Below are 133,610 nucleotides of genomic sequence, written 5' to 3'. Positions count from 1 at the left end.
AATGAAGTGACATGGTTAGAATTGTGCCCTGAATGTGTGTGTGTGTGTGTGTGTGTGTGTGTGTGTGTGTGTGTGTGAGAGAGAGAGAGAGAGAGAGAGAGAGAGAGAGAGAGAGAGAGAGAGAGAATGACTGTGGGGATGCTGCCTTCATAGCATTGGTATGGTTCAAAGTGGCAGTTTCCGATCACTCCTCTATGCTGCAGATCCCACCCGATAGAACTCCTAAAGGGAGAAACTGCTCCTTAGCCAAGAATGCCAGTGTAGTGGGACCTTCCTTGGGGACACATGAAAGAGCTCTGCTAGTGTGTGCGATGAAGTTGCATTTCCTCGCCTGCAACACAAGTGATCAGATGGGATGCAGGGGTGGGTCTGGAAGCTTCCCAGGCTGTGAATCTGCCTTTGCCTAATCTCTTGACTGTGTTTTTCTGGAAAGCAAACCAAGCGCTGCTCCCTGAGAGCTCAGCCATGCCGCCCAAGGGCTGGTTGTGGTGACACTGGTGATGAAAACTAGCATGTTAGCGCTTTGGCTGAGTCAAGCACTGCTCTCAACACTTCATGCATCTTTACTCATTAGCCCTCACAGCCACCCTCCGAGGTAAATGTTATCACGTCTGTTCCACAGAGGGGGAAACGGCGACCCAGAGATTAGGCATGGCGTGGAGTCTGCTGCTAGGTGCCAGGGGCTGTGTGTGGTCACGAGTCTGTGCCATCTGCTACCTGTCCTGGGAGCTGAATTAACTCAAAAGCTGCATATGGGTCATGAGACTTCGTTCTAACTCAGAATTTGAACCTCCTCCCCTTCACCAAATTTTATTTAAATTTTTTCCCACATACTAGCAATACTCAAAATGGCCAGATTTCACTCCACCTTTATTTTCTTTGCCCCCTGGCAGCAGGAAAGGCATCAACACATGAAAAGGAGCCCTCAGTACTGACCAACCCCCCCCATTCCTATTCTTTTCCTGCCTAGCTGCCAAGTCAGACCCTTAGCTATCACCAGTCTTGTGGATTTGTCCCCAAGAGGGAGAACTGGGGAGGGAGCAGAAATCCTGAGCTGAAGTCTAAAGGCCTCAAATATAGCAAATAAAAATGGAAACTGAGCTGTGTGATTCACTTCACCAACATGACTCATGTTCTCCTAAGGTTTCCGTGAACAATATGTTCACAGTCTGGTTTAATTATAGCCTAGATCCGCTGCTGCCTCGGTGAGCCTCCACAGTGCAACCCAGCCTGCACCCCCGAGGACGGCGCCGCCAGGGAAGAGGGCACTGGCAATGGTTTTCTGCAGGGACCAACAGTCACCTCCCATATAGGACCATCCTGGAGGAGCCTGGGCTGGAGGTCACCTCCTCAGGAGGAAGAGGGGTTCTGTTCCCCACGCTTTGTGGGCTTTTAGGGCTTCCCCTTCATGCAGAAGCCTGAGATTCACAAGCACCCAGTGTGGGTGGGTGGAGTGATCGATTGAGAGAAAGGAATAGGATTTAGTCAAAGCTCCCTCAAGCGAGGGTGGAGGGAACCCCAAGGCTGCCTAGGGAGCTTGGGGGTGGTTCACACATGAGCCTGATGGCACTGGCCAGAAAACATGCCACTTCCCATCTGCCTTGCAGTTGCAGCAGGAGCACCCTGGGTCACTGCACCAGAGGGGGGGTCATTTTACAAATGCGGAGATGTGGCCACAGTTATAGCCTTGTGATGGGACAGAAGCAATAGTTCCCCTCCCTCTGCAAAGCTTGAAAGCACCAGTGTGTATTTCAGTTTAAAAAGCCAATGCCTTTCCCCCCAGAATCAGTATTACATGTGATTCCCACCTCCGCAATCTGTGCTTGAGTAACAGAGTGGTGGGAGAGGGCAGCCTGACCCCTTGGGTTTCAGGATTTTGAGATAAAAATCCAGGATTCCCAATTAATTTTTTTTTTTGTCTGTTTTAGACAGGGTCTCGCTATGCAGTTCAGGCTGGCCTTGAGCTCGGTTTGTAGCCCAGGGTGGTGTCAAACTCGCAATGATCCTCCTGCCTCAGCCTCCCAAGTGCTGGGATTACAGGCGTGTGTCTGGCCTCCCAATTAAATTTACATTGCACACAAATCATGCATGAGTTTTTGGTGCCAAATATTGTGCAGGACAGGCTCATACTAAAAATGCATTCATTGTTTCCCTGAAGACCAATTTTAATTGGTCATCATGTATTTTTGTATAACTTTGGCAACCTATCTGGACTTCAAAGTCACACAACCTGACCCCCCCCCCCATGAAGATGATGTTTGTTTGTTTGTTTCACTTCAGATGCTACCTCTGCCACCAGGGAGCTTTGAAACTCTGTAGAAATGACTTGAGTATTTGAAGCTTCCATTTCTCATGCTGCACAATGAGTGAGACTGTAATTATGTCCCAGAACCGTAGAACATGTAAAAAAAAAAAATGTGGTCTCTGTTGATGGCCTGATGCACCCCATCCCTTGGCTTTTGGGGATGTTGAATGCCAGTACATAGGGCTATCTTCTTCTGTTTGTATTAGTGTGTTTTCCAGTGCTATTATGAACTACTTGAAACTGGGTACTTCTAAAGACAAGAAGTTTATTTACGTCATAGTTTTAGAGGCTCAAAATCCAAAATCAGGTAGCTCCGTCTGCTCAGCCTCTAACACTACAGTGTGACAATTATTTCCATAATGTTTGCATTGTATAAGGTACTCTGCCATCTACAGATTAAAGTACGCAGGAGGATGTGGGTAAGTTATATGCAATGTCATTTTATAGAATACACTTGAGCAGCTGCAGATTTAGGTATCCACTGGATCCTGAAGCCACCCCTCTCCACACCCTTACCTCCCTAAATGCTTCAATTCCTCTGTGTGCATCATCTGGCTTCAGCATTGGGGTGTTTTTGTTGGACCTTAGACTGCCAGGGCTCCCAATAGTGCTGGTGCAAAGGGGCCAAGATAAGAAATGAGGAACTTCGGGAAGTTTAAAAGAGGCCAAGCCAATGATGTAGAAGGCCAAGTGGTCTTGACAGATTAGCTCACCCAGCCAGCGTCCCTTCTTCCTCACTAGAGCAGGACTCCAATTTTGTTCTGGGCATTTGATAGGTGATGTCTCAGAAGGTGACTCCTCCCCACCAGGCACAAAATAAAAGGATCTGGCAAGGGTCTTTTGGGAAAGATTTCCTACCTGGAATCCTGGAATGGGTTAGCAGGAGAGATGAGAGGTGGGAGTGAGAAGAAAATAGAATCAAAAAGAAAGCCCTGCCTCCCCTCCCCCTTTAAGATTTTGTTTGTTTGCTTTGTGACACTGGGGATAGAACCCAGGCCCTCATGCATGCTAGGCAAGCGCTCTACCACTGAGCTAATTCCCAGCCCACAGTATTGCCTTTTAAAGATGTGATGCTTGGTACTGTGACAGCCATCTAGCAACCATGAAAGGAGGAAAGACCACTCTCTAAAGGTGATTGAGAAGGAAAATGGGAAGGACATAGGTCCTTCATGGCCTTGTTGAGCCCCTAAGCCAACCTCACAACCTTCTAGCGCTAGACTTCTTACGCGAGATGATGTCTTTTTTGTTTGAGCTGCTAGTAGCTGGGAAGTCTTAAATGACCAGCTGAAAGTATCTCAGGAGATCACTGATTAATCTGTTTCCTTGTACGATCCTGCCTTCTAGAGTTCTGTGAAAGGCAGGTCTTCGGAATGTACTCTCCAGGCAGTGCAACCTACTCTTAGAAAAGATAAGGATGGGGCCTCTCTCTTGTGGTCATCCCATCCCACTGTCTCACTCAGAGGCAAAGAATTCTACAAATTCGAGCTTTCATTAGGGCTAACACACGACTTGTGAAGTGCAACACTCCCCGGAGGCCTCGGAGCGCCAGGTGGCCCCTTGGCTCCTTCACATTCCAGCAACACAAGTGTCTCAGAGGCAGCAGGAGTCTGGCCAGCCTGAGTGTGAGGAGAAGCTATTCAGGGACTATTTCTAAGAAAAATGCATTGAATGTTTGGTAGGTTCCAGGAGCTTCACTCATATTATCTATTTTTTAATTAAGCATTTATTTAGTCCTATATGCCAAGGGGCATCCAAGCACTCTAAAAGTAGTAATACACCGGATCCTTATAAAAGCTCTACAAGGCCCTGTCACAGTGGAATCGGAGGCAGCAGCATTGGGGATCTGGTCTGGAGCTGGTGCTTTGAACCATGACAGTGCAGTTGGCTCTCCCAGCCTCAGGCTGTGGTGCAGGAAAGAAGGTTTGAGCAAAGCAGCTTGTTTACTGCCTGCCCCCTGGCCCAATGCCCTCCGGGGCTGGAAGGTGTGGTCTGCTTCCTTAGAAGCACTCTCCCTTCTAAGGGCAGCCATACTTCTCCCAAGGGCCTGCAACTCAGGTTCTTGGGTGACAAGCGCCTAGAGCAGTGGTGGTGAACCTATGGCGTCCATGCTGCGGTGGTGGGTTGTTTGTTATCATTGAACCTCTAAAGGTTCGACATCACTGCCCTAGAGGAAGAAGGAATGCAGCAGTTAAACAGGAAGATGGGGCTTATAAGCTGTTTGTTTCTCTTCCCCGAAGTGCCACCTCTGTGCCTCTCTGCATCAGAGAGGCCTGCCTGGGGTGGAACAGAGGGGGACCCTGACCTTTCTGGGTGTGATCAGCACATACTTGCATTGGCCTCACCCAAGTGTGCCAACTTGGGGCCCTCAAAGGCTGACTCCCCACCCCCTTTCCCTTTTTATTTACTCCCATTAGCTAATATGCTATGGGCCTCCGAAAGCTTCTGTGATGAGTCCTGCTACTCTATCGAGACAATGAGGAAACAAGACTTAGAGAGTGACTTGCCATCACTGGCCACATAGCTCAGAGTCACCCATCTGAATTGAAATCCCACTTTCAGAAGTACCCCAGGCTGCATCTCATGGGTGTGCAGGTGCCTGCAGATCCAGATGGATGCCCCCATGGGGTGGGGAGGGGGTGACAGAAGCCACTGACTACTGAGCCTCTGGCATGGGCTGGCAGCTCCCATACATTATTGCAGCACTGTGATACACATACACATCACTGTTATTACATGCATAATAAAGCCAGTTTGTATAACCCTTATCCCATTTCACAGAGGAGGAAACTGAGGCACCAAGAAACTACATCTAATCAGAGAGTTCCTAGCTCTAAGCAACAGTATGGGGACCAGAATTCAGGCTTGTCTGACCTGAGTACGTAGTGAAGACAGGGCCGGAGGCCAGACGTTAAGCTAAATGCTGGGCTGGGGATGTAGCTCAGTGGCATAGTGCCTGCCTGGCAAGCACGAGGCCCTGAGTTTAATTTCTGGTACCAAAAAAGAAAAACATCTTAAGCTAAATGCTGCCTGGGTTATAGTTATACTGAAGCTCACTGAGCATCTCTGGTTAAAGTTTCTAGGACATCATGTCCACATAAAACAGAGACCCTAGTGAAGAGCTTTGCAGTCAGGCAAGGTGGGAGACATCTGTAATCCTAGCTCTTCAGGAGATTGAGGCAGGAAGATCCCAAGTTCCAGCTCAGCCTGGACAGTTTAGTAAGAACTTGTCTCAAAGGGTTTGTGGTATAGCTTAGTGGTAAAGCATTTGCCTTGCATGGGTGAGCACTCGGGGTCTATCCCCCAGTACTGGAGGAGAAAAACCTTTGCAGTTTCTAAAGCACTAACATATTTCCTCTGACCTTAAAGCAGACCCTTTGAGAAAAGCTGGTAGGCACTGATCCTCTACCACTTGACAGCTACAGAAATGGATTCAAAGGAGCAGGTGCATCTTAGGAATGAAGCTAGGCCTCGGCCTCACCCTCCCTGGGTGCACGGGAGCCTGGGAGACGCCTCCTTCCTGGGCATGGTGGGTCTTGATGTGCAGCTCGAGATGACCTATTTTCAAACACAATTTGCATCATCCTAGACTGAATTTAGCTTTTTAATACTGTGCAACACGCTGAGAATCCCTCCCCTTCGCTGTTGCCCTCCATATTAGTCACCCAATCTTTGTGTAAACCAAGAAAACGAGTCTCTCTCCTGAGGGGACTTTGTAAGGGAGATGCCATGTTCTTTGCCCACGTGGGTAAGCATGGAGTTGGGAAGCAGACTTTAGGACTTGCATCCTGGTCTTCCACTAACAAGTACTAGTGTGTGATACTGACAACCCTTCTGGAGCCTTGGTTGTGGTCTTCTAATGAAGCAGATCTATAGAAATGATAACATGCCCCTCTCAGCACCTGAGCCAGGTGGGCGACTGGCAGGAGGCGCAGTCTAGTCTGCTTTCCTCTCTCACAGGCCGAGTGTTGCCCAGTGAAGACCCCATGGGACCGGGTCACTTACTCCAGGCCCTCCTCACCGCCATCCTTTGTTACCACTCCTGCTTGCACTCTCTGCACTCCTGGCAGTGCACATCCTGGCCAGCCTCCTGGAATGTTCCCACATGACCCCTCCTGCCTTCTGTGGATGACTCACTGCATTTCTTTCTTTTTTGTAATCATGCTTTTTTTCAGCTGAAGGAAATGTGTCAATTTTAAAACTCAGCCCAGCATATCTATTTAAAGTGTACAGGAAGCAGCCTTTGAGCAACTTGCAGTATGCGAAGCCTTTAGAACCTTTGAAGGCCTCACTGCAAAGCGTGTAATTCACGCTTTCTAAGTCCCCACATGAAGGACAGGTGGACACTTGGGAATGTCACAGAGGAGGTCTGATGGCCATCGGGTTAGTGATGGGGAGACATCTGAAAGGACAGGTGAGGACAGGAACAGCCAAAGGGTTTCTCTTTTGGACAAATTCCCTGCCACTGACTGCTTTGCTGCCTTACTACACCACAACTGCAGTCGCCTCCACTGAGGGACACGTGGGCGTAGAGACGTGGCTGCGAATCTGCTCATGTGTGTACGTGTGCACGTGTGTACACATAGGGGTGCATTTGCTTGAAACATTTCTAAGGAGTCCAGGGGTTTTTAGGCTTGCGATGGGGAGGAGGCTGAAGAAAGCTGAAGAATTGCTCCTCTCCTGCTCTCCTGTTAATCTGCCAGTGGTATTTTTTAGCTACCGGATTTTTCCCCTACATAGCAAAGCAGGGGCTGCTCTAGGAGGGCGTGTGGGCTTCTCAGATGGGGTGGAAGGAAGTTAAGTCACCATGGGCACCTGTTCCCTTCCTTACTCATCCTCTCATAGACAGTCCCTCCAAACATGCTAGGTACCACCCTGTGCCTGCTGCCCTGTAGCATGTTCACAATGGGGCCATAATTCATATGTCATGCGGTGGGTGGCTTGAACCACCAGTGCTACATGCATGACTATCTGAAAAAAAAAAAAAAAAAAAACACAAACCAAAGAATGAGTGCTGTTGTGGGTGCAAAACAAGCCAAGCACTTTATGGCATTTTTCACACTCATTTTTCACACCAATCAGCTGCATTTATGTATTCAATTTTTTAAAGGAATTCACAAACATAAATTTTTGTCTCAGTGAAATAAATTTGATTATTATAATAATTTTTTACATTGGTATGAGTAGTACTAATATTTGGGCAGTAATTATTCAAGTTCAAGCAACTAACTAGAGTCAGTCCATTTATAGACTATTAATTTTATTAGTAAAAAGACTGATAAAAGTGATCCATTTGTACCACCAGTGGGACAGGCTGCCCGATAGGACAGTCATGTATGGACCACCAGCAGTTCAAGCCAGCAGAGGCAAGTTAAAGTAAATCTCTCTGGCAATAATCATGTCATTCTTCTGCTGAAAAATCTCCCAGAAATTTGGGACAAAAGCCACGGTCTACACTCCTCCCCTTGATGGCTTCCAGTTTTACCCAGGCCTAACACAAACATGTTCGATGCACTCCTGCCTTAGGCCTTCTGCACCTACTACTCCTGCTGCCTAGATGGTCTTCCCCCGGTGTTGCATGGTCAGTCCTCAGCTCCTTCAAGTCTTTGATCAAATCCTGCATCAAGAGATCCTTTCCAGTCCTCTTATCCAATAGTTGCTGCCCCTGACCCCAGGCATCCTTGTCTTTTTCCGGGCCATGTTCCTGTCCACTGCTCTTGTCATTCTCTGACATGTTATGTTCATTCCTTCCTTGTGTGCAGCAGGGAGGTTTAGGAAGAGTCTGGTGGTTTTCTCAGTCCCCTTGACTGACCTAGAGGGAGACACTGAGATGGCCTTGGCACAGCACAGGCTTTGATGGGCTTTGATAGTCGGATTACATTCTTGAGAAGCTCCTGCCCAGTGGCCCCAGACATTCTGCACATGAGGTTTTACTAATCTTTGACGTGCAAGGGGGCAGTCCATCACATGGGGAGAGTTTGGTGGTCGCCATGCTCCCCTGCACAGGGACATGCCACATGGTCCCTTTTTCCCCAACATCCCTGAGCAAACAGGGCTACTCCTGGTAGGGGGTGGTGAGTGGCAGAGGACGAGCCCTGCTTCAGCCTCTGCATGCCAAGCCTGACCCCAGGAACCTCCGCATCTACTGGGCCAGGAGCTGGCAGTTCCCAGGCTGGCTTGCAGCCTCTGTTCCTGCTCTTCTTGCGGCTCAGAGCCCCATATCACCCATCCAGCAGCATGTAGCCGCCAACCCTATGCTTACTCAGGGCCTGAGTGAACTCTCTCTGGGCTGGAATTTGACCCCTCACAATGGTGACTGGCTTATTTACATCCCTTTCTCCTACTAGGCGTGGAAACTCAGTATCCCAGCCACACAGCCCTGTGCCAGCCACACACACATACGTATGCTGACAGCACCAAGCTGGCGGGGACAAAGCACACATCCTGCAGGGCCGGGCATCAGTCATCAGCCCAGCACCAGGGAGCCCTGCTTTAACGGATAGAACAGTGGGGCCTTGCAGGTGAGTTTCAGGTCACAAGGCCGCTGAGCCCAATCCTGCTGCGTCACAGTGGTCCACTTAGCCCGGCCACTTCATCTCCCTGCACCCCGGGCTGCCTCACCCTGTGTGGGTGCAGCGCCCTCTCCGGGCCTCCCCAGCCAGCTGGGTGCTGGCGCTACCTCCTAAGCTCTTGTGGTTAATGAGGGAAAAAGAAGTGTGTGGGATTGCTGGCCTGCTCTCCAGAACAAAGATAGAGCCCGGGGACAGGCAGCAGAGAGGGCACCTTGTCCTAGAGGGCTGTGCCTCCCCAGAGCTGAGGCAAGTGCTCGGATGCTTATGAGAATGCAGGGAGTGAGCCCTGGTGACAGCTGGGGAAAGTTATTCTCACTGTCAGGAGAGAGGCTTTAAACCACGAATTGGTTCCAGTTCTTTATTTTTAAATCCCCCAGCTGGCTAAAGGCTTAGAAGGAAAGATGTGACAATCATTTGCAATGTGCCCCAGATGGGCTGTCACTCAGGGTCCAGGGAAGTCTAATGGGGCTGGGCTGGTGGTCACAAAAAATCTGAGGCCCCTTAGCAATTCCCCTGGGCTTCGCTGGGCTGCCTCGTGACAGTTCTTTGGGAGCCAAGGGCTGGCAGGTGGTGAGGTTGGCCGTCCCCGCACAGCAGTGTGTTCCAGCCACCATGGCTCAGTGGTTGTTTCCACCCAGAGAGAGAGAGAGAGAGCACGTAACTGCCTTCCCTTGAGCTGGGTGGCACCAGGACAACTTCCTCGTGCCTGGGAGGGGCTTGCTGTGTGTCTCTCTTCACTCCTGCTGCAGAGGCCCCCCCTGCCCTGGTGTACTTCAGGGCACACACTTGGGGGCAGTAGGTGTGTTTTGCTGTACAAAGGAATAAAAACCAACACTCCTGGCTGGGGTGGACACTTAGGTCTGCATGCTCCGCCTCTGAGTCCTTCTGTGTCTGGGGATCTCCATGTTGGTAAAGCTGACTGCTCTGCTATAGCGTAGGACTGAGGCCGGCTTTTCTAATATCTTCTGCTAAAGGTTTCCTGCCCAGCTGATGCAGCACATCTTCCCAAGACCTGGGATTGGCAGTTAGTGGCTGTCTGCAATCTGTTCTAATGACAGGTGGCAGCCGCTATCTCCAATTTCCAGAAAAGCAAAGGTGAAAGCCCTGGTGGCAGCGTGCATTATTGGGGCTATCTGTGCTATGAGCCTCAGCATGTGAGCCTGGCCTGGGCACCCTGGGGAGTGATGGGCTGGGAGGAGGAGTGGTCAGGATCTTGGCTGGGGAGCTCTAAACTTGGTGACATTTGACTTACCTAATCTTACAAAATGTGTTTCCTACTTAACCCAGCCAGAGTTGGTTTCTGTTATTTGCAAATAAGAACTTGAACACAATGACAAAAGGTGACGCTAAGACCATCAAAGAGTATAGCCAGTTACTGGGATTTCTCCTTGGCAAGTCTATTCTAGGTTTAAATATGGAAAGGTCTTTCAAAAAAGATGTGCAAGCTTTGTGCCCAATGCAGATGTAGCTTGCCCCATGAAGACAACCTGAAGCCACAGCTTTTGCAAAGCGTGGCACCTCAGCTGCACCAGCTGGATGTGGGAGGCTCTGGCAGCCACCTGCCGAGCGGCCAAAGTGGCTCAGGGATTATAGGATTGTGATTAGAATGTCTCATAAGCCATTGTGAGGCATGGTTCCTTCAGCAGTGTGGTGAGTGTCTTTCCTCAGAGGTCTTTGTAAATGAGCAGAGTTTGCTTTCATCTGCCAGCATGCCAGCCCGCATTTTTGTGTGCCTAGCAATGCCTTAGGCCCCCAGTAATGCTTTCAGATCCATTCTTCTTTTTTCAGAATAGTTTACATATTGCAGTAAGGCAAGGGGACAAGTCACATGACTTTAGAGTTCACTGGTTCCAATTATTCTGGTCCCTAGAAGGCATTTTTGCCAAAATTGCACATATGTTCCTTTACAAAAACACTTGGTAGTTTTCTGATGGAAAATTTCCATCTCCCAAACCATCAGACATATATTATAGTACATTACTTGCAGTTTCTGCCCTTCTCATTCCTCAAAGGGCTCTCTCAGGATCTCAAGGCCATGGCTTTTCCTCTGTGGCTCTCTGAGGAGACAAGGGCACTGGGCTCTAAGCGGTAACAGTGTTGCTGCCTCTTCCTCTTAGAAAAAGAACTGTCAGTGGCCGTGTCTGGGAGAACAGAAGGCATTCTGGGAACATGATGCTCTCCCATCCTACAAAGTGCAGAGCTGCACAGAGCAGATGGCAGGGACTTCAAAAGTGTAAGAGTCACCTTGAAAGATAATGGTGCAAAGGGAGGGATGGGAGGCTTTTGTACCCTTTGACAACAAAGAAGCAGAAAAGACAAAAGCTATTTGCCAGACTCTTGTGCAAGTCAATAGGACTGAGAGATGATTCCGCTATAATTGACATCAAGGCAGGCCAAGCCTCCTGTCATCTTGTCCAGAAGTAAATGGCATCAATCAGTTGACAAGCTGTTTCTCTTGCCTCCTGATCTTTTGGCACTGTTTTCCTTTAATGCAGGGGGCATCTACCCCCAACTTCCTTCCTGTCACTGTGCCTCAGAAGAGTGGCAGACCCTGTGACGGGCCTCCTGGAAGATTTCCATCCTGTAAGACACTGCCTCCATCCACAACTGGCCAGCCTGGGGTTGCCATGGGCAAATCTGGTCACCCGAAGGGGCAGAGACAGGTGAGTTTGTGCCTGTTTAGTCCCGCGCTAGTGTGTAGGCCCCTTGCCTTTTGCAGAGGGGCAAAATGAGGCACACAGAGGTGGATGCATTGCTTTAGATCATGGCGGTGACAGTGTGGATGGTGGAATGATGAACTCATCTTGGGTGGCAGCCGTGGGGAGCTTTTCAGCTGAAGATGTTGAGAGGCATGCTAGTTCTGGGCTACATAGGGTTGTCCTTGGAAACAAAACACTCTGAACCCCAGCCCAAGCAAGGGCCAGGTTGGCTTTTTGGATCTGTGGGGGAGATAGGAAAAAGGTACCCTCCTAATGCCCCCAGGGGTGTGGAGGAAGCAGCCCAGACCAGAGGGGCCACTGGCATCTATTGTGGAAACCGAGTCCCCCAGGCAGGGCTGGTGTTGGGACAGAACGCCCCCCCACCCTCCTCCAACATCTGCTCCTCTCCTCGGCACGGCCTGGGCTGCTCGCTGAAGGGATCCAGCCTCACAAGCTTGTTCTCCTTTGAAGCGGACAGCTTGATGCCTGTGCAAATGCAGTCCTATTTCAGGACTTCATTTTAAAGCGGTTTCAAAGAGTGACTCGAAGGCTCATTGAACCGCTTGTTATTACGGCCCCTCCCCTCTACATCTCACTGAGTGAGCCCACACCCAGCAGCTCTGCTGGTCACCAGCAGGCAGCTGACTGCTCCCAGTGAGCACCCGGCTCAGTTTAGAGGGCTCTAACTCTTCTGGAGCTGAACAGAACAGGCACCTTCACACCTTGTACCATTTCTACCCTATCCGCGTTGGAAATGCTCCACCTGGGAGTCCACTGGGTGAATTACACGACTCTCATTGATGCCTGGCGTGTCTTAAAGACATCAACGAAACAAAATAAAACAAATCTATGAAAAATACAAGAAACCTGGGAGACTGTGACCCATGGAGCCTCAGACAAATGGCAGCACACAGGCTGTTACGTGGCTCCTGCCCTCTGTGTCCCTCCAGCGCCCGTGCCACCGCGGCTCCGAGCGGTAACCTCATCCTGTTCAGGGCAGGGAGTGAAGAGGAAGGTGAGGGGCACTGCCGGAGCCCAGGGGAGGGGTGCTGCAGGAGGCAGGCTGGTGCCCACCTGGCCTCTGGGATCCGCACCTTCCCCCAGGGAGGGGACAGGAATGCGTAAGTCCACTGTGGCAAGGAGAGAGACTCCAGGGGGTTTTACGGGACTGCTCTGTACCTCAGGAAGGACAGTAGTGTGGTTTAGAAGACATGGAAAGTAACTGTCAAGGTCCACAGGAGCGGTGCCCGCACACCATACTGCTGTTGTCTCAATGGCCTCTTCCAGGAGCAAGCACCAAGTATCTGGCTTGGACTGGAGAGAGACTCTGGACCAGGAGGCAGTCAGGAGCGCGAGGCTGCCCTCTTTCCTCCGCTTTGAGAATGACAGCCGAAGTACACCTGGACTCTGAGGGGCACTGGGCTCTGCCGTGTCCTCTCAAGAGCAACTACAGCCTTGTCCTCTCTTCTTCTCCTTCAGAAGAATTTCAGGGAATGGATCGGTAGGCTCGTTTCCACTTCAGAGGCAGAATCACTGTGAATCTAACCCATCATTTTCCACCCCATTGTCCACCAGGTGACTCTGTCAAGGTTTGTTATTTGCAGAAACTGTTCTCTCTGTTGTTTATCCACCTCGACGCCTCCCCATAGGAAGACCCCACCTGGAGAGAAATTCTGCTCACTAGGACACTGGCAAAAGATCTGCCAGACCCTGTCACACCTCATCTTCTCTGCAGTCAGTGCCTGAAACCACAATGACCCAACAGCATGAGGACGCAGCATTTCTGTGAAAAAGGTTCAGGCTCCCAGCCTGGCTCCGATTTAAAGAGGGAGGCGTTGTTTCTGCGGGAACACATCCCTCATTTCCATGGCATCTACTGACTCATACTGATCATGTGACAGTTCCCCCAGAGCCAGGGCAGAGAGACCCAGGCCTTTCCAGGGCACTCTTACCTGTTCCAGCCCTAAAACAAGCTTGCTTGGCTATCAGAAAAGTCACCTTTTTTTTAAGATTCTGGAAGATGTGGGATTTTTCCATAAGACAGGACAAGCCCCTAATTCATGGACAGCCAGGATACAATCCTTGAAGACCATGAGTCAACATTAACTGGCTTTGTATATCTTGGCAACAGAAACGTATGTTACATGAAAGCAACCATGGCAATAGAACAAGAGGCTAAAAAAGTAAGCAAGGCACAAGATAACCAACACAGATAGCTAGGATTGTTCTATTTGGTAAACAATATGGTCCCCAGGCAGGCTGCATCCGGTTAAGATGGTCCCTTGTCAAGGTTTGTTTGTTTAGTCGTTACTGCTGGAAGGATCTTTCCATCTTTAAAATGTGTCACTAGCTCATGGAATCTATTTCTGTAACTGTGAGAGCCAATTTAAGCTGGAGTCTCAGTTCACTCTATGCTGAAAAGAGACCAGTTTCTAATTCCTTTGAGGAGCCTATGAGACCATATGCTGTGATGACGTGGTCCAGCGAAGTGCACCTAGGAAGTGATCCTAGGGCCTTGGGGGGCGAGGGGGATGAGCGTTATCAGCTCTGTTGGTGGTTTAAACATACATTGGTTGCAGGTCGAGTGCTGCCATGTCCCTGTGAATGTTTCTGAAGGGACGTGATTTTATGACAGCACAGGGGATCTTGGAAGATGGAAGAAAGTTCCCAGTGAAGCTGGGAGCACAGAAAGAGATTTAGGGGTGGTCACGGTCATGGTTACTGGCGAGGTCCTATTGGGTCTGGCAGCCTGAACTAGGCAGCAGTTCTTGCAAATGAGAAGCCACTGCTTTTGTTAGATAGGTCATTGTCCCATAAGCCCCACTTGGGGCACTATCGTAAAAGAAGTGGCAAATTCCAGTGGCTTGGTCATGCTCCAGGATATCTGTGGCTCCAGTTGACATCTGCAACAAGAGAAGGCAGACAGAAAGAATGAGCAGAGTCCATCTCCTTTCCTGCCCCTCATGATTCTGGATGTTGGAGGTGGTCAGTGTGGGTGAGGAGAGGCTGCCAGAGGCCTGAGGCTAGGCCCCACGGTAGGAATCCAGTGCTACCCGGGGGAACATTTTGCCCCTGCTCTGGGTACTCTGTTCTCAGACCCTACTTTGCAGCTCAGTACTGACTCTACAGAGGACAGCTTATTTGCCTGACTTGATTTTGTGTACAAGGTACATGGTTCACCAGGGCCATCCATGCAGCAAGGGGTGTAAAGGTTGTGGAGTAAAGGTTCCACTGACCCAGACCTGTCCATATCCAAAGCTCTCTAGATTTCTCAAGTGGCCACTGTGCCATGTCCTAACCAAATGGTTGACATTTTTTCACCATCTGCGATGACATTTTCTTTGTTTGAGTATATATCTTCCTATTGGACACAGAATTTCCAGCCTCAACAGAGATAAATGCCAGCCGGCTTCCCTGCCTCAGCTGTGGGGGGAGTAGGCGGCCTGGACACCCCCACCTGGTCCTGCAGGAACAGCTGATTGGCCATCTGCACAATCTGGTCCACGTGGATGATGCCCCCAATGCTGTCCATCTCCGTGTCTGAGAGCAGCGTCAGCACCATGATGGCTTCCACCAGCAGCTGCCGATACTCAGGCTGCGGCACACGGTTCAGCACCGACTCCACGTGGACAGCAAACTTGATCTCGTGTGGGGTCATCTGTCAAAGGGTGCAGCAGGCACCAGCAGTGAGAGAGCAGACAGACACAGCCTTGCAGTCAGTGCTCCCCAACACCATTGGGGTTCAACTCAGATGTTGCCTTCCTTCGGGCCACTGGTCTGATTCCGCAAGGGAACCCTCTGGGACAGGAAGCCAAGTGCTCTGCCCTGCGAGCCACTCAGCCTCGTGCTGGGCCTTTTTTGTGTACACACTGGAATGTAACTTCCAGGAAGGGGAAATCATTTATTTCTCTTCTCATTACTCCCAGTGGCATACAGCACGGTGCCTCCGGCAAACTAAAACAACTACAAGCCAGTTTTAAATGTGCATGGGCTGGGGCAGGGAGGGATAAGCCAGGAAAGGTCATTGCTTGCAGCTGGAGAAGAGAAGCCCGAGGAAGCTGCATGTGGGTCTGACGAGTGTGGGAGGGAGCTTGGCAGGGGTTTCAAGGGGTCTCGGGCTGATCTGAACAGTTGCTAGTCCAGAAATGACGTTTCTGAGGGGAAGGAGAGAGAGAAGGTGACAAACTGCATAATCTGGGGTTGAAGGGGCTGAAACAGAACTACGGCTGCTCTGTGTGTATACAGCACAGGCTTGCGAGGTGCATGAGTGGTCAGGGTCTGTGAGACAAATCCACAGAGGGGTTGGCAGTGGGGTTTTCCCATCCTACCTCTCGGGTTGTTGAGGATGGGAGGACGAAACCATCGATAGAGAGGCCGTGGCACTGGAGGAAGAATACAGACATTTCAGATTCTGGAACATGCCAACAAGGGCATGTGTGCTCACACATACACACACACTTGTGCACACACAGTTCTCCTTGCCCTGGACATCTGCACACGGGCTGGAACACACCAGACTGTCGGTTATTTTTAGAGCGCTGTTCTCACTGCCCACAGGCTGTGTTTTCGATGGAACAATTCTAGGGAAACCAGTAGGCATCCTTCAGATCGAGCACGAACAATGCCCTTGGGAGCTGCTGCGTCCTCCTCCCCGGAGGCTCCATGTTTCACTTGGCAACCAGGCCTCGGCGCCTGCCAGGCCCCCTTTGGTGCTATAATGAAGGGAGATTTTCATGGCTCCTGCTGGCGAAGTGATGCTTCTGTGCCTTTGCAGGCGTCTATTTTCGAGATTTCTATAATAAGCACCAATCACAAAAGATTCGAGCACATGCACAGACACGCACACGCATACCCATGTATATAAATATCAAGAAGGCTCAATACAAAATGCTGCTTTTTCATAATAAAAGTGTTTGGTATTGCGCCAATGGAAGCCTGGGTGGAAGCGTGTGATGCCCCAGGAAGAGCGGGAGATTTTCTAGGAACAGTTGGTCCTGGTCTAACTGGCCACCTTCAGAGTCTCAGCCCTGGCCTGAAGTAGCTGCCTGCCTTTACCCCACCCTCAAAGCTTCTGAAAAGAGGTAAGGAGTGGTGGATCAGCAACTGCTGCGGGATCTGCTCTGAAGGGTAGTGGAGTCCAGGTGTGGACAAGCAGGGACCACTCTGACCCCCTCCTACCCTGTTTTGCAGCTGAACACAAAGCCCAGAGGCCGGCGCCCCGTGACTGGCCAGGGGTGCCTGCTGCAAAGAGCAGGCCAAACTGCCTTGCAGAGCAGGCTGGGGAGTGTTCTCATTTGGGATTACGGCATTTTTCTCTCCTCTCCTACTGTGAAATGAGCTAAAAAGAAATCATTTGGGAAAACAATCTGTTTTGGTTTGCATAGAAGCATTTTGCTGGGGCACACTGTCCCTCTGTGGGAGAGGCAGGACAAGCCCTGGCGGGACCTAAGAAGCCTTGCAAATGGCCTGAGTTGGTGTGGGAGGCTGTAGATGGTGGGTTGCAGAGAACAAAGGGCCCATCTTCTGGCTTCCCACGCTGCCCCTTCCTTCCCTGCAAGCTCTCCTGCCTTCAGGTACAGGGTCTAGATGTTTCCAGAGCAGATATCTGGTGAGATTTTAGCCCCCAGGCAGATGGCCACAGGAGCACTGGGCAGCTGGCTAAGGGCAGGGGGCTGTAGGGTCCTGCTCCTGGCAAGGATGCACAGGCAGCTCGGGAAGGAAGGTTCGGTCCACCTTCAGGGCACATGGGACCCGGGGCCAGAGCGGAAGCTCTTCTTTCTGTGTGCTCTCAGGACCTCAGTCAGTGCTCAGCAGACAGCAGGGCCTCTATTCTGTTGTGAACTATGGGGATATCATGCCTGACTAGACATGTAGCATTGGAGTGCTAGCCCCATCCAGACCCCTCCCAAACCATCATTCCAGAGCGAGGGCTGCTCTGGGTTGACTAAGGTAAAGCATTTTCTCAAAAGTCTTTCCAGCTTCCTCCAGTTCTTGTCTATCTTCCGACTTTTGCATGTTCTTAAAATGTCAAAGCTGGTCCCACACAACATGGGCAGCCATTTTTGTCTTTCTTGCTGTAACTCCAGCCAGTGGCTCTCAACCAAAGTCTATTTGCCTGGCAGGCAACATTTGGCAATGTCTGGAGCCACTCTTGGTATTGTGCCTGGGGGAGGAGGTGCTATTGACAACTAGAAGAGGCCGGGGACACTGCTAACCATCCCACAGTACGTGGGACAGCTGCCACAGCAGAGAAGGCTTGGCCCAGCTGGCAGTAGTGCGGAGGTGGAGAAGCCCCATGCTCGGCTGTGAGCTGCTGAGGGTCAGGGTATGTGTGTGCTTATTCCCTAGCCATCGGCTACTTGATACCTGGTGGTGCCACTGCACCGCACAAAGGCAACAGTGGCTGGATCATTTCCCTGGGAGTGTGTATGGAGTGCAGCCCAGGGCTGGCTTACCTTCTGGAGAATCTTCCACACTTTCTGATAGAAGCCCACGGGGACCCGGTTGATGGCTCCATCCAGCCTTCTCCTGCGCAGCCACTGGCCCTGCCGCTCCCCCCAGCTCATGTGGTAGCCTCCTGAGTCTGATGAGGACGTGCCTGTGGGTGACGATGGGGTGCTGGACCTCTGCAAGACAGCACACGGCCTTTAGCATGCGGTCCTCAGAAGGCCTGAGACCCACCCAGTGGGCATCTGAGGGGAAAGCTCACCGGCATGAAGGCCGGCTGAGGGAATCTGTCAGAATCACTGGATGCCACTCACCTGAGGAGGAATATGGTTCCTTGATTCCACCTTGTCCCCTGCTTAATGATGCTCTCTGGTTTGGTTACTTAGCCCCTCCCAGCCCCCAAGAGGCAGTACAGCACCCAGAGGACCCCATATTCCTGGGGTGGAGGCCAGCAGGGACAAGTATGGACTTTCGGGTCAGGCCACTGTGAGGCCAACCCCACATGTACACCAACTGCAGCAGCCACCCGGCCAAGGCTGCCCAGGCCCTACGCTAGCATCAACTGCCACCCCATCCCAGTTGCATGAAGGAGGCACAGCGGTCTCCTTCAGGGCATGCACAGAGTGAAGATGCAGGAGTGCCTGAGAGCAAGCCTGGTCCGTGCTGAGCGCTCACAAGGAGCAGCTATCTCTGTGAGGGTGGCTCCCTCAGAGGATGCTGGCCTGGCATATGAAACCTGCTCTCATCGAGAGAAGCAGGACCTCAGGAGAGCTGGTCCTCGGGGCAGGTGCTCCTCTCAGTCCCACAACCCATTTGGGACAGATGCCAAAGTGCCCACTTCACCAGTGCCATTGAAAGGGATACAGACCTCCCCATAGGGTGAATGCCACAGAGAATGCCACACTTAAAACAGGGAGGAAGGACCCAAGGCAAAGAAATAAAGTCAAGGCTTGGAATTCTCATTCAGTGGTGGGGACCTTGGACATTTTGGTACTTCCACCCATGTTTATCAGTCCTGCTTTGTGTGTTCCTGCTCTTGCCCTGGGCCTCATCATAAGGTAGGGCCACGTACGCTCTGAGCAGGCACAGGCTCTGCCGACTTGGGAGGAAGGTGTCATTTCCTGCCTTCTCTCCTGAGGCTGGCCTCCTGACCTCCTGAGGGTGACCTAGAGACAGCTTGGCATGGCTCCCAGAGGGGCCTAGGATCAGAACTGAAAATGGGGCTCCCCTGGTATGTACCCCACATCCTTTCATAGAGCAAAGCTCACAGCCTGCTGTCTTCCCCGATGGATTCTAGGCCCTTGACCTGCAGTCTGGGGCAGGGATAACCTGCATCCTTCCACATGCCTCTGATTCTGGACCATTTGGCACTTTTGTTTCTCAGTGTGTAACATCAAATTTGAAGGTTTAGAAATGAAGTTCAGATAGTAAGTATCCTGGCAGTTCAAGAGGTGAGATTCTTCTCTGTGCACTCATTTTGATTTTAACAGATCTTATTTTGCAAAGGCACTCAGGCTGGGTTATTCTGATGGGCTCAATACTGCCATTTAAATAAGGCGACAATTAACTACAAATAAAAGTAATTACAGCCAGCACTCATCAATGACTCAGCTGATTTTTTCCTTCTAGCTTTCGGAGGCAGACTCAGACTTGCCTCAGTGATCAGAACATTTCCTAGGCCTTTACTTGAGTTGGGGCCTCACGCCAAGCTGGGCCATGGTGCATGTGAAATGCTGGTCAAAGTGCCCTGAAACTTCTGGGAATTGGTGAAGAGAACACTCCTCATCTACTGCACCAAGGAGAATAAGCAGAGATCTGAGAGCTCCAGACCGAAAAGAAAGCCTTCGCAGAATCTCAGCATTACAGTTGGAGGAGACTGTCCGCATCACCTGCAAACCCTTAAGCCGCACTCCAATCTTAGAAGTCAGAGATAAGGGCTGGGGGAGTAGTTCAGTGCTGCAGTGCTCGCCTAGCATAAGCAAGGCTCTGGGTTCCATTCCCAGCACCATACACACAAAACCCAAACCAGAAGTCAGTGATGGGGTGGGAGGATGAGCCAGGCCACAAGAGGATTCAGACAGTACAAACATGGAGGGGGAGGCAGGGTGGGACGTGACGCCGACGCAGGTTTACCGCAGACTTGGAAGAATGCACACTGCTGGACACGGCCTGGCCGACAGAAAAGAACTACAAAACAAAAAGAATCGACTCAGTCATGTGTAGTGACACCAGTGACATCCCTCCATGCAAGAGATGCCAGCAGCGAGCAGGTACAGACAGCGTGACATGCCTCAGAAGGAGAGTGTGGAGAGGTGAGCCAGAGTCTCACTCGGCAGCATGGCCAGGTCAAGGGGCAGCACTACAGCATCTTTTGAAAATAGTAAATGTCACCAGGTTCTCTTTGCATGTGCAGGGTCCTAATCAAGCTAAGACACATTTTCCAACCTTGGCCGTGACACGCCAATGTATTCTGTGAGTTGTGAAAATCTGAGATCAACAAAATACCCATAACTGTCACTAACCTCTGGTACCTAGTAGGCGTCCCAGCCCATAGATATTTGTTAAATGTATGAATGTGATCCGGCTGCTGACCTCTGGCCACACAAGTATTTTCTTGTCTACAAATCCAGACTGTACCCTTAACTTGCATGGGTATATCTGTACACGTGGGTTTCTTGCAAAAGTGAACAGAAATGTAAAATGTCATGGCACCTATTGCATTTTGAACAGAGGATACTATATTTCCACACAGGTGCCCAAATACACAACTTAAATTAGCTAGTTGAATCCAAACCCATTAAAGAAGAAAGGTGATCATTTCGTCTTTAACATGCAAGGGCAGCATTAAATGGAGGCGGAAGAAACCATCCATATTCCCCCACACTCAGACAGCTGGGATGTGGGTAACCAGAGGGACGGTGCCACCGAGTGGCTGGTAAAGGAAGATGTCTGGAAACTCGATTCTTTACTTGGAAGAAGTAAATAAATTAGAATGAAAGATTATGTATGTTTTGCCCTTGGACAGCACGTGCAAACTACATTTACATGTCATACATTTCTTTTATTCTTTTCTGGTCGTAGAGACATCGGGTCATTAGAAATGTGACGCCAAAGCCAGGCACAGTGGCACACGCCTATAGTTGCAGCTACTCAAAAGGCTGAAGCAGAAGCTTGAGCCAGACGTCTGGGGCCAGCCTGGGCAAGAGAGACCCTGTCTCTTAAAAATAAGTAAATCTGATTTTCCAGAGGAAGGAGGAGGAAGCAAGCTCCTCCTTGTGGCTTCAATGGGAAGAGTAAAGCTGTAAATCCAGAGTGTGAGTGTGAGTGTGTGGCAGAGCACACTCCAGGGTGGTATAAAAGAATAGTATCTTCAGTTTCTTCCTTCCAGGGTTAAATCTCTCCGGGCCAAGAACAGCACTATTCCTCCTTACTGATCTAATCATTGCCCACATTTCCCCCTATTTAGTTCTCTCTTTCTGAACAGAAACTCTGAGGCACAGCCCAGATCATCTCCTTTACCAAATACCGTAACAAAGCCCAAGAATGTGGTCAATGATTTTTGGAAATAAAAGGCACGGGGCAAGGTCATTTCTCCTGCTGTAGCCCCCTCCACAGAGCTTTCTTTCTGTCCCTAGGATTGCCTGCTCGAGCTATTGTGACGGACAGAACTGCTCTGCCACACACTCACACTCACACTCTGGATTTACAGCTTTACTCTTCCCATTGAAGCCACAAAGAACACGAAGCACACACAGTAAAGGACGAAATAAGGCAAAGACGTTTCACCTGTTCATCAGCACTGAATCGCCTCGTCATCTGAAAGTAAAAACATCAGGAAATAAGTAAAACCCAGCTTTAGGTCAAGAACACCCTGCTACTTCTATTATCCTCTGATACTCCAGAGCCGTGCTGGCTATACCTCAGGCGGTGACTATTGGTGCCTCACAGACACAGACTCAGCTAGTGACTCATGACCGGCATCTGAAATAGAGTGGAGCACATTTCTTATTGCAGGTCATGGTCAGAAGGAAACTTGTTGCCTCCCACGGATCACAGTCAAGTCCTAGCATAGTGCCTGGTACGTCAAGACTGAAAAGACAAGCTGTAGTCCTGTGGGACCAGTTCAAAAGGATTTTATTGTGAATTCAGAGGAAAGCGATACCTGTAGAAGGTAGCGAATACAGGTATCATGATCATTTCAGTCTATTTCCAGATATTTTTCACTATTTCATTTGAAGAACACATTTGATGGAGAAACATGTGTTTCTTTATGTATAGTTCAACTTTTTAAATGGCACAGAAGCAAACATGGACAAGGACAATGTATTACAGAATGCACAAACATGGACAATGTATTATAGAATGCACATGTAACATTATGTTGACTTTCAGGACGGGGGGGGTGTGGGTCATGTGACTGGCTCTGGGGTACCTATCTGGGCATAGTGTTGGACTTAGACCCCAGCACAGAAGGGACCTCATATCAACAAAGAACAGGCCAAAGCCTCCTGTACTGAGTTTTGATGGCACTGTCAAAGTATTCTTACCTGTTTCATCTCACTCCTCAGTCTAGTGATGCCACTCCTGTCAGTTTTGGTGACTCCGGTGTGTCCCACTTCGTGGATGGAGATGGCAGGGCTGGATGTGGAGGAGTGGATAGGGCGCACTGTAGAGGAGACACACAGTTTTTAGGGGCTATACAGCACCCACCTGAGGTAGGAAATGTGGCGACGTGTTCTTTTTGGGTCTGTGCCTGGCTACCAAACTTGATCAGAAACTGCACCAGAAGAGGCCCTGCTGAGCCCAGCCAGTGCCGGCTTTCCTGGCCATGGGCAGCAACAAGCTCATCACACACGTCTCAAAGGGCCATGTGAAAGGTGAATACTGCTTAAGCAGCACGCGCAAGAGTGATGGAAAACCCTCTACTGATTGAATGTTTTTAAAAATAATTTCTTTTCCAAAAGCATGCCTTCCTTGTTGAAAACTGAGACTACCTAAGGAAGCCAGAACTAACATCTGTCAACATTGTAGTCATTAGTCTGCCAGATTTTTTGCTCTGTATGCGGTTTTACCTTATAAAACAATCATCACATATATATTTTTATATAAACATATTGATATAGATTGTACATATATATATGTACATACATATAGCTATGTGACCAGTCTTTTTGCACTTAATATATTGTGCATGTCTTTCCATGGTGTTAAATACTCTATCAGATCACGTTCAACGATTGCATGACATTTTATTTGATGAGTGGACGAGTGCCCAGTCACATACTCAGTCCTATCTGCATTCTAGAGGGTTCACCCTAACCAATGTGTAGGACCCATATTGATCTTGCCAGGCTTTGTCCCCAGCATGCCAATCCTCTAAATGCCAACTACCCCTGGAGAAATGACAAAAGTGCTGGACGCTCACTGAGGAGCTTGCACCTTGGGCACCTGAGGCTGTGGGCCAGGTGATGAAGGAGATCCCATGTCAAGGGCATTAGGTGAGGTATGAATGTGTGGCACCCAGAGATGACAGAGCTCAGGAGCAGAATTCATGGCTGCATGGGTACAGGGAGGCGAGCCCAGCCCAGGCCTTCTGGGTAAAGCAGGTGGCAGAGGGGGACGGAATCCGCTGCTAGGGGTGTTGAGAGAGCTGGGCACATGGGGGTGCTGAGGCCTCAGGGGCAACAAGGCTTTCCCCACTGCACCAGGCCACCACTCATTTGTTTCCAGTCTGTTATGTCAGCTTCAGGACCCGACACCTGTACCATGTCCACGCCCTACGAGCCCAGCCTCTAGTCTATGGTCACAAGGGATGATTCTAAAAAGGTATGTGTGACAGTGTGACTGCCCACTTGGTATCCTCCCAGGCCTGGATCTGTCTTCAGGATAAAGCCCAAACAATGCTGATATGACCCAAAGCCCTACTGACTGGGGCCTGACCACTCCTTTTCACCTCCCACTCCTGGGCCAGCAAGCACACTGCTCCCTTCTGCTTGCCTAGCTCAGTGGTTACTCCCTGCCCAACCCCACAGATGCCAGGGGAGTAGAAGGAGGTGGAGAGGGAGGGACCCACCAAGGAGGCACAGCAATCTGCCCCAGAGGGAGGGAGGGCACCAGGGAAGTAGAAAATGAAAGCCAACAGGGGTCTTGGAAGTTCCAGGAGGGCCTGTTTGGAGGTGTTTGCTAGAAATAGTTATCTCAGACACCTCAGGATTTAGTCAGAATTCTATTTGAGCCCCCTAATTTATAAAAAGTGCACAATTGCAAGGGACAGTAAAGAAATGATATTGCATGTTTTTAAAAGACAGCATGTCTTTGGTCCTTACTTGCAATTAGACATATGTATGGCTTTCAGATGACATTATTTGGTTCCTAGCTTGGTATTCACAGCTTTACAGGACAATTATCTGTCAGACCATGAACACTATTATGATGAGCAGAACACATTAAATGTTTATCTTGTACATTTACATTTCAAGGCCTGTGCCTGAGAAAGAATTGGAAATTACCTTTGGACAAGAGTCTTGAGCACCCTTCCCTCAGGAAAGGAGAAAAGCCACCAATATGCCTCTGATTGCCTGATTCAGTCTTTGTTTGTAGCTGGCAGAGACTCAGGAAAAATACAAAGTACCCAATGTCCTTCTTATTAAATAAAAGGAATGACAGCCCACAGTGCATTTCTTTGGCTCGATGAAATAAATTCACCAATGTATCTGCAAATCACTTGGCTTTCTTATGAGAAGAAATGATAATTGCTTCAATTATAATTAGGGTGCATTTGAGAATAAGAATCATGCTAGGACTTGGGTGATTATATTCTCAGCACTTCAAGCAGGATTCTAGGACAGATAAAAACTGATTATTACAGGGAAAAAGCAAACAAACTAGCCTTGTAAGGTCATAGAGGGGTCTTATCCCTTCCTATAGAGGATGACATGGGCCTGGCTAAGACCTCTTTTATCCAAACCAAAGGCCGGACCACTCGGATGATTTGAAAAGGCAGCCTTTTTGTCATGACACTCAGGGTCACCTCTCCAACATTTGTACGTAAGGGAGAGTACCTTGTAGTGCTCTTGCTCATGTGAGACACAGGGCACAGAGGCAGGATGACATGCCCATATGCTACTGTAACCCGTCGAGGAATGTTCTCCCAGCAAACTCGCAAAGGTGTCCCAAAGCCCTAAAAGCAGGAACCTCGAGCCTCGGCCTCTGTCCGTCCTGTTAAAACTGGAACCGTACAATCACACATTCCTGGTGTCCCAAGTCACCGGTACTGATACTGATCTGCATGGCAGGGGGGCTGTTCCCTGTGGGACTGACTGGAGCACTGACTTACCACTTCTTTCCACGCCAAACTCTTTTCCGCTCAGAATATGGTGCAGGAGATTCTTCATATCAAAAGGGCTGAGGTTCATCAGACTCTCAGAAGCTTCTTCTCCTACAAACAAACATCTTTTAAGTATCCCAGACACAGGACTGGTGGTGGGTGAAGGCAGAGTCCAGTGGACCCGGGTGGGAGGGGGGTGACGGAGGATGTATAGCATGTCACCTCACTCAGGATTACCTCAAAGTTGCTTCAGGGCAAAAAGGCGGTAGTCCTTGGGGGACTCTAAATGCTGTTGTTTAAATTGGTACGGTATTTGCTTAATTCCTAGGCATATAATGTTTTGCACAGTACTGATCCCTGATGGTGGGCTGTACCCTGCAATTGATGTTTATATTTTAATTGGTGGGACTTCTTCCTGTGAAGGTGTTATGAAATGGGGGATGACATCTCACAGCAAGGATATGAGTAGGGAGCTCAGTTGTCACATGCAGAAAAGACTCATATTAGTGTCCTGCCCTGACTTAGGAGCCTCGTGACTGTGCTGCTTGGCCTGATGGAAGCCACCTCTGAGGGAAATTGATGTGGCCTGAGCTGGCCCAAGGAATTGGAAGCTGGGTCAGGAATACACAGCTGGGTTTCCCTTTGGAGTGAGGCTTTGAGGCCAGGGGCATAACTGGGCAGTGGGAGCTGCCAGAATCCTTGCTTCTCACCTGAGCAGTTCAGGCTCCGTGCCAGCTCTGTGGCCATCACCTGAATGATCAGTCCAATCCGGAGCCTGAGCATCTCCACAAAGAGGCTGGGCTGGGCCCTGACGTACATGGCCAGGTAAACCACAATCTCCTGATATAGATACACACAGGGACAGTGTTTCAGATACCTGCTGGGTGGGTAAGAGGCCCTGTGCCCCTCTGAGGAAGGTGGTGGCTGGCCCCTTCCATGCCAGGCCCTGACCTGTGTGAGAACAGCGATGCTGATGTCCTGCCCGCTGGCCTCATAGATGAGTTTGGTGAGCTCCTCCGGAGGAAGAGGCCTAGGAAGGACGAGGTCACAAACATGAGCAAACCTCCTCACTGCCTATAGAAGATCCCTAATTTTCTGTGCTCCAAGTGCCCATATGACATTGTCTTTAAATAGCCCCTCCCCCTGAACAGTGCAGAACACTGATGTTTTCCTGTCACTCCCACACAATCGTAAGGTCCTGGGGCAAAGACTTACGCAGAGATGGTCTTCTCTCGGGGCTCAGGTGGCAGGCCCACTGTGAGCTGCTTTTGGTGGGACAACAGGTCTGTACAGGCCTATGTGTTGCGGAGGAAGATTGGTGAGAGAAGGGAGCACGGGGAGGAGGAGGAGGAGGGTATCAGGGAAAGCCAACTGGAAGTGGCAGTAGCCAATAAAATCATAAATTTACCTTCACAGTTTATGATCCTCATTTTCCTTCGAAAAATTCATACTTGGGTCCCGGGAAACCCAGGCAAGGGTAGGTCCCCTGATCTTTGTGTCTCTCAAGCACAGCCCCAGGCCTGGTTCTGCAGTACCCACTAGAAGGCACTCAACGTCTACCCACTGTAGCAAACCCCTGATATTCAACAAGCAGGGATGAGTCCTCATAGTGACGGTAATGACCAACCGCCTCATATTCCCCATTTACCAGTCTTCTCATTGTTCATATATAATACATATCACCTTACCAGAACACTGAACTTTGTCATAAAAAGTCGGTCTGGATTTTGCAAGGCCTAGGGGTTATAAATATTAATGATCATTGTACTGTGGATGTGCAGAAATAAGCAAGCTCAGTTTCAGAGGGTGGCAGGCTACAGAGCATTTTCATTTGCTATCTTGGTTGGCCTTTTTCTGTAGCTAAGAAAAACCACACTAATCAACTTGAATTGCCATCCTTGTTTGCCTTCCCACAGTAGCAGGAGGTCAGGAGAGGAGGGCCAGTCCTCATGCTGGATTAAGCTTTCATTTTCTCCTACAGGTAAGAGACACTTGCCTCTAGCTTCTTCTATAACTGAAGAGGAAGAGGGCATCGGGCTAGGGAGGACAAACAGACAGCCCAAAAGCACAGTTGCTCTGACCTCGGCTAGGACCTCCACCTTCTTCCTGAGCAGGCCTGAAATGTAGCGAATCAGACCCCACTCCTGATTCAGGCCAGCTTTCCCATAGAGCTCGCTGAGAAGGTTGTGAACGGTGACACCATGTTGTCCAGAGAGATTAGTGTCCCAGTTGGGACCCCTGTAAAAAGGTAGAAAAATGCAGAGGTATAGCCCAGAATGTTAAGACACTTGGGTACTCCCAATGCCTTCACTGAGAGGGTTCCATCCTACCGAAGTATCCTGATGTCCTCTGAAACAGAAGACTAACATCAGGAAACTGAGATCCTGAAACTGAGTCTCCTTCACCCAGGCTTTTCATCCTGGGAGGCCAGCATCAGTAGGCAGAGTAGCCTGATTCATGGCTCTTCTGGGTAATTTGGGTGAATATAATCATGACCCGGGGCTGCTAAAGGGCCAAGAGACTTAGAAGAATGGATTAAGGAGAACCAAGAAAGCTCAGCCTAGTAAAGACTGTAAACTTCCTGAATGGCTGTTCCCTTGTATATTGCTCTTAGAATTATAACCTTCAGGGTGATATTAGGAGGTGGGGCCTCTGGGAGGTGATTAGATCATGGGGGCAGGGCCTTCATGATTTAGATTAATATCCTTAGGCTGGGGATTTAGCTCAGCAGCACAGTGCCTGCCTGGCAAGCGCAAGGTCGTGAGTTCGATTCCCGGTACCGGGAAAAAAAAAACAAAAAAAAATCTGTAGATTAATATCCGTATAAAGAGACCCTAGGAAGCTAGCACGTCCCTTTCACCATGTGGGGACATAGTGAGAAGGTCTCATCCATGCAAAAGCTGGCCTTCACTAGACAGAGGAGCTGCTGTCAACTTGATCGTGGACTTCCACTCCCAGATCTGTGAGAAATGCATTTCTGTTGTTCATAATACTGGTTTATGGTATGTTATTACTGCAGCGCAAACACAGATACTTACTTTATTACATAAAGAATGTAGAGAATGTCTGCTTGGTCTTGTAGGTTTGAACAATCTTTCAGCTGCTCAACCAGCTTCTCACAGTCTACATCACCATGGTCATCTCTGGGCCACTGGAAGTCACCTTCAGGAGCCTGGTCACATAAAAGCCAAACAAACAGGGAGAGGGGCTGAGCATGGAAACTTTCAGATAATCAAGAACAGAAACACCAGTCTATTGTTTGAACTCTGGCACTGTACTGGACTCTAGTTTTTAAACCAGTAATTTGTACCTTTTTATTTATAGGCTTTTACTAGTTTTAATTAATGAGTGACTGTCTTGGTCATCATTTGCAAGAGACTGAACTGAACAGGTTAAAATCTGGGTAAGTTTTATTTATGCAAGTTCAAAAGCAGGCAAAAGTAGCCTTTGCTGTTAGAAAACATGACGGCGATTACCTCTGCACTACTGGGGAGGGACGTGACTGGGAGGGAGCATACAGGTGGCCACTTCCACATGCATATTGGCTTAGTGACAATTCATCATAGTCTGTATTTGATTTGTTTGTTTGTTTTTTTTTGGGTTTTTCTCCGGTACCAGGAACCGAACTCACGACCTTGCGCCATAGTCTGTATTTGAGCTTTCGTACCTTTCTGCCTATGCCATATACACTTTGATAAAAATATTTCTAAGAGCAAAATAAACACAAAATATATGTTTTAGACAAGTTAAAATTGAAGTTATCTTAAAATATTCTTCACTGGCACTGGATATTTTCATTCAGTTGGGATAAAATCAGGGGAGACTTCAGAATAAAATAACAAATTATGGGAACCAATAGGGAACACTCTGAGATTTTATGTTCCTGAGGAATCTATTGCCAGTCTGAGGAACAGGCTTTTATTCTGTTCTCCAAGTCGTCGTCTTGGTTGACTGACTCAGATAGGACAGGACGGCGAGAGCAGCTAGTTTATGTCCTCCAATGCCACCTGGGATGCGCAGGCAGAAAGACAGGAGCTTTCTCCTACAGGTACAATATAAAGGTTTGCACCAAACTCGACACACATAATGATACAAATCAGGTTCCAGACAACTGACTGGATTTGCATCAAACTCAGAGCTTCTAAACTGAGTTTTACCATTTAAGCAAGTTTCTGGGACTAATCCAGCAGTATAAAGCATTATACTTTTTTAAAGCTATTCCAAATACTTTACCTTTTTTAGGAGTGGCTGAGGAGAATCAACAAGGTTCAGTGATTTACGGTGGACACTTAGAACTTTAGTTGGCAAAGTCATAGGAACAACTGGAAAACAAGATAAAGAGGAAGAACAAAAGACAGCACTCCTTTTGAGAGAACTGGTAGCTATTATTTAACACAAACCAACTGAAGGAATGATTACTTATTTAGTTTAATTAATTTCAATCAGACTTTCTTATGTAGCTACATCAGATGCTAAATCTGAGAGTGAGAAACAGGGAGGATGTGGATTTTGATTTGAGAGTGCAATTTCAATTTTCTCTCCTAGAATTAATTCAGGGGAAATCCTGCAGCAGGTTAAAGATTTAATGAGACCTAGAAGGGACTGAGCACTTCAGCATTGCAATTAAGAAACAGAGACCTTAAGAGAGTAGCCTAAGCAATTTATCCAAAGTTGCAAAGATTCAAGGTATCTGGGCTTCCTGTCCATTGTGTGTTTCACTCTTCTACTGCCAGGTATTACAGCTTATTTTTACACAACCTTTGGATATTATCATATATATTCATTCATTAAGGCATTTCTGTCTTCTAGGTTATATCACATTATCTTGGGTGATGAGAGAGCTTTGAAGGTAAAGCTAATATATATTAAAAGCTTTAACCTCTGGGTTAAATTACTGAATTGAACACACATTGTAATTTTACTTCATCCTAAATCTCCACTAACAACACATGAAATAACTTCTTTTAACAAAAGACAAATCCTCAAGAATAGGGAAAAAAGAAAAGAGTATAGTAACAAGATTGCAAAAGTAAACAAGTCAATGGATGAAAGATAAATGATTTAGCAGACACAGAACAATGGAATCCCAAGTCTATAGTGGAAAAATCCAAGAACCAATCATATTTACACCAGAGAATCCTTACAAGTCCAGGAACTTTCTGCATTGTGTATCCCGGGTACTGGGGGTCCAGAAGGGGTAACCAAAATAAGGAAGAATGGGGAGAAGCTGTGAGCTCCCTAGATGCTCCAATGCACACAGCATGGTGACCACCTTGCTCACACTGACAGACTAGAGGGTCTCTCTAAAAACGGTAGAAGAGGCAGGGTGTCTGGGCAAGGGTTGAGCAGCACACCTTAAGGCCTAAGTGCATTCCTTAGGAAGACCAAGTAACTAGAGATCCAGGCAACCAGACTTTTTTTTTTTTGTCTTTTTGAGACAGGGTCTCGCTATGCAGTTCAGGCTGGCCTTGAGCTCACTTTGTAGCCCAGGCTGGTCTCGAACTTGCAACAATCCTCCTGTCTCACGGAGTGCTGGGATTACAGGTGTGCCCCACCAAACCCAGCCCCTAGGCAACCAGACTCTTGCCCCTCAAATAGGAAACTGAATAGGAAACTATAGAGTATCTCTGGGAAATCTGATCAGCCACTCACAGAAACCTAGAGACCTACCCATATGCTTCCAAATTCTCCTGCAGGAGCACTGGAGGAAGCACTCTGAGGTGGAAGACAGAAACCTAAACAAAGGAAAAGTGACTTAGGTTCCCCCAAATGGAGAAACCATGCAAGGAGAAGTAAATGTAAACCAAACCAAACAAAAAACCAGAAGCCCTAGCATTAATGTTCTTAGGACAGCAAGTAATTATATTGTATGCATGAAATAAGAACAGATGAAATTTGGTAATAAAGAGTGAAAAAACTCATTTGAGGTAGAACAATATGAGGGGTGATCAAAATACACAGTTAATGTTTAAATTTTTAAAATTTATTATAGTAAAAGACATTTTGCCATTAGTCCCCCTCAAGACACTCTCTTTTGCTTTGAACATACTGAAGCAGCTCCGGAAGTCCTCTTTTTAAAGTATCTGTACAAAGTACGGTAAGAAATATGGTGAATGTTGCGGCCAAGTGCCATCCACTGGAAAGGCAGGCTTATAAATCATTATGGTGTACTCTCACCCACGCTATTCACCAGATCTAGCACCATGTGACTTCTGGTTCTTCCCCAAAGTCAAAATGACCACGAAAGATAAACATTTGGAGTCAATTCAGGATATGAGGCGGCTGTGACAACTAAAGACACTCAATAAAGATGACTTCCAGAATGGCCCCAGAAAATGGCAAGAATGATGAGATAGGTGTGTTCAAGTGAAGGGAAGTACTTTGAGGGGGGTGAATGGCATTGTATTTTACTATAATAAATTTTAAAAATTTTAATTAGTTACCATATTTGTTGATCACATCTCCTAAAGTGAGGCAACTGCACTTAGAACAGACAGAAATATAAGGAGCACAAGAACAACGATAAAGATTTCTCCAGGAAGTTAATATTAGAATCAGAAATATCAGAAAGGGAGAACAAGAAAAATTAAGGAAGGAAATGATCAAGTAAGTTTTCCAAAAATCTTTGCAGATTGAAAAGGTTTATATTTCCAGATTGAAAGGGCCCACTGGGTAGCCAAAACAGTGAAGGAAAAAAACCTAGCCAGACCAAGACAAATCACTAAAATGTCAAAACCTGGAAGCAGAGATCTTAAAAACTTTCAAAGAAAAAAGCAATTTATATTTAAAACATCAAAAATAAGAATGAGTGTCTTAGTTACTTCTTCATCACTGGGACACAATACCCAACACCCACAGTTTAAGGAGGGAGAGGGTTATTTTGGCTCACACTTCAGAAGTTTCTGTTCGACAGGCTTAATACATTCCCACTGCCTTGCACTAACGGTGGTCCATGGATGACTGTCCCATTGGAGGACTTGTACACTGTTGGTACAAGTGGTATAGTCATGCATGGGACACTCAAGCATGGACCACTGGTGGTTCAAGCTGCCTGGCAGTGAGACATACAAATTACAGCCCTGCCGTGAATTTGTTAAACATACAAGTGGCACGATGGAAAGGCCTGGGTGGAGGAAAGCTGCTTATGTCATGGTGCCCAGGAAGCAGAGAGAAGAGAGGAGCCAGGGAAGGAGATCTACCTTTCCAGGTCACACTCCCAGTGACCCACTTCTGACCAGACTCCACCTTCTAACAGCCAGTCTGCTGGATCACCCCCCAAAGCCCTGCCTATAGGCACATGAGGCTTTTGGGGGACAGTCTTGATCTAAACCATAACAATGAATTTTGATTTTTCATTAGCAATACTGGTAGCAGGAAGACAATGAAGTAATGATCTGAAAACTTTGAAAACAATGTATTTTCAACCTAGAATTCTATGTATCCAGCCAAACTGCTCAAGTGTGTATAGGATATTTACAGATGTTTTAAGACCTCTAAGGTCTCAACAATGTTACCCACTCTGCACTATTTCTCAAGAAACTGAATGCCCTCCACCAAAATGAGAGAGTAAGTGAAGAAAGAGGGAGACTCAAGATACAGAAAACAGCAGTGCCAACCCAGGAGATATGTCAAGGGACTCTCTGTGGTGACGATGAAGGAAGATTCCAGAGACTATTATACTTTGCTCCACCAAAAGAAAGGGATGTATTGAAAAAAGGGAACATAGCAGATTCAGGAAACACCTAAAGAGATGAGGTAAGGAAATTCCCAGGAGGACAGGTATACAACAGCCTTAGAGTGAAACTAGCCCAGGATGGAGACTCACAGACCCTAAGTAGTGGAATCAAGAGATTCACTCATCACTGACTTCGTGGAAACTTGTACTGCAAACCACTGGAAGATGTAGAAAGCAAGCAAAGGGAAAGATAGGCCAATGATTAACTTTAGAAAAAATAAAAATGGTACTATGATCATAGTATACTATAATATGCAGTTGAGAATAATATTTTGCATATGTACAATAATATAAAGAGTACTGATAAAACTAAACTTCAATGCAACTTCCTGGTAGGTTAGGGAAATGAAATAAAGTGGTGACGATTTTAGATAGTTAAATCCTTACCACATAACGGAAAGTCAATTAACTGGTACAAAATCAGATTGATGCACAAAGGACAGAAGTATACACACATTATTTTAGAAATGTGGAGCTATGTAGATATCAGAAGAGCTAGAAGTGGTCACCTCTGAGTAGAAGAATGAGGGGGGTTGTCTTTTAGGATTCTTTGACTTTTAAATTATATTTATATATTACTTTGATAAAAGAAGATATTTTAGTAGGCAGCAAAGAGTTTAATTACATACATGGAATTTCCAGGCCCTTTGCTTTTGCCATCACGGACAGTATGTCCCGAGTGGAGTGGATGGCACTGAAAACATGGAGGTCTTCCGTCTTCTTACAAAGAGGGGGCAAATAGCACCTTGAGGATGTGCTTTGCAGAAGGTGGTTGATATACTGGTCAAGTTCATCTTGGCTTTCTGTAAGTGGACAAGCAAAAAGAACCAATGAAAACAAGCGGCAGAAATATCCTCATAGTATAATAGCTACTGTGTGTAGCAGGCAGCACTGGGTAGATTTGGTGGAAGGCATTTAGATCCAGTTATTTGCACCCCTACCCACCCACAAAGAGCAATAAGATTATAGATATAATGTATGTGTTTACACATTTATTGTTTGGAAAAACTTCTTCCAAGGAAAAGAAAATACAGGTCAAGATAATGTTTACATCACATCATCCCAAGATGAGCTGCACAATCTGTAAAACAACATGAAAGGTGGCAGACAATGCCTGGTCTTTTTAGTTTTCAAGAGTAAGATAAGCCTTATGGAACTGTCAGCCCTAATTCTAACTACTATCTAAAAGTAAAAAAAACCAGGTCAACTTCATTGAAAATCTTGCTTAGGTTGGGAAGTGTTATATACTTGGGGTTGTATTACTCACATTTAATCAAACCTAGATTGTTCTGCAGTTCCTGTAAAAATTCAAGCAATGTATTTTTATCTTCAGAATATATTTTGAGGGGGCTGAGGGTATACCCCAGTGGTGGAGTGCTTGCCTAATTTGTGCAAGACCCTGGGTTTAGTCTGGGTTACGGCTTAGTTTAAACAGCTGTGAGAAACCAAGAAACCATTTAAGGAATAAATTGGAGCAGGCAACATAAATAAATTCACAGATACCTGAGCTTGCACAGGCAGGTGAGTGAGATACAGATATAGATATACAGACATACATATATATCTATATATCTATATCTATCTATAGTGAAAAGTCCTCAGACTTGAAATTGTGTCCCTCTGGTGTTATAAAAAAGCCTCACTTTCAAAGGCATCATTTTTTTTTTCCGGTACCGGGAATTGAACTCACGACCTTGCACTTGCCAGGCAGGTGCTGTGCCACTGAGCTAAGTTCCCAGCCCCGAAGCCATCACTTGTAGTTTAGGATTTTATTCATTTTAATACATACAAGTTTCAGAAGCCTCTGTTTTTTTGTTTGTTTGCTTTTAGCTTAATTGCCAATCATTTTCTGTACTTGAGTGTTAGGGTTAATTTTATCAGAGTGCCAGGCTTTAGAGGAAATCAACAAGCAAAGTGTTTCACGCAGTACCTTGATTACAGGTGTCTTCCAAATATCCTCCCACGTCTGAGTCATTATCAGGACTGAAGCTCCCTTCACTGGTGTCATCGAACAACTTCTCATCACAGTCAGGATCCAGGAAGGTCAGGTAAGTGTAGAATGATGTGGTGAGGAATTCTGACAGGTTCCCTAATTTTACTCTGCCAAGAAGACACCAGGTTAAAGATACAGGTGGAGTGTGGACAAACTCCCACATGAGTCACTGCAAGACTTTTCAACAAGCAGCTGGCACTTGTGCCAAGAGTCAATAAGTACATTACTAAGCAGATCACCCAGTATAAGTAGTCAGCCAAGAAATTAAAACAAAAATTCAACAGCAAGTACCAAATGAAAACACATAGCACATTAAAAGCCAAAGGAATCGTGCTGATTTCTTAATTTCAAACCTGAAAGAAATCTATTTTACTGAAGCAACCACTAATTTTACAAAATACATCAAGCAAACTACTTGTAATCAGAACCAACCTGTTCCTTCCACCCCCAAAATGACTGGAACAGAAGCAATGATTCTGGTGCATTGTCCCCACCACGAAATGTCACATGGGGTGTTATGATGGGAAAGGCACATCTAGGAGCCAAAGTTCTCTCTAGAAGGAATGTGATGGGCCTGCCATCCCCAGACAGGAGCAGACATCCCAAGGGGCCCTATTACGTCAGGCTGGGAAAATTTCACTGCAACAGAGGCAGCAGCCCCCACGTTCCGTAGGTCGGTCCCCAGATGCCGAGAGCATGTGGGATTCCCACCCGACAGTAAGAAACATTCTTAAGATGTCAGACCTAGAAGCAGAAGACGGTGGGATCCCTCCTTTGAAGCCACCAGCAACAGCTGAGGACTTGATTTAAATAGCAACTGAGGATGTGTTTAAAGGGTAGATTGGAGCAGGTAATGCAACAGAGCTTACTGGGCAAATGGTGTCAAGGAACGAAAAAGCCTGCCCTTAATGGGACAAACAAAACCCCTTTCCCCTGGAGAGGAAAGGGGCCGGTTCTAAGTTTTGTTTTACCCTGGGGTTAGGGAAGGGGAAGTGAGCTGAAGTGGGAAAGGGCAATGGAGAGTTTTCTTCCAATAAAGGTGAAAGGAGTTGGGTTTATTAGGCTAAGAGAGCCCCAAGCCTGAAAGTGAGTCATTTAAAAAGCCTTTGGTAGCAAGCTACCCAAAGTAGTTCCAAGGAAGTGAATCTAGTCTATAGGGTGAATTTACCTTTTAAAAATCTTCAGACCTAGAGGAAAAGCCCAAATGGGATTGAACCTTAATAATCAAGAACCAAGTAAGGGGTTAGGTGTATAGCTCAGTGGTAGAACACTTACATAGCATATGAGAGGCCTTGGGTTCAATTCCTAGCACCAGAAAACCAAACCAAACTTTGTAGGAAAGGTAGCTGAGGGAGCCTAGGCATTCCAGTTTCTTCCGTGGTTCTTTTCATGGTGCCCTATGAAGAGGAGGCCCTCTGCTCAGGGGTTAGGTGCTGGTTGTGGGTTTATGCAAGGCTTCTGCACCTACTCATTTGTGTCCCTCACTCTCTGAGCCTATAGTTCCTTGTCTTTCAAATGGCAAGTCAGCCCACAACATAAAGTGAAGACGAAATGAGACAACACAATGAACACACTCCAAGTGCTCCATTGACTGTACATGATACTCTCTTTAGGATCATCAGATTTCAATAAAATATTTGCCAGAAAGGTTCATCATGAGCCCGTGGTATTTTCTCTTGGTCATGATGCCATATATCAGGTGGTAGCTTTTACAAACCATAGGTGAAGTGTTCAGAAGTGGCTGCAAACGGAAGTTGTGGTGCCAGCCCTGGAAATATAAAGAGCTGGGGACGATTTCACTGACACTCCAGAGAGGCCAGGAGGAACTTGCATGGAAAACAGGAGCAGACCTGCAGCAAGCTCTACGGGCAGAGGCACCCGAGGCCAGACTTAGAAATACAGCGACTGAACACTGAGGGCATTATGCTAGGTGAAATGAGCCAGTCACCAAAAGGCAAATGCTGTTTGATTCCATTTATATGGGACATCTACCTACACTCATGGGGATGCCAAGCAGAAGGGTGATTGCCAGTGGCGAAGCAGTAGGGGATAGGGAGAAAGGCGAGCTGTTCAATAGGTATGAGCTTCAGTTCTACAAGATGACAAGTTCTAGAGATCTGTCTCACAATAATGTGAAGGTACTTAACACTACTGAACTATACATTTAGAGACGGTTTAGGTGGTAATGTGTATTTTACCAAAAGTTTTAAAAACGACAGGACTTTCCTGTGATAGCAGAAAAGAACACAAGAAGGGGTAATTTCATCTCCCAAACACTCTTAGCAATTGGCCTTCCATCAGGGATCCAGCGGAAGCTTCCCTGAGGCCAGAAAAGGCTGTCTGGTCCAGGCTGCACAGTGAGTTTCTCTTGGGGAGCCTTCTGGAGCATCCCAGGGGATTCAGGGAGAGGAGGGCATGGACAAATCCTCTGCTCTGTGACACTCAAAACAGGATGGGGTTTCCATGGAGGGCCAGCACCATATCATTCCAGGAGCAACTGTCATACTTTTGCACCCATAGACCAAATGGGTCTCATTCTACTAAATCTGGGGGGACAGTGACATTACGCAGGTCCATTCAGGTACTCTGCTCCAAGAGGCACTAAGGAATCTGTCCAATTTTCTTAAGGCACACTCAAGTCAAGCATTTATTGAGCACTTGCAGGATCCGAGGTCCTGTATATTTTCTTCCATGAAACACACAGTACTTCATACATGCGTTTCAGGAAAGATGCTGCTTCAGAGAGACTGACATGTTCACCTCTCTGTGCCCCAGGGCCCCCTGGCACCTGTAAAAGCTGTTTAACACACACCTATTGAATACTGTTTTAGACCTGATTCAAGTTTCACATGGGAGATGGAACTAAAGTTTTAACTTCCTTTTTGCTTTAAAACTCCATATTTCTAGGTTTAGTAACTGATATGAAAAATGCAAGCATAGAAGCAAAAGACTTTAAGAAAGGTCAACTCTACTCTTATTTTTTTAAAAAAATAAGTCGTAAATTACCTAGCTCCTCCAAAATATCCATCCTCTAGTTTTCTAATTGTAGAAAGAACTGCTGAGTGAATGTCTGTGCCATCATTTGCTAAAGAAAACAAAAGTGATGAATGAATTTACTTAATCTGAGAATACATTTTTTCAGCTATGCACTGAGATGTTTTCATCAGCACAGTCTAATTAAAATCCTTACAGCAGAGAAGGCTCCTGAGATAAGAAATCAAACTGCTAGGAAGCCCCATTAGTACTCAGCTCTGTCCAAGAGAGGTGTTCTAAACTTTCGGAGAAGGGCCCAAACCACCCATGGGGCAGACCGAGCAGGTACAATCCCGGAAGTTACTCAGCATGGTGTGTGTGACAGGGAAGGTGAGTGTAGGTCTGCCCGTCATCCTCCAGCAAGTGCACAGGTAGGCCAGCTCGATCCTCAACATCTCCACGATCATCTCATTGTCCAGAGCCAGGTAGAAGTGATGCTGGTCGGTGAACTGGAAGTCAGAGCAAGCTAGGTAAAGTGCCATCCTTCACTTATCTCCATAGAACACCAGCGGTCACACAGGGCAGCACTACTCCTGCAGGTTTTTGGCCCGGGAAGGTACTTGGCACTGGACTTAACCTGCAAAGAGGGGCCTGCTTTCCCTGGGATCAGACAAATCAACCTGTCACCCGCCTAGGAGCTGTGGCTACCTTAGTGTGGAAGCACTGCCAATCTGTTTTCGCTTCTCGCTTGGGGCTTTAAGTGACTTGCCCAGCACTACTGTCTCTAAGAGCATATCGGTAACTCCTTAATTCCTACTCCTTCCAGGGCTACTAGGTTTGGAGTGAGGACCCTCAGGCCAGGTGAGATGTGGAGACTTCACCTGACTGATGCCTGGTTTAAGTCAACTAAAGGCACTGTTGCCTGATATGGATGACAGATTGTTCTCCTCGGCTCTGTACTAGCATACTCAGCTCCGGACTAAACTCTGGTACTAAGGGAAATAACTCATGAGACTTAACTGGGCAGCATAGGCCAGGATGGAAAAAAGCAGCTTGGGGCTACTCACCCAAGGCCCCATGGCCAACTGTGTACCCAAGTAAGCGGAGCCCATGCTGTGCCCCATGCTGGTAAAGTAACCACACCACCGCTAGTCTTTCTAGGTACCCTAATGGATGGCAAAACCTTTGGTATGTGTTTCCATGGGCTAGTTTTCTTTGGAAACAAAAACTCTGAAGTTCCATAATTAGTGTATTCTATAGCCCAGTAAGGGAGTTGGAGTCTGGACATCAGACTGATGGTATGACTATGAACGTTAGGGGCATAATCTGCTATAGAGGGGAAAAGCTTATGAGACAGAAAAGAGAATTAATAAAAGAATACTGGTTGTCTTGCCACGGCCAAGCTCTTCTCACCTGGGGTGTAAAGGTAAAGATCTGGTTTCTAATCACATAGAGTTTTGAGGTTCCAAGGACACCAATGTGCCGATATGGTCGCCCACTCAATTTCATATTTTTATTCCGTCCTATTTGAAATATAAGAGAAAGTAGAATTAGTAACAGCTAATCCCAGTGACTTAGACTAAGGTTGGGCTTACTTTTATGTTAGACAACGACTCAAGGGTTTGTTTTTTCTAATACTATCGTCCTTTAAAATGGAACAAAGCTGAATGTAGAAACAACTGTTTCTTTTCATGCATGTATATGAATAGCACTGGCTTGATGTATATGGAATGAAACTATTAAAAAGAGTTTATTAACTTATTTTGATTTATTTACTATTCAACCATAAAACTAAAAGATTGTAGAAAACAGAGCCCCCTCCCATTTCAATGGGTAAATGAGAATTTTCTGATACCACATAAGTTAAAAGTACTACCAAGACACCAATGACTCTTTCCATTGTGAATTTTCACAGGCGGTTCCTCATTTACAACAGATATGCTGCCTGGTACAGCTGGCCTGTGGTGGGTACTGGCTGCCAGGGCTAAGGAGGACGCACTTAGTTTTGTACCCTTCACATTTAAACAGTGCGACCACCTTCTTAGTACTAGCTTTGCCCAATTCTTCAGAATTAATATACATCACAGTCTTCCTCAGGTCTGAACCCCAAGATGCCCTGTGCCAAACGTGGCCTGCTATTTCCCCCAACCTACCAAGCTTGGCATAGAGGTGACTAAGAATCCGGCCTGGCTGGACCCGAATTGGATGAATGTCAGCGATGCTCTGGACATTTATCCCGTGTTTCCTCAACAGCTCCTTAATGTGACTGTTTTCTGCCAAAACAGTGACTGTGAACAAGAGCAGAAAATCAGTATCAGATTGATTGTGGCTACTGTCTCTGCACACTGATGTGCACAATTTGTCTTTTCCTCTTCTGCCCGATGATGGGCACATTCGTGTGCTCTTTACATATTGGTTGGCTTTGGAAATGGTGGTAATGGTCCTGCTGCTCTTCCTGGTTCTCCCTGTCCTTGCCACCCCTCAATACCCATGATGCATGGTGGGTCTAAGAGACTTCTAGAAATTGTCTTCAGTAGGTCTCACTCTAACTTACCTCATCTCAAATAATGTCTTGCCCACTTCTGGGTCAGTATTTACTCTAAATCTGTCTTTTGTTCTTTTCACATAGGGTCAGGAGTAGAAATAGCTCCCTCAGGGGACACCAGGAGAAGCCTGTGCACCTGCCTCCAAAGGGCAGGGTAGCAATATACTGCAGTCTGCTCACAGAGGCCACTTTAAAAGGAAGCAAGGGAGGGAACATCTTTCCCTCCACAGACAGGGAGGTGGCCCTGCCAGTGGAGATGGTGGTGGAAATGGGCTAACCTGGCCCACCCAGAACCACAGCAGAGCCCCACCAGTGGGGAGGAGCCCTTCAGAGATTCCCTGGGCCCCATCTCTGGGTGGGTGAGTGTCTTGGTTACTTTTCTCTCATTGCTGGGACAAAATACCTGATGCCCAAAATGAAGGAAGGAAAGGTTGATTTCGCTTACAGTTTGTGGAGGTTTCAGTCCATACTTGGCAGGTTACAAGGCAGAGTGGCACATGGCAGAGGGCTACAGCTTATGGCGGCAGAACACAGCAAAAGCAACAAGCACAAAAGCCAGGAATGGCCGCAAGCAGCCTCTTGCTCTCCCTTACATATGCAAACTATCTACCCCAGGGCGGGTGCAGCTCTCACACCCATAATCAATCAAACTCTAAAAGCCTGCCCCATGACCACAGAGGCTTTGGGGGGACACCCAGACACAAACCATAACAGTGAGGCTGGGCACTTGGCTCTACCGCACGCAGGGAGAACTCTGAGTGCCTAGGACAAGGGGGCCCTTGGGGAAGGAGACCTTCACTTGGGGCCACATCAGGGATCAGCTACCACACCTGCTTTACCAGTAATGCTGGGCTTTATGAGAAAGGGCAGGGCAAAGGGAAAGAGTCTGGGGTAGAGACTAGAAAGGGGATCTTAGCCACAGAGTGGCTGATGCTTTGTTTAGCTGCAGCAAAGCCTTCTGGGAACTCAGAGGGTGCTCAGGTCAGAGGAAAACAGCTCCACTGCTGTTAAGGTGGCCCACGAGTGCCATCATTATTAGACTCATGGGCTTGGGGTGTGGGGGGGTGTTAAGCATATAATATATATAAATGCCACTGAGAGCTGAATTTAAATTACATCCTTAAAGTATTTTCATACCCATTATCTCATCTGATCTTCACAACATGGCCCTAAAAGAAGCCTCACATGCTTAACTGGCCAGTTATAGCTGAATTGGGATGGGAATCTAATCCCTGAGGTACCCAACAAGACTGACTGGGGAACTGGCTTAATGCCTGTCCCTTCTGAAGCTTCCAATAACACATAAAACACTACATTTTTCAAAGTCACACAGAGGCTACTCTCTGTAGCAGTGGTTTTGTTTGAGACTTGGAAGCCTCATGATCTGATACAGCTGTAGGTGGATGTTCCTGAGACTGCACTTCCCTTACACTATGCAGGCCTTCTGGTCATTTTCACTCAGTGCTAGTTGAGACCCATCAACCTGTTCTGGCCTGCAGTTGGAAAGGCAGTCTTATAAAGGAGTAGTTAACAGAATATGCTCTGAGTAAGTACAATGGAATGCAGCTGGGGCAGTCTACCTGGAAGTCACAAGTAGGCTCGAACTTCTGACTGTCACATGAGAGCCCTTGAGTGGGTGGGTCAACCTCTAAGCCTCACGCGTAAGGTGGAGATGACAACCATAATTGCCAGAAACTTTCCAAAATCAGAATGTTGTGAAGGTTTGGTGTGTCCCACATTGGTTCTGACACAATATTGACTGGGTAGAACATCTGCACTCAAGTTACTACATCATGGTCAGGGGCAGTGGCCACAAAGAACAATGCTTTTCATTTGCTCACTCATTGTTTTCAACATAGGCATGTTTGTGCTAATTAACACAGAAGCTACAACAATGACGTAGGCCTTGTCTTAAGAAGTATACAGCCTAATTTAGGGACAATAAGGTGTGCACAATGGACACGACATTATATAGTACGTAAGTGTTCTATGGGGCATGCAGCATATACTGAGCTGCCTAAAGAGGAGGGACCAATGCACTTGCCGCATACCACCTGCCAGCCCTGCACCGTGAGCTTCCTGCACCGCAATCTCTGTTCTTTACAAGTCCACTGGGGCAAGTAAAAAAGTCCTTACAGCACCAAGCATGATGGAGTCACTTGGCAGTGGCAGCCCAGGCTGGCCTCCCACCTTTCTGAAAGAGGAGCTCGCTGGAGAACAGGGGGAGGAGACGGGGCAGATGGCATGAATCAGAACTCCAAGAGAGGAATGGATGACCTCACTTGGGTTCTCACCGGGCTCTCCTTTTCAAAGAGTAACAGCTGTGAAAAATGATGCTCAAAGAATTTCATGTGCCTCAGTTGCCATTAAGGTTTAGATCTGAGAAAACAGTTGCTTTGTAGAAGTAAATTTGTGGTTTGGAAGAATACCACTGAGTGACTGAGTTATCTAAAGTATCTCACAGAACTTCCATATACTGAAACACATATAACCTTTTTTAATGAAATACGAGACTAAGGAACAATTTGAATGAACACAAATGACACTGGTTTTACAAATTAGAGATGAATAGAAAACCTGCTCACAAACCTTGTACTACAACATCAGGTTTGACTGAAGTGGAAAATCTTCTATTTAAGGGATCGATTTCTCCGGTGGCAAGAAATCCCTGTGAAGAGAGGAGCATTCACACTATGAAATACTGATTAGCTAAAGTTTCACCTTACACCTAAGTTTGAAAGTAACATATTTTGGAACCCAAAGCACTCAGAATTGTTTCTTTACATTTTTTTGAGTCAACTGCTTACTTTCTCTGAAATAGAGTATGCGATTCAGATGCCCGTGATAAATGAAAAGACAGTAACATGCTGGGCACCTGGCTCGGCAGGGCTAATACTGCCCCACCTTTTGCGAGTGAAAAGAATGGCAGCTAATGCTTCCTGAGTCCCTGCATGTGCAGCGTCACATTCATGCCTCCTACCAGGAAGGTTTTACATTTATCACCATTTTATAGGTGGGAAAACTGAGGTAAAGCTGCCTGAAGGAAGTGGCAGAGTAAGGGAGTTGGCCCAGGGCTGCTTGAAACACAACAGTCCCCTGTGCTTTTTGAATATGTCTCTTGCACTTTCTAGAAATGGTCTGAGCTCCAGGAGGGGACTGAGGTGTTCTGGGAACCCTGTAGAGGAAGCAGACCTGCCGCTGGGCCAGAGGAAGACTTTCCAGGGAGAGGAGCAAGCAGTAGAGCACAGTAAGCTACTCCTCATCTGACTGATACAGAAATCTGAGCTGGACGGTATTGTAGAGATAACCAAGACCAAGATTTTCACTTTGCAGATGAGGAAAACAATGCCAGAGAGGTCAAGGGACCTACCCAAGTCATAGAGCTAGTCAAAAACAGTGCTGGCTTTTCAAAGGAGATATATGTATAAAATACAGTTCTTACTTCCAAGGGTATGATCATGAAACTGGACAGACTAGACATACCCATGGAGCCATTCACCTTCAGCAGCAATAGCTCCCACTGGCTGCTTCCATTGTGCTACAATTACCAAGAACCCAGTGGCATTCTTGCTTTTGTTCTTGTTGTTATTGTTTTACCCAGTACTGTGGCTTAAACCCTGAAGTACTCTACCACTGGCTGCACCCCATTTTAAAAAAAATATTTTATTTTGAGACAAGGTCTTGCTAAGTTACCCAGGCTAGCCTGAATTTGCAAGCCTTAGCCTTCCAAGAAGCTGGGATTGCTGGCATGCTCCATGGTACCCAGCCCCAGTGGCATTCTGACTCGAAGTTCTGCCCCCATTTCTAGGGCTGGTGGAACACACAGGGCTGGGACAGCTTTAGGGGCTGACAGCCCCTCATTCACTTCCCTGGGCTCTCATTCCCTTCCCCAGGGTCCCAGAATGCTCACCTGAGCAGGATCCATTGGGAAGAATGAACCAATTTGCTAAAGTCACTCACACTTAGGAGGGCGGAGGATTCATTTTGAGGGCTCCAAAGCATTTTGCAATTGAAGCCTACAGGGAAGGCTTAGCAAGAGGGACTAGGTCAAGAGGCAGCAGATTTTTTGTGGGGGTTGTTCCGAGTGGTCTGAGGGACCACCTGACAAAATTCATCAGACTCAGGCTGGTGGCCTCCCGTAGAGTTCTGAAAAGGCTTTCTAATTCCTGTGCCTGTGGCTGGGGCTGGGGGGCTTCCTGTCCATTTAGTAGTTTCTCAAATCCTGTATCTTCCAGGATCAGACATGCTAATCCTGCCTTAGAAGCTCCCAGCTCCTGCTGACCATCAACTCAAACAGGCTCTTGGCTCAGGTCAGGAATGCTGGCAGGAGGGGGACAGAGTGTGTTGACCTGCAGTTGGCCTGAATTGGCTTAATGTAAATATGGATATACAAAGTCAGGAGTCAAGCCTGGGAGCTAACACAAGCCGGCTGACCTCCAGAGCATGCAGATGCAAATGATATTCACAACCATTCTGGGCAGAGAGCCCCTACACTCTTTCAGGGTTCTCTGTACCTCCAATCAGACGATTGCCAACCTGTGAAGCCTCCAAGCCCCTACCTCTGCCAACAGCGAGCTGAGGATGTACAAGGACTGACCCCACAGATGTGGCAGCTTGCCCAGAGGAACTCTGTCCACTGTGTGCGGATTCTTGTATTCTTCATCCACCTGGCAGAGAGAGCAAAGCCCAAAGTCAGAATGTCAAGAGGATAAAAAGGCCAGAGACACCTTACAGTGGGGAGTGCACTATGGATTTATGAAATGGTCCTTATACTCCAGACCAATTTTGTGCACATGCTGGCATGTGGGACCCAGAAGGTAAAAAGATCCTGTCTTGGGGCCATCTGGCTATTCGTGGCAGAGGGAGACATCCAACCTAGTCCTGGTCCCAAGCTATATTTGAGCATATTTGGTGCTGAATTTGAGCAATAGGTGCTGAAAGCCTGGCTTGCCTTCCTCATGGACAGCTCTCGGCATAGAGACGTTCCACAACTCATGCTAACATCTGGCCATATTATTGGTAAGATGGTCCAAAATAGCAGCCTATAGCCACACAATGCATGGCCAGATGTTTAAGTCTGGCTTGTCTCTCTTGCCCTCCCTTCCCAGGGGTTTATAAACTGTATGCCTATGCAAGAAAATTACCAGAAGGTGGCACTATTTATTGATGAAAATCAATCCTGTTTCTAGACCACAAATCCTCCACCAGGGACTCAGAAATCAGAATACACTGGGGGCTTTTGTCTTCTCAAAACAAACCTTCTGTGCTCTTTCTGATGGACAGTGCTGTATGTTTTTAGTTAGTCTGTGACTTTCTACCTTCTAAACTCCATACTGCCCTTAAGAGTTTTCAGTCATTGTAACACTGGTTGGGGTCACATCACTGACTTATTCCTCCAGAAAACATAGGTCAATTGACAGAAAAGGGAAAAATCATACTATGAGGGTTGTCATTTCTTTGTGGATTAATCAGTGATATTATTAATATAGTCAGTAAATCTTAATTTAAAAATTTTTTCAATAGTAGTAAACATTTTAAAAACTTTAAGTATATAAACTGAATGGAACTAAATGTCACTTGTAATCAAATAGGATGATAGTGTGAAAGGAGATTCTCCAGAATGTCAGAGTAGTTATCCATGGGTAGTGGGATTAGAGGTAACTATTTTCTTCTATCTATGCAATCCTGGATGTTATATAGAGTGCAGGACTACTTTCACAATCAGATAGTATGCTAAAGCTATTTGAAACATAAGTAGTGTTAAGAAAGACTGCAAATATCTAGAATGAGAAATCTGTGATGCAAAGAACAGAAAGCAAACAATGTGTCCAGGTCAAAAGACAGCCTTGTTCTGCCCTCCTCCCAAACATGGCCAGCTCCTGGCTTCACATAGAGGTGTCTTTTTCCCCTTCTCTCTGCTGGGCCCTGTCCTAACCTCCTGCAAGTGCTCATGCTCAATGGAAGGCCCTGGGCATGGCAATGCCCTGTACGAACACCAGTTAAGGAAGAGTGATGCTGAAATCCAAGCTGAATGCCACCTTGTTTCCAGTTTGTACAAAGGTGCCATATGGTTCTGTGGTAGCCCTGTCTGTAGGACTCCTTCCCAGTGCTCTGCACATGTTACTGATGTGACTGAGGAACCTTTCTAGTTGTCATTAGCAAGCAGCCAACATAAAATGCAGGCAAGGTAAAACAGTGTCCAAGATGGGTGCCTCACGCACAACTGTAAATCACTGAATAAAGAAGTATGTTGTGATGATAAGTAGAAACTGAAGGTTAGGGTGGAATCTAGAAGACAGTGAGTTGCTGAGTAACTTTTCACAATGCACATCCAGCACTGCCCATCAGAAAGCAAAGTGCAGCTTGTAACATCTAACATTTCGTGCCTTTTGGTAGAAAAGGAATGGTTATTCTTTGCCATAAAACATCCCTGAGGTCAGTTATTTTCCCTTGCTCTGCTTCCAGGTTCCAAATTACCTTCCACTGTTAAGTGTGTTTTGCCAAATACCTCAGCACTGGACAAGGAGCAACCCGAACATGAGATATGAATGTGTAGCTGCTGGAAAGTGACCTGCCCCCCCCACGAGCCCCACTGTACCTGCACATCCACAAATGAAAAAGGGTTACATGTGCAGGGGATCTAGGTTTATAACAGACAGAAAACATCCCCAGCAGGCCCCATAGCTGCATCTGGAGAGAGGGAATTTCTTATCCTTACCAGGCCCTGTCATTCTGGGAGAGATTTGGCTCTCTAAAGGTCCTTTCCTCCCACAGATGCAGTGATGAAGCCTTTGAGGCATCAGGAGCGCTGGCAGAACAAACAGCGTCAAATGCAGCTTTTCTTCTAAACATGAGATATTTACAGGGAAATTCTTTCCCCAAGATATACTGGGGTCCAGCATGATCCTAATTTAGGAAACTAGGTAGAACAAAACTGTCTTTGAGCATCTGCTTGGAACTGGGCAGTCTTTCTTTCCCTGGTGTAGAATGGCTTTAATTAATGACTACTCAAACTCTAGCTTGGGATCTGCTTAAATCAAAGGAAGAGATTCTCAACTATCTCTGTACATCAGGCTTCTTCTGTAGCACCTTATAGGAATAAGGTACACAGCGGTATTTTAGGCTCTGTAGCATTCTTTCTGCCTGAGGTTGGGGGAAGGACAGGTATCATTCAAAGGGCTTCAAGTGCCGCCTCCGCATAAGGCACGTGCCACATGATTTCCCCAAGCTCTAACTCCTTGTGATGTATGGGAACACTGCCTAAAACCTTTAGAAACCACTTCTGGAGAAAAAGTGGTCACTGGGCCTAAAAGGGGGATGGAAAATATCAAAAGCCAAGCACCAATTCACTCAGTTCTACATAAACAGCACAAAGGGGCCCCGTGCCACCTGGTTACCTTGTCAGGCGGGACAGCATAGAGTTCCGGCACCAAGTGGATCCCATCCTGGCCTCGGATTAATATTCCCTCCAGGGCCTCTCGGTACTCTTGGACCTGGAAAACAGCCCGTCGCCCTCACTATGAAAGAGGTCTGTAGTTAATGGCAGTGCCACACAGAAGAACAGTTCTCTTGGCAACAAACAGTTTCAAAGTCAGACTCAGGAACCAAAAATGGGCAAACCTGTTCTGACTGAGGAGTGCAGGAAGGGCTCCTGCCAATAGCAAATGTTAGCAGCAACTAAACAGCACTGCTTGTTCCTCTGTGGAGTGTCTAAGCTCAGCCCCACCAGTCAAGCATCAAGGAAAAACACAGAGCAGCCACCATGCAGTAGCTGTTTCTTCTTCAGAAGTCCCATTAGTACTCACATTTATAATATATATCAGATATTTCCCTTGCTGTAGTTAACTCATCATTTAAAGCTTTTACTCTTAACTTTTTTTATATATTTAAATTTTGTCTCACCAACCAGATTGTAAGCTTTTTGGGGTGGAAACCATGTCTTAGGCAGCATATCCAGTTCCACCTATAGGTAGTTTTCCACTTAATTATTGCTTGAGAAATATTTGCTGAGTAATTTAAATGTGAGAAAAAGAAAATGTACATACTGTGTTTCATATACACCGATTTTTAGAATATACTGTGCAATATAATAAAAGCTACTGAAGCAAACCTTTCTACTAAACTAAAAAGGCAGTGATACAAACCAATGCATTACAAGAAGAAAGAAGGGAAACAATCCTAGCCACCATCCAGCGATTTAACAAATTTCTTCTTTGGAAAGCCCAGTCAACTACCTTCCACATCTCATTTCCTTTTCCTTTGAAATTTATGGATGGCTAAGCGTTATCATGATTGGATCATTTAGAAATGTCAAATAGAAGAGTAGGAGAGGCAGTATAGGTATAGGGTAATAGACTGTGAGGCTTATAAGATACCAAGCACAGTCATTTTTGTCTCCTTAGCTTCCTTTCTACATAATTGTTAAGTCTGCTCACAATTGAAATTTAAAAGTCAATCCTTTTGAAACCTTGTAATCCTCGGATAAAAAGAACAGGACTTAAGACCCAAGATAATCAATGAGAACAGAAACAACAGGGAGCAAGGCTGAGGTTGGGAGACCAGTTAGGAGGTCAGTATGTTAAATATGATATTATCTGAGCACACCCTTATGCTAGAAATAACAACAGCAGAACCACTGGCTGATTTGGAAAGAACAATAGGAACAATGAAACCTGTCTGGGATATACAGAACCATGCTTCCCAGTACTCATGCTTTGTCTACCCTCTTCCCCACTGAATATGGGATGGTCTTTTGCCAATAAAATGAGATGACAGTGATACTTGGCCAGTTATAGACTTAAAACTTAAGAAAGGATGGCAGCTTCTGCTTTTGCTTTTTGGGAGGAAGACAACCACCATGTGAAATGTTTAAAGCCTCAGAGACTCCGATATTGTGAAAAGCCCAAGTTAGCCATGTGGAAGAAAACCAAAGCCCCCACCAAGAGCCCAGCTGAGCTTCCAGCATCATTTGGTAGCCTGCATCAACTCACCAGCCGTGTGAGTGAGGCCGTTTTGGAAGTAGATTCTCCTGCCCCATGGAACCATCCCAGTGGACACCAGCAAAAATGAAGACCATCTGTCCTTACTGGGCCCTACCAAAACTGCAGAATCATGAACAAATAATTAAGAGGTGCTTCTTTAATTCACTAAATTTTAGGGAAGTTTGTCAGCAATGTCAGGAAGTTTGGAGCAATGACCTGATTTCTTGCACACTCTTACATTCTATTAATAATCAGTACCCCCAGGGGGATGAAAAAGCTTAGCAGCACACTACCCAGCATTTTCTCACCTGAACAGGATCCCCATTGAAGACTCCATCAATGATGAAATAAGTCCAGAACACAGGCCACTCACATTCAATGTTTTCAAAGAGCTTGAGTTCAGCAGGGTCATAATGTAATCGATTTGGGTCCTGGAATCAAATATGTAAAACTTTTTAAAGGTGATGTCAGATTATATACACAATACCACTGTGCCCAATGGGTTTCCCTTGCTTGTCTGACTATAGCAGGGATATGCTATTTTGGGCAGTTTTCCATGGTAAGACTTTTAGAAAGAAAATCAGAAATATACATAAAACTCCTGGGTAATTTATTACACTAAAGGGTCTTCTCTAACAAATTAACACCAACTTGCCTATCACAATGCTTGGCAGATGATCTGTTTTATTTATTTATTTATTTTTTGGAGACAGGGTCTTGTGCTGTAGGCTGAGGCTGGCCCTGAACTCATGGCAATCCTCCTGCCTCAGCCTCCCAAGAGCTAGGAGTACAGGCTTGATCTGTTTTATTTATATCATCTTATTATTTACTGTGACAAAGAAACCTAAGGAGGAGGCCATGAATGGTCTTTATAAAAACTATGTGAGGGGCTGGGGATTTAGCTCAGTGGCACAGCGCCTGCCTGGCAAGCACAAGGTCGTGAGTTCGATTCCTGGTACTGCAAAAAAAAACAAAAAACAAAAAAGACAGTAAAAACTACGTGAACCACAGAACTGTTTGTTCTTATCTACAAGCTGGTTTTAAACTACCAGCTTTCTATCCCTCGATAATCTTACTATTCTACTACCTAACTCCAGACTTGCTGCCTCCAAAATTAATACTTCTCTTAACAGTATTCCAACATATAATTATAATCAACAGAGGAAGAACAATACAATGGCAACTTAGATATGAAGCAATTAAGAAACCGTAAGAAACAGTACTTAAATACAACCTCTCTTGGGGTTTTATAACCATCCCGAAGGAAGCGACAGCATCCATAACGTCCCTAGTAGGGTAGAAATAAAATACATTTGATAAGGTCAAACATTTTCTTTGCTTTTTTTTCTTTGCCCATCTCGCTTTTCCTTATGCATCTTTCAGTAATAAAACATGTACTAAATGCTTTTTGCTATTAGTATAAAGAATAACTTCTAAAGTAGTAAGTAAAGTAAGTTTAGGCTTGGAAGGGAGTGCTGAAACATTTCACTGGAGTATTGGGGCTACAAGAGTAATTACTAAGAGTTTAATGAATGGCTATTCTTTCATTCAAATTTACTATATCACGCAAAGAGGCAAAGGGACCCTCACATTTGGAGAGTCCACCAAAGTGTTTAGTGTGATGTGTCAGTCGTTGCATTTCACTGCAGAGCAAGAATTTTTGGAAAAACTTAATTTAACTTTAAGATCACTAAGTCCTCTAAACTTGCACGTAAAGTTTAAGGATATTGGAACATGTACATTTTTTTCCTGGCAGTGACTCGAGAGATACTCAAAGGAATCTGTGCTCTCTAAATGGTTAAGTAGCCCTACCTTGGAAGTATGATAGGGGTAGGAACTGGAGTTCCAGCTTAAGTGCAAGTTCTGCTACTTATGAATAGAACTAAGTTACTTAATCCGAGACTTCATTTTCTCACTTGTATGCTCAGCTTTTCAGTTGGCTACTTCATGAGTCAGCTAAGATAAACTAAGCCATTAACTTCACAAGTGATATGTTCCATGTCATCATGTGAAACTGGCATTTAACACAAGGTGAAAGGGTACCAGTGTGACCAACGCTTACCTGGAGCTTGGAAATAATTTCACTTTTGGTCACATTCACGAGGTTGACATCTTCCACTGCAAAGGCCGGGAAAGAAATGATAGAAAGAAGTCCAGCGTCAATCTCTTTAGATGTTGATGCTCTTGGCAGCATAGAAAACAGAATAGACTGAATAAAAAATAGAGAGGTGGTTTAACTTGGAGAAGCATTCATAGTTGCAGTCTCTAAAGACCATCACCTCAGCCCCAAGGAAGCATTCAAATGAGTGCGCCAATTTGGAGTAGAGCTTTGCCCTGCTGACATGCACCTGCTGGCCAACCTTGTCTACCCAGTCAATGCTCCCTATTCCGTGGGGCAGAAGAATGGGGGTTGGAGAGAGTATGGTATAGCCTGAAGCCTGTGCTGAGAACCACTTCACTCCATTCCTTCCATTTGCTCTGCTGACCTGGCCAGACCTTTAGAACATGCTGGGGAAGAACTCCAGGGCTACCTGTGGCAGCAGGCTAAGGTGTGCCGGCTATGAAGACAGATACCATGAAAAAACATACATGCAGTGCCATCATAGAGAATCCTAGCTCAGTGGCTGGCTTTTGTGCAATGGGTTGAGTGACTCAGAAACCATTTATATAAAGACTCAAATCCAGAAGATCTCATGAATGTCCAGGGAAAGTGGCAAACAACAGAAGTAGTTTAGTCCTAGAATCTTTCCAGGGTTACTTAGAGGAACTATAATATGGCCTCAACTATAAGGTGGCTGGATTAGGCATTGGAAACTTGGGAGGAAGTTGAAATTATAGGAAATATTTGTGAAGGGTGAAGAGTGAATGCTAAGATCTAACATGTATAGACATGAGACTAGACCCTTGCACACATAAGCTCATTAAATCTTCCATACATGAAAGAATTAGGATATTATGTGCAATTTACTCATACAGACTCTAAGACGCACAAGACATGCCCTAGGACATGTAGCCAGCAAGTGACTGAGCTAGGATTCTAACCCAGACTCTGCTGGCTACAAAACTCATGTTTTCCACTACACATTTAGTAGAACACCAGTGTGTCTCTACTAAACTATACGCAAAAGATATCGGATTTCCCATTAAGGACTACTTACAACATCAAGTGATTTCATCATTGTGTGAACAGCAGAGAGTGTATTTACACAAACCTTAGAGATGGAATAGTCTATTACACACCTAGGCTTTACAGTATAGCCACCATGGTATATGTGGTCCCTCAGTGATCAAAGTATCATGAGGTGCATGGCTGTAGTCACCCCTCCCTAGGCTTTCTCTGCCAAGAAACACAAGCTCCTGCCATAAGTTCTCCACTTGTAAGTTTGAAGGTATCTGACTCACTTTAGCATTAGTATACAGTGGGCCATAACAGTTTATTGACTCACTAGCAATTAGTGACTTCCTGTCTGTTCAACGGAATCCCCTAATCTTCATCAGTCACTCCTTTCTGTGATCTGTATTTCAGGGAGGTGGTATTAATTTGCCATTTCCCCCATATTATCTCTCTCCCATTCTGCGCACCATAACCCCATCATGTGAGCCAGTGCATGTTAGCTATTCAACGTGGTGGCACTATGAAATAAACCTGAAAGAAAACCACTTATGTGCTCAGAGAGCATAAAACAGACTTTGCCTGCAGCAAAACAAGGTTTCTCTGATTGTTGATTCCATATACATAGCATTATCGTGTCTTGTGTCTGCATAGTACTTTCTGGCTACACAGTGCTTAGACAAACTATCTAATTTAATTTTCTCTGATCCTTACAATTATCTTGTGAGTCAGGAGTGGAAGGCCCCACTATGCCCATTTTATGGAAGAAAAACTTAAGCTCCAAGGAGTCAAATGTCAGCAAACCAGAAAGGCAGGGTCTCTGAACAGGAGTCCAGGTCTTCCCTCCACAATTCTCTTTCCTACTCTGGAACACAGGCGTCTGAGCTGTTACCTGGCAATGCTCAACCTCATCAGGCAGGACATGAATGACTGACTTGCGTCCTCCATAAGCTCCAAAAAGGTCCAGTTCATCAATTGCCTCAAGTGCAGCCTACAAACACAGGTGTGAATTAATTTTTCTTTCTAATAAACATACATTCCAATACCTCCACTCTTTTTTCACTAAGCAATCTAGCATATATGTTTTCCCAAAGCCAATGAAACATATTTGCAAAATCCAGCCAAAGGGTCCCATAGTCTATCTTCATTGTCAGTGGAACAGAGCTTCCCCAAATACCATTGTTCATGCCAGGAATAAGAAATAGAAAATAGGAAAACATTTCCCAAAACGAAATTATAATTCTGCCAAAAAATGAAATATTAACAAGTTCGTAACATCCTGTGTCTATGGCACTAAATTTATGAGTGGTTTTTCTTCCACCTATTGCAATAGTTAACGTCTACCATTTAGCACATCTGGCACTTAGGAAAGTTAATTTTTTTGTAATATATGTGTTTTCTGTTAGTTTACCTTAACAGAGCACATTGTTGCTTTAAAAACTGCAGCTCTGGAGCCTTCACTTTATCCAAAAAAATCTATTGTAGTCTTGAGCAAGAGGAAGGGAAGGAGGTACAGGAAATGTCCATGGCAGCCACATGTGGTGGCGCACGCCTATAATTCCTGTACTTGGGAGGCTGAGGTAGGAGAACTGTTGTGAGTTTGAGGCCAACCTGGGCTAAAAAGTGAGCTCAAGACCAGCCTGAACTATGTAGTGAGACCCTGTCTCAAAAAGACAAAAAAAAAATGTCTATGGCAGGAGATACAAACTGGTGGCCCACAGACTAATCTACTCCACAGGTGCCCTCTGTTTGGCTTTAAGAGTATTTTCATCTTCCTTCTCCTCCTCTACTTTATTCTTCTCCTCCTCCCCCTCCTTCTCCTCCTTTCTGAGACACAGTATCACTATGTCACCTAGTTTGCTCTGAATACCTGGGCTTAAATGACCCTCCTGCCCCAATTTCTTGAGAAGTTAGGACTATCGGATTAAGCCACTGCAACCACCTTGAAGAATATTTCCTAAATGAGTTTGAGTTGGAACATCATTAGGGAAAGGTCCCAGTATTCCCCAATATCACGTTCTCCCTCTGAACTTTCTACCTGGTCAGTCTCACTGGTTATTGTTACTACCTTGTGACCCTGACCTACAAAGTAGTCACATTCTTCAGCTCTCTGTATGACCCAGAAAGGAACACTGGAATCATGCCTACGACTTCTTAGACAACAGCAAGAATTCTGACTTGTGATCACAGTAGATCACAGGGACAGAAGACACTTATTTTTGGCCACATGCAGAATTCAGCATACGAAACTGACTTCCTTAAACTATAATTTCATTTGGCTGGGGTACATGTGCCATTTAAATTTCACATACTTGCCACTGACTTTTGAAAAATGTACTAATCAGATTAAACCCAAATTCTTAATGAAAAGGCCCTAAGCAAAGCAGTAAAAACACACAGAAGAAACCGGACAACTGTCACCTTGGCCATTCCCACAGAGCTTGCATTCAATTCTGGAATGCCTTGATTAGTCTTATCACCACGTTCCCACATTCCATAGTCCTGAGGGGACAAAAAAGGTCATCATCAGATGGGGAGAAAGAGGTATACAAGAAGTGCTTTGAGAACATGATTCCTTTATGTTGCCGTGGGCATACTGAAACATGAGTAGAGCTTCTTGAACACTCCCAACTTCATAGTTTCATATACTCACATTCTGGTCTTCTTTAATTTCACTTCATGTGACCTCTGTACAGAATTTCAGAAGAAAGTATTCAAGTAGAACAAAAGTATATACAAAAATACTCTCGGATTTCTTATTTCTAAAAGCTAATAATTTATAAGAAATGATTTGCAGAGAAAAAAACCTTTTATTTATCTTAAAATCAAGTAAAGTGCTACCCATGTATTTAGCTAATGCCTTTGAAGTTACAGTAAATTGTAAGATGGAATAAAAAAGCTTTAACGCATGAATTATAACTAGTTGAAGCCAATAAACCCATTTAAATCTTTTATTTAGCATTACCTCTTGAGCATAAAAGAATGCTCAGGAAGTAATTGGAACCAAAGTCAAAAGTGAGACACAGAACATGGAACATACATAGTATGTAAAAATCAATTAATGTGAATTGGCTCAGAATAGTGTCACACAAGCAGACTTGATACTTGTGTACCTAACTTCAGTGAGTCATATCTTCATTTAAAACCCTAAGTAATGGATATTATTTTGAAATGCTTTGTGTACTACTTTATCCAAAAAAAAGATTATAACCCAAAAGAGCAGGATCAATGCCAAAATATCAGTTTTTATTTTCCAGTTGCCAAAAAAGAGTGTTTGCAAAATGTGAACAATGAAACTCAGACATGCTAGATCCACATTAGACCCTGACCTGTGAGCAGGCCTTATAAGCTGGGCCTGGGCATATTCCTTCAGTATTCTGCACATATGGATCTTCTTTTGCTCTAGTCCATCTTTACTGCCACCCTACAGCTGTGTGACTGATCCTCAAAGACTGCTTTGATCAGCCTCCTACACCCCACCTTCTACCAGGGTGCCAGCACTTCCTGCCAACTTTTCAGCCCAATGCATGCTGGTCTGTTCACATGCTGTGGGACATTTTAGGGTCTTATTTAAGATATACATAATGGATTTAGACACAGCATGTGATACATTCAAAAGACAAAGCTCCCCCTGCGCCCCCCCCCCCCCGTATTCCAGGACAAAAATATGTACTTTGTGTTGTAGTAACAATCTTGTAGATTTAGTCTTGCTAATGTTCTGATTAGCCCAAAATAGCCTAGTTCTCAAGAAATTATGTAACAGTTTAGATTTAAAATGTCCTCCCAAAGTCTCATAAGTTCAGAGGTGAGGCCTTCAGGAAGTGACTGGATCATGAGGGCTAACTTTATCACTGGATTAATCCATTGTTGAGATCATAATGATGACATTTTTGAGAAGTGATAGAAAATTAGGAGGTGTGATCTAGTTGAAAGGAGTGGGTTATGGAGGTATGTCTTGTCCCTGGCTTCTTCTCTGGCTCTTTCCCTTTTTCTCTGTTTCTTGGCAGCCATGAGATAAGCAGTCCTCCTCCATTACATCCTTCTACCATCGCGTTTCTGCTCAGCATAGGCCTAAAAGCAAGGGTGCCGGCCAACCATGGACTGAAACCCCCGAAACCATGAGCCAAAATAAATCCTTCTTCCTCTAAATTGTTTTTCCTGGTATTTTGTCACACTTGAAACACTGACTACGATTTTGTTTTTATGTTTGACGCACTGAAGAAAGCTACCAGCATTGATACTTACAGCGACTTTATATGCAGCTTCTATGTAAAAGACCAGATTCTGTATAAAGGCCACCTCATCAAGTGTGAAGATAATACGTAAACCTAGTAAAGAAAAAAATGAGGTCAAGAAGTTATGCTGTGAAGAGAGCTGCCACACTACGAAGTAAATCTTCTTACCTTCATTTTTCTTCCTTAGGACACCAAAAATTAATTCTGAAGTAAGTGATATAGTTCATGTCTAATCTCAGAAAGAGGAAGGAAGGAATGGGTAGGGTAAACAGGGGAGGAAAGAAAGGAAGAATGGCTCCATCTTTGAGTGTATGCCTATGGGGAGAAAGAGTTAAAGAGAAGGTATGAGGTCTCTGGAACATGAATTTGTGCAGGGAAGGTGGGAACAATGCAAAGATTGTAGCCCCAAAGAACTGTGACACTGTCCTTAGCCTTGAGTGAGCCAAAGGTAAGGGTGGGTACTTTTCCCCAGTGCAGATAGGGAAAGTAAAGCTTCAACCCCCCTCACCGCAGAAAACCCAGCTCCTAGGTCCTGCCCAGGGGGCTACATCAACTTACTGAAATAGGTAGTGGCCAAGGAAGCTGGTTTTTGCTTGGCCCTGAAAATACAGTTGGCTATGACAAATACACACATTTTTAAAGCATAAATTCTTTTTTTTTTGTACTGGAAATCAAACTCAGGACCTTGTGCTTGCCAGGCAGGTGCTGTGCCATTGAGCTATATTCCTGGACCTACAGTATAAATTCTTGAAGCAGGCATGGATACAATAAGATACCCACTCCTATATTAACAACAGAGGTTTAGCTAGGAAGCTCACTTAGAAGTCTAACTAGAATCAGCCTGAGTGACTGAAAATGATTTGGTAATATAGATGAGTAGCCTCTGAGTGACATCAGAAGGAAGTAGAGATGAGGTCCAAATTGGTATTGTAACATTAGTTATAATAGCAAAAATATACAAACAATAGTTAAAGTGATTATGATATATCTATTAAAGTATTAAAATAATGTCTATGAAAAGTTTATAAGATTGGGAGGAAATGCTTTATAAAGGTATACTATGATTGAGGTATCAAACTATTTTATGTATCAAAAAGACAATGTATACAATGTGATATTTAATATATAAAATACATAGAAAATACTTAGAGGAGACACACACAAATGAAAATTGGCAGCAAAAATTTTTCTTACTATTTTGTTATATTTTACAAAGTATCTATATTGAGCTCATAATAACTTTCATAAGCAAAAGGTACTTTTTATAAATGCATGCTTTATTCACAATGCCATACTGATGCTAGTTCACACGTGCTCTCTGAAATGAACAGGAGCCTCAGGGTGTCGGTTTGCTGGACTGCTGCTCTGAGACACGCTACACGCTTTAACCTGCAGAGCATCTGCAGGCAGCAGATGCCCTTGTAGGTGAGAGCCCACTTGATGCACAAAATGGCTGCATTATGGGGTCAGGAGGTCTGGCATCCTGGCTGCCATAGAGACCTGCAGCTCTGGCCTAAACAGGAACACCAACTATCTACAAGGTATGAGCTACTTCACACATCACGGGCATTGTGGGCTGGTCAGCCTGCTGTGGGCACATTGTGTTCAAATATAATTTTGGTAACTGAGGATGTAGCCAGAGAGGGTGAGCAGAGTAGTGAGTGGGAGAGCTGAAGGGAGTGCTAATCCCGGAGGAGAAAAGTCTAAGAGGAGTTATGAGTCTGTTTGCAGGTATTTTGAACTGCCCGACATCACTCCAGCAACTAAACGGAAGTATAGGAAGGAAGCTGTGGGCTGCACAGCAGGAAGCTGACAGCTGCCTCAACAGCCTTCATCCTCAAAGTGCCCAGTGGAGACCAACGATCTTGTCCACAAGTCACGGACCAGGTCCCTGCATTCCTTCTCCTATCACAGTCACATATGCACATGATATTACAGAGAAACATGCTTTTCTTTTGCATAAACTGCTTATTTACAGTATTGACTGCTACGCTTTGAATATGTCCCCTCCAACAATGAGTGCTGCTAATGTGCTGATATTAACAGGTGGGGCCTATATGAAGTGACTGGGCCGTGATGGCTCCTACCCCTTGTGAATTGGGACAGAGATTCTTATAAAAGAGGCTTCCTACAGTATTCGATTGACTTGTCCTTCTGCTTTCTGCTATGTGAGGACACAGCATTCTTCCCCTTCAGAGGATACAGCCCTCACCAGACCACTGAATCTCTCAGAGCCTTGCTCCTGGACTTTCCAGCCTCCAGAACTGTGAGAAAATAAATTTCTGTTCTTTATAAATTTCCCAGTCTTAGGTATTTTGTTATAGCAGTACACTGTCCCCCTCCCCAGTCCCTTTCTGGTGAAATGGGCTCAGTATAATGAGCTCAAATGGCCCTGGCTCACCTGAGGCAGTCATCTGGGCCAGGAATAGCAGGAACAGGGAGGTGGCATCCACCTGAAGGTGGCCCCACTGGTCATCACCCACCACGGTGCTGCATGTGGAAGTGTTGTACTTGGCATGCAGGCTGTCTTTGGTACTCTGAGTGTGCTTGAACTTCTCCACTTTGTCCACCTGAGGGAGAGGACAACCAGGCTCTAGATAGCTTCACAGGTTTATGGCTGGCAGAGGTCACATCCAGGGCCTGTCACCTGACTCTAGACCTCTTATTTGCTACCTGTGGGAGCCAGAGGGATAGGAGACAGCTGCTAGTGAGCACTACACATAGGGGCTATGCAGAGGATTCTTCCTGCCCGTTCACGGAAAATGCCCCAGTTCTGGAGGAGTTTAACCAGCTCTGTAGGGGCGAGAGTCATGCCAAAGGGTATCTTTGCTTATAAGATCCCCAGCTGTGGCACATGGTAGATACTCAAGGAGACAGGGAGGGAAGGCAGAGACCTGTTTAAATTTAACCCTTTTCTTCTTTAATATTGAAAGGAAAAGAGCAACTACGTCTCTGAACATGCTGACTAAGGATGGGGGTTGTATCACATTCATCTTTGAACTTGTGCAGATTCTAATATAATGTTCTATACACAGTATATATTCAATGAATTGTTTTATTTATGCCTCATTGAAAATACCAGCAAATAGCAATGTCAAATTTTAAAAACTCAAGCACTTCATCTCAAATGACAACATACACTTTTATCAACTTGACAGAATAAACAATAGTACATGGCTTTCTAGGAGTGGCCTTTAAAAATATTTTCTTAAATTTTTTAAAAGGTATATTCTTCTTTTACACTAGCTCTTCTTTTTTAAAATTTATTTATTTATTTATTTTTGAGACAAGGTCTCACTATGCACTATGTGGTTCAGGATGGCCTTGAACTCACTCTATTAACTCAGGCTGGCCTCAAACTCATGGCAATCGTCCTACCTCAGTCTCTCAAGGGCTGGAACTTCAGGCATGTGCCACCATGCTCAGCTCATATATATGCTAATTCTTCAGAAGAGATTCACAGAAATAGCATACTTTGAGACCATGGTTCTATAGTATAATAAAATTATCAAATATGTTTAAAAAGGGAAACTAAGCAAAATATTTTCAATTTTTCTTCCTCAAGAAAAGCTCAAAACACATTAAGCCTATTAACTGTTACTATTAAAATGACCTGAAATACTTCAAAGCTCTGCAAGAACATATTTGTCACATTCCACGTACCTGTCGCATCATGCACTGGAGGAGACCTCGCATTAGCTTCACCACGTTCTGTGGAAATAAAGTGGTATCGACAATAAGACCTGGGTTCCTTGCTTCTGAAAAATCACCTCCTCACCCACACACAGACAATGAACCAGTGCTGCTTGGCAACTTCTCTGAAAAGGCTAATTTCAAGCATATGTGAAGATTATCAGTGGTCATATTACTGCTATTTCTCTATTCTATTACAAAGAAAAAACTTTTTTCTTTTTTTTGTTTTCTTTTGTTTTTTCTGGTACCGGGAATCAAACTCACGACCTTGTGCTTGCCAGGCAGGCGCTGTGCTGCTGAGCTAAATCCCCAGCCCCTACAAAGAAAAATCTTGACAAAGCAATTTATCTCAAGTAAAAGGCTTGGCTTGATGGCATCTTCTGGCTCTGAAATTCAGTGACTTCATACTGACATTTCAGTACCACAATTTTTATAAGCCCAGTACTTTGGAGCTTTCTGTCACATTTTCAGTAATTTATTTTAGTTATAATAAGAATGAATTCAGCCTACCACACCTGCCCAAAAGTAATGATGTTTTGCCAAAAGGCCCATTTGTGACACGTTACTGCACTATTAAGTTCTTACAAAATGCAAGTGACAGCCAAGGTTTATTAATAATGTGATGCATTGCCGTTATTATTCTCATCATTATTAATTCAAATGATCAGTAATCAATTAGAAACTATATATAGGCATCATGCAAAACACTTTACTTGGATTATCTGAAATTCTTGCACTGCCTTGTGAGATACGAGGCATTATTACCCCACTCTAGAGATGAGGATCCCGAGGGGGCCCGATGTGAAGCAACACCGCTCAAGTCTCCCAGGTGACACGGGGTGGGACAAGGACAACACCCAGGCAGTCAGATTCAGATGCCAGAGTGGGCTTTTTTTCCTTTCTTTTGAGTGCTGGTGACTGAATCCAGGGATTTGTGCATGCAAGGCAATTACCTACCACTGAGTTATATCCCCAGCAAGTTTGAGCTGTTAACTAGCACACAGTGTTGCCTCCCATTTCTTCCACAACTAAAGTCCATTTAAAGACTGGTCTGAACGTGGCCTGTTAAAAATTCTGTAAAAGAAGTGGTCTGTGGGATTTTTTTTAGGTGAAAAAAGCCTGGTGGACAGAAGTTTCCACCCAGGGGCATGGACACATCTTTTCTCATAGAATGGACACGAGAGAGAGGAGGATACTGTAAAGGGCCCTGAAAATTTGTCACCAGTGAAAAGTCTGGAATGAACTGCTCATCAGATCCTTCCACTTTTAAAATCCTATGATTCTAGAATATAGCTTCACTTTATGTCATAAATTCTATTGGGGCAGAAAATGCTACCTTGTAATTAGGATAAGTATAATTAATATTTCCTACAGTGTATACAGCATAAACATTTGTCAATTAACTTGCCCTCAAATAGTCATTTTCCATTAGGAAGAAGTACAGTAGTTCCCAACTGGGGGTGATACTGCCATGGAGTGGAAAAGCATCTGGAAATATGGGTGTGGAGGCATTTTAATAGTCATACTGATAGAGGCGAGTGCTGCTGGAATTTAGTGAGAAAGAACCAGAGAGCCTAAATGGCTCACAATGGCACAGTCTCATACAATAACAGACTGTACTGCCTGAGCCCAAAATGTAGTAGTGTCCCTGCTGAGTATCACTGGAAGATCCTTGTATTACTTTTCATAATCAAGGGAGAAGTCTTTAGTTTATTAACCATACACACCAAATAGTAAAAGGCATTAAATGTGACACAGTGTGGCCTTTCTGTGTCTCATTATTGTTTGTCAAGGTATAGCAAATCTAGTCAATTTTAATCCAGCTATTAATGGTTAGCATTCACGAAGCCCTGGTTCAGTCCCCAGCACAAATAAACAAATCCTAAAAGCCCTAATGCCAAGAGAATTATACCTTTATATTTCAATGCTCCCTATTTCAATGTTATCACTCAAAACATTTGGGAAATATCTGCTGTGTTCCAGGGAAGAAGATTTTCTTGCAAACTCAACAATGGCAAATCTTTGCTTTGGTGGGTAGTTCGGTTTCTGATTTTGGGAAACAGCAAAAAGATTTCCTTGTTCTACATGATGAATAACATAGGCACAAAAATGAGGCAACTTTTCGACCAAAACTAAAGACTACCCATTCAAACTAGAAACGTATTTTTAAGGAAAGTTTCAAAAATGTTTCAATGTGTTTGCTAGTTAGACAAATGGACACTTTGAGGTTTCAAATTTAGATGTTTCATTTCTCATTTGGTGCGATTTCTGATGCTGTCATTATCTTATGGAGGGGAAAAAAAATCACTCAGAAAGATAGGTATGAGTTTGAGCCAATCTAAGTGCTTTCCCCAAATATTCGATTGCAGAAATGAAGTAGCCAGTACCCCAATTGTTCTGCCCACACAGGCACTTCCTTGTGGATTTTCCAGTTCAAGAAACATGTGCTGAGCAGTCAAGACACAGCCATCAGTCACCATTACCTGTTCTAACTCATAGGCCTTGGCCTTGTCCTCGTCGCGGTCAGCATTCTTGCGGTAGGCCATGCCCAGGCCCCACACAGCCAGGATGCTATAGATGTTATCCCGCACCCAGGCATCTTTCTGTTCGTGGCTGGCTGACAGTAGCCCTGTGACGGGATTCTATTAGAGAAAAGACACAAAATAGTTTATGACCCTTCTCACAGCTCCTGGGCAATGAATGCTCACCTAAGGGGACAGACAAGGACTAGGGATGACTGGAGAGACAAGAGTTTCCCATGCTTGCTCTGCTGCTAACAGCGTGATCTTGAGAGAGTAGTCACATCACTTCTCTATGCCTCAGTCTCCTTACCTGTATAATTATGAGATGAGCCTAGAAAATGTCTAAGGAATCTTCTAACGCTTATGATGTTTTCACTTCTAGGTCAGATCACATTGTTTTAAGTGACAAAACAGAAGAAACAACAAACATGAAAACCCTGCAAGGCTTCACTCATATGTACATCATGGGCCTTAGGTCTTCTCTGGCCTTCACGTTTGCACATCAGTTGGTAAACAACTGAACCCGGAAGCAAGGGACTAGGACCCAAGGCCCTGCTTCACTTTCTAGACCTGTGTGCCCAGGGAAGCTACCTTCTCTATTTGGACCTCAGCTGTCTCTTCTGCAGTGCAGATACTTCATATGCCTGAACAGAAAGTGCTGAGTGGGAGGATAGCTGTGATGTCACTGGTATTTGAAAAGGCAGCTGAGTCACTAAGAAGTCAAACCTGCACATAAGAAAGTATACACAAATTATCCATAGCAGCATTATTTATAAACACTTCAAAGCAGAAACAGGCCAAATATCCATCAACTAATGAATAAACAAAATATAGCTTTTGCAATACTTGTCACTAGAAAGGAAATATTGACACACACTGTAACATGGATGAATCTTGAAAGCAGTAGGCTAAGTGACAGAAGCCAGTCACAAAGGCCACATATTGAGTGATTCCATTTATATGACATGTCCAGAATATACAAATTTATACAGGTGAAAGATCAGTGGTGGCCTAGAGCTGGGGGTGGAGGTAGAGTAGAGGAATGAGAGACTACTAATAGCTCTTTTCTTTTTGGAAGAAATGAAACATTCTAAAACTGATTGTAGTAATGGATGCACAACTCGGAATATACTAAAAAAAATCATTCAACTGTATACTTTAAATAGGAGACATACATGATAAATAAATTATACCTCCATGAGCTATTAATTTTTAAAAGCCAGTCCTAATAACTCTGAGCCTAGAAATAAAATGGATAAGATAGGAAATGAGTCATTTAACGATAAAACCTCTGTTGACTTTTCCTGAAAATATACAAAGAAATACAAAACTAATAAAATGCATCACAACAATCCGAATTTTGCCAGCTTAAAAGGACATATTACTTAACAGGGCTGGGGCTGTAGCTCTGTGGTGGGGCGTTTCCCTAGCATTCACAAGGCCCTCGGTTTGAGCTCCGATACTATAAAGTACAAACCAAACAAAAACAAAGAGAAAAATACTTTACCCAAAAGGGTACCATAAAATTTACAAGAAGGCTCATGAAAAACTCCATTGGTTACTTTCAAAGTGATACTCCCAAGGTCATTAAGTTAAAAAAAAATTGTCATTTCACATGGTCCCACTTGAATTAAATATTTGACTTACTTTCTCTTTTAACTAACCTATGTTGTCAACAAAATATTTAAAACTCAACTGATACTGCCCTCGGGCAGCAGTGTCCAGTGTGTTGACATAAGAATCAATGGCATTAAAGGCATCCATCTAGGAATGGCTGAGTGAAAGTACAATTCTTATTCCAATAGTGGATTACCAATTCTTTTTAAAACTCACTATTCACCGGCAACAGATAAGTATGTCTCTTTATCTGTTCTGAGGCCTGCTGGGTAAGCCTGGGTCAGGAAATCATCAGGGATCCAGAGTAAGAACTCAGTCCTTTCCTGGTGTCCTTGTGAACTGTGGTTCTACAGAGATAAACAACCTTTTGGTGACACAACAGTGACCGCTTGCATAGTGCCAAGTGCGGCTTAGATTATGAAATGTCACTGTCCTGTTAACTGAAAGTCAGCTCTTTTATTTTTTAATTTGGCCTTGACTGTTGAAGTGGATTAGTTCATTCCACCCAAGACTAGACTACAGAGAAGCAGTCTGAGTGTTTCAGGACAATCCCCACATTCACAACTATGCATACACCAGCCACGTAGAATTGGGGTGCTACTACACTCATCAAAAAGGAATACTTTATGACCTGATTCTCTCTTTAAATCTATACAACTGTGTTGGAAGCTGTGAACACTTCCACTTGGATGTGATTTATAAAAAGTGTGATGATCACAGACTGACATATACTCTGTCACTTCCAGTCCGCTGTCCCTTCTAATAAAAATGACCCAGTAGTTTTTGTCTTTGAGTTCTTCTCCTAGTTGGAACTGGATTGTGCTGCATCACCTAAATTCTCACTGATTCTTTTTTTTTTTTTTTGGCTTTTTGTTTTTGGTTTTTTTGAGACAGGGTCTTGCTATATAGTTCAGGCTGCCCCTGAACTCACTATGAAGCCCAGGCTGGCCTAGAACTTGTAGCAATCCTCCTGCCTCAGCCTCCCAGTACTGGGATTACAGGCATGTGCCACCACTGACTCTAGTGAACCACCCAACACGTCCATCCCTTTAGAGCTCTGGGGCTTCTTCTGGTTTAACTCTTCAAGCTGAGCACAAACACAGGCAAACACAGACCACAGAAAGAAGGCAGGTAATGTGTCTAGCATAAGCCTATGGTTTCAGATATGATAATTTTAACCATATGCCTAACCTTTAGAAATATCAGCTATATCTATACTTGCATATAATAACACTATTGAACTGTGTATAATCATATAGATGTGTCTTTGTCAGCTGTCTTTCTTCTTCTCTTTTTTTGATTACTCCCTTCTTCCCTCATTTTAGTAATCCCATAAACATAGCCTTTGTAACAACCTTGTACATACTTGGCCATGTTTTTAATCTGTGCTACTAAAATTAGACATCATATATTGAATCAGATATTAAGATCAGATATGTATGTATGTTTATATATAAATTCTTATTCATGCATAGGTTTCATTTGGGGGGTGTCACTGTTTTTAATGATTAGTATTGTAGGATCACCAATCACCTCCCATTTCTCTTCTCATTCAACAGAACCTTATGAGATCCCTCAAACCATCTGGTATAACTCAAACTCATGAGCTTTAGAGGCGGCATAATATTCCATGATGCATGCACATCATAATGCATCTAGTCATGTGCCCTTATGATAGGTATTCATTTCTTTTCCAAGGTCTTTTTTCTCCACTACAAAAATACTGCAGTAAATATCCTTAGGAGATATATATTTTTTTCAATAATGCCTTTATTTTTTTGGTATAGAATCCCCAAAAATAGGACTGTGGGGTTGATAGTGTTATTGGCCTATTTGGAGAGCTTTCATTCACATTATTTCTTCTTTATATAATTATAATAATTTCAGGAAATGTTATAAAGGTACAAGGTTAGGGGAAGAATCTGCAAGTGAGCTCAATGTGCCCACTGTTTTTATTAGGAAATAAAACTAAGTCTGAGTGCCCTCTTTTTTTAATTGTCCACTATATTTTTACTTTTAATTGACATAACTGTACATGTTTTTTTTGTTTTTTTTTTCTTTTCTCCGGTACCGGGAACCGAACTCACGACCTTGCGCTTGCCAGGCAGGCGCTTTTGCCGCTGAGCTAAATCCCCAGCCCAACTGTACATGTTTATGAGGTACACTATGTGATAATTCAATACATGTATACAACATGTAATGGTCAAAGCACAGTAATTAGCATTTTCATTTCCTTAAACATTGTCATTTTTTAAAAATTAGTACAAGTTTGCAATACATAATGATTACATTTCTCTCGGGGAGTTGGTACACATACATATCTTAATTATTTTTTCATCCCTTTATCCTCCCCAACCTCTGTTATCTTTACTGTAAATATTATTAGTTGAGATATTTTATCCAGTTGATATTTTTTGAAACAAACAAATAATCAAATACTTGGCAACTCTGCAACCTCTCCTTATACCAGGTTTTGCCTTTCTCCCTCCAGTTTAAGTCTGAATTGTGTTCACTCATATAAAGTTCTTTCTTTTTTACCTTTTGTTTTACTCTGTATATTTTGCCTTAAAGGATAATGACTAAATTAACATCAGCAGTGAGTTCTATAATAATATCCATTCTTAAAAAAAAATAATATCCATTCTTCCACTCAACAGTCACTTCCTTAGGTGACCAGATATGGGACATGAAGGCGGATGGGACAACTACACAGATATGTAAGAATAATAAAGGAGTAGAAATCACAATAAGTTCTTAGTAAAGATAAAGCAGCCCTGTGCTGAGATTTGGACCTCTGCTGCATGCTGCCATGACAGGGATAGACTTAAATTCTAGGATGAGAGGCCTGAAGCAGATGGGCCTCATATAAATTGTGTTTCATTGAAGGTAAGGGGCCAAGGGCTGGGCAGACTGTCCTTTTCTTGTGGTCATTTACTTGTTCCTATTATTTTCCTCACCTCTTCTCAGTTTCTAATCTAGGGAAAATACCCTCGTTGGCTTCTGTTTGTGAGAAAAAAGAGCAGGGCCCAAAGGCCTGGACTGGTAACAGACAACACCAAAATCTTAGTGTCTTTTCATAACAAATATTTACTTTTCATCCATGTTTATGTCCATCTTGGGTAAGGTACGGCGCTACTCAGTGTTATATTCCCTGAAGCAGCCTGTATCTAAAACATTGCCTGTGTCCTGGCAGGGAAAAAAGACAACTAATGACAGTCAGTTCATCATGCAGATTTTACAACATTAAATGTGTATTAATCTGACAAGAAGTAAAGGAATAGATATGAGTACACAGGTGGCTAAATCACAGTACAGCCCAGAAATAAATCCATACAAATATGGCACACTGATTCTTGAGAAAGGCCTAAAGACAATCTGAGGGAGAGAGACGTACCTTTTTAACAAATAATGTTGGGACAAATGGACATACATTTGCAAGACAATGAACCTTGATCTATATCCTGTGTCTGTAGACAAGTTAGGAGAAACTGCCATCTCAACCATGTTGTCTTTGGATCTACAAATGTGGGATATCTTTCTTGTACAACTTTAAGCATTATTCCCATACTCTAAACTTTCTAAGGGTAGTATCTGTCTTTTTGTTTATACCTTAACCTAGGTTCTGGCCTAGTTAGATACTGAATAAATAAATGGACAAAAGTGTAATAAAGGTTATGTTTTCACTGATTTGTAGCATGAAATATCTTTTTAAATATACTTAAAAGAACCACATGTGGCTGCAGATGCTTGTAATCCTAACTACTTGGGAGGCTGAGGTACAATGATTCAAAGATCAAGTTCACCCTGGGCAACTTAGTGAGACGTTGTCTTAAAATTTAAAAGGGCTGGGAATGTAGCTCAGTGGTACAGTACTTACTTAGCATGCACAAGGCTCTGGGTTCCATTCCTAGCACCAAAGTAAACAAAAAACAATGAAATATTGTAAAATGCAGATATTTTCTATCAATGCATCTGTATTCTGCATAGTTAATACAAGTAGTTTGCAATTTAAGAGAGCTTGTTTTATTCAATCTTTTACCAGGAAAACCAAAAGAAGCAAATAAGACATGCACAGCATGAACCTTGGGAGTGATTTAACCTGAAAATATATTCTCACTTTTGCTTTAAAGGTAGAAAAGTGGTCCTAGCACTCAGGGAGCCTGAGGTAGGAGGATTGCAGGTTTCAGCCCAGCCTGGGGAACTCTGCCATTTAGTGAGAACCTGTGTCAAAATACAAAATTAAAAGTGGGCTGTGGATGTAGCTCAGTGTGAAGACCCTGGGCTTACTCTCCAGCCAAAACAGGAGAACTGCTTCAAACATAGGAAATGGCTTATTGCTCAACTAGTAACCTCACAGGACAGAGGTGAAGGTTAAGGAGGCAGAAGTTAGGGCACCAAAGTTCAGTGAGGGTCGGGGTGCAGTGGAGGCTGACTAGAGAAGACAGGGTACATAGCTCCTACGGGTGATGTGTGTGTACTTTTAAAACACATATTCAACATTATAATTTTCTACTTGTAAATGAAAAGAAAAAGCTTAAATCTTCATACAAGCTTGAGAAGCAGTGCTCGTACAGTGTTCTTGGCTGACGGCAACACAAAAAATGATTCTCCAAGCAAGCAGAGGATGAGGGATAGCTTACCAATAGATGAAGGCAGAAATGCTGAACCGGCTACATGCTGCTCCTTACAGGTTGCATGGAAATGAGGGGATGGGTGGCAAGGGCTACAATGGGGATGCTGAGCCAGCAGTGGAACAGGAGAATGCTTTTGGACTTGGACAACAGACTGAAACGAACTAGATGCAATTCAACAAAAATTTGTTTATTGGGCTCATGTGTTTAATAAATGTGTGCTGAACTAATTTTATTAGCTACCACCCCCACACTTGAATGGACTCAGCTCCCTTTACACATACACCTCCACCCCCAGGACTCTAACCAGTCTTCACACGGAGCCTCTCTTTTTCTATCACCCACTGCCCCAGCACTTACTCTGTGACCCAGCCACAGCCTGCCACAACTTTTAGGTACAAGAAAATTCAACTGTACAACACGGACCGCAGGTTTTAACAGCAGCCTACCAATAGCATGAGTGCCACATATCAGAGAGTCAGTGCCATGTGACGGAAGTAGAGGGAGTAGAGGGTGTAGCTCAGTCGTACAGCAATTGCCTAGCATGCATGAGGCCCGGGCTTTGATTCCCAGCACCACAAAAAAAACCAAACAAAAGAAAAAACCATTTTCAGGACAAGGAAAAATACAGTCCTGTGGAACCGCCAGCTGGTATATTTTCTCAAACACCGTGTTTTAAAAGGCACATTCACTACCTAGAACATACCCAGAGGAGGGTGGTAGGGCCATGAGGAGGCTCAGAGCCATGTCTGATGGGAATAGGGAAAGAAAATGTTCCGTTTAAGGGAGGTTTAAGGGAAGGCCAACTGGCTGCTCCAAAGAGCTAAAAGTCCTCTGAAAGAGGGATTTGATTTTTTTCTGTTACCACTCTTTAGATCTCAACTCAATGTAAGAACTTCCTAACATTTATAACTGTCCAAACAGAATAGACAGGGTTTAGGCGACGTGGGCTCTGACTCTGGTTTTCTTTGGGCAGAAGGCCCCATCCCAAATAGGAGGAATAGTAGATAGTGATTAAGAGCACGTCTTTGTAAGACATCCCTGTGTTCCAATCTCTGCTCTGCCACTTGCTAGCTATGTGACCTTGGGCAAATTAACTTTTCTGGGGCTGGATTTCCCTTCCTAGAAAAGGGAGAGTGTAAAGCAGACTGGAGAGTGTGTCTCGCCTTGGACCCTTCACTTCATCACTCCCCGGTCCCCAGTGGACATGTTACCTCTCCCTGTCTGGCACCTGTTCTCCGCTTTTGGTAGTGCCCTGTGGTTTCCCCTGCTCTGACTCAGTGTGGTTCTAGTGGGGATGAGCCCATCAGTGCCTGCATCCTGGCCTTGGCTCCAGCTGCAGGGCAGGACATGTGCCTCAAGCTTGGCTAATCCAGGCACAGTTTGGAGATGGGTAAACCATCCAAGCTGCACCAAGTGAGAGCTATTCTCAGTCAAGGCTTTCTCTGGAGCCACTACAGAAAAGAGCTTGCTTTCTGCAAAGGCTACCACCCTGAAGACTGTAACATGGATCTGCCAAGGGGGCACTTCTGCCAGCACCAAGATGAGCCTGCTGGAGAATGAAGCCTACACAGAGTCAGACAGGGGGAAACAACAGTAAGGAGGCAATTTGACCATTTGAGTTTTTGAATCTAGCCGTGCTTGAATCTAGAATGATCTCCTTGACTTTTCAGTTACTTGAGCAATAAATTCTCTTTTGTGCTGAAAGACAATTTGAAGTGGGTTTCTGTCATTTCCAGTTGAAAGAATACTGACAAATACAACAAATGCTTATATGGCCTTGGTGAACTAGACACTATAAAAACACTCATTTTATGCTATTAAGTGAGGCAACGCAATTGCCTCAGTGGAATGCCAGATTGAGGAAATATGAAGGCAAAATACATATGTGCCTGATATTAGCATGAAAGCATTTACATTTCACAGTCTGTAATTCCATTTCTATCTCGGGGGGCACACAGATGAATGTTGTTATATACACACCAGAAATGGCAGGGAGTACCCATTCCCTCTTTCTCCAACTTTTATCCCACAAATAATTGAAACACTTCTTTGCTGATTTCCCTGTCTTTACTACTACTTCCTTCTAATACATCAAAGGGTGGTTATAGAAAGACCTGTAAACTCAAAAATTTGCTGCCCTTCTCAGAATTCTCCGATGCTTACAAGATAAAATCTAAATCACTTACTTTGCCATCCAAGGCTCAGGCTTATGTGCTGGCGCTTCCTTGCACATCCAGCCTAATCACCTGACATCCCTCCTTGGCCCCCCAGAAAACCCAACTATTTTCTGTATTTCCAAGCCTGTGCACCACATGCTCATGGCCCCCTTCTCTCTGAAGCCTTCTCCAGACACCCAGACCATCAGTTCTTTTCCTATGTTGCACAGCAAATCAGAAGCCTCAGACCAACCCTTACCTTTGGTCTTTTTCCCTTTGGATTAAGAATCACTAAATGTATGTCACTGCCTTGCCTTCCACAGAAGGAAAGTATAGTTCAATTACTTGAATAAAATACTCAGAAGAGACTAGGATAAATGTTGAAAATACATACATGATTACTCACTACCACCACCCATGTTGGTAAAGCAGAAAATAGGAAGTAAAAAAGCCTATTACAAAACTCCAAAAACTGGTTAAATTCATTTCTTGTTCTGGAATTTTGTTTTAAAAACCACCTTTTAAAATATTAAAGGGGAGTGGGGAAGGGCAATGTGTTAAAATGCATTTTAAAGCAGGAATTATAATAGCATTTATATGACTGCACTTATAATTGCTACTTCCAGATGTGTAACATTCTTTATATATTCACTGAAAAGATAGATTTTTTACAAAATCTGACATGCAAACTTTAGGTGGTTCAGAGAATCATCTTGAAAATGTAAAAGCTCATATGCAGCAGCCTCATGCTTTACCTAAGGGGGATTAAGGTACGCAATTTTCGCTTTTCGTGATGTCTTTCTCTTGCTATCTGTTAACTTTCCCCCTCTAGGCTTACAAATATGGCACAAGCTGCAATCTGTCCTGGGCACAGGCATTTATACCATCTGATATAACTAAATCACGGCTTATGGGGAAATAAACTCGGTTGGGAGCTAAGCACTGCAGGCAGCCACTTCACTCCAGCTTCATTCCAGGTCCCAGTGCTCATTTTAAATCTTTCCAAACTCACAGCAACTGCTCTGGGCCTCTTAGCTACAATCAAATGACTTTACCACTCTCCTAAGAGACTTTGGTTCTTTGCCACTCTCTCACCAATCCCTATAGTAAGGACGTCAGTCCTTATAAAAGGACTTATAAAACTTATAAAAGTTTTAAAAATGGCAACTTATAAAACATACTAAAACTCAGGGACGCTGTCAGTTCCCTTCCGGCCAACACCTGTGAAGTGCCAGATATCAATGGATTACTGGTGGCCATGCTAGTACCGTAGACTTTCACCTGAACAGAATTACAGATGTCACTATTGAAAACTCTCAACTATAAGACATTTTTATTCCATACATTTCAGGTTTGGGGTTTGGGTTTGGAGCTATACACATCACATATCAGTTTAGATCTGGGCTGTTGACTTGGCATCTACAGAAGATCTGCTAGGAGTTCACACATGGACTTTAGTGGAATGGGTAGGGAGGTAAATTTGTTCATGAGACTATTGAAATTTCTATGTGAGCAGTTTTTCAGGAAAGGATAGGACATTTAGCCTTCAGCAAATACTTAAATGGGCCTGTAACCCATTTGATTAAGAGCCACTCTCTAAATATATTTTATGAACATTGCATTTTCCTTATCTTTTGTGAGATAGATTAATAATTGTCAAATCTAAATAAAAGTGACAAGCTGAGCAAGTGGCCCATGCCTGTAGTCCCAGCTACTTAGGAGGCTGAAGCAGGAGGATTACTTGAGCCCGGGAGTTTGAGAACAGCGTGAGGAACATAACAAGACCCTGTCTCTAAATAAACAAACAAGTGAAATAAAATTTTAAAAATAAATGTAAATGACAAGGAAAATATGGGAGAATTAAATTTGGTGGAATATTTCAGGAAATGGGACATTCAAATTTCAGTATTTTAACACACAAAGTAAAGAGAGTGCAACTTCATCTACTATTCACAGCAATCTGGTGTATTTAGTTCTACTTCTCTGGCCTGCACAACAAAACGGAGTGCTTATGACGTGGCCATCAGCTCACAACAACAATGACCTCCACTCCCTTATCTGGGGTTCTTTAACTGTAAAAAGACAGTAGGATTCTGACTAGATGATCTTGTGGGTCCCTATACAAAGCTTGAAACAATTTTAAGTCTCTTGCCTGTATGGGTTATTGCAGTTCTCTGTTTTTTGTTTGTTTGTTTGTTTTGTTTTGTTTTGTTTTGTTTTGTTTTGGTACTGGGAATCGAACTCAGGACCTTGCGCTTGCCAGGCAGGTGCTGTGCTGCTGTGCTACATCCCTGGCCTGCAGTTCTATATTTGTGACTGGAAGATTCAAGGACTTTTGTCTCTAACTTACTCAAATGTTTTTATGTGACTCTAAAATATTTAAAGGCTGTTCCAGCAAAGGCACAGCAAGAGTCTTCTTCTTGCTAAACTAAAACAACTGAAGTAGGAAGTGGCAGAAGACAGGACAGTAGATTATATTATGAAGGAGAAAATGCTTCGCATGCAGTGCTTCCTTTTTTAACCCACACAGATCAGCCAAAAATCTGTCAGATGGTCTCTGTGAAATAAGGGAGTAAAATGACATTTCTGCCCTTCTAGGACGCAGTGTTCTCTATGGCCATACCACCCAGAATGTGCCTAATCTCGTCCGATCTCAGATGCAGTGTTGGTCAGAATGCTGGAGCTGCTGCCTGGAGAAGTCCACTTTGGCTGTAGTGGAGAGAAATACTGAATGGGGACTGAGAGGATGCAGGGAGAAGATGGGTGGAGAAACTAGTGCAGGGGTACGGACTGGTAGCTTAGATGAAGGTAGTGGTAGCAGTAGAGAGGAACAGAAGCAGTGGATGGGCTAGAGAGACGTTTAGGAGGTGAAATCAGAGTTGCGTATGAATTGGATGCAGGTGGGAAAGGAACAAGAAGGAACCAAAAAGACTCTTGTGTTGCCAACTTGAGCATCTGAATGGGTGGTGGTATCCAGATTTGTGATTTAAAATTATATTTTTTGGTGAATTATCTATTTGTCATCTAGTAATAATATTCTTTATCACAATAATATATCTTTTAAAAATTTAAAGTCTACTCTGTATGATAATAGTCTAATTACATCAACTATGGCTTGTTCCAGTAATTACTTTTAACCTTTCAGTATTCTGGTGAGGTTTTGTCTCTAATAAACTACATATACCTTTCTAAATATTTTCCATTGTATGGTGAATTTAAGGATGTACATTAATTGTGATCATTAATATAGAGGACTTATTTGCATTTTCTTCTATTGTCCTTCATATTTGCCATGCTTTTTTTTCTTACTCCCCCTTTTCCTTTCTTCTCTTGGAATGAACAGATTTTCTTTACTGTAGACCTCTATTGCTTTAAAAGTTACATAGTCTATTTATATTATTTTAATAGTAACTCTTAAACATTAACTTGACTTAAAAGACATAGTAATACCTATATCCTCCTTCCTAATGAGATAAAGGCCTTAGAATGTTTTAACTCCAGTCTCCTCCCATTCTTCTGCTATATTATTATTATATTCTAGTACTTAATTATCTTTTTTAACCCTCCCACAAATTGGTCTTTATTAGTGCTATTATTTGTCCTATACTCCATGTTTTATTTACTCTATTCTCATTCTAAATTGCACTGCCATGAAATGCAATATTAATTTACTGTTCTAGTCTCTTAATTATCTACTTTATTATATCCAATGATCTGTAGTACAGTGAACATTATTTTGATCATCATTTCTCTTACTGATCCATATTCTCTTACCAGTACTTCATACTTTTATTAATGAGCCTTCAAACAGAGTTGTTACTGAAGAAATGTACAAAGTATTTTTTATCTGGGCCAAAATAAATCTAAAAATTTCCTTTTCATAAGTCAACACATTTTTAAAGACACTCTCTATAATGTATATGTACAAAAATCAAACCTGCAAAAACACTCTTAAACACTCTTTCCTTTTTTGCCTTAAAGATTAGAGTAATATTTAGCAGTATGTATATTTGACAAATGATGAATGGAAAAAGTTCTCTTTTAGACATACAGGAAAGGAAACAGTTGACATGTTAGCTAATATGAGCAAATTTACTCTAAAGAAAAAATAAAGATTGGTTTGACATATTTGTGATGGAATGATTTCTAACCAGGGAAACCAACATAAATGATACCGAATTAAAAAGCAAATCAGAAAAAGGAACTTGTACCAATTGACATTGAAAAATGCTTCATAAACATCGGTACATATCTGCAGAAGATGGAGAGAGCTAGCATAAACTTTAGAAGTATATGTTTTATATATGTCTAAGAGCACTCAGAGGAATTGAGCCCCTAAATGGGTCAGGACTCTACACCTGTGAAGACTGGTTGTTGGGGTGGGGTGGGTACAGGGTGGCATATGATGGAAAGGTGTGTAATTCTGCAATTAGAGATCATGGAATTTCCCAACAAACTATGCCTGAATACTGTATCCTGGTTAAACAGAAGAGCTTGATGATACAGTTAGGAAGGGATAAAGAAGACAAAAGTGAGGGCCTATCACTACCCCCAAAGTAAATACAACTAAAGGCTCAAACAACTTTTTTTAATCATTAAAATGGGGAGGGACGTCCAACCTACAGGTTTGCTTTAGTGAGAAGACAGTTATTTTACTCCTGAGGGAAGGCAAACCTAGCGCAAAATATATCCCATTAGGATGGCTCAGAATCCATAGGAAGTATTTTTTTTATCAACAATGATTGAAGGGTACTTTTCATGCCCCTGGGATAGTGGTTGATGCAAAGGAATGAAACTGATGAAGTCTCTGTACTTAGGATCACAATAGCATAAATGCAGCAAGCCATTTATGTTCATGAACCAGCAAGCAAATAGCAGCTGTATCAGGCCCTTCAGGAAAGGGAGTATGATGGGACAGAATGGTCATGTGAGGATCATTAAGTACTAATGTGTGTCTGACATCAGTCACAACACAGTTAAGAACACCCACTACTCACTGATTGCCTATGAGGTACCAGGCAATGTTCTAGGTGCTAAATTTTTTCTTTACAATAACTCAGTGTAGGGGCTGGGGATTTAGCTCAGCGGCAAAAGCGCCTGCCTGGCAAGCGCAACGTCGTGAGTTCGGTTCCCGGTACCGGAGAAAAACAAAAAACCAAAAAAACAAAAAAACAAACAAAAAAAAAAAACTCAATGTAAGCAGATGTTATTATCCCTATTTTACAGAGAAGGAGATGAACTCAAAAAGCATGAATGGCCAGGCGTAGTGGCTCACACCTGTAATCCCAGCACTTGGGAGACTGAGGCAGGAGGGTTGCTATGAGTTTGAGGCCAGCTTGGTCTACAAAGTGAGTTTGAGGCCAGCCTGAACTGCATAGTGAAACCCTGTCTCAAAAAGACACACACACACACACACACACACACACACACACACACAAGCATGAGTGAAGGTTACGAATGTCATTCATGGAAGAGGTTGGGATTCAACCTCAGATTTGACGTAAGTCCCAAACTTCATCAGTTTTCCTTACAGCTCCTTCCATCATAGTAATGAAGGGAAATGCATTTCAACTTGAATTTTAAAATACTTTATAGATGTAACTATAATATATTGCAAAAAAGGAAGGCAAAAACCAATCCTCTATTCTCTACCTACCCTTTTGGCTTTCAACTTGAGTATTATCTCTTGAAGGACTCTTTTCTTGTACTACTGTGACCATTAATCTTGATCTGTCAAGTTCATCTGATTAAGAAATGCCTAGCACGGTGATGGCAAACCTTTTAGAGCTTTCAGTGATAACAGCCACCTGTAGCACATGTGCCATAGGTTCACCATAGGCAACAAGCAATGTCCTGGGTGTGTCTGGTGGGTCATGGAGGAGTGGCCCGATTTACTGTGTATGGTCCCTTGCCCATGCCTCTCTGGCACTGTTTTTCTGATCGGCTTTCCAACCACAAAGAACTAAAAGCTTCACTCTACCATACTTAGAGTCATGTTTCTGCCTTGGAGCCTACCCGCCACATACTCAATCTCCTGAAACTGAGGTAAATCAAACCTCTTCTCCTTTAAATTGTGGGTGTCAATTATTTTGTCCCACTATGGGAAAGCTAATATACCCACCAATCTCAGGAGTCCTTCCACAGAGCTTTCCAGGTGAAGACCATAATCCTTCATGTGCAATCTAAAAAATCAAGATGCTCCAAATATTTGAAGTGTTTTCGTAAGCATACACCAAGCTGTTTGATAGTACAAGACAACAAGAATTAATGTGAAGCTCTTTTGGGTCACTGCTCATCTTAGTGTGGATATTCATATTATGATGTGGAAATAACAATGTACGTATGTGATTAAAGGGTGCTGCCTAGACTCTGCTGCAGTTATTTTAGTATACATTTTAGCTCATGGTTTCAGAAGATTCAGTACATGGCAGGCAGACATCAAGGCAGAAACATCATGGTGGAAGGGTGTGGTGGAGTGAAGCTCTTAGTTCATGGTGGTTGGAAAACAAAGCAGGTGAACAGTGCAAGAGAACAGGAGAGGGGCCATATGTGCATATTAACTTTCTTTTTTGTTGGTTTTTTTTTTTTGTTTTTTTCTGGTACCGGGAATTGAACTCACAACCTTGCGCTTGCCAGGCAGGCGCTGTGCCGCTGAGCTAAATCCCCAGCCCCCCATATAAACTTTCTAAAATCAAATATTTCCAACTTGCCACCACACCTGGCTCCAAGAGTTTCAGATAAGGGATTCTGGACCTCTACCCTATGCGTAAATGTCACTGTACTATATCCATTCCTTTCTGTAAGCCCACAACTTTGTACAGTGCCTTGCATATAACAGATACAAATAAGTATTTCCTGAATGAGGGGCTATCTTAGTTACTCTTTCTCACTGAGACAAAATACCCGATACTCAAAGTTAAAGGATGAAAGATTTATTTAACTCACAGTTTGTAGAGGTTTCAGTCCATAATTGACTGGCGCTAAGGCAGGGTGGTTTGGCAGATAGGCATTGCAGAGGAGAAACAGTTCATGGCAGGCAGAAGGCAGCAAGCGGTAAGCAACAAGCAAAGGACACTAACCCTCTTTCTGCCTCCAATACAGTCGTCCCTCACTATCTCGCAGTTCACTTATTGCAGCTTCACTATTGTGGGTTTTTTAAAAAAAATCTAATTCTGTATCACGGACTTTTCACTATATTGTGGAATTTTGTGGTATATAAGTATTTATATAATATTTATGATTTTAATTATTTTTGCCTAAAAATTTTAAAATATAAAAATGTTAATTCAAACATATTAAAATATTAAATTGAAATAAAATACAGTATGTATTTCATCAGCAGATGATACCCTACTGTACACAATGGAAATGCAGCACACTACTACCCTTGTCCAAGTTTGCCAATCCCTGACATTGTACATTGAACAGTATTGGCTGATGGAATAGAAAGCAACCAACCACAGCATTGTGTTTTGTATCCTGGGCACTGATTGGCTCAGTGACCACACCATTGGTCTGTTTGCTCTCCTGCACTGTGCCCATACTTCAGCACGTCTCCTTTAAGAGCATATGAAGTGTTTATAGGAGTGTGGGAAAGGTTTGTAAACCCTTAAAATATATATGAATAATAAAATAAATATAATGCCGCTACTTCGCGGATTTTCTCCTATTGCTGGAGTCTCTGGCACATAACTCCCACGACAGGTGAGGGATCACTGTACTTTATCCAGGCTACCTGCCCTTAGTACTCACACCCAGGGCGGGGGACACTTAATCCTACCCAGAGCTATGCCAAAACAATCAGTGGACTAATTTAGTAATCACATACCCCTAAACCCAGCATCACATACTCTAGATCCAGCCACCTCTGAAAACCCCACCTATGACTGCCTGAAGCTTTGAGGGTCTAGCTAGATACAAGCCACAACAGGGACCAAATCTGAGAAACAAGCTAAGAAGGAAAATGGTCAATGGCTTTGTAGTGACCATGGCCTCCCACCAAGCAGGCCAGGCCTCCCACCAATGAATGCCATTTCCTTCTTTGACTCTGAAGGCCCTAAAAATAGTTGCTGTTGATTGAAGGGAAGTAATATAACTGCTGACTTCACCAGGAATAAAGAGTTCAGTGGTCTTACACTAGGGACCCACACATACCTTTAGCAAAGCAAAGCACAACAAATATGCTCATACTTCACATCATATGAGCAGCTTCACAAGGGACCCTCTTGCGCAATGGGAGCAGAGGCCCCATTTTTGTGTCTGACCCTGCTGCATGTGATAACCTTTAGTTTTCTTATCTGCGAAACAGCAGTTAGAGCATGCCCTGCGGCCCTCCCAGGTGGGTCTTTAACAAGGTAACTCTAGGAAGGGACCGTAGCAGTTGCCTACACCCCAGAGTGAGATACAGACCTCAAGAGCTTCATACCTGTCACACCTGTCCCCACAGTTCAGAGTTCCCCCCTCATTCAGTGTGCTCTGTTCAACCTACTCACACCTCCTCTCTCATCCAAAAGCAGGAGAGTCAACACAAAATAGGCATATTGTACCCAAAACATCAAGGGAGCTCACTGTGTCCTAAACAACGGTCAAAGAATCAGGGTCCCCTCACTCTAAAGGAAAATTCGGTGGTGATAGGGACATAATCACTGGCTAGGAAAAGACTCAAACAGGAAACAAGAGGGGACAGGAGTCTGAAAAAGAGAACGAGTGACATGAGAGGGCAATGCAGCGGGTTCCCTGGGGTGGTTCCTCCTTACCTGGTAGCAAAGGATGGTCTGTTGCACCAGTCTCGCGTACCCGTCCAGGCGGACCCCGGAATTGCTCCTGCTGCGCATCTCCCGAGCTTATGGGCCTTGACGCCCTAAGCTGCAGCTGCCAAGCAGACCTGGCCTCCAGTTTCAGTCAGTTCGCGGGATGGAGCCGGGCAGGAGGAGATCGGGACTTTTCAAAACGACAGAGCCAAAGTATGACTGGAAAACAAGCCAACCAGACTTTCGCCCGGCTGGGCGGCGCGGGGGCGGAGACGAGGGCTGGCGCTACGGCGGCTCCGCCTTGAGCAGCCCTGCGATGCTCGGGGCGCTCCGGTGGTCGCGGGCCCCAAGAGAAACTGCGAACAGGGTACCCGGCCTGAGGATAAATCCTTCGGCAGAGCTTCTTTTGTCTTCAGGCGGAAGAAGTGGGCCCGCAGGGTCTGGTCGCCCCGGAACCCTCGGAGTCGCGGCCCGAGGGGGAAGGAAAAGGGAACGGCCCGCGGGAGCAGCAGCAAACCTAGCTCTGGGCGGGAAGCAAGTTGCCTCCTTTGAACCCCTTCCTTCTCCAGATGACTGCCTAGCCCAGACAAGGCCGGAAAAACAGGCCCTTCGGCCAGGGCCACCACGGTGCCTTCGATCCCCTCCCCCTCGCCCACCCCTGCCGCGGACCTGAACCCGCGGAGCCCGACCTGAGGGACACTGATAAGGGGACCACCCTGCCCCCGCCCCCGCCCTACATGACCTCACAATCCACCCTAGAGAATCTCGAAACCGCCGCAGCTCCGCCCTCCCCTGCCCACGTGCGTGCTGGGCCCGCCCCCCGGCCCCGGCCGCCCCGGCCGCCCCGCCCCACTGTGGGGCTGAACCGCAGAGTCCAACCAGAGGAGGAAGGAAAAGGGTGGCAGGCTGCAGCTGTGCAGAGCTCAGCTCGGGGTCTGCTTTCTCCCGCGGCTGTGAGGAAGGACCAGGAGCCGGCCGCCAACCCCACCCGAGGCCAGAGAGGCTCACCCACTGCAGCCCAAGGCAGCGCGGGTCGAGATGTAAGGGAGGAATCCGAGTAGTAGGAGCCGCCCTGGGCGGGAAACGGGAGGCCGGTCGGAACCTGCGTGCGTGGCCACCTGGGCGCTGCTCCCCAGCCAACTCGCAGTTCCTCTATGGGAGTACAATTTGAAATTGGGCTTGTTCACATAGGAATTCCACTGGTTAGCTAATGCAATTACTGCCTCCAAAAGCTCTTTTCTAGTCTCCTTGGGCATTTACTGCCATTTAAAGCATGACCCATTGGGCGCTTTCTCCTTTACTGCCCTTAGCCTACTCCCCATTCTCTGAATTCCTGTAACAATTTCTTTAGTAGGAGATTAGCACTGGGAGTCAGTTCAAATTCCAGTTCTGCCATGTATAAGCAGTATGACTTTTGGCCTGTTGTTTTAGATGTTTGAACTTCAATGGTCTCCACAACGTTAGGTAAAATAAATCAAACACAAAAGCTTAAATATTGCATGTTTTCTCTTACATGAGAAACCCATGCAGTGTGTGGTGGCACAGGCCTGTAATCCCAACAGTCAGGAGGCTGAAGCAGGAGGGCTGCTTCGAGTTCAAGGCCAGCCTGAACTACACAGTGAGACTGTCTCTAAATAAATATATACATAAATAAATAAATAGCAAAACAAGAGATAATAGGAAACTGAGGTAGATCTTTTGCAGTTGGGAAGGTGACACCAAGGGATGGAGAGAGAAGGGAGGGGTGGAGGAGAAAGGGACCAGTACAAAGAATTAAGACATGTTATGTACATGTACCAACTTCCCATGATGAATATAATCATTAAGTACTGCAAACATGGACTAATAAAAATTTTACAATTTTAAAAAAGAAACGCAATAGTTTCATTTGTTAAAATGGGGATAATGCGAACTACCCCATAGGGTGGTTGAAGTTCAAGAGTATTCAGCAAGTCAGGCATGACAGGGCACGCCTGTAATCCCAGCACTCTGAAAGGCTGAAGCAGGAGGATAGAAAATTCCAGCCCCGCTTGGACAACTGAATGACTCAGCGAGCACCTGTCTCAAAAATAACTGGGGAGATAGTTAAGTGCAAAGGCCCTAAGTTCAATCCCCAGTATAGGAGTAGAGGGGGACCACTTAGCACATGCTTTGCTTATAGGAAAGCACTTAAAAATATTTGCTCTGACCACATTTGAAAATTATGCATTATCTCATATTGTTGTTTTATGTTTTTAAATGTGGATGAAGTGTATCTTCCTAGCTGAAGTACAAATTATTCTTTGAAACAGTCAAATATCTCCTATCATATCTGGTACAATGTTGAGCATGTGGTTATAGCTCAATTAATGTTGAGTGAAAGAGTGAAAATCGGTCCTGCTCATTTGGGTCCCCGTGTTTGGTTCTTAACCAAGTTCATGTTAGATATCATGAATCATAAATCTATGGGTTTACTTTGCCTCTCAACTAAAGCATAAAACCACTCATCAACTCACATAATTTGGCTTAAAAAATGCTGGATCTTGAGTTATGCAGCAATGCAGGTATGTACCTCCATGCAGAATTTGCTATGGTCTGGGGGTAAATAGTAGTAGACATTAGGTTATGGTAGTTAACTTTTGGAATTTTAATATGTATTCTTACTACAATTTTCATGTATTCTTCTGTATCTAAAAGCTGGGATCGTTGCTTTTTTATTATGTTTTCTGGGGGTCCACATTAGGTGCTTCTTAGGAATTCATATTACAGGTCAGAGTCCAAGGTGGAAATCAATAAATGCTTCTCTTGGAGGATTCAGGTCTTTGATTCTAAAGATGACTGCATCTTTAGACTCAGAGAAGGGTGAATTCTAAATCAGTTTGCTAAAAACAACTCGAATTCAATTTTTTCTATGACAATTTAATTTTAGTTGACTGGAGCTCAGTTTGTTTTGATTATAACACTTTAAACAATGTTGAATTTGTTTCTGTTATAGCTTCCTATAGCTAGTTTGAGACTGAGAGAAGAAGCACCAGGGAACATAAGATTTCTTTACAATGAGGAATATATACTCTGGAAAAATGCACATTCAATTTTGATCTACTCTGACTTCTTGATGCTGTATCTGGACACTTAAGTGAAAAAAAATACACTGATAAGAATTCTTCACATTCATAATTATGTTCTTCTTATGCCCACTCAGTTTTCTTTTTCTTGTCCTTCAGATTCCAACTACAGCAACAAGGAGCTGAGGCAGAGACAAAGTGAACAATCCTTCCACGCTGTTACAGAGACAAAATAACACCGAACAAGTCCACTTGTTGAAATGGTCATTCAGTAAATTAGGTTTTCACTGAAATGTTCTTCAACAACCTGACATGCCTCGTAGGTGATCTTGTTAGACACAAACCAAGTCACCAAGTGAAGCGGTCTTAACACTTTTTGATGAGAACAATCCTGATACAGTACTTCTCATTCAAGCGAACAAAGCTGCTCTGTAGGATTAATGATTGCAATGTGTTTGGGGCAGAAAAACTTCTCCAATGTTCTGAGGAAATAGTTCTTCATATACTGGCCACTGGTCTGACACTCCTGGCCTCCTGATAATGGCTCCACCTCTGTTATTTCACAATATGGTCTCAAATTGTGGGGCCAGTTTTAAACCCAAAGTAGGATGCTTCTCAGGAACATTCTCTGTCTTGCCCTGCTTCTCTGTCTCTGTCTCTGTCTCTGTCTCTCTCTCTCTCTGAAGAAGGAGGAGGAGGGGGGAGGAGGAGGAGAAGAAGACGACAAGAGAATTTAGCTGACAGACCACAGCCTAGACACAAAATATAATAGGAAAAATAAGGGCGGGTGGAATCTAAACAACATTGGACATTATGTTTTCTTTTGTGTACATCATGGCTACATAATCTGCTTCAGGAGATTGACTTCTGAAGTCTCACTCCTTCCTCCAAATCTAGCGTGTCCCACTATGTGCTAGATCAATGTAGTACTCAGCCTGTGTGTGGGAGCAGAGGATCTTGGAAGGAGAGATTGTTCAGAGACCTCCAATCTGGGTGAAGCCATCTTCTCCCATTTGTGGCTCCCACATGCCAACCAGCAACCCAGAGCCCCCCAAATCCTGTCCTCACCATCTGGAAATCTTACTGTTTGATACTGAGGAAGCAGACACGTAGGTGAGATCGGACTGAGTCTTGTACATTGCATGGCAACATGCATTAAAGAGAGACTTTTGAGAAAGCAATGGAAAAATGGGAAACAGACTTCAGAAACTGATCTTACAGTGAAGGACAACCCTTGCTGCAATCTCACAGTCCTAGGATGCTCACTATTTGCCCAAAGATATTCCTGTTGTGTTGATCTTCATCAGATACCGGTTACCATTTCCATGCCATGCCCAGGGAAACATACTCCAAATAGTTTCTCTTCATAAAAATTATCAAACTTAAAGGATTTAACTGCAAATTTATTTCATTGATTTTAACATTTGTGTTGATTTTAACACATAAATACAAGGAATTAAATAAATCAGAAAAGAAATATTGCAAAGATGAATCAGCACTCACAGAAATGTATTACAGCATTACTATGGTTAGGCAGATACAACATTCTCTTGAAGTATATGCAAGGGAGCCTTAGTGAAAGACCTAAGTAAAGGGTTTTCAAATGTTCCTAACAGGGGCATACTTGAGGCGCTGCTCAAGCAGGTGTAGGTGGGAAGCAGGATGACCCTATGTAACTACTGGTAGGAGCAACTAGGGTTTGATACATGTAGAGAAAAAACAGCATCTCACAGGATAGTTTACTGTTCCTAGTAGCTGCTCCCCCTTGTCATTATACACTCTTCAAGACTTGACATGTTTTAAAAAATAATTAGAAATCTGGCTGACCCAGAATGTACCAGTTGTATCAAGCAGTTGCCTTTTAAAGAACAGCAGTATGATTTGTTTTATATATATGCAATCCTACTCTATTCCTCATTCCTCACTTCTGAAAGGCTCTGGGTGTTTGAGAATTGGCAGTGTATGTGTTTCCTCCACATTCACGATTTTCCTGACGTACAGTCTAGATTAGAGTTTTATCCCTCCCTGTGACCAATGTATTAAGCTGAACATCTTGGTCCAGATTCTACAATCTCATAATGAGGGCTGAAGTCTGGACATGGGTGTTGGTTTTGGATGTCATGTGTAGGTGCACAGATCATACCTTGTATAAGGGTGCAACCAAGAGGGGCTAAAATGTGATTCCACTCTTTGTCAAGCCATAAACCCATGGGACTGTGTCTACCCAGTGGGGACAACTTTTTCTAACTTCCTCAAAGGCACTGTAAGAACTAGCTGTGGCACTGTCTGCTTACATTTTTCCAGTCTATCATTATTTCTTGATTTCAGTGAAGTTTCTGTATTTCACAGCCCACATAATCTCCAAAAGGAGCTTTAGAATTCACTGAATCAGGTTTTTCTGAGTTATCACATTAGACAAAACAGCACAACCACAATTCTACAAAAGAATAAATTTACACAGTAGAAAATAAATATAAAAAAGTAGAAGTAAGATTTTTGACATGTGAATCACTAGAATTTAGCTTATATACAACAAAGGCATGCACAACTAAACTCACCAATAGGCTGAAGTCAACAGTTGCTTTCTAGGATGTTATCAAAGATAACTTAGCCTTTTTATTTTTTTTCTTCTTTCTTTTTTGGTACTGGATATCGAACTCATGACCTCATGCTTGCCAGGCAGGTGCCTGTGCCACTGAGCTATATTCCTGGCCCAACTTAGCCTTTTTAAAATGTGGCTGAAAATTAATTATCTTTTTACACGAGTCTTATTCTTACTGTGTTAAAAGACCAATCTTTTAAAATAAAGGATAAGAAACCAAATTGTAATGTCTTAAGACCACAATAATGTCTTAGTTTCCTCTTCCAATAGTAACCATTGCCCACAATTAGCTTATGTTCCTCCAGAGGTGCTGAGTATAAAATAAACTGATTTGCATACATCTCACATTGTGTAAAAGGTAAAATTGGGCATTTCACACCATCAAGCATCATGCTTTGATTTTAGAAAAAAGGAATCACATTTGCTCAATAAAGTGTAAACTTCCCCACTTTGAAGTCCTTCTGAGAGCCACACGGCTTTTACCATTGCAAGGCTCTTCTTTCTCATTAAACATGTGCTGTTTCCCAGTGAGATCATGAAGACACACATCTCCATTCTGAACACTGAAAGAAACCCCATTCCTCTCCGTAGAAGCATTCCCTGTATAAGGAAAAACAAAGTTGGTGTCATGAAGTAGCCACAGAAGGCACTAAAAAGAAAACAAATGTAAACATCACTTTAATTTTAAATATGCACATATGAAATGTATCTTTTAATATATCTATGGTATATATTCATATTTCATTTATTTTTCATTTTTCTTTAAGGCCACTCAAAGTAAGCATGACAAATTGGAGACTGAGTCAGAAATGATTTTCCTGAGGCTGTTTTTTAAATGAAATGGTCAAAATATGAAGCAAAGCAAGATATTCTATTTTTAAAGGCCCATTTTTTATCTCCGATTGAATATATTGACTTCAAGTATATGTAAAATAACCTAAGGTAATATTTTGGTCTCCTTAAAAGGTTAAGGTTAACAGAGATACCCATGTGTACCCTTAAAGGTTCTTGGTTCCCTCAGATTTCTATAAAATGAAACTTTGTAGTAGCAGAGAAACCTACAACAACCAGCTACAACCATCATGCAAAAAGAAATCACCTCTCCTTAACTATCTCTAGGCCATCCTATCTAAATCAAGACAGGACTGATTCAAGATAGGACTGATTCCTAAGAGGAGCCCATGGACTCTAACCCAAGAGTTTAGCTAAGGGACAGCTGAGTCTTCAACTGGTTTGGACCTGGGCTTCCCTCACTCTGAGCAGGGCCTAGATTGTGGGAGACACCAACCTTGAGTATTATACCATTGGGAGACCACGTAGAAAGCCGTTTGTTAGTTGGTAACATAATTACAAAAACAATGATGATATTAGCACTGAGCACTTTCTAAATATTACCTCATTTATAACTATAGGGGATGGGTACTATCATTATCTCTATTTCACAGATGATGAAACTAAGGCTGAAGAATTTAAGTGCTCTGCCATGGCTCAGAAGTGATGGAGTCAACATGTGATGATTCTGCTTCCAAACTGTGAGCTTGCGGCCCCATATGATGAATGATAAGCCTTTAAGGCAGCTTAGGTTGGATTGTGTCATATTCATGCAAACAAGGTGGGAGACATAGTTAACACAGCTCCATCTGTGCCAGAGCTCAAATAGGGCATGTGACTGAGGCAGCTGTTCTGACTTGGGCATTTTAGTCTGAGGACATTTTGGTGCAAGAACAATTTGTCCTGGAATAATAAACAAACCAGCTGCCCATTTCTTTTTTGAAACTGCCAATTCTATTCTTCATTTGTCCCAGATCCTGGTCCAAGGTCTGAAAAATCAGGGCTGTTCCCTCCTGACACACATATTACAGTCTGAAACAGCCACTCTGGTGACCCTAACGTGTACCCCTCCCTCACTATCAGGCATCAAAAATAGCTGTGTCGAACAGCTGTGTTAAGATGTGCTATTTCTGTCAAATAGGATTCCTCAAAGGATGACAACAAGACTGACAGAGCTATGCAGGTGAAACTTCAGGTCTGAGCTCTTTCTAGAACACAGAAAAATAAAAAACCTGGTTATGGATGAACAGCCCCAAACACATAAAGCTTCTGGATGATCCAGCTCACGCCTTTGATTTCTCTCCTTTCCACTTGTTCTCCCATAGTGACTATCAACCAGCCTTGATTCCCACCCCCTTCACTTTATTTACCTGCATCGAATCGTTCCTGAAATAGCTATTTGGCAAAGAGCCCAGAGCTTTCCTTCTGGTATTGACAGTAAAGATCTAAGACCATATGGCACCAGTATCTCATGTTTTACAGCTGTGGTTCCCAATGAGGGGAAAGTTTATCTCCTAGGGATCATTTGTCAGTGTGTCGGAACATTTTTGGTTGTCACAGGGGGGACAGGGCACAACTGCCTCTACAGGGTAGAGGTCAGGGATGTTGCTCAATATCCCATAATCCCACAAAACAGAATTATGGAACCCCAAATGACAATTGCGCCTGAGGTTGAGAAATCTTGATTTCAAGGCATCCTATTGTATTTTAAAAGCGCAGACATATGAACACTTTGGGAGGCTGAGATAGGAGGTTCACAAGTTTGAGCCCAGCCTGCACAACTTAATGAGAACTTGTCTCAAAATAAAACATTTTAATAGGGCTGGGCATATAGCTTAGTGGGAAGGCCCTGGGATCAATCCCCTGTACTTCAAAAATACAAACAAAAAAGTCTAAACAAACTAACAGCCCCTGCCTCCAATCCTTAGAAGATTGGAAAACCATTTGGTATAAACCTCACAAATTTATTTGAATTAGTCATGAAAAGAACTGATATCCTAAAACAATAGGAAAAAAGGGCAAAATTTCCCTAGAAAGATAAAGTAAACTGATAGAATTTAAGTTTTTATAAAATGCAAAAGCTATGTTAAGAAGCAGGAGGCAAAAACAGGTAAGCTTTTATGAGTAATGAGGAGGCCAGACTTACAGAAGAAAGAAAATATAATGAGGTTTTAGTTAGGAATATCAGAATTAATGAGTAAAGCAGGCACAGCAGCAATAATCTGTTCATACATAGGTGACATATATGGTAGCCAATACTGGTCACAATTTGTCTCCCAGTATTTGATGTCTTTGTGGGGATTTGGTTGTTGTCACAAGGGCAGCCACGTTGTGGGAAAGAGTTACACATTAAAAGTGAAAAACAGGAAGGCTTAAAAGTTTTGAACATGTGTACTATTATAAATGTAATAAAAACAGATATAGTCTTATGGACTACTTTAGGTACTGCTCTCACAGAAATAGCACAGTAGTAACATCTTTTGGTGATATTTCAATTAGGATTTGAAACATTAAAACTTTAGAGCATCACCAAGTCACATTACAAAAAACTAAATCTTAACAAAGGTTGTGCAAATTTTTGCTCTATAATAAATGAATTTGGATTAAAAAACTTTGTCTTTTATAAAGTAACCCCATTTTGATCTACTAGTAATATATGTAAGTACTCTGTTTGCTTTGCAAAAGTACCACTAAAGGATAAAACTACTTTTAAACACTAGTTTGAAAAATACTATATTGAGACATACATACCATTCCCGCTTGCGTGTACTGAACAATCGTGATTCACTAGCAGTGTGGTGGAGTTAGTGGAGTTACTACTTGACTGTAAGGAATTTGAAGAGCTGGATACTCCTTGGTTTACAGTCTGCTTCTTTAAACCATTAGTAGCAGTTTTACTCCAGTCTACAGCAGAATAAGCATTACAGAAAAACAGAGCCGTATGTTGAAGCCCAAATGCAAGAGACAGATTACAGTGTAATAAGTTCTAGCAACTGATTTCTCACTTCACGATCTTACAGAGAAGTCACACATTTCATAGGTTGGCGTGATAAAAGGTACTTTCACTCAGACTATACACATTGGTTCTTCAAATGACTGCCTGCTTTAAAATAACCTATATTCTTCTAAAACTAAAAGTCGAGATAATTTGATTGTGTCTATAAATATCCACTGAATTAGGTAGTAATTCAGAGCCTCCAGCGGTCCTAAGAAGAATACAAATCAACTGTGTTGTAATGCCTGATCATTCTTGAATCCATACAAATTACTGACCTCTGTATACTCCATTTTCTGAGTACAGAATCTGGGGCCCCCAGATACTGCAAAAGTGGTATTCATCCAAAAGGAATCCAGCCTTTTCAAATAGTACTTCCTTTTTCATATTTTCTTAAAAATGAGCTATTTGCTCTACTACCCAACAGGGGAATAGGTGAAAGTAACTTCAAAATAACTCAGTGGGTGTCACAGTTTATATATAAAATCTGGCCAGGTAACAAATAAAGCAACAGACAACCAGAACCGGTAGAGGAAGGGTTGAGTCAAGCTTTAAAAAGCTATGTAGGAAAATATTAAATAATTACTTAGGGGAAGGCCTGGTGTGGGAGTGCACGCCTGTAATCCCAGCACTCGGGAGGCTGAGACAGGAGGATCGTTGCTAGTTCGAGACCAGCCTGGGCTACAAAGTGAGCTCAAGGCCAGCCTGAACTGCATAGCAAGACCCTGTCTCAAAAAGAGAAAAAAAAATTACTTAAGGGAAATAAAAAACATGAGTTAAGTAAGAAATAAACTAAAAATTTCACTGTCACTTCATTCAAGAAGCAGCCAGCCCACTAATTCCATTGCTTACAAAATTCTCAGATATAAACCACGGTTTTTAATTCAGTAGGTTTTGCTTCTCCTAATGTTCACAACCAATAGTTTCTGTTGTGTGGGTTCTGTTTCCTAATTTTCAGATCCAGTGACCTCTTGGAAATGACTGCCTTGGCTCTCAATTTATACGTTTTTTCTCTGAGATTTAAGAGGAAGAGAAACAGTAAATCTTTACCAGAATTTTCAGCCAGCCGTAACTTTCCACAACACAGGTAGCGCCTCCATTGCTTCCTGACATTCTCTTTTGCTACACAGTAGAAGATGAATATGAAAAATCCTAAAGGGGGAGGAAAGAACATAATAAAATGAGTTTCAAATTAAGACCTGAATGTCATATGCTTATTTTGCATAAATGATAAAATCTTTGGCAGCTATGGGTAGAGTGAAATTTTGCAAATTGAAGTTTTCTATGGAAAAGCATCCAGGGGATGCTCTCCCTCTTAATTTTTGTAAAATAAAGAATATTTTTTAAAAAGGAGTGATAACTTTACATTTTTTAAACTAAATTGACTGTCTTCCCATATCTGATCCTTGGCCCTTCTCTGTCTTCCATCTACCTAGGAACTCAGCCATGACCTTGGCTCGTATCTCTCTCTCCCTCTGGATTCATAATCCACTTCTGAGTTCTGTTAGATGACATCTTTTCTGGTCTCACATCCCTCTCTCCTGCTGTCCTTCCCACTGCTGGGCTTCTTGCTTGGGCCTTGCCCTGTATACACCAAGCCTGAGGGTTGCAGCAACGGGCAAATCTACTACCTCCCTTGGATCTGCTCAAGGAAATTCTCCTCTGGTGTCCTGGCACAGAGAGCCATCTGAAAACCTGAAGGGGCCCTTGGACTCCATCTTCCACCCACCACCATCCCTAGTCATGCAGTCTAGGGCTTCCCATACACCCCTATCTCAGCTATTCCCCAAAGCTTTTGCCAATACTTGCTCAATGTATGGATGAATTCTGAGCTTTCTCTCTCTCCTCTCTCAACATTTCATCTAGCTACTCTTTTTTATTTTTTCAGTACTGGGGACTGAAACCAGGTCAGTGCACTGAGCTATATTCACAGGCTTTTTTTATTTTGAGATAAGGTCTCATTAAGTCACTAAGTTGCCAAGGTGGGGCTTGAATTTGCCACCTTTCTGCCTCACTCTGATGGGATTATAGGGATGTACCACCATATCCAGCTATTTTACATTTTTTATTTTAAAATACTATATTTGTGCACATATTCGCCCTCAAGACTCATGTGTAAATATTGCACACCTATTCTCAAATGCAACCCTGGGAGGCCGCCCTTGGTGGCATTATGGGAGAGACAACACAGTCAAATCAGAATCAGAATCAATCAATCAATCAATCAATCTGTCTTCTTTAATCAACTCAAAAGCATTGCTAATTAGGTATAGAAAAAGTACTCATTCATACTCTAATGAGAAGATATTCTGGGGAAATGAAGAAAAAGAAGCAGGTTTGCTTTTCACATTAAACATACGAAGATAGGTACTTAGCTTTCATGTTACTGACTAGTGTAATTTGGGTATAGTTTTTCTCTTAAAGTCCCCATTTTAGTATACCACCGTTGACAAATAAACCTTTTCTCAAAACTCTTATAAATAATTTGCTTGGGGGTTGTATTTAATACTATATAGTGCAACACCTACAATATACTAATTCAGGAACTTGTATATTACAGGTAAAAATGAACAACTATATATAACCAATGAGCATATTTCTGACCCCGCTTCTCTGGTATCAAACAAAACAAAAAAAACCAATGACCAAATTAGGTATCTGAATTTCACCTCAGGGTGGGATTTCTTTGTGAACCATCAAAATGGCTGATGGAACTAGGGGTGGGGAACATGATGGGAGCTAAAAGCAACAGGAAAACAAGCAGAGCACAATGGCATCCTAAATGAGGATGTGAACTCAAAGCAAGTCAAGGGACAGTGAATTATTGTTCACTAATTAATATAAACTTATTGTTCATTAAAATAAACCTATTAGCCTTGCTTGGCTTTTAATGCCAAAGCGCTTCCATTAAAAATTAACACCAGACAAGCCTTTTATAACACTGCTGTTTAGCAAATTAGTCATTTGCTTTTCTAAAGAATGGAACTACTGAATGAGGGATTCAAAATGATATAGCTGGGTTTTGGGTGACATACAGAGCCTGGCTCCCACTGCTACCAGGCCAGCTCTGCAACTTGTGAGGTTTACCCCTGGGCAAGATTGCTGCCACTTGGGTCTGGTTATTGCCTTTTCATTTATCATAGTCTCCAAGCCGAACACTGGTGAGAGTCATGAACCCTCCCAGGGAAACTTATGGTATGTGTGTTTTACTATATGGAGGATGTATTTTAAGAAATTAGTTTAAAAAATAAAAAGAAGGAACCAAGTGAAGGAAGACTAATTGGCTCTCTCTTAGAAAGAGTTCCTGGTAGGTTCCCCTCATGATAATTTCTCTGAGAAGATAATGATGGATAAAGAGAGAGAGAAAGAGAAAAAAGCACTGTTTTTTGAATTTAGTGAATACTGTTCTTCCCAGAATCTCCATGCCCTAGTTCTCTGCAAAAAATCTGTTCTGCAACAAATATATCCTAATCCAGTAGATAAGCAACTTTGTAGAGCTTACCCTGTAAAGTGTTAAAGATGGCAAAGAGATACATAAAGGTGACATTAACTGGTCCCCAGGCAAAGAAGGCAAAGCCCCAAGTAATTCCCAGTAAAAATGTAAGGCCAGCAATACTCCTGAGGTCTTGAATACTAGTTTTTCGCTGGGCTCCCAACTGTTTCTTCTTTTTAATTCGACAGAGCTGAACCAGGACGACAATGAACATGCTGACATTCAGCAAAAATATCACACAGAAATATCCCACAACTGTAATATAGAATACTGCATTGCTATTGATCCAGCAGCTGGAATTTGGAGGGAAGAAAAATAGGGAAAAACATATTACAATGATGAAATAATGTTCCAGAGAATGTACTGAATCTATAACATTTTAATGAAACATTTTCTACAAGTACAAAAGAAAGAAAATGATAAAACCAAAGTTCTATAGGGGAAAGAATCTAAGGGTTTATCTTAGAACATTTAATGATTACAATTTTTTTTTTGTCTTTTTGAGACAGGTCTCTCTATGCAGTTCAGGCTAGTCTTGATCTCACTTTGTAGCCCAGACTGGCCTTGAACTCACAACAACCGTCCTGCCTTAGCCTCCCAAGTGCTGGGATTATAGGCATGTGCCACCATGCCTGGCAATTACAAATATTTTTAGAATGTATTTTTAAACATTTGGAATTTCACCCTTGTAAATCCTAGTAATTCTATTCCATGTGTTTTATTAATATAATAAATATAATTCTCCCTAATTCATATTCTTCCTCAAAATAGTTCCTCCTAATTTGTTAATTGAATTGTAGTGTGTCACTTCCAACTAGCTTATCTCATTACATATGATGGTGAAGGCTGTTGTCAAATATGACCAGTTTTATTAAAATAAGAGCTGAAGTCAAAATGCTGATTAGATCCTCTCCTTGGAGAATTTGATTTTCCAGTTTGCTTAACATTTTCAGAGTGGGACAGATGGGGGAGTGCTTTGTACTCACAAGTCATCTGGTGAGCCATTGGGGAATTTCCCATAGGATCCAAGCCCATAATTGTCTGGGGATATAGTCAGGATAATGGAAACAACCACAGCTGGTACCCCTGTAAGATGGGAAACATTGGTCACACATACTTCTGACAACCAAAGGTGGCAAAAAGAAAGACCAGAGATCATTTTATTTTCTTCTGTGGCTTGGCAGAGACTGGCTAGCTATTCACTAAACCAATTATTTTTCTTCTTTGGCACATGGCTGGAGGACATACCACACCACTAAGTTGTGGCCAGTAGGATACATGCTGAAGTGATTTGATTCACTCCAGGTCTGTCCCATAGAAACTTACTGTAAGATCCTCTGTTCTCTCTTTATGCCCAAATTCAGAGCTACCTTGAAAGCTCATCTTGAGGCAGTCTTCATCAACTTGGATCCTTGAATAACCACAAAAGTGGAGATTCCTCCACGCCCTCTAACTGGACTGCACATGAGTGAGAAATGATCTACTGAGACTTGAAGTCAGACTGAAGGATTTTCTGTTCTGGCAGCTAATGTTACTTAGGCAACTTCTGATAAATGGTTCATTATGAAACCAAGAGTCCTCAATTGATTATTTGGAACCTGATGGGTGAAGTTACCTTTCCTGGCTAATTTTGGGATAGAGACTGCCACTATGTTGGCACTCTCAAGGACCAACAGGTATTTCCGCTTAGAGGAGACATGGGTTTTTCTGATTGCTTGTTTTTGTTTATTTGTGAGGGTGAATATTGTACTTTTGTTTTGTGTTGTCCCTGTTTTTGCTGTTTCATTCTTTCCTTCCCATCTGTCTTCATCAGTTTCCTGAAGCTTGGGTAAACTTCCTCTGCCCTTCAACCTTGTTCCTAATCTCTTCTTTTCTTTATTAATCTATTTTGTCTTCTTCTACCTTTTAATTTTCTCACCTTAGGTAAAACTGCTCTATTGAGTGGATATTTACTGTATATAATTTTCTGATTTGTCTTAGATTTTGTTATATAATGATAAATCTTATAATACATATGGTTAAAAGTAGCAAATTATTAGTTATCACAATTTGTCAGTTTCTAGTCTGTGTTTGATGCTACTGTCATTGCTGACTGTACTACTTTAGGCAAGGTGACTTAGTTGCTGTTATCAATTGATCTGCCTTATAGGCCAATATCTAGAATGTTTGGGGGGACATAAACAATACTACAGTGCAGTACCAAAAAACTGGGTGCTAGGCCAAACAGGCTGCAACCCTTCATCCTTAATAAACATAAGGGCAGGATTCTGGGACAAGCTCAAATGCCAAGAACCAGCTACCCCTAGAAGACACCTCTGAAAAGTAGTCATTTCCTAAAGACGTTTTCATACTAGTAATAAAGCTATCTGCCATAAGCAAGTTACAAGCATCAAAGCAGAAAACAAACAAAAAGAAATAGAAAATGAGAAAACATGGAAGCAAAATGCAAACCCAGACCACCAGTTCATCAAGGCAAATCCAGGAGGCACTGAGGTAGAAGAAATCAAGGCCACCCAGCTGAAAGTTCTGAAATAGCAGCAGTGCAATTAACAAAGCAGATGAATGAGTCTCTAGGAAAACACAAAACAGAAATAGTTACACAGATAATTAAAGAGACAATGACCATAATGAAGGAAGGACATGGTTAGTGAATCTAGAGTAGATACAGATTGTGAAGAACCAATCAGACTGCTTCAAAGCTCAGAGGCATCTAAAGACACCTGAGAAAATGACTCCACCTGCCTAGTGCAGGCGCACAGTGAGATACAGTTATATAATCATGACGTAGCATAGGTAAATATGCATGCGCTGGTTACAGCACTATGTAAGAATGTACACATGAGCTAATAACCTGTATAGGAATTACACAATAAAGATGTAGGTGGCTCTTCTTCTGGCTCTCTGCTTTGCTCCATGCTGCCTGCTGTTGTTGCTGACATCTTGCACATGTGTGTTCTTTAACCTTGGGACTTCACCCACAAAAATCTCCCTCAGGCCCCCCTGAGTGAGCCAAAACAGATTTTTTAAAAAAGGAGTTTAGGAAAGTGATGCAAACCATGAAAGCCCAACACGGGAAAGAACTGGATTCCATAAAACAAATTCAAACAGATACATAGGAGATTTAAAATCATATTGAAAGTATATGCAGCAAAATCAACCAATGTGAAGACAGACTATCAGATCTAGGAGACAGGGTTGCAGTTAGCAATCATCAAATGAAAGACTTCTTAAAAATAGCAAGGGACCACAAAAAATAAATCCAACAGCTGCTAGACAATGCAAAGAAGAATAATATAAGACTAACTGGAGTCAGTGTAAAATCAAAAAATGGCACAAAGGATATAATAACCCTGCTCACGGAAGCGAGGCAGAAAACTTTCTAAGCATGGAAGGAGAATTTGACATACAGATAGGTGAGGCATACACAACTCTAACTAGCTATGATCAGAAAGGAACTACACCAAGGCATGTAATAGTCAAGATTTCAGAAATTCGTTACAAGATCAGAATATTAAAAGTTAGAGAAAAGAAACAAATCACCTATAAAGGAAAATTCATCAGAATCACAGCAGATTTCTCAACACAAACTCTTATGTCAAGGAGAGCTTTGGAGTAAAGTATTTCATGCTTGAAAAGAAAATAATCTCCAACCCAGATTAATGTAACCCAAAAAATTATCTTTCAAAAATGATGAAGAAGGGCTGGGGATTTAGCTCAGCAGCAAAAGCGCCTGCCTGGCAAGCGCGAGGTCATGAGTTCGGTTCCCGGTACCGGAGAAAAACCAAAAAAAAAAAAAATATATATATATATATAAAAATGATGAAGAAATAAGATACTTGCATGATAAAGAACACCTGAAGAAATTCATGACCACTGTGGTGGGTTAATAATGGTCAACATGTAACAGCCTGCTGAACTGAATCAGTGTGGCTCTGGTGTAGAAGGCCTATCTGAGGACTGCTGCCAATAACATAAAAGGAGAACTGGAGGGTAAGATGCTGGGGCTGTTAACTCTCCTGGAGAAGTTTATCATCCTTGTTTTTCTGATATGAACTCGGCTGTTCTAATTGCCACAGGAGCTTGGATCCTAGCTGAAGCTGAGGATAGCTGCACTTCTTTTAGGGGGAGCTGCAGTTCTTTTTGCGTGTCATTTCCTGGCTCCAGTGCAGACTCCTGATCCTTCTGGTACAGATCCTTCATGCTGCTGGTGCAGAATTTCTAGCACATAGGACTTTCTACAAAATAGACTACATACCAACTCACAGAATATGCTTAAGTAAATGCAAAGGTACTGAAATTATTCCATGCATATTATTATATCATAGTGCAATGAAATTGGAAATCAATGACAAAAGAAACCACAAAAACTACATAAACACATGGAAATTAAATAATGCCCTCCTGAACAATCAATAGGAAGCAGATAAAATTAAGGAAGAAATTAGAGGGCCAGGGATATAGCTCAGTGGCACAAGCGGCTTCCTGGCAAGTGCAAGGTCCTGAGTTCAATTCCTGGTATCAAAAGAAAAAGAAAAAGAAAGCATTTTAGGCCAGGGGTATAGCTCAGTGGCACAGCACCTGCCTGGAAAGCACAAGGTTGGGAGTTCGATTCCCAGTACCAAAAAAAAAAAAAAAAAAAAGAAATTAGACAGTCTTTATAATTAAATGATAATGCCAGACAACATACCAGAACTTATGGGATACAATGAAAGTAGCCCTATGAGGGAAATTTATAATACTGAATTCCCACTTCAAAAAAACAGAGCAAGCTCAAATAAATAACCTCATGCTGAACCTCTAGGGTCTAGGAAAGAAGAACAACTTAAATTCAAAGCTCATACAAGGAAGGAAATTATAATGATCAGAGCAGAAATTAATGCAACTGAGACAAAGATAACCATACAAAGGATCAATGAATTGAAGAGTTGGTTCTTTGAAAGATTAAATGAAATATACAAACCCTTAGCAAACCTTATCAAAAGAAGAAAGAAAAGACCCAAATCCATGCAATTAGTAATGAAAAAGGTGAAATTACAACAGATTCTGCATAAATCCAGAAGATCATTAGTACCTGCTTTGAGAATCTGTACTCTAATAAGATAGAAAATTCAGAAAAAATGGACATATACCTACATGCATGTGAATTACCAAAGCTAAATCAAGAAGATATAAAAATTCTAAATAATCTAATATCAGTTAATGAAATTCAAGAAGTAATTTAAAAAATATACAAAAAAGGAAAGCCCAGGTCCTAATGGATTCACTGCTGAATTCTACAAGAACTTTAGAGATCTAATGCGACTACTCCTCAAACTCTTTAAAGAAATAAAAACGGAAGAAATAAAAAGTACTCCCAAAGTCATGCCTGTAAGTAAGCATTACCCTGATACCAAAACCAGAGAAGGACCCAACCAAAAAGAGAACTGCAGGCAAATCTCCATAATGAACATAGATTTTAAAAATTCACTTCTCAGATAAAGAAATACAAATGGCAAATACATACATGAGAAAATGTTCAACATCATTAGTCATTCAAGAAATGCAAATTAAAACAACATTGAGATTTCATCTCACCCCAGTAAGAATGGCTAGCATTAAGAAATCAACCAATAACAAAGGCTGGTGAGGCTGTGGGGAAATAGGAACTCTTCTCCACTGCTGGTGGGAATACAGACTGGTGAAACCACGGTAGAAATCAGTTTGGAGATGCTTCAGCAAACTAGGTCTAGAGGTCACATTCAACCCAGCTATTCCTCTTCTGGGTATTTTCCCAGAAGATCTGAAAACGTCATATCACAGTGATACATGTGCACCTATGTTCATAGCAGTGCAATTTGTAATTGCTCAATTGTGGAAGCAACCCAAATGTCCATTCACTTAGGATTGGATAAAAAAATTGTGGTACTTTTATATAATGGAATATTACTCAGCTATAAAGAAAGATAAACTCAAGGCTTTTATAGGTAAATGGTCACAACTAGAGACCATACTCATAAGTGAAATAAATCAGACCTGCATGTGTAAGCAACATATTGTCTCACTAGTGTAAGAACCTGATAGAGTGAATAAAAACTAGAAGGTATGATAGACATTGTGAAACAAAAGGAAAATGCTCACAAGTAAAGGGCAACTGGAATGTGGGAGAAGAGAAGGTAAAGAAGGGGAAATTATGTGTGTATGTGTATACAGGATAGCTAACATAGTTGTACTACAGTCTTCTATTGCTTTACTGAAAGTAACAGTTAATGATTACTTGTTTGATCAATATTGCATGTCTCTATTTGTTTTCCTGAGAAACCACTTTGAAGATATCAATACATAATACAACAACCATTGTTAATTTGCTAAAAAAAATAAGATACTGTGTTGTGGTTTGGGGTTTTGCAAGGGGAACAATATAATACAGGACTAACATATTTTATAAGATTATTTATAATAGTCACCCAAAGAATCATACACAAAAAGACAGTGCAGGAAATCTGTCCACACACTAAAGACCAAAGAATCCAGCTGAGGGCCTGGATCCCACAGTAATGTCCTACGTGAGTCTAGCTGAAGACCTACAGCCCATTACAATGTCTCCCATGAGTTCATCTGGAGGCGTAGAGCCCATGACAATGCCTCATGCAGGCCTGTTTCATGGATCTGTGCTGGGAAGGCCGAAAGGTCAGTGATGGAAGCTAGAAAGTCTGTGCCAGTGGGATGAAGGATCTGTGCTAGCAGGCTGAGGGATCTGCCCTGGAGCCAGAAAGTGATGCTCAAAGTAAGAACCAGAGCTCCTCGAAAAGTACCACAGCCATCCCCAGCAAGAGTGAGGTCCCAAGCTCCTCTGATGAGGAGGAAAGCCGAGTTCCCATCAGGAAAGCCAACATGACAAGCTCTCTGGGAGACTGAGCAGTGCACCATCTTCCCCTCCAGAGCCAGGAAGTGATGCTCAAAGTGAGTACCAGAGCTCCTCCAAAGTGAATCATAGCCATTCTCAGCAACATCGAGGTCAGGAGCTCCTCCGGCAAGAACATCCAAGTTCATCATGAAAGCCAGTATGAAAAGGTCCTACAGCAGAATAGCCCAAGAGAACCAGCAACTCCCTAACGGCTTCCCAACAGCTTCTACCAGCTCCCAACAGCCTTTAAACTTCTCTCCAGTTCTGCCTTTTATGCTGCTGGCAATGATCCTCAGGTAGGCCTCCAACACCCTGCACCATGCTGACTCAGTTCAGCTAGGTGTTACAAGTTGACCACCAGTTGTTAATCCACCACATACTGACAAACAGAATACAGCAAATCATCAAAAAGAGTATACATCATGACCAAGTAGGATTCATCCCAGCAATGCAGGGATTGTTCAACATATGCAAATAAAGAAATGTTATACACTACGTTAACAGAAACAAGGACAAAACCACATGGTCCTCTCAATGGCTGAAGAAAAATCATTTGAGAAAGCCCAACACCCATTCATGATAAAACCCCTGAAAATTGTAATAGGTCTTTATCTCAATCTGATAAAAGCCATCAATGATAAACCAACAGCCAACATCATACTACATGGTCAAAAACTGAAAGCTTTCACTCTAAAATCAGGAATAAGACAAGGATGTTCACTATCACTACTCCTGTTCAATACAGTTCTGGAAACATTAGCCAGAGCAATTAGACAATAGAAAGGAATAAACAGAATAAGGATATGGAGTGAAGAAGGTAAATTATCATTATTTGTGGGTGATGTGAAACTCTACATAAAAGACCCCAAAGACTCCACCAAAGGGCTCTTAGAATTAATGACCAAATTCAGTAGCATAGCAGAATACAAAGTCAACAATCAAAAATCAATAGCCTTCCTGTACATGAATAAGAAACTCACTGAGACCATACTCATAAGTGAAATAAAACAGACTCACATGTATAAACATCATATTGTCTCTCTAGTGTAAGAAACTGAAAGAGTAAATAAGATCCAAAAGGTACAACAGATAGAGTGAAAGGGAAAGAAACTGCTCATAAGGAAAGAACAACTGGGATGGGGGAAAACAGAGAAGAAGGAAAGGGAAAAATATATGTATATATACACAAGATAGTTAAGATAATTGTACTACTAAGTTCTATTAGTTCCTTTAAAGGAACAGTGCTTATAATGTTTGATCAATTTTGCATGCCTATATCTGGTAATCTAAGCAACTGCTTTGAAGATAGCAATATAATAACCATTGTTAATTTCCTATCATCTTGTTTTAAAATTCTGTACTTTTTTCTCTTTAAAATAAAAAAAGAAACTCACTGAGAGAGAAATTAAGGAAATAACACCTTTTACAACAGTATCAAGAAAAATGAAATACTTAGGAATCAACTGAATGAAGGAAATGAAAGACCTTTACATTGAAAATCATAGTACTCTGAAAAGGAGATCGAAGAAGATACCAGAAAATGGAAAGATATCCTCTGTTCTTGGATAGGCAGAACGAATATAGTGAAAATAGGCATACCCTCAAAACAATTTTACAGATTTAATGCAATCCCAATCAAAATATCAAAAGCCTACCTCACAGAACTAGAGAAAACGATCCTAAAATTCATATATAACCAGAAGAGACCCAGAATAGCAAAAGCACTCTTCGGCAAAAAGGCAACGCAGATGAAATTACAATCCCCAATTTGAAGTTATACTACAAAACTACTGTAATATGAAACAGCATGGTACTAGAAAAAAAAATAGCAAACAGATCTGAGGATCAGTGGAACAGAATAGAAGATGCAGAAACAACTCCAAGCACACTCAGCTGCTACCTTTGACAAAGGGACCAAACACCTTCACTAAAAGATAGCTTCTTTAATAAATGGTACTGGGAAAACATGTATTTCCACATGCCAAAGATTGAACCTAGACCCATATCTCTCACCATGCACTAAACTAAAATAAAAATGGGTCAAAGATGTAAATATAAAATAGAAACACTTAATCTGCTGGTAGGCAGAATAGGTAAAACTCTTGAAGACTTAGGCGTCGGCAAATAGTTCATGAATAAAATCCTGATCACACAGAAAATACTACAAAGAATCAACAATTGCAATCACATCAAATTAAAAAAATTGCACAGCCAAAAAAACCCACTAGCAGAGTAAAAAGACATCCCACAGAATGAGAAAAGGTTTTCACCAGGTATTCCTTAGAGAAAGCACTAATACCTAGAATATATTTAGAACTTAAAAAAATCAGACCTCCCAAATTTAAAGACTCAACCCAAACATGGACATCTGAAATGAATACACACTTCTCAGATGAAGAAGTAGAAAAGTACAAACAGCACCTAAATATCTGAAAAAATGTTCATTATCATTAGTTATTCAGGAAATGCAAATTAAGACTAAACTGAGATTCCATCTCACTCCAGAAAGAGTGGCTATCATCATGAAATCAACCAATAACAAATGCTCGTGAGGCGGTGGGGAAAAAGGAACGCTTCTCCATTGTTAGTGGGTACAACCAACCACCTGGTACAACCACTATGGAAATCGGTATGGAGATGCCTCAAAAAACTAAAACTAGAGGTTCCATTTGACCTAGCTATTCCCCATTTTGGTATCTTCCCAGAAGAGTTAAAAGCATCACACCACAGTGATATATACATACCCGTGTTTATAGCAGCATAATTTATAATAGCTAAATATTAGAGCTCATATATCCATCATCAGACGAACAGATAAAGAAAATGTGGTATTTATATACAATGGAGTACTGCTCTGCCATAAGAGAAGGATAAACTTGACATTTGTAGGTAAGTGGATGCACCTTGAGACCATAATTTTAAGTGAAATACATACCACATAAAAATTTAAATATTACATTTTTTCTCTTGTGTGAAAAACCCTAAGGGTAAACAAGCAGCAAAATAAAGGATAGACATTGGGAAGTAAGAAGAACATGTTCAAATGGGAAGGGGAACAAAAGAGGGGAGAAATGGGAAGGGAAATGGGATTTAAAAAAAGAGAGTGGAAGAAAAAAATGGAAACAGAGCTTCTGTAAGTGGGGAAGGGAAGAAGAGTTAAAGGGAGGGGAAGGAAATGAGAAAAAAAGAAGAATTAAGATATATTATGTGCAGGTACAAATTACCTACGATCAATGTGAGCACTATTTATGGCAAATATATGCTAATGAAAAAAACTTTTTTTAAAAAAGGAATCTATGCTCAATACCCTGTGCAGTGCCTTATATTTCTGGGACAAGTAAGAGGAAAGATGCTATTCTGTTGTTCTTCATAAGCATATGATGACAGACAGGGTGACATGACAAGGGTAGCAAAGAGCTAGGGACTACTTGTCCAGAAGAAGAGGAGAAAGTGTGTGTTTGGGGGGGGCTGCTGGCTGGAAGAGATCTGCATAATGAATCAGAAAGCCAGACTCAGCTGTTTTCTAGCCTTGTGAATTGGGAGTAAATCATATCATCATTTGGAGCTAGTTTCTTTGCCTGGTGTTGCCAATAACTGCCTTGCTAACCTCACTGGCTTAACTTTAATGGGATTATTTTTGTGAAAATACATTGAACTATGGGGCATTATACTTGTGGGTTATCTAAAGGACTCCCTTCCAGAAAAGGTATCAGCTTATTGGTTTTTTTCCCTGACAGAACAAACCCAAGACCATTGATAAGTGCCACCAGGGAGCCAACTGAACATAATGGATAAAGAGAAACTTGGAGCTTGGGAAATGGTCGTTGGCTGCCATGTAAGGAAATGAGCTCCCCAATAATGGAAGTGTTCAAGCAATGGTTGGATTATTTATTCCAGGATAATCATGTCAAGTTGAAGAGGCTCCTACACTGAAGGAACAAGCCTACAACGTCTTTGGGAAATCTATGGCTTTGTGACCCACCACCAACAGGTTACATGATTTCAAATATGCCAGTGTGGCAGTGATGTTACATTGGTTTACATGCACATTCACTCACTCTGCCCTTCGGAGCATTCCTTCCTCATACATGTGTTTTATGTCTAGAAGGCACAAATCAGAATAAGGCTAGCTGCGAGCTTGGGGACTAAGAGTTTGGTCTCACTACCACACTAAGCTAACAATTTACTGAGCACTTCTGGTACCTTCTGGAACCTTCTGTGCTAACCCCAATTCTAATTGCTGGAGGTACGAAGAGGATTCATGGCCCAACTTCAGAGTTTTATGTTCCTAAGAAATCCAGAGAAAATACAGTGTTCTAGAAAAAAATTAGACTGCACTGTGAGCAGTTCACCCAGTGAAAAGGATAAAGGTGTTCTAGAAATTTATCAAAGTGTGACTTGCTTTATCATGCCTCTACCTGATTAAACATCTGAACACTGGAGAAAAAGTCCAGGCAATGTGCAAGCAAATATGTACTCACCCCAGCCGATAAAGCAGAATTTAAGGATGTATTTTCGGATATAAGTATTAAACACTTTGACAAGGGCCAGGTACATATGGAATGCTTCTAGGCCCATCCATGTGAATGACACCAAGAGAAAATAATGAAGAAATACAGCCACTGAGATGCAGAGGGCTCGTGTGTTATACAGGGCAATCCATGAGTCCAGGAGGAAGACCAGGTTCAGCAGGAGAAGGGCAGCACATAGCTGGATGAGGATTTTGGAAGGATAATCCCTCCGGATCTTTCTAAAAGGAAAGGACAAGAAAAGAACTTGCATTACTTTCAGCCAACACTTATATAACCATATTTGTTAGTCTGTCTCTGAGATCTATTTTTTTTTTTTTTTTTGTACCGGGAATCGAACTCAGGACCTTGAGCTTGCCAGGCAGGTATGACCAGAACATTTATATTTCATTTCATAATGAGCATTATTACTTTTGGTTTTGGTACTGGGAATGGAACTCAGGACCTTGTGCTTGCCAGGCAGGCACTTATGCCACTCAGCTATATCCCTGGCCCCTGAGTTCTGTTATTTTTATTCTGTGGTAAATGTTTATATACATAAAATTCCTTTCTTTTAAGAGGGTATTGTATCGAGAGATATTAAAACCAACTAAGTAAATATGTAAACAGACTCATCTATGATAACCATATGGAAAATTTGTGTTTATGTTTCTGTGGGTTCTTTTGCATACTGACTATTGACCCATACTTCCTTTTAATAGTTGGTAGTAAACTGACCACCCACCCCATTTCTCCTAAACTGCTTCAGGAAGCATTGCTGTGCTTCTCATATAAGCTGTTATACTCAGAACTTCCAAATATGGCCAGATTCCCATATTATATTAGCAATTAAAATAAGAAAATGGACAGGAGAGTTTATGTAATAGCATAGGAAAATACAGCTAATTGATGGCATGTGCATGTTTATGTGTACAAAATTAGATCTGGTGAAACATTCTGAGTTATGGTTAGCCTTCTGGTAATTTAGTCTCACTAACCATATTTCCAAAGGTCCACTAGATATCTATAGTCATAGCTGTATCTTAGTTTGGCTCTGAAAATAGACTTGTACATTTCCTGATCAATGTCCAAAATGTAACCCTAGAATCTACATATTGTCTCGTTTAGTTAATGTAATAAGAATGCCCATTTCTTTCTCTTTTAATAGGATATGTTAGAATTCCCCATAAAAAGTGACCCTCTGATGAGCCCAGAAGGAGATGTTCTTATTTGGAATGTTGTTCTTGCATTGTGATATACAAAGCCACATTCACTGAGTATTTTTTTGCAGTGAGGTTTTATACCCTTCTTCTTCATCTTGTACCATTTAGTGTATTTAATCTTTTGTGTTTTCTCAGTATAATTTATATTTATTAAGAGTTCCACTCTACATGGTGGTATGGACTATTTTAGACCATAAACTCTTGGATTTTGGGATCTTTATCTTTCATTTATTTCATGCTGAATGTGAAGTAGGTACCAGACATACTCTGGAGTACAGAGATGACCAAAATACAAGTCTTGCTTTTACCAAATTCATAGAATAGTGGAAGGAAACAAGCATAGAGACCAAGAAGCCTCATAGTTTCCTACCTAGGTGCTCTGCTAGGTGTGTGTACAGGGCAGGTCAGGTCAAGGAAAGCACTTAAATTGTAGAGAGAGGTGAGCACTGGGTTCTGTAATCCAAATTTCCAGTTATGGATACTCACTCAAAGGCTATGTACGTGACAAGAGTAACTGACAGAAAAATGGATGAAAGCCCACAACCAATATATGTGATAAATGTCAGCGCCATCATTTGACCAGGTGGTAAGGATGTCCGAGATAAGTCCTGGAAAATAAAATATTTATTTCAATGATAAAATATTTTTTAAAGAGTAGAGGTCATGATTTATGTTTATTGAATGTGCTGAGCACCTATTCACAGTCTGTTCAATCACCCCAAGGAGTCTGGCACAATTATCATCAGATAAAGATATGGAAAATGAAACCCAGAGAGGTTATGCCATTTGCCTAAGGTCACACACTTAGGAAGTGGAAGAATTAAGGTTTATATTCAGATCTGTCTGACTCCAAACTTGTGTACTTGATCATTGCGTTTTAATATACTGGAAAAGCACCAGACTATGAGCTTAAAGACTGGCATTTGGCTTCCAGCTCTATATCTCTGAATTCTGTGACTGTGGGCAATCTTGTGAGTCTGACTTCTAATTTCAATAAAATGGCAACAACATTGTCTCACTCTGCAGGACTACTGAGAAGATTAAATAAGATCATTTACATCAAAATTTTTGTAAACATTTTAAAATTACAGCCGGGCGTGGTGGTGCACGCCTGTAATCCCAGCACTCGGGAGGTTGAGGCAGGAGGATCTCTGCAAGTTCAAGGCCAGGATGGGCTACAAAGTGAGCTCCAGGCCAGCCTGAGCTGCATATCGAGACCTTGTCTCAAAACAAAAACAAAACAAAAACAAAAACAAAAGTTTTAAAATGTACTGCAAACTGAACAATTTTATCACTCATTCTTATTTAAACTCCTTAGTCCTCTTTGCCATTTAAAGGAGAAAAACTTAAATGTAAAAATGTGAAACAATACTTGACCATTAATCTGTCAACTTGATTGGATTAAGAGATGCCTAGCAGATTAGTGAAGAACACTGTTGGATACGTCTGGGTGGGTCACAGAGCCATGACTTTGGGGACTATATAAAGTCCCTGGTCTCTTTTCCCTCTGATGGTGTTCCCTGCTCTGCTTCTCAGCAGCCATGAAGCAAACATCTTTGCTCTACCACATCCTTCTGCCATGATGCTTCCGCCTTTAGGTTGTGTCAGGTACTTTGTCATAGAGTTGTGAAAGCTAATTCCACTTGTATCCTATGTATTGCATACTCACATATTTTCCTTATTAGAAGAGGAAAAATTGAATTTGGATCTAGAAACAATGAAAACCCATTCAGAAAGTGGTATGACAGATTGTATTTTTTTGGTGGAGCTGGGGTAAAAATGCAAGTCAGTTATACTATTAGTGTCTTTTAGTTCATTAAAAAGGAAGGTTTGTGCTAATATTGATTGAAGAAATTTTAATGCCCATATCGTGTACTCTGAACAACTAGTTTAAAGATAACAATATGCAATGTATAATTATTGTTATTCTTCTATTATTTTGTTATGAAATTTTGTTTTTCCTTTTTCCATAAAATAAAAAAAAAATAGGAATTTCATTGGGATCTAACTTTGCCATACTATTATACTCTTTTGATCATCTATCCATGTCATCCATTAGATTAGGCATTCTGATATGATGCCTAGCCACCCCTCAGACCCAGAACCAAAGGCCATGGAGCATGAGCATATTACCAATAGGACACCGAAGCTTGTAAGGTGGTTGCAAGTACAGATGGTTTCATTCACCCTCCTGTCTTTGACAGAGCAGCCATCAGATGACCAGCCTCCTCTGCCACCTGTTAGCATTGAGAATAGTATTCCATCAGCAAGGCCACAGTACCAGTGACTCCCTGCTTCTCCCACTCACCCACTCAAGACCTTTGAAAGGTTTTGGCTGGAACTTACCATTTCTGCCCAAGTCCCAAAATGCACATCTCACTGTTAAATCATCCTGTAGAAAGATAAATCATGATTAATTATTTCACTGAACTGAAAAACTGAAACGCAACTACAAAAACTATAGTATCTTAAATTTCAAAATCTTATGCTTGATTTTTTGAGAGTTACATTTTATGCAGTTCATAAATGTAAGTGAGCCCCATAGAGGTTAGTGCTCCTTAAATGTATCAGTTGTGCGTGGGAATCACCTTGCAGTCTTTATAAAAGGCACATTCTGACTCAGCAAGTGTGGGGCAGGGCTTGAGAGTCTGAATTTCTAGCCAACTCCCACATGACCCTGATGTTGTGGGTCTGCAGAGCACACTGTGAGAAGCAAGGTTATAGCTGAAGTTTGATGTGAACCAAGCTGAGAAATGGTCTCTCTTTGGAGGTGAGAATCAGACCTACAGCTACAGATAAACACATACTGAAATTCAGCAGTTGATAACAGCTTGCTTTTGTACCAATCCTGCTTAGAAATCAAGTGGTCAATTATTAGGCATGTTAAAAATTTGTAAGTGACTATGTGACTCTAGTCTTACACATTACTCCAATGAGTTCAAGTTTCTACCTGCTAGATCTGCCCCTCCCAAACCATGTTTCATGGGCACAGTTTGCACAATGCATTCTTGGTCAACCAGCAGACCAGACTGGTCTCCGCTCACCTGGTTCAGTTCGATGTGCCTCAATGTGACTGTCACATTTCTTGTCAAGTTCTTGACAGTCAGGTTTGCAACACTTGATGATATGACATAGCTGACCAGAGAAACATTCTTCAGGGAAGGATCCTAGCATAGCAAAATCAAGATGAGAAGGGCCAATGATGTATCATTAGACAGTTTTAAAGATAGGAGGGAAACTAAGGATCATTTAGTCCACACTATTTATTTTACCACATAGGTCAGAAATTAGGGTCAGGGAGTAAAGTGGCTTTCCCAAAGGACCATAATTAAAGCAGAACTTATTCTACTATAATGTTCTAAATACTGTGTTAAATTGCACAGATTGACATGACAGGATCTCATGAATCTTTAAAGGAAGCATAATATTAAGCCACTTAAATTGTGTGCCCCTGAGTAAGTTACTTAACTTCTCTGGGCCTCTATTTGCCTCATCTGTAAAATGGGGCAACAATAGTTCTTCCCTCACATGGTTGTGGAGAGGATCAGAGTCAACATTTATAAGTGCTTAGGACAGTGCTTAGCAACTGGTAAATAATATGTGGCAGTTATTGGTATCATCATGAGCATCATTAGGCTATGAATATAATAGTTGCACAGTTTCATCAATTCCTTTGACTTGTGGCAATCTTAAGAACATGTGAGCATTGAAAGGAATCAGATCCCTTCACCTCCAAACAAACCCCAACCAAAAGCAATGAGCAGCAACTTTACCTGAAATAGGGCCAGTGTTTCAAAAAAATTGAACTGAACCCTGGAAGCTAGCTCCACATCATTAGCTGGCAAATTACTCATCAGCGATGAAGGCAGAGTAATAGCACCAATACTATTTTCAGGAGCCTGAGTTTCCAGAGAAACCTGAAAAATCAAGTGGGAAATAAAACTGTCTGGAGCTGGTATAATGAGGAGATGGAAAACACAACTAAGAGGGAGGGTCTTAGAAGGGCTCCATCTATGGTCCTTCCGTGTAAATGGGGGTCTGCTTCTGTCTCTGATTGCTACTAAAGAAAGGATGTGCAATAAGGAGATGAGGCTTCCAAGGAGGAAAGGAATACTTTTAGGGATACACAGAAATAGTCACATAATGTAGGAATGACAGATCTCAGGCAGACCCCAGCAGTGGACATACTAAGTCAGTAAGCATCAGCGAGGAGGGTAAAGTCTGCATAGAACCCCATGCTCTACACTTGTAAAGGGAAGACTATGAAAATTAAAAAGCCGAACGTAGTTTTACTTGGGTTTTTCCAGCCCTCAATCCCTTTAATAGGTGGAGAAAAAAAACACTAGAAGCAGTATTGATTTTCAGCACCACTAAACAAGAGTGTAGTTGTAACACTTGTCAGAATATTGAAATGAGTTGATAAGTAGCTGACCTCTTTGCCTAGCTCTCCCAACTGCCTAGCATCCTTCCCTGACGATCATCCCAGTGCCTCCAAAGAGCCCCAAAGCTTCCAATATCTGGCTGCTAAAGGGTTAACAGGGCACAGAGGGAATATCTGACATCCCGCTCTAGCCTAGGTCAATGTCATTTTGTTTTTCTTTTGGGTGCTGAGGACTGGATGCAGGCATCCAAAATGCTGGGCAAGTGCTTTACCATTGATTCTTTGGTGCCTCAGCCACTGCTGTGGATGTTAAATATTTTGAATATCACCCTGGTGATCAGCAGTAATTACCTCAATCTGGAAGTACAACAGGGGCTATAATCATACAAAAGAAAATGGTTTTGTTTTCCTTATAAGAAATTAGATTGTACCTTAAGATTTGCAGGGTCTTGGGCCGCAAAAGTAGTTGTATTGAAATCACTGGCATTCACTCTGATCACAGCCAGAGCCAAAGAAGGAGAGGTTAGACTTATGGTCTTTCTTGAAAGATTCAGCTGTAAGCCGATGTCATCGACTACTTTTAGCAATCTGTAAAGATAAGTGGCAGTTTAACTTCAGCACTCTCACTTTTTTCTTTCTTTTTTTTCTCACTTTTTCTTTCCCATTCAAGTAGAATAGAGGGTAACAACTTGAGAAGTCATTAGGAAATTAGTCCTTGAGAGAAAAATGCTTGGCTATCACTAGTCACATAAGCAGCATCTTTAGCATTAGAAGGTCCCCTCTCAGCACCTCTTCAGTTTGCCAAGTCATACCTTTGAGCCAGAGGGGCCAGCAAGGCAGGTGGGTTATGAAGGAGTCGGCTCACTTGGTTTATCATTTCACCAGCAAGGTTAGGCTCCAAGCTGCCTAAGGACAGAGCCCGCTCCATCTGGGACACTTGGCTTTCAAGATCAGAAACATAGCTGGTGTGGACAATTTCTGTATTAAAGAGCCAAATCATTTCATGAACACGTGATGGAAAAAAATCATTAATAAAGATAAACAAACACAGACCCCATGATCTCACTAACACACTCCTAGGTATTTACCCCAGAGAAAAGAAAACATACATCTTAAGAAAACTTGGTCATGAACATTTATGTTGGCCTTTTTCCTCTTAGTTCCAAACTAGAAAGAACTGAAATGTCTATCAGCTGGAAAATGAATGGACAGACTTTGATACATCCATACCGTGGAATATAATTTAGTGATTCAAAAGAATTAACTGTAATATAATCAACAGCATGGATGGATCTCCAATTTTCTAACACATGCTAAGTGAAAGAAGCCAAACTCAAAAGTCTACATATGAGTGCTATATAATCCTAGTCATATGACATTCTACACAAGGTAAAACTAGGGAAATAGAACTGATCAGTGGTGGCCAGGGCCCAGGGGGTACGTATGTACTTCAGAGGGACACAAGGAGACTTTGGGCATAGTGGAAAGTTATATTCTTGACTGTGAGGATGGTTACATGATGTGAGTGCTTATCCAACTGCACAGTACTGTAAAAAATTTCATTTATCCATAGAACTGGATAAATTTTACTATATGTAAATTATACTTCAGCAAAGCTAACTAAAAAAGTAAAAGCACATTAGTGTATTTAGTCTAGCTCCACATAAGCTCAAGTATACTTGTCTTTCATTGGTATCATGTGTACAGGATTTTATGTGGGTCACTACAAGGTCTTCTGTGAAAAAGAAATGAAATCAACCACTTTTACAGGTGAGAAAACTAAACTTAAGGAGGTAAACCGAGCCCTTTGGACAGAGGCACGGAAAGATGAAATGAAACCAGGGTTCTCCACACCCTACGCATTGATGTATTACTTCACATTGCCTTTGTGGGTGTTATCAAATGTCCAGGTTTTGGTCGTTTCACGCTAGGAATGCAAAGAAAAGAAAGAAAAAAAAAACCCACTTCTTTGGTCTCTGCTTATAAATTTGGATCAGCTTTGCCACTACATCATTTTCTGTGGTCAAATATATACTGAATCAAATGGCCTCACCTCACACCCATAACTAGACTCACAGACTTTCTGGTGAAATCAAACCATCATTTGCCTATTGCATACAAGCAGTCTAAGTAGTACTGCTATTTAAACAGTGGCTCCAAAAATTTTCTCTTTCCTTCAACTCTAGTAGGTCCTGGTTTAAACAGTGGGTCTCTTACTCCCACCTGCCACCAAGAAAAAATGTGTAATTAAATAGAGGCTACCAAATTCATAGAAAGACTGCTGACATTTTTTATGCTGGATGTGGAACGCTGGGCCTTGCACATGCTAGACAAATGCTGTACCACATCCCAGCCTGTACCTGTTGTGATGAGAGCAGGTCAGTGATATAATAAAGTTCACTTCATACCAGTACCTAAAGTTCCAGTACTTGAAGTTCTATGCCCACCATGTGGAAAGGGGCCTAGCTGCAGACCAGCAGAGATATGCTTCCTCTAAAGACACCCTGATCACCTGTGGAAGCCATCACAGGGCCAAGTCACAGTACCAGGGGTGTCCACGAAGCCCAGATTAGAGGTGGGGACCCATTCAGGAAGTGAGCCCAGCAAGTCATCCCCTTCAGCCATTGGAATGGGGTGCTGTGTAAACAGTCCTTCAATAAGAGGCTTTTAAACTCTTTCTTCTTTGAAATTGTTTTCTAATTTACCCCTGATTTTTAAAAATTATTAATAGCCTGGGGTTATTAGCATAAAACTACCACTGAAAAGGGAATCATATGTTTTTACACTGCTATAAACACTGCTTACAAACTACCTGTTGCTGGCTTGTTTGCACTTCCCATCAACACTTGAAAAATGCCTCTAATTATCTGTACAGCTGTTCTAATGACTTACATGGCTGCATAACAGTCATTGTGTTGAGGGAGCATATTTTATCTAACCATTCCTCTCCTAGGGAATCTGTAGCATACTGGTAATGCTTCAATGTACATCTTTTACACATTTTTTGCTTCATTTCTGTTGTCCTAGGAGTAGCACCACACGTGCACAAGGCCCCCTTGATGTTTCTTTGTGAAACCTATTATGTTGATTCTAAGGGTCAGCTGGAAGAGCTTTGGAAAGATGGGCATTGTAGTAGGCCTAAACTAATGCATTTCAATTTTCCTGTATTCCTCATCAACCGCTGAACCGTCCTTCAACTCAAGCCCTAATGGTTCTATAATTTTGCCTTTAAAAAGGCTGTAGTTATTAAAAATTATTTAAAAGAGATCAATTCAATTTGGAAGAAATAACAAGCATTTGGTAGAAGCTCTAAGTCCCCTGGGGAAGCTGGCACCATGCTGGAAGAGGTAGGAGCCACAATCTCACCTTCACTTTGATGTCACCTCAAACTTGGCTTTGCCTTTCACCCACCTGCAAATTCTGGAGAATTCCTTTTTGTTCAATGAGTTGAAACTCCAGAGAGTATCCAGAATTCTCTTCTTCCCTCTTTCTTTTATCTATGTACCACTAAGTCTTTTTTGCATCTGGCAGCCCTTGGTAGTTTCCATGGTATTCTCACACGCAACGTTTTTTAACCCAGGGAAGTTATAGGGATTATTTCCACCTTTACATATAACAGGCTAGGTCAGGAGGAGCCAAACTGCTTGTTCCAGATCATTCTGCATGTGAGAACCTATGCTTAGGCTTCCCAAATGTTTCTTCCCCTTCAGAAAAAGCAGGCTCAATATGGTCTTATGGCACATCTTTACAGTTTTTTGATGTAGCTAAAAACCCCAACTACTGTAGGAGCAGCTCAGCTCTTTGTATTTACCTGTCTTTCCAGAGGTTGTGCTGATGGTGACATCATTCATAGGGGCAGGTGTGGTGAGAGAAGGAATCGAGGACCTCACAGGTGTTGGAGTGTGAGAAAGATCAGTTTGGGGCACCAGGGAAGAGAAAGTTCTAGATTGAACAGGCACGTCAATGGCAGGGCTGGAAAGTAGGGGAGTTGAAGGCTGGGGAGAAGGAAGGTGACCCTCCAGTGTCAGAGAGGGAGTGTCCTGGCTCACAGAGGTCTGATTGAGAGGTTCAGCCAAAGAGAAGGCACTGGAGATCTGGGAAAAGATGGTGGCCTGAGGCGCAACTGGGATGACCTTGCTGGAAGAATATGGTGGGCCACGTGGATGATCAGTGTGACAGTCAATGGAATCCTGTAGATCACTGAAGGAAAAATCAGAGAGATGCACGTAAGGCACGCAGGAGTTACAAAGATGGCTCCCTCTGGCAACCATCTAACACCACTGAGTCGACTTGGTTGCATCAGAGACCGGCCACTTTTGGTCTCTGCCATTTCACACCCTCTGTGCCCCTGGCACTAGCCCTGCCAACTTCTACCATCTACTTTCAGGGAGACAAATTAACATTCTTTTGGAGTCTCTGGTTCTGGTTCAATAGTTTACTACTGCTCTGCGGCTCTATGTTTTATCATGTATCACTCAATGCAGGGAATCTTGTTACATTCTCATGTATTCATGGGGGAGGAAGCTGTTAAGTGCCCCATGACCCAATTGGTTTCCATATACTAGAAATCTGTCTTAACCAACCTTATATACTATAGCCTGACATAGTGGTAACTGGCACATGGCAAGTGACCAAGACATGTTGGCTGAATGAAAAAATGAATCAAGTTAGGGCCAAAGGGTGGTAAATCAGCTATGCCTCAATGTTACTTTAGCTTAGTAATTCTCAACCTTAGCTATGTGTGAGGACTTTTAAAATATAGACAGACAGACAAATATATTTTTGTGGTCCACTCCTCAGTATCTAATTCAATCGGTCTTGGGATGGAGCATAGGAGTTCCAGGCACATGTATTTTTTTCCAGGCACATGACCTAAACTGTCAGGTGATTTTTCTGGGCATCAGGTTGAGAAGCATTCATCTTTTATGTACCTAACAGTCTTGGGGCATGTTAGGAGGAGAAGCAACTAGAAGAGACAACAAATTATCACCCAGAGAAGCCTCTATTAGATCCAGTAGTAGATGAAGACTTAGAATCCCAAAGACAATATGTTCTTGGAGTGTCTCTTGGGGAAAAGGAAAGAGGAATATTAGGTGGAGGGGCCTCACGCAAGTCACAATCATAATGGAAAACACTGGCTTAGTTTAGTCTGGTCCATACTTAGCCACAGGCCTCCCCATAGCCCCTGAGTTTCAGGGGTGTCATACAGTCCAAAAGAAGATGCGTGGAGAAGCTTTGTTACTCATCTGGACAATTCACCTGCATCTCGGAGCCTCCATTCTCTAAATTATATACCATAGTGACCCATCTAGCCAAGTTAGGGCAAAGGTTCTTAGCAAAGTATAAATTAAATACTCTTCAGGTTATCTGGAGCTGGAAGAAGTTAGATGCCCCCCAACACAGATCTCCATCCACTGGGCTCAGGCATGAAGAGGATGTCTTGTATTCCTCCTGTCAGTCATGCTACTGGAGGGCACCATCCGCTGTGTGGAAGCCTTAGAAGTGCCCAGTCCAGCCAGGCATGGTGGTGCACACCTGCAATCCTAGCACTCTGGGAGCCTGAGGCAGGGGTATCACAAATTTGAGTCTCCTAGACAGCTTAGTGACTTAGTGAGACCCTGTCTCAAAAATTAAAAAAAAAAAGCTGGGAATATAGCTCATTGCAAAGGCTCTGGGTTCAATCTTGTGTACCACAAAAAGTGCCCCCTTCTTCCCCTAGTACACCAGTGCTAATGCCTGGGCTTGCCTTCCAACCAGCTGGTCTGCAGTCTTCAGCCCTGGACACAGACATTAGCATCATTCGTGTTTCCTTCCAAAGGTATGGCCTACATATAGCAAGGTGAACTTATATTCACAGCTTGATGAATTTTTACATATGTACCAGTATAGACTTATGCAATCCCCACCTGGATCAAAACAGTGTTTTTAGCACCCCAGAAGGCTACTCTGACATATCAGTACATTTTCAAAGTACTCCAGGTGTTTCTAACCTACAGCCAATCTTAAGAAGCAACACACTAGAACAACATATAGGGCTGTCATACAATCCAAAAGTCGATGCATTGAGAAGCTCTGTGACTGCTCTGGACAATTCACCTGCATATCTGGGCCTCCATTCTCTAAACTATATACCATAGTGACCCTTATGGCCAAGTCAGGGCAAAGGTTCTCTGCAAAGCGTAAATTAAATACTCTTCAGATCGTGAGCTATCATCCAATTTTAGCCCAGCAGTTCTCAAACTTGGCTGTACATTAGAATTATCCTACTCAGCAGTTTGTAAAAACTCAAAAGCCCAGGCTGCATCCCTGACCAATCTGTGAGGGCGACAGGCAGGAAATGGTCTCTTTGAAACTCCCTCAATAATTAAAACATGCACTCAGGGTTGAGAAACACTGCATTCATCTACAGTCTAGATTCTCAACCTTCCAAGTGGAGTCCAGGAGCCAGCGGCATTGGTCTTAGCCAAGAGCTTGATAAAAATGCAGACTTTCAGACCATGACCCAGCTGTGCTATGTGACAATCTGTATTTCAACAGATGCTCAGTGAGTGATATGCATAAGGAGCGTTTGAGATGTGCTGATCTAATCCACTTCCTAATTTTACAGAGATTTCATTATTTCCTCATTTTACCTGAGAGTTTGAAGGTAAAAAAATGAACTGCTCTCCAACATGGATACACAGCTAGTTAAGGATACAACCTTTAGCCACACACTGGATTCACATCCTACTGCCTTTTCTGTCCTGCTTTTGCTTCCTAACATCTTTCTAAAAGGGCAGGTGTTGGGGGTGAGAGGGGCTTCCTCCAGAGCAGTGGTCTTCTGCTCCCATCCTGATGCTTCCAAAATATTTATTTCTCAAATAGGGCTCAGTCCTCCAGCTTATTGGGGAATGTTAAGCTTAATGGGGCATGTTCCTCTATTCATACTGCAAAAATGCTACAAATTCTTAACTGAAGACTTTTAGCTGTTCTGTGAGGCCAGTGTTTTAATATATCCCAGAAATATGGGCAGTCAGGCTACACTGAGCCTTCTGTTCCCATTTGGGAAGCTTTAAATTTAAAAAAATCTCTTTTTTTCAAGTACAATTTTTATCTGACCATAGAAAATATAGAAAATGTTACAAAGTAAAAGCAAAAAAGGAGAAAAAGGAAAAAGTAAAATACTCATCATGCCAGCAGGCAGTTCAATCATGGGCAACCACTGCGAACATTTTCATTAATTTCTTTCCTATTTTTTCCTTTATATATTTTTATACATTGTGAGCACATCATACATGACTTTCAGAATCTTCTGCAATTTTGGAGCATCTATCTCTCAGTTTCCCTCCATTGAAGAAATGAGTTTAAGGCAGTGGGTATCAATTTTGGTCGCACATTACAATCATCAGAAGGGATTTAAAACCCTACCTGGGCTATCTCCCAGATCAATTAAATCCAAAGTAGTAATCAGTATTTAACTTTTTAATTTGAATTAATTTTAGAAACACTACAAAAACAAGGCAGAGAGCTCTATTACTCCTTCACCCAGCTTCTTTCAATGTTAGCATCTAAAATCCAGAATTAGGACAAATTAGCTGTCATAATATTGTATACTACAAAGGTAGCATCTCAAACCATGGGGGTAAAATGGAATTTTTAGTAAGTGATGGGATCATGGGGAAACATTTGCAAAAGATAAAATTAAATCTACGCCTCACACCATGCACAAGAATAAACTCCAAGTGTTAGGCAAGCAGTTAGACATTAGCTGAGAGACAAATGCAGAGTCCACAGTAGCATGCTGTGCCAGCTATAGGGAAGGAACAAAGGCCTCAATGTATAATGTATAATACATCTATAATCATGTATTAGGTCTCAGACCCAAAGACACAGGCCCTCTATTTCTAGAACAAGGCATACAATATTCCTGGATGCCATAGCCAAATGATATCAGGAGAGGAAAGGAAATGTTCTTTAAAGACACTCCTGCCTTGGACTGGGACCTGCTTTAAATTAAGAATTTAACTTTCATAAATTCTTTTTGTCAGTTTCTTAAATGACTACAGCCCCTGAGGAAACACTGACAAGCTACAAAGGACAGGAAGACATTTTGCAATTTCAAAGTAACTTTTAAGTGAAATGATGATAAGCCTAATTATCTTGGTTCCCTGAACCCCCAAAATAACTCTTGTGTGCATAGAAAGTTGTTTTTACACACACTGGGTGCAGATGCCTTCGTGGCACTGCCTGACCTCTTGCTTGAAGGCATAACTCTCTCCATATCTACTTTATAGTAAATTCTACCTAGACTTCTGCATGGCCACCTACGTGTTTTGAATTCTTTTAATGAGGGCACAAAGAACAGAGAACCAAGGAAGTGACATCAGAAGCTTCCCAGTGATACCGTTTTGGTGCCATGACTTGGTTCATTGATTTCTGGAGTGGTAGATTAGATCTCTCACACTCCCACTCTCTGTCTGAAGTTAAGACTATGAGCCTTCATTTCTTTGTATTTATGATATGTTACAACAGTCCAACAGTCCATGGGCTTGCAATTGTTTCAATGTATTTGAGACTTTATGCCTTGGTAAGGTATTTGTATAGTCAGTACGGCATTTCACGCTGTTGTGTTTGTGAAACTTGTTTCCTGTTTTCTGTCCACTAGGCTTATTTGTATTATGCACCAGCATTTATTACTAGGCTTTTGCATTTTTGTTCTCTTTTCTGCCGCTTTCAGGAGTTAATACTGTTTTTTGTCGGAAAATGGCATATTGTTAATAGCTTTGCTAACTTTACTACAATCACCTTGCTTTGAGTGCTTTTGCTTCTGTATAGAGTATTGATTAAATCTAGGTTTACATACCAATAGATTCAAAGACTGCTATAGTTTCTTGGTATATATTAGATGGTTTACATCAGTTTATGCATTGGAAAATGAGTGTCAAGCCCCCACCCATACAGACATTTGACAGGATATGAACTAGTGCATCATTTCTTGAGAAACATTCTGAGTTGTCCGTTAGTTATAAAAACAGCAATCAGAAGCACAGACTGACTAACCACCCAGATCTGGGATTTGGGCAAGATACCTTATGACCGATCTATCCCCAGGCCATAGGTGGAGAAAAATGGAGAAAAAAGTTTATTTCCTTTTCCTTAGAATGGGGATGACTTTCCTGAGCTTATGTGCAAGATGGGTACCTTGCAGATGGTAATTCCTATTTGGTTCCCTTCAATTTACCTCAGGGATGCATGTTATGCATCTGGGATAGATTTGATTCCTGGACACTTAAGCAAAACAGATTTCTTTTCTTTTGCAATACTGAATGGTTTCAGTATAAGCTGGGAGATCAAGAGAACTGGCCAGTGAATGAAAGCATTAATTATAATACTATATCCAGTTAAATCTCTTTTGCAAAAGGCAGGAAAATGGTCGGAGGCATCTTATATACAACCTTTCTTTACTCCTATGGTTTATATCTAGATGTCCCTTCAAAGACTCATGTATTTATACGGGGGCATTTAGGAGGTGATTGGACCATGGGGCCATGATAATCATCAGTAGATTAGTCCACTGATGAGTTCATAGCTAAATGTGATGTGGGGAAGTGGGGCCTTGTCCACGGAGGGAGGTCACTGGCGGCATGGCCTAGAAGGGTATATCTCCCTTCCTGCTCCTCCCTTGTTCCACTTCTCCTCCAGGATGACATGAGCAACTTCTCCTCTGGTGTGTTCCTCTGCCATCCTGTCCTGCCTTGGAGCTAGCAAAAACAAACCTTTCCTTCCTGAAGTTGTGGGTGTTGGGTATTTTGTCCCAACAACAAGGGAAGTAACTAAGACATTTACCAGATAATCCTGACTTATGTAACCAATGTAAATTAGAACCAGGTGTGATGGTACTCCTAAATAAAATAGAACCTCCTTATTTGAGTGGGTTGTTGTCTCTCTCTTTCTGCAACACTGCCAATGGCTATCTTTACTGACCTTCCTATTAAATCTCAGGTATGGGCCACTAAGATGCCTGGGAGGGTTATTACCTTCACTCCAGTAGTGATTAAGCTAAAATATTCTCATACTTTCCCACAAGTTAAACAGTATTTTCTTTGGCCTGAAGCCTTGGGCTACCACCTAACTATAAGTTCTTTCACTATGGGCTGTTAGTGCCTTGTCAGTCATTTTATAATACCCCAGTTTTAGCTACCAATAAGACCAAAAGTGATTACTGTTTAGTGCAAGATCTCCAAGCTAAAAATGAGGTGGTTATTCCTATATATCCAGTTGTCCCTAACCCCTATACTCTTTGGGCCAAATTCCTTCAAATACCCAATGCTTGATAGTCCTAGACCTTAAAGATAGCTTCTTTTGCATTCCAGTAGCACCTGAGTCTTAATTCCATTTTGTCTTTGAGTGGGCTGACAAGTTAGGTTGGAGCAAACATCTTACCTGGACTGTCCTTCTCCAAGGGTTTTGGACTAGTCCCCATATTTTTGGACAGGCTTTAGCCAGGGACTTAAGTGACCTAACCCTAATGAGTGGGGCTATCATACAATATGTGGATAATCTATTTATCTGTTTGTCATCTCTAACAGTGGCACGAGATCATTTGGTTCAGACTTTAAATTTCCTGGATGATAGACTACCAAGTTGCCAAGCTGAAGGCCCAATTACTGCCCCAAATTTTCCACTACTCAGAGTTTGTTTTAGGGCTTTGAGCTTTCTTAGCAAAGCATACACAGGCCATTTAAGACCTTCTAGCCTCTACCACCAGACAACAACTTTGTGCTTTCCTAAGTTTCACAGGTTACTGTCGGCTGTAGATCCCTGGGTATAGCCTAATGGCTAAGCCTCTATATGAGACCCTAAAAGAAAATAACAACAGGCTTATATAGACTAAAATCCTCTCTCCTCAAAGCCCCTGCTTTAGGGCTGCCACAACCACACAAATCAGTAACTAAACATCAAGCTGTGGCTTTAGGGGTTCTTACCCAGGCCTTAGAGGCTATTCAAATTCCTTCAGGATACTTATCAAAGTAGCCAAACACAGTAGCCAAGGATGGCCAGGATGTATCAAGGCAATAACTGTTTATGGCTTTTTTTAGATTTCCAAGACAAAAGTCCATGACAAATAAAGTCTAAAGACAACTAAAAAACAGCAAAAATATTTGCAATATATGCCACAGATAAAAAGTTAACATCCACAATACATAACATTCTTAAAGAATGATCAAATACCATTAGAAAAAGTAAAGACATAAAATATAATAAACAGATATAAAATGGCCCCCAATAAATGAAAAAATGCTCAAACTTAATCTCAGAGAAATGTTAAGTAACAGTGAAAAGATATTTCTAATCTATCAGCATAGCAAAAAAATACTAAATGGCCAAACTAGTTGGTGAGTCTTTGGCAAGTCAGAATATTTGTAAGGCTCCCCCACGTAGCTCTAATGTGTAGCTAAAATTGCAAAGCACTGATTTAAGGGGCAATAAGTCCAAATGAAAACTTCATAGAACAGAAAACTACATTCTCCCTAAAACTGAAACTGCTTCTTCACCCACGAAATTCCAACAATCCTTGACCAGCATGATGAATAAATATCTACACACACACACACACACACACACACACACACACACACACACACACATGCAATGCTTTGCTTTGCTTTTGGACAAGCATCAGCAAGTCTGCTACATACCACTGCAGCTTTTCTAACTCTTCTGGTGAGGAAGGGCAGGGTGTCCTGACAGAACAGCAACATTGTTCTGAAGCAGACATAAAGGAAAAGGAAAGAGAAAATTCATGGTCAAGAATAAAAAAACAAGGTGCAAGCTCATACCATCAAGTACATGGTTCTTATACTCACCGTGTTTTAAAGGGTGATTGTCTATAACTGGTAAAAAAAATATCTGGATGCCTTTTATAGTGACAGTCACATGTACATAGTAGGGGCTTAAAATATTTGAGTGAATAATTTTTCTTTTTTGGTTATATGCATGCAGTAGTGGTCACTCTTCAGCAACTCCTAAGAGGAATTCTGAAGTAAACCTTAACCCAGAGAACATTATGTTAAGTGAAATAAGTCAGGTACAGAAAGAGAGATAAGGCCTGATCTCACTTTTGGCAATCTACAAAAGTCTAATGCATAGAAACAGAGAATGCAATGGTGGTTCCCAGAAGATTAGGGTGAGAAGACTGAGGAAATGTTGGTTTAAACACACAAAATATTGTTAAAGGAATAAGTTCAAGAGATCCGATTTACAACGTGGTGACTACAGTTAAAAACAATATTTTATTTTTTGTCTTTTTGAGACAGGGTCTTGCTATGCAGTTCAGGCTGGCCTTGAGCTCGCTTTGTAGCCCAGGCTGGCCTCGAACTCTCAATGATCCTCCTGCCTCAGCCTCCCGAGTGCCGGGATTACAGGTGTGTGCCACTACGCCCGGCTAAACAATATATTGTACACTTGGAAAATTGCTTAGAGTAGATTTTAAATGTTCCGCCACAAAACATAAGTATGTGAAGCAATGCACATGTTAAATAGCTTGAATTAGCCATTCCACAATGTATATCAAAACATCACGTTGTACACCATAAATATATACGTTTATCTGTCAATTAAAAAAGGAGGCAAGCATATCCCTGTGGCAACCCACTGAACATTCCAAACAGAATTCTTCCTCTCATGAGGATGTTTTTATCATGTTTTCAGATGATACATTGAATCTTCATAAGAAAGCAGAAAAAATAATGGATGTTCTGAAAACTGGCCAAAGACAAAGGACTAAACAGAAAGCTGAAACACAGGTAAGCTTAATAATTACATTTCCAATTAAAACACATAAAAAGTCATGTGAAAACTAACACAGAAATAGAGACAGTGACAACTTACCCATTGGGCGAATCGATATTCTTCCGAAAGCAACCATTATAGCACACACATTCACTGTCTTATTCAGTTTTACTGTGAATGTACAATTTAATGTGCTGTAAAGAGATACATGCATAGCCAGAATGTTATTAAATTGGAAACACACATATACATTTGTAATTACTTTTGAGAACTCGGTGTAAGGGAAAGGGGCACTGAATGGTAACTTGTAGTGTCACCCCAAATAAGCTTGTAAACACCCATGGTCTGAACTTTACCCCAAAGACTTTATCTTTACTAAGAGACATTTACAAAGTTTCGCATGCACACATGCTGTATACCAGAGACCTTCTGAGCACACACAGCTGCTGGTTTGTTTTGCCTGCCTGCACAATGAACACGCTGGGGTGAAAGCTGGCTGCAAAGACAAGCACCTTGTCATCCTTAGTCTTACCCCCAGCTGGCTAATTGCCCGGCATCCACAGGCATTTGAGTTTCTATCATGACAGCCCTTTCATAAAGCAGTCTAGATGAACATCAAGGACTCTTCAATCCCAAATCCGTTGGCAATTATCTAAATTATCAGATAAGTAAGAATTTAAGACGTTTTCTCTGTTTCTTCCTACTTGAGCATTGGCATAGGTGAAAAAATAAAGTTGCAAATTTTAAAAAAAGGTAAGGGGAAGAACCAAACACACATAGTGGCTAGGAACTCAATGTACCATTTCATGGAGGACTTGCCATAGTTTGTACCAATGAATCGTTTGTTGAGTGGAAACTGTCATTTTCTAGGACTGAATCTCATAGAATGCTCCGAGTTTAGGAGTGCTTATTCTTCTATAAACCGTCAGCTTATGCAGCCAGGACATTAAGTGGATAGGATTTAAAATGGTTATCTGTGCAACACCAAATAACTGTCAGACAATCTCCTGACTCACTCTTGCAGGTATTTTTAATTTCCTTTTTTTTTCTTTCCAATCTTTTCCTTCCTCCTTTCTCCTTTCCCCAAGTTCCATATTATGTTTCTCATTTTTGTTTGGTCGTCACTCTACCTGGACCACCTGTGAGCTGTTTCTTGGCAGGACCGGTAAGCTTCAGAGCCAAGGACCCTGATAATCTTTAGCCTTATAGAACCAGATATTGATGGCCTGATATCACAAAGATGCTTCATGAGAAAATGAGAAGATAGATGTGACAGAGTGATCAATATATGGAAAATAAAAGTACATATCCAAAATGTCACTAATATGTATTTATGTTAGAAGAAAGCTTTTGAATTTGCAATTTAAGACAGCTTCCTACTTTATTTTTCACAGATGGAGAAACAAAGGTGTTTGTAAAAGAATTAAAAATGACTGACCTTTGGGCCTCTTCTGTAGCACACAGTATAAAATAAGCCTGAAACAAGCAAACAAAAATATATGTTATTTTGACAGTTTGAAATGTCAGAAAAGATGACCCAGGGCTAATTACAAATTTTAGAACCACAAGAATCATTAGAGATATTAGCTTCACACGCCTGCTGGATTCCTGATACATCATAAAAACTATTAAGGCCATATGAATTCTGGTTGGATGTCTCCAGGGTTGGGGATCTCAGCAGTACACAAGGAGCACACTCTCCTAGAGTTTTCATTTTAATAAACTTTTGGTCTTACATGAAAGAAAATCTACCTCTTGTAATGTCCACTGATTGCTCCTAGTTCTGCTTTCTGGAACAACAGAACTAAACCATTCTTTAACAAAAAAGATTTGAGGGAAATTTGAATGTATATCTCCCTATGAATGCAGAACTCCAAGCTTTTCGCCAGATAGTAACAATTATTTCGTAAACAATGTACAGGGTATAGTATGATTACCTCACTTAGAGTTTGCAGGGTTTTGTTGAGCTCTGATCGTCTGTTAATTAAATGAAAGAAACTGACGTTAATGAGACCATTAGTAATGTGAAATTCAAAACAAGTTAGATTTTTAGCAATTAAATCAAGCACATAGTATTGCCTGCTTACACTGTTCACTTTGAAGAAACAGAGGGTATAATGAGAAATTGCTATGCAGGAAAAATAAATTATTTATACTACAAAGGAAACTAACCAGATGGGAGCTGGATCAGTTCTAGCTAAGAGCAAGATATAAATTATGGTTGAACAATCTTGTTATTCATTAGGCTACTACAACCCCCCAAGGCAGTTTCTTCCGGCAGGAGACCAGAGGAAGAGCAGGCTTGAGGCAGGAATTTCTGCGAAGGGCCAGCCACCATGCACCACCCCACGCTTTTGATTGATTCTTCATTCCCTCTTCAGTTCATGCAGCCTCTCTAGCACTCTCCAGGCCTGCCTTCCACACCTCAGGAAGCCCCTCTAGGAATTTCTCTCATTCCTCTGCTCCAACCCCATTTCAACAATATTTTCATTTCTTCAACATGGCAGAGATTCACTGACGTTTGGATGCAATAAATCCAGTTAAAGAATTCACTCTAAGGCAATGGTTCTAAACAGGGGGTGATTCTGTCCCCCAGGAGACATCTGGCAGTATCTGGAGGCAATTTGGGTTGTTACACTAGGGAGGGTGCTACTGACATCTAGTGGGTAGAGGCCAGGGATGCTGTTGAATAGCCTGCAGTGCACAGAACAGCCACTCTAACAAAGAATTATCAAGCCCCAAATGTCAATAGTGTAGAGGCTGAAAAATCATGCCCCTAAAAATGGGCAATAGTTCTAGGTGGCTCCAGACAGGGTCTGGAAGGACAAAGAGAAAGACCACGGCAATAGTCCCTCAGCTCCTCGAGGACACTTTCTTTGGTGGGGGAGTCCTTGGCCCCTCTAGTCAGGGCTAGCCGCTCCTCTTCTATTTTCAGATCCATTAGACTGTCCTTTGTTACCCTGTAAACGTCACTTTTCTGAAGTTTTTCCTCCTCATGACCGAGTAAGACTGCCTGTAGCCTCGGCCACCACGCTGGCTGACACTTCCACCTATGTTCTAACTGGGAGCAGCTATTTGTAATGTTTTCTCATTGTTTGTGCTTATCTTTGTAAGCTGAAGCCTACTTACCAAAGATCTCTCTCTGACTTTTGAATCACTGAGGGTTCAGGAAAATGTGAGCTAATGGTATACATGGAATCCTGCCTCGAACTATTCTTTCAATCATGCTGGATACTAAATCACATTAAGACTCAAATACCATTTCAAATGAAGCTGTTGTGTAATTCAAGCACTAGAGAGCCAATTAATGACACGTAACCACGGTTAGTTTGCAAAGTAGGCAAGAATCAACTAGCACTATATCCTTTGGGTCTATGTCTTTCTTAGTCTTGGTTTCCAAAAGCAAAGATGGCTCAACAAGTATCTTTCCAGAGTTGATGTCTGAAGTTTTAAGTCAAACAGCCAGTTACTCACTTCAATTCACTTATCAACAGGACTTCAGTGAAGGTAGTATTGGTTACATTTTGACTCTGTTGGAAGCAGAAAATCATTAAGAACACAAGCATTATTTAGGGTTAGTTTTTAAATATATATTCTCTAAGAAGTTATTCTTCACTTTGGTTGGCCACCTAAAGAACTATATCTCAGGGAATGAATTCTAACTCCATGGAATATTGTCTGCTAGATAATTACATTGCAGTTCCATAGATGAGGGAGAGGAGGGGGAAAGTGCTGCTCAAAAGTTAACCCATGCTGGCCAAGACTGTTTTTGATTTATTATTATTTTTTAAATTTCTAAGCCAGCAGCTCTGATGGGCTAATGTCTGTCTTTCTTCATTCATGGGTTCTTGCAAAAGAACACTATCAAAGCTTTCTCCATGATAACTCCTATATTTAATAGACCCCAGTGTAATAAGAAGGGAAACTTAATGGTAGCCATCTCTGCCATTTCTTGCACACAGTTCATTTCCTGACACAGTAGGTGTTCAGGAAATAGTCACTGAATGAACAAGCACGTTTGACTGGGATACTCTTAACCAATCTAGGTTATGGGAGACTGATATCACTGGGTTCCCCCACAGGGGGAACACAATCCAATTTGGAAGATTATTCTTCGACTATATATATATATATATATATATATATATATATATATCTCACTGCTAGGAATTTCTAAGGTAATTTAAAATTTTAACTGCTAGTGGAATTGCATCATAATAACACTTATTCAGTAGGAAACTTAGTGAAAACTAAAACATAATTCTTAACAAAACACCATGATTATTATGAATTTAAGCCTTTACTACAAAGGTGGCAATTCAATAATACATATTTTACTTATGCTTGATCATATAATTAAAAATGCTATCATAAATAATCTGAACTTTCAAAAATCATGCAAATTTGCTGTTTCAAGATTTCAGTAAGAAAAATTAAAACCTACCTGGGTAATGTTGGGTTCTTTGTCTTGAAACGTAATCTCACCTCTAAAAAACACTAAAAATAAATTTTCAAAAAGAAATTTGAGACTTGCATCTTTACAGTTTGAGGATTAATACAACACTTAAAAATATTACCAAACTGCTTTATAAACAGGGTTTCCTCAAGTTCTTTGTTTTTACTCCCATTTATTCTCATTCCAATCAATAAATTACCCAATGATTATTAACACAATTTTCAAAAAAATATGAACTATAATTTTATATAGGGAATTCACAAAGAGAGAAATTTGTCCTTATCCATAAATTTTTTATCCATATGTGCCTCTTTTTGGAACTTTATTTCCCTTAAAGATAACTGGTGGCTCTACTTTTAACTTAAAAAAAAAAATCTTTTCGAGTTTCAGTGGCAGTTACATGGATAGGGGAAGGAGGGAAACAGGGTTTCTCAGCAGTTAGACAGCATTATGGAAACCTATTTATACTTTGCCAGTTTTTCAGGTTTTTTTATTACAATACAGCTACTAAGGTGGTGTCATTCCTAGAACATGGCTGCGATTTTGCTTTGGCATGTGAATAGTGTGCAGGGCAAACCCTCTCTTCAGCTGAGCAAGTCAATGCTCCTTTTGCTCTAGAAACATCAAAAATACCTTGTTCTTAAAATGCTCACTTTGGGAAATATTAATCTCAATTTCAGTCAACTTATGCCCTGTAGGGCACTCCTACGGGCTTTGACTGTAACTGGAAATAGAGACCCGTAACAGAAGCACGTGGTATGCACTCCACGCAGGGACCAAAAATAGGTCTCTTGAGCAAGGATGTTGTATAAACCAGAGCAGGGTCCAAGCAATGTTTCTGTATTTCAGTTTTCACTAGGTTTGCTACTGAATAAGGTCCGTTTGCAAATACTTGAGGTTTTATGGACCAGATAATCTCTGTGGGAGCTTCCCAACTTTGCATGCAAGCAGCCCTAGACAATGTGTAATTAAACGGGCAAGGCTGTGTGCCAATAAAATTTCTTTTACAAAAACATGTGGCCAGCCATAGCTGGTTGTCAACCCCTAGACAGGTTGGAAGTGCTTCTGCCGCCACTACCTCCTCCTCTTGCTCCCCCTCTTCTTTTTCTTCTTAGGTACTTGGCATTGAACCCGGGGCCTCTACACTGAGCTGTCACTGGTCTTCTTATTTTCTAATTTTTTATTTTGAGATAGGGTCTCACTAAGTTGCTAAGTTGCTTAGGCTGGTCTTGAACTTGTGATCCTCCTTCCTCAGCTTCTCAGAGTGCCAGGATATAGGAATGTTCATCTTCATTTACTGTACTCCAAAGTACAACTGATTCTCACAGCTGTATAGCCTATGCTCTACTCCTACTTAATAATGTCAGGCAAAGCCACTGGATCAGTGATTACCATGATTTATTTCATCAACTTTTCTATTGAGAACTTCAACTTTTACATATTCATACTGAAATCTCAATTAATACAGTATATAATTACTAAAAGCAAAGATAGTCATATCCTCATAGAATTAAACCATTTAAAAAATCTTAGCTAAAAAAGCTTATTTAGGTTCTGTGTGTTTGCATGCACCGACACCCAAAGCTTGCCTGCCACTCCTCCTTGCTGAGGGCACGGGGAGTTTCGCAAATGTGCTGGGAGCGCAGTCATTCCGGTTGCACAAGGCAACTAAGAGGCCACTGTCTTTTGCCCCTCAGTGTAACTCTTCTTGACCACATCCCAGTTTCTTCATCAACCTCTATTTCCTTCCATACACCAATATTGGAAACCTGCAAGCGGCAAAGTTGTCTAGCTGCTGGCAGGACATCATGGGAGTTGTGGTGCCAAAAGAGCTGGTTCCTTGATCAAAGTCTTTGCACCAGAAACTAAAACAAATGGTCAGTCCAGTCATTTCACTGAGGAAAACCTTACTCCAATCAGTTTTCTGGCATCTGTCATTCAAGATGATCAGACTTCTCTCCCTAAATGTTTCAAACAGTTATCAAACATCATGTAGACATAATGGAATTAGTCACCAGCCCAAAACACAGATGAAGCGCAAAAAATAACGGCATTATGGGGAATTCAGGAAAAAGCAGGGTAAGAGGAAAGAGGGAAGATGAAGTTATATAATATAGGAAAATAAAATGTATCCAGTAAGTTTTCTTTTTTCCTTAATCAAAACCAGCTAATAGTCCTCTCCTATATTCTACTGGGAGCACCATGTCAGCAGAAAGTTCAAAGAAGCAAATCCTACACCACACATTAGAAACTTTGTGAAATATTCTTTTAGTAGAAAATGTCGTTGTTTTCTATCTACCCAACCTTAATTTATTTTACTTGAGAATGTTACCTGTTATGGTTTATACTTAGATGTCCCTCGAGAGCATCATGTGCTCATAGGTGGGGTTTTGGGAAGGTGATTGGACTATGGGACTATGGGTCCCATGGGTGATTGGACTAATGACTTGGCATTAGATCCGCCTCTGGTCAGAAGAGGCAGTCATACGGGGTGGTGGTGGAGCATGGTGTGGAAAGTTTTTTGTCCCTTCTCGGCTCCTCCCTTTGTTCTCTGCTTCCTGTCCGCCATGCCGTAAACAGCTTACCTCCACCACACCCCTTTGCTGCCAGGCCCCTCTGCCATGCTCTCTTGCCATGGAACCAGCTGACTGTGGACTATAAAGTGAGCCAAAATAAACCTCTCCTCACTTACGTTGTGGGTGCTGGGTATTGTGTCCCAACAATGAAAAAGTGACTAAGACATTATCCATGCATTTCAAACAAATTATAAAACTATTTCAAGGAATAGAATTACAGGAAAAATTCCTTTACTAGAGTTATACCAGAACTTTAATATCATGAAATACTTTGCTGCTTCCTCTTCTCTCTTCTCACAATTTCCTATCCAGTTCTCTGTTTCCATGACCTCCTATCACATCATATTTTTATTTTTCATATTTATTTTCATTAATCAATGTGAGAGAAGTCGTTGTTTCCTTTCTGTAGCCCACGGCATAAGAGGAAAATATTGCTATTTCAAAAATAGTATGTTCTCAAGTGATTTTTCACCTCAATTTTTAAAAATAGTGGATAGTCTTAGAGATGGTAAAACACACCGTAAACACTACTGGAATTAAGCATTTAATTGAACTGAGTATACATGTGGTTTCAATATTTTAGCAGTCTGGTTTGTTTTGTTCTTAACAAAGGACAGCATCTTGTTTGTAAGCTATAATCCTTAAGGTTTCAGGAAAAGCTTGAGGAATTTACATATAAAAAGTGACTTAAGGCCTGGGAATATAGCTCAGTGGCTGGACATCATGGGAGCTGTGGTGCCAGAAGTGCCTGCCTGGCAAGTGCAAGGTCCTGAATTCGATTCCTGGTACCAAAAAAAAAGAGACCCAATTATTAATAACAATTTCAGTGTTAGTTATGTTCACAAATGAACTGTAAGGGTATTAGCTATGGATTTAAAGCTATAGTGAAAACTATTTGCTGTAGAGCTTCAGGCCTCATATTAAAGAAGTTAATCTATCATCTCACTAGCAAATGGGAAGATAATTTCAGTCAGATAAAAACTTTGCTGTTTTATTCAGCACTACTAGCAGCCAGGTGGTATGAAAGCAGATGTGTCGGAGAGGCACACATACACATAGCAAGAAAGAAACAAATCATTTTTCTCTATGAAACAAATTTATCTGGTAATGGATAATGTACATAAGAACTGACCTGAGTCATTGCAGATAGATGACAAATTGCAGATATTTTTCTGGGATTTGACTCCTGCAATCAATCAATCAATCAGTTAATAAATAAACAACTCAGATGGTAAGTGTATCACACCTGTACTTATATATTACACTGTGAAGAAAATTCACAAAGAAAGCCATCAAATATGAACCAAAAATACTAAGAAGCTGAATACAATCAGCTGGATGAATTTTACAATAACAAAAAGAACGAGAGTTTTCATTTAGTTGGTAAGCTATGGGGCTTGACTCTACTATTCTTTAGTATTCCAGTTCCAAAATTTTTCTGTCCCATTCCCGATGAACACCTCTCCTGTCTGACAGAAACAGAGTATCATGGAAACAAGTCAAGTATAGACTTTAAATAAAGAGCCCTCAATTATAGATCCTCCTTCCTTTCCTGGGTAGGAGAGTCTGGAACACTCTTGTGTTGATCTTAGCTCTTTATGCAAATACATGTATTAAGTAACATTAATGACATGATATTGTTTCATGAGAAAAAAATATCTACAAAATGCAAAACACATTTGCTGAGCACCTACTATATTCTACAGGTTTGGAGAGGTTCCAGATACAGATCCTGCCCTCAAGGAGCTTACAGTCTAGTGGGCAATCCCAGGCAGTAAATAACAAGTTTTAGCAATGGCCAGGATGTCAGACCACACAGAAATACAAAGGAGGCAGAGGTGAGTAGGAGATGAAATGAGACATACTGAAACAGCCACTTCATACAGATTAATCTGAAAAATAATTTCTCCTCTGGTGAAAGGGGAGAAAACATTTCTTCTTTAATTTGAAAAGTGTTTAAAGTTTATTTCTCTAGAGATCATTCTTTCCTTCCTTGGATCCTTTTGGTGAAGGGTAAGAAATCCATAGTAAATGGGGGAAGCAAATGCTGACAATGTACGAAGCAAACTGCCGGTGGTGGTGGTGGGGGGGTTGTTATACCAAGGAATCTTTTGGTGTCCTCGCTAGGTCTTGTTTTGCCAAAATTATATGTGCAACGCCCAACTGCTAGTTTATATCTATTGCATATTATAAGTCCTTAGTTTTGTTCCTATGAGAAAACTAGTTTACATTAAAAGTTAAAGTTATAATTTGACTTAGTGCGTGTGTATGGGGTCTTCCAGAATGATTTACTGGTGTATAGGCATCGTGCTTCAGCTAAGAGTTTTGATTCTGTGAACAAATTGAATTTAGTTGCCAAGTTACCTGACACGTAAATTTCTATACTGTTCCACAGCAGTGTTACCCACACCAAAAGTGAAAGAGTTCATTCTAAATATGCTTGCTTATGGATATAACTCATTGTAATATACACACTAGGCAAATACAGAATATATAGATGGTAGGTAGCAATATTTTCAATGTCCTTTAAACCACTTGCCCATTGCTCACTGAGTTTTTCATTCTACAACATCTCATCTTTCTTTCAAATTTACCTGCACTTCCATTTCCAGTGATATCTATCTTTCTGCTGCTCATTTATACTGAAAATTTTCTCTCCTATTTGTAGGGCTATTATCTGTCATCTCCCCCGAGGCATGGCCACAAGCCATTCCTTAAATCCCAAGTGAGAAACTTTGCTGGAAACGGGTCATATGGTCTCTGTTGCAGCTACTTGATTCTACCATTCTATGCAGCAGAAAGGCAGCCATAGGAAACATGTAAACAAATGGGAAATGACAGTGTTTCCAAAAAAGTTCATTTACAAATCAGGAAGTGAGTCCGATCTGGCTCACTGGCAATAGTTTGTCAACCCCTGCTTAAAATTAATGAGAAGCCTTTGTTGAGCATGTCTGTGTAATCTTGAAGCAGGTACTTAAAGTACTGTATAAGAAGTATACAGTACTTTAAAAAGAGTTCGACGTTCATCTGTAACTTTCACTAATTTCATGCTGTTGATAAATGCATTACTACTAGTCCCTCTACTTCCTATGCTTCTTACCCATGTTAGAAATACTTGTAGGTCTGGGGAGGTAGCCCAGCAGTAGAACACGTGCTTAGCATGAGGGCCCCTGGCCCTTTCCATCCCCAACAGAAAGAAAAGAACAGGAAGGAAAGATTTGTGGAGTCATTGCCTTTATCTGCATGCATGCTCATGTTAGTTACCTGATCTCCTCCTTAGACTAGAAGATTCTTGAGGTTGAGCACTGTGCCTGATCATTATTATCTAGCCCCAAACACCTAATACAACTTCAGGTACCCAGTGCATCCACATCTATTCATTAAGAACAGATTTTATTTTTAAAGGGTAGGAAAAAAAGAGGAAGAAATCATAAACACAAGCCATTTGCTTAATCTTACTTTAGTTATAAAAAAAGAAAGTCTTGATATTGATAATAAGTCATACCTGATGCACTGAAGGTTTTTACTATAGTGATTTTAGTTTTTTCTGCAAA

At 42.5% G+C, this 133,610-nt stretch overlaps 2 protein-coding genes across 11 annotated transcripts in view; both read right to left on the bottom strand.

The window, feature by feature from the left end:
- Window positions 1-13,784: 13,784 nt before the first annotated feature.
- Window positions 13,785-80,944, bottom strand: Phka2 (phosphorylase kinase, alpha 2 (liver)). 3 transcript variants are annotated; one of them, XM_005414436.2, is made up of 33 exons: window positions 80,300-80,944; window positions 63,098-63,256; window positions 60,585-60,632; window positions 59,323-59,491; window positions 56,932-57,014; window positions 55,108-55,188; window positions 53,579-53,677; window positions 51,637-51,783; window positions 50,809-50,862; window positions 49,883-50,005; window positions 47,991-48,086; window positions 45,153-45,260; window positions 43,183-43,261; window positions 40,202-40,336; window positions 39,462-39,571; window positions 38,413-38,557; window positions 38,082-38,160; window positions 35,013-35,182; window positions 33,712-33,885; window positions 29,581-29,669; window positions 28,386-28,519; window positions 27,429-27,585; window positions 26,563-26,642; window positions 26,299-26,377; window positions 26,058-26,187; window positions 25,357-25,458; window positions 22,568-22,686; window positions 21,807-21,836; window positions 20,154-20,207; window positions 18,029-18,199; window positions 15,902-15,955; window positions 15,031-15,231; window positions 13,785-14,476 (listed from the first exon to the last, which is right to left on the bottom strand). In XM_005414436.2, exons 1-33 carry the CDS (start codon window positions 80,375-80,377, stop codon window positions 14,306-14,308), a joined length of 3,708 nt encoding a protein of 1,235 aa, XP_005414493.1. In that variant the 5' UTR covers window positions 80,378-80,944; the 3' UTR covers window positions 13,785-14,305. The 3 variants fall into 3 exon arrangements, with proteins under 3 accessions (XP_005414493.1, XP_005414494.1, XP_005414495.1); XM_005414437.2 differs by lacking the exon at window positions 20,154-20,207; XM_005414438.2 differs by lacking the exons at window positions 20,154-20,207; window positions 21,807-21,836.
- Window positions 80,945-86,019: 5,075 nt separating this feature from the next.
- The window catches only part of Adgrg2 (adhesion G protein-coupled receptor G2), a 117,705-nt gene continuing 70,114 nt past the window's right edge, over window positions 86,020-133,610 (bottom strand). For 4 of the 8 annotated variants that reach the window (XM_005414435.2, XM_013509889.1, XM_013509888.1 and 1 more), the window contains 22 exons: window positions 133,562-133,603; window positions 131,189-131,242; window positions 127,469-127,521; window positions 126,499-126,554; window positions 124,962-125,001; window positions 124,463-124,500; window positions 123,124-123,218; window positions 121,932-121,998; window positions 114,065-114,453; window positions 111,066-111,231; window positions 110,685-110,841; window positions 109,646-109,789; window positions 108,917-109,039; window positions 108,219-108,264; window positions 108,006-108,109; window positions 106,359-106,480; window positions 104,623-104,891; window positions 94,245-94,344; window positions 93,268-93,551; window positions 90,816-90,917; window positions 89,522-89,674; window positions 86,020-86,539 (listed from right to left, as the gene is read on the bottom strand). In XM_005414435.2, the coding sequence (XP_005414492.1) occupies window positions 86,355-86,539; window positions 89,522-89,674; window positions 90,816-90,917; window positions 93,268-93,551; window positions 94,245-94,344; window positions 104,623-104,891; window positions 106,359-106,480; window positions 108,006-108,109; window positions 108,219-108,264; window positions 108,917-109,039; window positions 109,646-109,789; window positions 110,685-110,841; window positions 111,066-111,231; window positions 114,065-114,453; window positions 121,932-121,998; window positions 123,124-123,218; window positions 124,463-124,500; window positions 124,962-125,001; window positions 126,499-126,554; window positions 127,469-127,521; window positions 131,189-131,242; window positions 133,562-133,603 (2,789 nt within the window). In that variant the 3' untranslated portion in view covers window positions 86,020-86,354. The remainder of the gene's footprint in view (window positions 86,540-89,521; window positions 89,675-90,815; window positions 90,918-93,267; window positions 93,552-94,244; window positions 94,345-104,622; window positions 104,892-106,358; window positions 106,481-108,005; window positions 108,110-108,218; window positions 108,265-108,916; window positions 109,040-109,645; window positions 109,790-110,684; window positions 110,842-111,065; window positions 111,232-114,064; window positions 114,454-121,931; window positions 121,999-123,123; window positions 123,219-124,462; window positions 124,501-124,961; window positions 125,002-126,498; window positions 126,555-127,468; window positions 127,522-131,188; window positions 131,243-133,561; window positions 133,604-133,610) is intronic. The other 4 variants (XM_013509890.1, XM_013509892.1, XM_013509891.1 and 1 more) reach the window with 2 other exon arrangements.

Source organism: Chinchilla lanigera, unplaced genomic scaffold (assembly GCF_000276665.1).
Source record: "Chinchilla lanigera isolate Chin_1 unplaced genomic scaffold, ChiLan1.0 scaffold00185, whole genome shotgun sequence".
In the NCBI taxonomy this organism is placed as follows: domain Eukaryota; kingdom Metazoa; phylum Chordata; class Mammalia; order Rodentia; family Chinchillidae; genus Chinchilla; species Chinchilla lanigera.
The sequence above is the reverse complement of the archived record's forward strand: the minus strand, read 5'-3'. Positions and strand labels throughout refer to the sequence as shown.

Excerpts from the sequence above, each read along its gene's own strand:
- Phka2 (XM_005414436.2), bottom strand. The coding sequence starts at position 80,377 with ATGCGCAGCAGGAGCAATTCCGGGGTCCGCCTGGACGGGTACGCGAGA. Across the intron at positions 28,520-29,580 it reads CTCAGCCACTCCTAAAAAAG|GCTCCTGAAGGTGACTTCCA; the intron begins GTAAAGTATTTG and ends TTATGTGACCAG. Across the intron at positions 15,956-18,028 it reads TGTGGAAGATTCTCCAGAAG|TGCCACGGCCTCTCTATCGA; the intron begins GTAAGCCAGCCC and ends TTCTTCCTCCAG.